This window comes from Chenopodium quinoa, unplaced genomic scaffold (genome assembly GCF_001683475.1).
Source record: "Chenopodium quinoa cultivar QQ74 unplaced genomic scaffold, ASM168347v1, whole genome shotgun sequence".
In the NCBI taxonomy this organism is placed as follows: domain Eukaryota; kingdom Viridiplantae; phylum Streptophyta; class Magnoliopsida; order Caryophyllales; family Amaranthaceae; genus Chenopodium; species Chenopodium quinoa.
Window position 1 is genome coordinate 485,037 of NW_018744955.1, and position 144,179 is coordinate 629,215.

The 144,179-nt window shown below is 35.1% G+C and overlaps 12 protein-coding genes and 3 long non-coding RNA genes across 27 annotated transcripts in view; 4 read left to right on the forward strand and 11 right to left on the reverse strand.

Moving 5' to 3' along the window:
• Window positions 1–1,475: 1,475 nt before the first annotated feature.
• LOC110706336 (expansin-A10-like) lies at window positions 1,476–3,861 on the reverse strand. Its single transcript, XM_021884243.1, has 4 exons — window positions 3,760–3,861; window positions 3,519–3,667; window positions 3,091–3,379; window positions 1,476–2,324 (listed from the first exon to the last, which is right to left on the reverse strand). Coding segments are annotated over exons 1-4 (747 nt in total). The 5' UTR covers window positions 3,762–3,861; the 3' UTR covers window positions 1,476–2,017.
• A 22,182-nt stretch (window positions 3,862–26,043) lies between these two features.
• Window positions 26,044–29,234, reverse strand: LOC110706337. Its single transcript, XR_002508316.1, has 2 exons — window positions 28,211–29,234; window positions 26,044–27,979 (listed from the first exon to the last, which is right to left on the reverse strand). It is a non-coding gene; the product is annotated as an uncharacterized LOC110706337 (long non-coding RNA).
• A 3,803-nt stretch (window positions 29,235–33,037) lies between these two features.
• On the forward strand, window positions 33,038–34,815 carry LOC110706338. Of its 2 annotated transcripts, XR_002508318.1 has the most exons (4): window positions 33,038–33,252; window positions 33,619–33,687; window positions 34,197–34,275; window positions 34,567–34,815. It is a non-coding gene; the product is annotated as an uncharacterized LOC110706338 (long non-coding RNA). The 2 variants fall into 2 exon arrangements; XR_002508317.1 differs by having other exon boundaries at window positions 33,619–34,275.
• A 4,026-nt stretch (window positions 34,816–38,841) lies between these two features.
• LOC110706339 lies at window positions 38,842–44,909 on the reverse strand. The gene is made up of 4 exons (XM_021884245.1): window positions 44,337–44,909; window positions 40,730–41,496; window positions 40,140–40,180; window positions 38,842–40,062 (listed from the first exon to the last, which is right to left on the reverse strand). The coding sequence occupies exons 2-4, from the start codon at window positions 41,046–41,048 to the stop codon at window positions 39,184–39,186; spliced, it is 1,239 nt and encodes a 412-aa protein (XP_021739937.1). The 5' UTR covers window positions 41,049–41,496; window positions 44,337–44,909; the 3' UTR covers window positions 38,842–39,183.
• Window positions 44,910–45,979: 1,070 nt separating this feature from the next.
• On the reverse strand, window positions 45,980–51,063 carry LOC110706340. 8 transcript variants are annotated; one of them, XR_002508324.1, is made up of 7 exons: window positions 50,901–51,063; window positions 50,390–50,615; window positions 49,494–49,545; window positions 49,025–49,131; window positions 47,230–47,623; window positions 46,376–47,111; window positions 45,980–46,289 (listed from the first exon to the last, which is right to left on the reverse strand). It is a non-coding gene; the product is annotated as an uncharacterized LOC110706340 (long non-coding RNA). The 8 variants fall into 8 exon arrangements; XR_002508322.1 differs by having other exon boundaries at window positions 49,025–49,378; XR_002508320.1 differs by having other exon boundaries at window positions 49,238–49,545.
• Window positions 51,064–52,266: 1,203 nt separating this feature from the next.
• LOC110706341 (methyltransferase-like protein 7B) lies at window positions 52,267–55,275 on the reverse strand. Of its 2 annotated transcripts, none has more exons than XM_021884247.1 (6): window positions 55,107–55,275; window positions 54,122–54,222; window positions 53,781–53,996; window positions 53,529–53,625; window positions 52,938–53,000; window positions 52,267–52,804 (listed from the first exon to the last, which is right to left on the reverse strand). In XM_021884247.1, exons 1-6 carry the CDS (start codon window positions 55,204–55,206, stop codon window positions 52,611–52,613), a joined length of 771 nt encoding a protein of 256 aa, XP_021739939.1. In that variant the 5' UTR covers window positions 55,207–55,275; the 3' UTR covers window positions 52,267–52,610. The 2 variants fall into 2 exon arrangements, with proteins under 2 accessions (XP_021739939.1, XP_021739938.1); XM_021884246.1 differs by having other exon boundaries at window positions 54,122–54,217; window positions 55,107–55,202.
• Window positions 55,276–59,981: 4,706 nt separating this feature from the next.
• On the forward strand, window positions 59,982–63,131 carry LOC110706342. Its single transcript, XM_021884248.1, has 7 exons — window positions 59,982–60,220; window positions 61,383–61,539; window positions 61,697–61,759; window positions 61,858–61,905; window positions 62,040–62,093; window positions 62,570–62,627; window positions 62,718–63,131. The coding sequence occupies exons 2-7, from the start codon at window positions 61,393–61,395 to the stop codon at window positions 62,807–62,809; spliced, it is 462 nt and encodes a 153-aa protein (XP_021739940.1). The 5' UTR covers window positions 59,982–60,220; window positions 61,383–61,392; the 3' UTR covers window positions 62,810–63,131.
• Window positions 63,132–64,990: 1,859 nt separating this feature from the next.
• Window positions 64,991–73,858, reverse strand: LOC110706425. The gene is made up of 3 exons (XM_021884348.1): window positions 73,537–73,858; window positions 72,035–73,416; window positions 64,991–65,008 (listed from the first exon to the last, which is right to left on the reverse strand). The coding sequence occupies exons 1-3, from the start codon at window positions 73,856–73,858 to the stop codon at window positions 64,991–64,993; spliced, it is 1,722 nt and encodes a 573-aa protein (XP_021740040.1).
• Window positions 73,859–81,804: 7,946 nt separating this feature from the next.
• LOC110706345 (casparian strip membrane protein 1-like) lies at window positions 81,805–83,040 on the forward strand. The gene is made up of 3 exons (XM_021884250.1): window positions 81,805–82,129; window positions 82,236–82,359; window positions 82,630–83,040. The coding sequence occupies exons 1-3, from the start codon at window positions 81,918–81,920 to the stop codon at window positions 82,846–82,848; spliced, it is 555 nt and encodes a 184-aa protein (XP_021739942.1). The 5' UTR covers window positions 81,805–81,917; the 3' UTR covers window positions 82,849–83,040.
• On the reverse strand, window positions 82,906–96,883 carry LOC110706344 (photosynthetic NDH subunit of lumenal location 2, chloroplastic-like). Its single transcript, XM_021884249.1, is given in 3 exon segments — window positions 82,906–83,299; window positions 96,210–96,449; window positions 96,451–96,883. Coding segments are annotated over 3 exon segments (597 nt in total). The 5' UTR covers window positions 96,709–96,883; the 3' UTR covers window positions 82,906–83,200.
• A 3,076-nt stretch (window positions 96,884–99,959) lies between these two features.
• LOC110706347 (jasmonate-induced protein homolog) lies at window positions 99,960–100,926 on the forward strand. Of its 2 annotated transcripts, none has more exons than XM_021884253.1 (3): window positions 99,960–100,045; window positions 100,145–100,524; window positions 100,647–100,926. In XM_021884253.1, exons 2-3 carry the CDS (start codon window positions 100,180–100,182, stop codon window positions 100,851–100,853), a joined length of 552 nt encoding a protein of 183 aa, XP_021739945.1. In that variant the 5' UTR covers window positions 99,960–100,045; window positions 100,145–100,179; the 3' UTR covers window positions 100,854–100,926. The 2 variants fall into 2 exon arrangements, with proteins under 2 accessions (XP_021739945.1, XP_021739946.1); XM_021884254.1 differs by having other exon boundaries at window positions 99,960–100,040.
• Window positions 100,927–101,120: 194 nt separating this feature from the next.
• Window positions 101,121–105,819, reverse strand: LOC110706346 (cytochrome P450 704B1-like). Its single transcript, XM_021884251.1, has 6 exons — window positions 105,339–105,819; window positions 103,508–103,723; window positions 102,547–102,843; window positions 102,030–102,416; window positions 101,734–101,934; window positions 101,121–101,428 (listed from the first exon to the last, which is right to left on the reverse strand). Exons 1-6 carry the CDS (start codon window positions 105,696–105,698, stop codon window positions 101,249–101,251), a joined length of 1,641 nt encoding a protein of 546 aa, XP_021739943.1. The 5' UTR covers window positions 105,699–105,819; the 3' UTR covers window positions 101,121–101,248.
• A 4,858-nt stretch (window positions 105,820–110,677) lies between these two features.
• LOC110706348 (NAC transcription factor 29-like) lies at window positions 110,678–112,342 on the reverse strand. The gene is made up of 3 exons (XM_021884255.1): window positions 111,941–112,342; window positions 111,534–111,814; window positions 110,678–111,315 (listed from the first exon to the last, which is right to left on the reverse strand). The coding sequence occupies exons 1-3, from the start codon at window positions 112,107–112,109 to the stop codon at window positions 110,947–110,949; spliced, it is 819 nt and encodes a 272-aa protein (XP_021739947.1). The 5' UTR covers window positions 112,110–112,342; the 3' UTR covers window positions 110,678–110,946.
• Window positions 112,343–130,012: 17,670 nt separating this feature from the next.
• On the reverse strand, window positions 130,013–132,318 carry LOC110706349. Its single transcript, XM_021884256.1, has one exon. It carries the CDS (start codon window positions 131,995–131,997, stop codon window positions 130,405–130,407), a length of 1,593 nt encoding a protein of 530 aa, XP_021739948.1. The 5' UTR covers window positions 131,998–132,318; the 3' UTR covers window positions 130,013–130,404.
• A 3,007-nt stretch (window positions 132,319–135,325) lies between these two features.
• Window positions 135,326–144,179, reverse strand: part of LOC110706350 (anaphase-promoting complex subunit 2-like) — a 15,416-nt gene continuing 6,562 nt past the window's right edge. Inside the window, exons 6-17 of one of the 3 annotated variants that reach the window (XR_002508327.1) lie at window positions 143,964–144,179; window positions 141,595–142,008; window positions 141,110–141,311; window positions 140,828–140,942; window positions 140,660–140,742; window positions 139,652–139,771; window positions 139,417–139,505; window positions 139,261–139,342; window positions 137,335–137,523; window positions 136,224–136,292; window positions 135,955–136,137; window positions 135,326–135,596 (exon numbers count right to left, since the gene is read on the reverse strand). The exon at window positions 143,964–144,179 is cut by the window's right edge and continues 29 nt beyond it. Coding sequence is in view for 2 of the 3 variants with exons in the window: in XM_021884257.1 (XP_021739949.1) it covers window positions 136,015–136,137; window positions 136,224–136,292; window positions 137,335–137,523; window positions 139,261–139,342; window positions 139,417–139,505; window positions 139,652–139,771; window positions 140,660–140,742; window positions 140,828–140,942; window positions 141,110–141,311; window positions 141,595–142,008; window positions 143,964–144,179 (1,702 nt within the window). In the remaining variant the exon portion in view is untranslated. Of the gene's footprint in view, window positions 136,138–136,223; window positions 136,293–137,334; window positions 137,524–139,260; window positions 139,343–139,416; window positions 139,506–139,651; window positions 139,772–140,659; window positions 140,743–140,827; window positions 140,943–141,109; window positions 141,312–141,594; window positions 142,009–143,963 lie in introns of all 3 variants that reach the window. The other 2 variants (XM_021884258.1, XM_021884257.1) reach the window with 2 other exon arrangements.

Genomic DNA, 144,179 nt, shown 5'->3' on the forward strand with positions numbered 1-144,179 from the left:
TCAACTTCGGCCCGATAAAAACCCGAAAAGCCCACTACATTTTCCGGGTTTTTTGGACACGAGATATTATGTTAAAGCCCAGTCTGACCCAAATTTTTTATCACCTCTAATGATAATATAATGTAATGAACATTATTTTTATTCAATCACCATAATCTAAAGACAAAATTCAAAGAACATTCAAAATAAACAATTACCATATGTCACAAATAAAAGTACATTATTCTGACAATCAAAGAACATGAAGATAAAGAACATTATTTAACTAGACGTTATGTTCTTTACAATTTTATAACATGTTCTTTGCACTTTAACTGAATGTTCTTTACATTTCTATACGATGTTCTTTACAATTGTATAATATGTTCTTTTCACTTAAACTAAATGTTCTTTATATTTTTATGCAATGTTCTTTCTGCTTTTTTTTTGGAAGAGATGCACCATGTGGATCGTACATCCGCCTGCACGAACCATGCATTAGAAAATCTATGACCTTTTTGTGTACTACTCCCTATTTGAACTATGTGCGCATAATTTTATGTTAGCAACACTATATGCTATTATCATTCTCGTCCCTTAAATCTAGCTATTTAATAACGTTTTTAGAACACATATTTACAATTTTGTAGGATCGAAACGATACAATATGATTTCAATCAACTCAATTCAAACTCACTCACCATCCAAAGTAAAATGATGAACATAATAAACAGAGGTTTTTTTTTTTTGGGGAAGTGGCTTTGTAAGCTGGATGGCTTGTACAAGTGACAAATTTGATATCAAAGCTCTTAAAACAACAAACATTGGAGGAATGGTTTGCTACGTTTGTGTGGGCTGTCGGGCTTTAACTTAATATATGTGGGCGTGGCCTATTGACCTATTTCTTAGACTACAGTGGCCCTATCTTAATAACTTTGGACTAAACTAACCAAAAGTTTTTTTTTTTTTTTTTTTTTTTTTTTTTTTGAGGAAAACTAACCAAAAGAATTAGCTAAAGAGAAGATTTACATTTATTGTGAATAGTACCAACAAACATTATTAAGTGTCCATATTTATATCAATCAAAAATCTTTTACTATGTATATGTATACGAAAATAATATCATACTTCATAGGGTGTTAATGTGTCATAAACCATAAGTAGCTAATGACATTCGAAGTACATGAAAAGCAAACGCGAGTTTTGCATAACAACGATACAATCTACGATGACATCAATAGTTCAATATTGGCATACTTTATTACTTCATAGGGTGTTAATGTGTCATAGACCATAATTAGCTAATGACATTCGAAGTACAAGAAAATCAAACACGAGTTTTGCATAACAAACTCAATTGATACAATCAACAATGACGTCAATAGTTCAATACCGGGAAAAAATAATGTAAAATCACACAATTCTTTTTATGACACGCTCTTTTTTCATTTGACAACAAACATGGGAAAATTTAAGGCAACAATGAAACAAGTTTGTAATAGTAACACAATTCTCATTAGAACTGAAAATAGCTAAAATTTACACTTATAGAGTCCAATAATTGCATAAATAACATTTAGAACTCCAATAATCACACTTCATACACACCTCAATTTAAAATGACAATAAACCCTACTTCTTTAGTTCTTCTTACTTAGAAAAAAAAAAAAGACAAAATACTAGAAGGCGGGGGGTAAAAATCCACCGCAGCCTAGCTATGCCATTTCCTCCACAAAGAGGAAATATTCCATAAATCTTTAACAGTTACAAAGGTCACTCTCAAAATAAAGGGGTACCCTAAAAAAACAGGGGTAGTTTAGGAAAAAAGCCTCATAAAATAAGCTTTCAATTTCCCATTTTAACCCCATTAAAAAAAAGTACTGTAGTAAATATTTTGGTCAGTTAAAATTAAAATACTGACCTTAATCCTAGTTAAACTATATAAAAAGTACTCCGTAGTCTGTATATATACTTAAAGGCTTAATTAAGATCACACGCGATAGGACATAAATGTCATTTTAGGTAAAATTTTCGGCTTTCAGCGGAATTGGGCACCCGAATAGGTCTGCCCGAAAGACCAATTCGGAGGGGCAACGTTATAGGACACAACACTATGACCATCACTAGTGGTGACCTTGAATGAGAGAGCCTGTCCATTGAGATAATTGTTGCTTTGCCAATTTTGCCCCCAATTTCTTGACATTGGTTGCCAACGTGTTCTTGACCCTTTAATTTCAACTGCATGTACATCCCCGGCACCACCGACATTGGTTACTAACACCAAGTTGAAGTACGAGTGCCCGTTGATTGTGAACCTTATACCTCCCCTTCTCCGGCAAGACACCCTACACAAAACAGTACATGCATAATTAACACGCGGTTTAATTCTTATATACACCCGAGTATACATTTTAATATTCTAGACTCTTGAGTCTCAACTCTTGACTCTTGAGTGCATACTAGTCTACTAGATAATAGACGTGACATGTTGCAACAATTGCGCTAGCCTTAAATGTTTTTCTTAGTTGATGTTAAAATGTGCAGTTTTGTCAAATAAGGGCAATAAATTTAAGTGGTACTTTTTTCTAACGTCATCTCTTTATTATCCCTTTAAGAAGATTTTTTAAAAAAAAAATAAAAAAAAAGTGATTTAACATAAAACAATTTTTAAAATATAAATCCATAAATTTTATGTCTTTATCTACGGTTGAAATTATACCTTTAGACATAGGTAACAAAGGAAAAGTATTGTAGTTCCACTTCCATGTGACTCTTAAAAAATGTAGGACCATTTATTACTTTACAATTTTTCTTTCACGAATATACTTTTCTTTTCTTTTTTTTATTTGAATAGACCAAAACAGTAAATCGCAACATACAACTTTTCAAACAACTTCCTAACTAACTAAACTTTCTCACCACTTTTATTAAATTTTATATTATAAACAAATACGTACACAAAAAATCTCAACCCAATTTGTTCAAGTTTTCTAAAATAGGTAACCTCCTTTAAGATTTTTAGTTCACAATACATGAAACACACATCATAACTCAACTTGACTTATAGTGTTACCAACTCAAATTACACTATCAACGTGACAATATATATACCTGCGATACGCAACGGGGACGATACCGGCTCGGTACTGAGCAATGTGTTGGAAAATAGGCTGAGAGAGATCAAAGTGGTGATTAGGAGGGTCACACCATCCTCCAGGAGGGCAGAAATTAGTAGCAGTAACGATAATTGAGCCTCTAAGACACCATTTAGGGTCATTAACACACATAATTTGGTAACACGAACCACACGCTAATCCATTGTTGAATAATGCTGTGCTTAGTGCTGCTGTATTTGTTCCATACCCTTGACTGTATAAATTTCCATACCCACACGCTCCACCTATAAATAAATTAATTAATCGTACATTAAAAGTAGTCACATTAAATATAGTTGTAGCAACACGTTTTATAAATTAATTAATGTATGCATTGTGTGCGTTTCTTAGCTTGTATGAATATATGGGTGGAAAGAAATATACCCATGGTGCCGGAAGCATCTCCGCCACCGTAAAAGGTGGCATGAGCGTTAATCCAACCACCACCACCGCCACCGCGGCCGCGATAAGCATCAGCAATTGAGAAAAATGTGAGGAATCCCACTAAGAAAATAGTACCAAATGCCATTTTCCTGCAAAATCCAACCCAAAATGTAAGCAAAGTTTGTTGTTTATAACACTAAATTTTATTAGTTTTAGAAAGAGAAAGAGAGGAGAAAATTACATGTTGAATAGAGAGAAATGGGGGTTTAGAGGAGAGAGAAAGAAAGGGAATTGAATTGAATTGAGTTGAGTTGAGTTGGGAAAAAAAAGGGGGGAATAAATAGAGGGTTTAGGAAGAGAAGGGTGTAGGGACTGCTAAGCTAGGCATAGTCACAGAGAAGAGATTCTCTCACACTTTTCTCTCATACAATTACTGACAAAGTAATGGAGATTTGTTGGGTCCAAAAATAGGGGAACTGTGCTCTACTTGAAGAAAAAAACATTGGTTTATTTAATTAATTACTGTTTAGAAAAGTCGTTGTATTTCTTACTTTAGAAATAAATTTTGTTAGTTAGGTATAAGTTTAGTACTCGTACTATTTAATACAAGGAGCAGTGTCATTTATGGTTCCTTTCTGTTGGGACTTGCCACTCGGCTTCACCAAAAATAAAAAAAATTTTAAAAAAAAAAACATTATTCCTTTGATTTTTACTAAAAATATCTCGATTTAAATTGAAGATCTGTTGAAATAAATTAGCAAAAATAAAAATAAAAAAAACAACTGAACTGTAATTAAACAAAACAGACTCTGTGTGTCAAAAAATATCCATTCACGACATGCATTGTACATCAATTAATAATTGATTCTCCGAAATGTGTTGCGATTAGTCAAATTAAGTTCGAGGTGTTGGATGCAGCCAAACTATATCTTAGGGTATTGAGAACAATTTTGTAAAAATAAAACTCAAAGAAAGGGGACAAAAATGATCAAAGAACTAGTGATGAAAATAAATAAATGAAGTGGTAAAATAGTTTATTGTTCATATTAAATAATGGATTGACATACTCATTTTTTTAATATGGTATATATAGATAGAACTCATAGAAGTACACTTTTCATTTTATTTTATTTTTGACAAGGTTAATATTGTTAAATTTAAGATGCAAGTGTACTCCAAGTCTTCAGCTATTAGATTAAATTTTTGATTAAGTTGATTTTTCCATATTCGATTTGTAATATAGAGAGCCATTGCGTGACAAGACATTGAACTTGTGTACACGCTTCAAGGTCAGGCCAAAAGGCTTTTGTAGAGAGGTTTTATGGAATCATGAATCATAAGATTATTTTGAGAATTCAACCATCACTTTAAAGTATTTAGCTCAGTAGATATGAAGGTAGACTTTTAAAGTACCATATATAATAATATTAGGCTATTAGCAATTTAGCACTGTAGGATACTCAGCAGCTTCTTCCAGAAGCTACTATATTCTGTTACAAAGTGTAACAGAATTGTACAGCTCAGCTTAGTTATTACACTATTTGTATTTTATATTTATAGCTTTTCCTAGTCAGCAAGTTGGTTAGAAAGTAGGCTATAAATATTAATTGTAGGTTGTACATTCATTTCAGAAGTTTAGAGAAATAAATTCCCAAATTAATTCTGTATTTTCTCTCTCAAATCTCTTCCTAAATCTCTGATTCAAGCTTAGATGAATTAGTTTTCATGGTATCAGAGCAATAATGACGATTTCCGTTTGATTTTCTGCTAGTTTGATTGTTTCTGATCAATCTTTACTTCTTAATTCAGCAAATTTGCTGCGATTTTCTTGATTCAACTCAATTTTCTTGAAATTGAGGCGAATTTTGCAATCGATTGAACTTGATTCATCGATTTATTCAATCTTAATTGATTGTTTTCTCTTCATTCTACTATAATGGCGGCTCAAGATTCTCTTAATCAGCAGTCAATTTCTGCTAGTTACGCTGATAAATTTTTCCTTGGATCTGGAGATCAACCTGATCAGCATCTTGGATCTCACAAGTTTAATGGAGATAATTTTCTCACCTGGAATCGTTCGATTCGTCTTGCTCTTGGAGCTAAGAATAAGCTTTTCTTTATTGATGGCAGTTGCAGAAGACCTGCTTCTGATTCCCCTGATCTTCAGAAATGGATACGCAATGATTACATGGTGCAATCCTGGTTGCTGAATTCAATGGATAAGCTGATTTCTGAAGGTTTTATTCTTCAACAATCTGCACAGCAGCTGTATGATGAAATTCTTGAGAGGTATGGTCAATCCAATGCACCTCAATTGTTTGATTTACATAAGAAATTGATCTCGATTGAACAAGAATCTGATTCGATTGTTCAATATTACTCTAAATTGAAGAGAGTTTGGGATGAGATACAATTATTGGAAGGTTTTCCAGATTGTGATTGTGGAGCATTGTCTCAATGTACTTGTGGAATTTTGAGGAAAATATTAGCTGCTGATAGGGGTGTCCATAATTCGGATAAAAACCGAAATCCAATCCAATCCAAACCGAATTATCAATTCGGATCGAATCCAAACTTTAAATCGGATCGGATCGGATTGAGATTTTTTGGAAATTCGGATTTTCGGATTGGATCAGATTGACCCTAATTGGATCCAATCCAAAACAAAAACCGAATTATAAAATTAAGCTTGTATAAATATGGATTTTTTTATATTTTGAAGTTTATCTTAAATACATACTACTACATAAAATAAGTTAGAGAGACTTTGTATTAATTAATTAATGACTTGACGTTGAACTATTTATTTTAATCATGATTTTGAGGACTTTTATTTATAGTGAAGCTTTATTTTTATAATTGTATTAGGCGCTAAAAAATAATGTATTATAATTCGGATTTTCGGATCGGATCCAAATAACCGAATTGTAATTCGGATTGGATTGGATTGGATCAAGAGAGAAATTCGGATTGGATCGGATCGGAAAATTAAAAACCGAATTATATTTCGGATTGGATCGGATTTGGACTAAATCCAAACCGAAAACCGAACGGACACTCCTAGCTGTTGATCAAAAGCAGAAGTTGATTCAACTGTTAGCTGGATTGAACAGAAATTATGATGCTGCTAAGACTAACATCATTAGTATGGATCCTTTACCTACTGTAAATCGAGCATATTATATGCTATTACAGATTGAGAGACAACATAAACTAAATGAGAAGATTGATGTGTCTTCTCAAACTAGTGCATTTGCAACTTTTAAGAATGCACAATTTTCTCAGAATTCTCAGATTGCTCAATCAGGTGGTCGTGATGTTAAACGTTATAAGGTACTGATAAATCTGACAGAAAATGTGATCATTGCAAGAAATCTGGTCATACTATGGATGCTTGTTTTAAGCTTCATGGTTATCCTCCTTGGTATGTAGCTATGAGGAATAAACAATCTGGTGGAAATAGCAACATCTCCAAATATGCAGGGAATGTTTCTGAATTTTCTGTTCCTGATTCTCCTTTGGATTTTGATGATTGTATGACTTCTAGTAAGGATCCTCCTGTTGACACTGCTCTTGTTAGTGTTGTGTACAAGGAAATGATGAAAATTATGAAGGGAAAGCAAAGTGAGGCTACAGATCTTAATGGTACTTCAGTCAACTTTGCAGGTATAATCTCTGCTTCTAATGTTGATTCTGATTTAAAGTGTTTCTTGACGACAGATTGGATTGTTGATACTGGTGCTACAGACCATATGGTTTGTAATCAAGACTTGTTAAGTTCTTGTACTTTGCTTCCTAGACCTGTTACTGTTGGCTTACCAGATGGTCACTTAAAACATGTAACTCATATTGACACTGTTCTTTTAACACCAGATATCATTCTTACAAATGTTCTTCTCATACCTGAATTTAAACACAATCTTCTTTCTGTAGGCAGACTCTTAGAACAGAATAATTTGACTGCCATTTTTAAGCATGATTCATATGTTTTTCAGGACTCAATCACTAGTCAAGTTAGTGCTGTTGGCATCAAACAAGCTGGTCTTTACTAGTTCAGTTCTCCTTCTGCTTCTAATTCAAATAAATTTGTGTGTAGAGATATTTCTTCTGTTTCACTTCAAGCTAGTGTTTCTAAACCTAAGCTTAGTTTACTTCATTCTAGGCTAGGTCACATTTCTGTACAGAACTTGTCCAAATTGACAGTTCCTTTTGATTCAAATAAAATTAGTGTTTTCGGTTGTGAATCTTGCATTTTTGCAAAATCTCATAAACATCCTTTTCCTATTTCTACTTCTCATGCTTCTTGTGCTTTTGAGTTAATACATGTTGACCTCTGGGGGCCATATAGGCATCCCACTTTGTCTGGTGCTCATTATTTCCTCACAATACTTGATGATTTCTCTAGAGTCACTTGGACTCATTTGGTTCATACTAAGACTCAAGTTCTTGGTATTATCAAGGGATTTCTTGCCTATGTAGAGAATCAGTTTGCTCTTTCTGTTAAAACAATCATAAGTGATAATGGAACTGAGATTCTTCAGGAGGTGTGTTCTGTTCTGTTCTCTGATAAAGGAATCATTCATCAGAGAAGTTTACCTGGGGTACCTCAACAAAATGGGAGGGTAGAACGCAAACACAAACATCTTCTTGAGACTGCTAGGGATTTAAGATTCCATGCTGGTTTACCAATTAAGTTCTGGGGTGAATGTTTACTTGCTGCAACTTACTTGATTAATCTCATGCCTAGTTCAGTTTTGCAATGGAAAACACCATATGAGTTGTTAATGAAGAAACTACCTATTTATGATCATTTAAGGGTCATTGGTTGTTTGTGTTTTGCCACTCATAAGTCTACAGACAACTTTGCTAGCAGGGCTAAGAAATGTATTTTCTTAGGATATCCTTATGGTCAAAAGGGATACAAGTTATATGATTTGGAGGACAAGAAGGTTATTTTGAGCAGGGATGTCAGATTTTTTGAAGATGTATTCCCTTTCAAGACTGGTTCTTCCAGTATTAGTGATTCTGGTGTTTCATCTCTTCACCACAATTCTATGGTTAATCCTGCTGTTTCTCCCTCAGATATTCCTTCTTTTCCTGAAAATAATGGGATTATTCAGTCACCTGTTTCTTTTTCTTCTGATTCTGTGTCTAGTCCAGATCATCCAGTGCAGGATCCTGGTATTTCCTCTGGTTCTGATCTTGTTCCTAAGATTTCTATTCAAGTTGATTCTGGAATCAGTTCTGATCCTCCTGTTCTAAGGAGGTCCTCAAGATCAATAATACCTTCTACTAAGTTGCAAGGGTTTATTGTTCCTACTATTGGTCTTCCTGGTCAGGCTTCTTCTTCTGGCTCTTCTAGCTTTAATGCCTATGCTTGTCCTGTTCTGTCTTCTTTACACAAAGATCAGCTTCCTAGTTTGGCTAAGTTGTTGTCACATGTTGAACCAACTTCTTATAATCAAGCTAAGCAAGATCCTGTTTGGGTTGATGCAATGAATAAAGAGCTTGATGCTTTGGAGAAGAATGTGACTTGGGAAGTTACAGATTGTCCTGCAGGTGTTAAGCCAATTGGTTGCAAATGGGTCTATAAGACCAAATTTAATCCTGATGGGACAGTTGAAAGGTGTAAAGGAAGGCTTGTTGCAAGGGGTGATAGACAGATTAAGGGAAAAGATTATAGACATACTTTCAGTCCAGTTGCAAAGTTTTTAACTGTAAGACTTGTGATTGCTCTGGCAGCAGCTTGTGGACTGGAATTGCATCAGCTAGATATTAATAATGCTTTTTTGCATGGTTATGTTGATGAAGAATTATACATGCAGCCCCCTCCTGGTTATACTAAAGCCAAGCCTGGGCAGGTTTGCAAGTTAAAAAGATCCTTATATGGTCTTAAACAAGCTTCCAGACAGTGGAATCTAGAGCTCAGCAAATTTCTGAAATCTCTTGGTTTCATCCAATCTAAGTATGATTATTCCATGTTTACTTCTTGTTCTGGTTCTAATTTTACAGTTGTGGTGACATATGTTGATGATCTTCTTATTGCTGGTACAAATCTTTCTTTGATACAAAGTTTGAAAGACAAGTTGCATTCTCAGTTCACTATTAAAGATTTGGGGCCACTTATGTATTTTCTTGGTATTGAGGTTACCAGGTCAGAATCTGGTATTCTGGTCAATCAAAGAAAGTATGTTTTGGACTTGCTGGAGAACACTTCTGTGATGGAATGTAAGCCTGCTAAATTCCCTTTGCCTAGAGGTCTGAAGCTTAATAAGCTTGATGGTGACAGGTTTTCTGATCCTGAGACTTACAGAAGAATAATTGGTAAATTGCTATATCTTAATATGACAAGACCTGACATATCTTATGTTGTTCAGCATTTAAGTCAGTTTCTATCTGATCCTAGAGTTCCTCATTTTCAAGCTGCTCTGCATGTTCTGAGGTACTTAAAGGGTTCTCTGCATCATGGTTTTTTTTTATTCTGCTGATTCTTCCTTGAAACTTCAGGCATATTGTGATGCAGACTGGGGTTCTTGTGAGTTCTCTGCTAGATCTCTCACTGGTTACTGTGTGTTCTTGGGATCTTCTTTGGTTTCCTGGAAGACCAAGAAACAAAAATTTGTTTCAAAAAGTTCTACTGAGGCAGAGTATCGTAGTATGAGCCACACTACAAGTGAGCTCAATTGGATCAACAATTTGCTTTCTGATTTGCTGATTACTCCTTCTTTACCAATTCCTTTATACTGTGACAATATTTCTGCTCAACAAATTGCTGAAAACCCTTGCATGCATGAACGAACTAAGCATTTGAAGATTGATGTGCATTATGTAAGGGAAAATGTTGAATCTGGTTTTCTGAAGATTCAGCATGTTAGCTCAGCAGAACAGTTAGCTGACATTATGACAAAACCACTTGGTGCTGCTCAGCATATGCATCTTGTGCTCAAGCTTGGAATTGTGGTTCCAAACTGTCCTGACCCCTCAATTCCAGCTTGAGGGGGGGGATGTAGGATACTCAGCAGCTTCTTCCAGAAGCTACTATATTCTGTTACAAAGTGTAACAGAATTGTACAGCTCAGCTTAGTTATTAAATTATTTGTATTTTATATTTATAGCTTTTCCTAGTCAGCAAGTTGGTTAGAAAGTAGGCTATAAATATTAATTGTAGGCTGTACATTCATTTCAGAAGATTAGAGAAATAAATTCCCAAATTAATTCTGTATTTTCTCTCTCAAATCTCTTCCTAAATCTCTGATTCCAGCTTAGATGAATCAGTTTTCAAGCACAATTGTGAAACATTTCGTCATAAAACTATATTACAAAATATAAAGAGCGTTGCTATTCAATTCAACAATAAAACCTAAATTTTTAGAAAGCTATTATCTAAAAATTAAAGTTAACATGGTAGAAGTATAATTTTATACCAATCATCCATTCAAAATGTTTAAACGGGTTATTAATTAATCAATCTCAAATTCTCAATAGAAAATTTTAAAAGTACATAAAGTACACAGTAATTAGGCTAAGGCACAAGTGAAAAACTCATCGATAGTACTATCTCCCAAACACATCTAAATAAACTCTCATTATTATTTATAAATTTTAAGCTCATACAAGTATACAACCAACTAATCAATAGAGTTATTAAGTAGGGCTACATGAAGATTTCCTTGTTATTACACCTTGATATTGTTTGATTCATATTCATGCAAATATGTCTATTTCTCCATAACATTTATGTTTGCTCATGAAGTAGGGAGTCCCCCCTCTCTCCCCAAGCTCCTTTTATATAAAAACATTTTTCTCTATGTTGTTCTTTATTTATTAAATCATTAAAAATGTAAATTTATCACACCAAAAGATTATAATACCTAGACATCTGTTTTTTTTTTGAGTTTTAAAATTAATACGATAAATAATCATTGTCGTACTTTCTTCGATCTCACTTTTTTCCACGCATTTTCTACTTTAAGTCTTTTTTTTTTCTTCATTTTTTTGACTTTGTTTTATTCTATAAGACATCTATCATCATCATAATCGAATTATGCAAGATATATCTAGCAAAAACAAGATTCTCACTCTCTAAAACACTAATTATTTAACTGTACACTCTTTATATGTTCTAATGGAGATTTATTTGATTTTGTTAAAGTATTAGAAGTATCGATATTCATTGGAAAGTGAAGCGCAAAATAAAAAGTGTTACTTCGCTATAAACAATGGATGAAAGATGATATATTTCAGGATTTTAGTTATTTATTAAATGTTGGTATAAGATCGATTATCTTAATTGTATTAAAGCTGAGTTAATTTTCGGTCAAAAAATTGAGATCTTTAGATCCCAAGTTTGATTTTTCGCCACTATGTATCATTGAACTTGGATATATAGCCATAATTATTTGTAATAAATATAATTTAGTTGAAACACATGAAAACAAAGTGATAAAGATAAGTGCACGTACTCTTTTTAACCAATTCATCTATTATGATCTTAGAAGTTTATCTCTTTTTCCGAATTAGGTTTAGGGCTTGTTTGGTTCACCTTATTTTTGCTTATCTTAACTTATTTGATCTGATTGTCTGATTTGACCAAACTTTGACCTTAAGTGTACGATAATCTATAAGTGGGATCTTGTAAGATTTGTAAGTCTATTTTATTAATATGTAATTTTTTATTACGAAATTAAGATATTTAGCGATAAAAACTGTACATAAAATGATGAACTTATTTTTTCTGATCTAATTTGAACTTATTATTTCTAAATTAAGTAAAAATAAGTTGAACTAAACAAGGCCTTAATATAAAGCTCAGAGTTTTATTAGTATATAGATTAAACTTTTGCATTCTTTTTAAAAAAAAAAAAATCTTTTGCATAAATAAAGACATGCACATATCCACCCAAGTTTAGCTACCACCTCTGTTTTATGTTTTGTACAACATTTATTAAAAATGGATGCTACACTGCTACACTTTATGTATGTGCAACAAATGTTGTTATTCCTTTATAAACTGAGTAGGTTTTATTCTTTTGAGTTTCTTGACAGAACAGATTTCAGTAGAGCACTACACAATGCACACTGTAGAGCATAGCAGAACAAGGTCATTATATATTTTCTAGTTTCTTTTCATTTCTTGTTTAATTAAGTTCAAATTGTTCAATCTCCTCCTCCCAAAAAATTACCCAAAAAAAAGACTGAGAAATGAAGTGGGTTTGTGGTTAAGAAGAGCAGTAGTAGGGTAGAATGAGAAGAGATGTGGTTGGGAGTATAAGGATCCAAAATAAAAACTGCCAAGCGCACATGCAGAGGCAGGGGCTAACGACCATTTGCTCTTCTTTACCTTTTTTTTTCCCGCTTTTCGTCTCTTTCCTTTCTGCTCTCTAACTTCGTCTCTACTATACGTTTCTTATTTAATACGGAGTACATACGGAGTTCGTGCAACATTTTATATTTTATGTACTTTGTACTCCGTATATACTTATATCAAAATTATGGTAATCTCATTGTACATTATTAATTTTCCCTAACGTTGACTAATACAACATTACAATAGTTGAATTTATTCGGAATTTTCTGAGTACGTCGTTGTCATGACTCATGAGTATATGTTAAGAATCAACGGAGTTAAGTTTTAATTTACTCATGACACTATAAACGTTTTAGTAAAGATTGTCTTATACAATCACTTTTATAAATCACTATATTGGCACCCTAATATGGAGTGTTATCATAATTTCAATTTTCAAAAATCATACTTCCACCATCTTTTATTATTTTCTAATTGTAATCATCTATAATGCAACACTTAATTCAAATCATCTATAAAGTGGGCTGAATTTTATTATAAGAGTTTACTCTAATCACCTTACTTCCACTTAATTGAGGAATAACAAATTTAGTTAATTTTAGATAATATAAAATACAAGTTCCGATAAGGGTTATTTTAATTCAAATTATAGTTAAAATAGTATTCCGTATTTAATTAACGTCTAGTAAGTTTAGCTGTTTAGATAAGTTCAATTAAATTTAGATAAGAGAAGATCCATTTGTAATACCAAAAAAGATCTTGCTAATGACCGCCTCGGGACATTAGATAAACATTTAAAATACTTTTTAAAGTAGTGTTAATTTGAAAATGCATGCCAAAATTACACGTCAATTAGTGTAATTAATGTTCATTTTAGTTTAATAAAACTATTTTTAGTTAGCTTATCCAACACCCCTAAGACATTCGTTAGCTTTTTATATCAAAAAAAAAAGGGGGGATTATATAAATTTTCTGGAGCATTTACTGTTGTTTTAAATCCTGTTGAGTTGACTGAAGCCACAGTTGAGCATATTTGCAAATTGCAACATTTGATATGCCAGTATGTTTCCAGTCTTCCCACTAACTTCATTTTCACCGTAGAGTAATATACTTGTATAGTTGTATCTGACAAGTATAATTTCGTAGCCGTATTTGCTGCCTGTGTGAGAATGTAGCCGCATAATACGACTAAACCGGAGGAAGAAATCAATACACTATCTTCTTTGGTGATGAAATTAATTGAACTAACGGAATTTGACTGATTTATTATTCTGTTTTCACAACTCTCTCAATCTACCCCCATTTATTCCTTATATTACTTTAAAAAAAATAAAAAATAGAGTACCCTTATTTATTACAACCCGATGGAAATAGTCGATAAAAGATTGTGGAAATAAAAATGTATTTTAAGTGTGCATACAAAAAGTATAAAAATAAGCCTAAAATATCCGTAACCATCAGTTATAACAAATTGCTAGACTTTAGGTCAGTTTGGTAGATTGCGGAAGTAAAAATGAATTTTATTTGTAATTTAAACAAACCTACAACGTCCATAGTCATAATAGACACACATTTTTATCCCCAAACATGCGTTTTCTATCTTCATGTTTTTTCATTACCACCTAAAAGGCGACTTGATAGATTCGAATAAAAACATATGAAGAAAAACAGACAGTTTGGGAGCCATCATCTTAAAAAAAATCATGGTAATAATAAAAACTGAATCTTTAATTAACATGCAGGTAACCAATAATGGAAATTCAAGTATCCTAATTTAATCAAAATTTGGGCAATTTTACTGTTTTTAAACAAGTTTTAGGAGGTACTTTTTTAAATGAAAAACTTAATTTTACACTTGTCAATTAATTTAACTTAACTTTTAGGTACTTAGCTTGTGCGCGTGGTTTATAGAACATTGGTAGATGATAGTGTCTTTTAGTCAATAGGAGATGTTAGACATTTGCTGTTTATATTAGGAAGCATGATTAGGTATGTCATGACTTCATGAGTCCAAACATAACTTTGTGCATTTTTGAGTGCATATTGCATTATTGCCTAAATGACTAACCCTAAACATTACTTAATACTATAAATAAAGAAGTAAACATGATTACAAATTTACAACTAAGATTAAAAAGAGGAAACATATTTTTGTTGTTGCATTGTCGACCAAAGATTAAAGACCTTTTTGGTAGCCATAATTACATTTGATTATTTGAAGCATGTAACATACAATTTGTTAATACTAGTTTACTAATCCCAACAAAACAAGGCGTATTATATTGTCCTCCTGATTAGCCATTATGGCAATGATTAAGTTTATTAACTTAATAAATGAGGATAATTTAGATTGAGAATATATTAATCATGCAAGTAAAGATTAAGAATGACACGTCGATAGATTAATCAATAGACAAATTCATGTGACGGAGTAGTACCTTAGCCCCTTAGACTTAACTACCAACCATATCTATTGTCCTTTCTTCTAATCATGTTGTATTTATAATACTCGTATCTACTTTACTGTTAATAACGATTTCACAGCTGTATGCAGACTATGCACTCTTTCTTGATTATGCTAGTCAGCTAATCATCTTTGTTAAGTAGTGTAGTGCTTACACATTAACTATTGATTTGATCTTTAATTAAGTTTTTCCTAATTCTAATTAAGATTTTGTTAGATTTTTCTTGCACTCAGCGTAATCGTAGGAGCGAGATTCTCGGAGGTTTAAGGTTGTTGAGTTGATTACCTAACAACCATGTATTCATGTACAAGAGTAATCTGTTGAATTTTCTTGCATTCTCTGTCCTGTGGGCTACGCTACCTCAACCAAAAAAATCAACCAACCTTGTGCATTATCTAGAGTTAACCATATCAATCTGCGCATTATTGGTTTTAGAATGCATGACAGCATCACATGTTACGCAGTATTTAAGTAACACTATTAGAAGATTATTATTATCCGAACATTAATTTTAGTAAAACCCAATATTACAACTTGTACATTAGTTGGATGAACAACCATATGTGTTATTGAATATTTCGTTCCCATTTCGAGGAACATAGTGGGCATTCAAGATTTTTGTAAAAACCGCCACATTAAAGCTAAGATTAAGCAAGATGTGTGACTACTCCGTATTTGAAACTGTGTAAGTACTTCGTATATTACATAATACGTAAAATTTAAGAGTTTTCCTTGTGAGGGGTGCTTCCTAATGATTAAGAAAATAGTTAAATAAAACTATAAAGTGATATAACATGATTTCTTCTTTGTATCAAGGATTTTTTAAAATAACATCTTGAACAAAAATCAGTTAGGTGTTGTTCTTTTGAGTTGTTCTACTCTATTGAAATTTACAACGTTAAAAGTTGTTGCTCTGTTCTGCTCTGCTAAAATCTATTCTGTTATGCTAACTTATGATTTGCTCTGCTCTGCCCACGAGCTTAAAATAACAAGGCCTCATAGTAGTGTTTGTGCTTTATAGGTTGCAAAATATAGTTAATTAGCCCTATTTTTTGTATTACCTCCAATAAATTAATCAAAAACCAAATAGCGTAATTTTTATAAAAAATGGTCAAAAGTTGAAAAACCGATAACTAGCATTGTCGTTGACGTGTTGGAACATAGTAGCACAGGTACCTCAAAAATGAACCTTTAAAAGCATGAATAAAATAACTTTTAGCTTATATAGGAGAATCCACCTCTTTCTTGGTGTTTAAAGGCTATCAAGGCACTGACTAGTCTACCTCGTCAATATATATACTCGCCTCTTTCCCAAAGATTTACTTTTGTCTTTAATGTTTCCTCTCTTCTTTTACTGTTTCTTAAGATTCACTATATACTTTCCCCCCTAAATCATTTTAAAGTTTAAAAGTCTTTCTCAACTAGTATAACACTGAACTATTGCAGTTACAAGTCAATTGCTTTTTCATAAGTCATAAATGTCTTTTTTTGACAAAGTTATCATCAACCCCAATAACCTAAATTCCATTTTATACTTTGCCCTGTTTTTTGGAGTTTCTGAACAGAGCAAGGATTAACAGAACAAATTAGAGAGCAGAACAATTCAAAAGAATAGGGTCTTTGTTTGTCCTGCATAAATTATTCCATACGTTTTTAACAAGTGTTTCATCACTCTTGGATACATATTGCATCAATGTATGGTATCTTTAATTGTTTATAAGTATAAAGTATAACAATTTTAAATTAACAATCTATTTGTTGAGACGATTTCAACAAATACTCACGGGATAAAAAAATTCTCACATAATATCACAAATATTAGTCAAACTTGAGTACTTGATTCAGTAAATGGTGCAAAGAGTGCTAATGAAGCACTCCTTTTTTTTTGGTTGCTTTTATTCCTGTTAGGAAATTAGGGTGTGATTGTGTTTGATTAATGCGAAACAAGTTAATGAAAAATAAGAACAAGAAAAACAATAAAGAATATAAACAAAGAACACAGGGATTTACGTGGTTCGGTCAAAATAGATCTACATCCATGGGTTGGGGATTCGAGAGCTTCTTCACTATAATGGAGAAAGAACGAGATAATAATACAAGGAGTCTTAAACTTAATGAATCAAAAGGTATGATCTAATTGATCAACTAAAGGGTCCTTTTATAACATGAGGAAACCCTAATTAAACCCTAAAATTGTTCCCCAAATATACTCAAATAGTCGTCATATAAAAGATACGAGTATTAATTTAGGAAAATTCCATAAATTATCCTAGAAGAACCAAACTACCAAGCTATTAAGCTCCACAGCTAGCTCATGCCTGCCGCAAGTCCTTATACGGCTGGGCTACAGCTCACTCGCATAGAGCTATGGTAGCTCGCAGCCTTGTTGCAAATTTCTAATTTCGTTAGGTTTTTGTAAATCGGCCATAACTTTCTCATTTCTTATTAGAATTGGGCATATGACCTATCGTTGGAAAGTACTTGAACTAAACTATCACCTCCAATTTGTATCACCTCAAAATCACTTGTAGTTTGAGAGATATATGCGTTCAAAGTCTGCCCAACTAGATTTCGGGTCACGAATTAACAATTCCATTTGTTGGTATGACTCATAATCAAGCAAGCACGGGCGTCAGGCGTGCTGGACATCGATATGGGTGTACATTCGAATACAACAAACATAGCAATAGAGAAATAGCTCGGGTAGATCTGGCAACAACATTTGAGTTTACGCGCAAATAGGGCTGCATGCCACTTGATAGCTTGCGCTTTTCTATTTCCTGCATACTTGTATTGTGATTGTTTTACGACTTTGTGTGGTATGAATTGATTATGTTCCTAGTTTTGAATTTTGTGTTTATGACAACTAATAAGATTATTCTTGATTTCTTGGGAATAATTTAGGGTTTCAAAGAAGCCATTGACCTATTGGATGTGCGGACGATCATGTAACAGTCATCAAGCCATAGAATTCAATTCCCAGTCCACCTTATTATACCTTTTTTTTTTTTTGTAATTTTCCCCTAAATGACATAATAAATAGGAAAAATTGAAAAGAATAATCCCGCCTTTCACCTATCTGCTCAAAATAATCCCACCTCGTCGAATTCCAAAAATAATCCCACCTTGTAACCCCATCTTCCCAAAATGAACCTTTTTACCTTCAACCTGTAAAACAGGTTAGATTATATATTTTTTTATTTTTCTCTAATCTCTCTTCTCTCACCTCACCCCCTCCATAGCTGCATCCATGTCAACCACCATAACCACCTCCACACCACCACCTGACCTCCTCCCAAAATCCTAATTCCAACCTATTCCCATCCCAACCCCCTTTCACCACCACCTGACTTCCACCATCCCTAACCTCGCAACAACCAACCACGGCAACCAGCGGCGTTGCGCCACCAATCTGTTCGCCACCAGCTCCCAAACAGCCACAAACCATATGCCTCTCCGCCGTATAACACCCACTACCTCAGTCCTCAAACGCCGTTTAGTACTTTCACGCCAATTTCACGCCGTATAGGTGTTTCACGCCAACAATCACGAGAACCGACATCGCATCAGCCTAAATAGCCTCCAATTTGAACAAAAATAGCTCTAGAATTTGCAACTCAACCCACAAATCAGCCTAAATCGGGGGTGGAGGTGGTTTTCGTGGGTTGGTGGGGAGGTGGTTGTTTCGCTATCGATATAGAGGTCGACTGACTTCCATTTCCTCCCAGTTAGGTGGGGCTTCGGGTTCAGGGTTGGTGGGGCTTCGGGTTCAGGGATGTTGGGGTTTCGGGTTCAGGGTTAGGTGGGGATTTCAGGTTGTGATGGTGGTAAGAGGCGGTGGCATGGGTTGTAATGGTGGTGATAAAGGGGTGGTGGGAGGGGGTTGTGATGGTGGCGATAAAGGGGTGGTGGCAGGGGTTGTAATGGTGGTCGTGGGTTGGGAGAGATTTAATTTTTTTTAATTGTTTTGTTTTTCTTTTAATTATTTAAAGTTAGGACCAATTAGAAGGTGACAAGTGTCAAGTCACCTTCTACAACAGGTTACTAATTTCACAAACCGGTAAAAGGTTCATTTTGGGAAGATGTGGTTACAATGTGGGATTATTTCTGGAATTCGACGAGGTGGGATTATTTTGAGCAGATGGGTGAAAGGTGGGATTATTCTTTTCAATTTTTCCTAATAAATAAAGGTTTAAATGCACTCTGCTAAATTGAACGAAAAATAATAGAGTTATACGTACATTTTTATCCATAAATAAGGGTCTGTTTTCTTCAGCTTAATTTCAGTCCAGTTCAGTTCAGTTCCTAATTTTCTTCTCTCACAAAATATTCAGTTCGGTTCAATTTATCTCCAATCAGTTCACTTTTGTTTAGTAAATCCGAACAGGCCCTAATTAATTTAGTTCAACAACATATGAATATCCATCATTTAGGAATAATTATGGTAGTTTTCATAAAGTGTAACATGTACAACAAATACTCGTATTGTTTAATTAAACAAGCATTGAAGTACTTGATGATGATCATGTAAATGTAATAAAAAGTACTACGTAGAAAATTTTGCAAATTTTTGTTGTAACAAACAGCTGGTTGCTAGGAAGCATTTTAGTACACTGTACTAATTTTGTGTCGGCAGGCTTTTGAGTAAATGTATCATTATGCAAGTTCATTCTGCCTCACGGTAATTAATGATTTCAATAAGCTTACTTTGTCTAATTGTCTACTCATTTTATAGTAAGTATATTATAGAGACCAGATTCTATGTCTGCCATAATCATGCAATTACCGCAACACTAATGATTTTATTAGTCACTAATCATTTACTAATAAAGAGACCTTATTATTGTCCCTTAGTTCTTTGTGCATGCATGACAATGACACATTAGAAAAGTTTTGGTAACGTAAAAACTTTGCATTTTGTTACATATGTACCTTTTAGCTTATAGAATAAGGAAAAAGAACATGAAATTGCTTGACAGAATGACACGGAGTCACGGAGTATTAGTTTCTACTCCTCCATTATAATGGTGTGATTTTTGCAATGTTACCAAACAGGTAAGGCCAAGGTAGTGTTGAGAATTGAAGAAAATATTGCACACACTCCTAAATTACCAATGTACATTTAGGGAATGGAATACGATGAGTACGTGTAATACTTACACGTTACGGAGTATAAATTTCATATTTTAAACATGTAGTGTACTAGTGTGTGAGTTAGACCTTAGACTGTGTATTATTGTTCAATTATATGTATACATATCTATATATATGACTATACATGACAAATTGAAGTATGTATTAACATTTAATTTGAAATAAGTTTAATAGAGAATTGTTATGATGACTGCCCCTCTAGCTTAGACTAGTTAAGTAGTTATCCATCCTATTTGAGTTACGCCTTAGCTTGTAATTTTGTTCCTACTTCCTAGGGTTAGGACGACCAATGAATGCATAATCGTACACGAAAATTGGAAGCAGTGCTACATTGGCAATTTTGGCATGTAACAAAAATTCATTCCATATCATTATCCATCACCTTCTTTGCTACTCTCTGTTAAACAACATTTAACGTGATAGATATAGTTAAATATGTTCTCCTATCCAATATAACAATGGAAAGTGATGTGTGTATTATGTTACGCCTGTACTTATATCTTGAACATGACCTAGATTGAATTGATTGACAAAATTATAATATGAAGTTATTTGAGAGATAAGACTAAGTAGAGGGTAAAAATAACCCACTATAGTAAAGTAACGTTGTATTAATCATCTGCCTTTAGTACTTTGGGTCACTTGTAAATTGTAATGGAAATGCAACAAATCAAAAGAATCAAATGACAACATCATTAAGCATGAGACAAGAATTGGGCCATATATTATAAAAGCTATAGCACAACAATAATTTTCTTTTTCTTTATTTGAACTCTCTCTTTGGCCACACGTGTAAACGTAATGTAATTAACTTATGTAAGTAAGGATAAAATCATATAATAAATTGGCATGACATATAAATAACACGTTGCAATTACAAAAAGGTTGTGGTACAATAATGGTTAAATATCATACGCATATATATAGAATATTTAATTATTGCTAATTAAAAAGTTAGAGGATTAACTATTCAAAAAAAAAAAAAAGTTAGAGGATTAAACCCGAACCCTAAATATTTGGTTTAGTATCGGCAACGAAATATCTAGAATTGCAAGAAATATATCGAGTTAGATGGAGGAAATTGATACTAAATTAATTATGAAAAAAATGACATGATAAACACGAAATAGTTAGGAATTGAAGTAAAAGTATAACTATAGGAATGGGACCATTACACATGGGAACTCACATGGTAAGCTTAGAAGAACCACGAGTTACAGTGTGCATGATAGTACATGTCATGTTGCAGCTGAACTATCAACAATTCACATTACTATTTTGAAAAACAATCCCGTACTCAGGGTCTATTTTTATTTACTGAAATGAGTTGAAGTGAAGTGAATTGAATATTTTATGAGAGAAGGAAATTAGAAACTAAACTGAATTGACAATAAGTTGAAGAGAACAGACCTTCACTTAAGCCGTCGCTTCAAAGCTCACAGCTTCACACCTCACACCATGCTCTGCTTGTCATTTAATCTTCAAATGATGATGTGATTTAATATTTTCTTAACTACGAGTAGACTTGGTTATTAGTTAAGGTAGCCTAATGATAATAGAATTAGAGTCAAATTTAAAAGACTTTTAATGACATGGTTTTTAATGGACATAGCCCTTATTGAATAGGATCAATAACTTAATACAGGGCCAAATTGTTTTTCCAGTTTAATAATTAATACAGAAAATAGATAATGTAAAATAATTACATAGATAATTTGTATTCATATAAACTTACTAATGGTTTTGTCCAATATTTATTTAATTGATGATATTATGTTAACCTGCTACTGACCCGCGACCTGCATTGGTCCGACTTGCTATTGACCCTATAATATGTATCCCTTTTTGACCAAACTCGCAATCGACCCACATCGACTCTGAACTGACCTACCCAATAACCAGGTTTAATTACGAGTAAAAAAGTTAAATATAGAGCAGGAAGCTAAGAAATCAAACATGTGACCTATTATATTTACCGTATACATCAGGTAACAAAGATTCGACACACTATTCATTCTATCCTTCTAGGCTCTAGCCCTTCCGATTATTTATAATTAGTGTATAATATCTGGTATTATTTGTGAGATATTAAAAATTACTTTTTTGCAATCAATAAGAAATGGAGGCAGAAATATAAAATATGTAGTACATGTATAATGTTTGCACAAGCTAGCATGGAGTGCTCGTAGCTCTCGACACAGTCGATCTTCTAAGAATTTGAGTATCAAACCTACATCTATAAAGTTTAGCCCCGCATGGTCGCATTTCTCGCACCCAAACTTGTGGCATCAATGCATTGTGCATAGTTATTGGATAATTCATGAAATAACCATTCGCCAATAATTGACTCATGTCAAACAGTCAATGACATAATCATAGCCCATATGCTTTTTACAAGTCATTCCACTCCTATAAAAAAAAAGTTCTTAATTTTAACCTTTTATTTTACATGATGTTGCATGTTTTGTTATTTGCATACGAAGTATATTCCATTCTTTTGGGTCAAAAATAAAAGGAACTATAATTAGTTGGACCTCCATCTATTGTAAAAGATTTCTAACACAACTATACATACAAAAAGTAATGCTAGTTAAGTAAAAATACAAATTCAATTTAATTACTTTAAATAAACCCCAACTTGTCCATAAAAGTTCTAATTAATTATGTAGCGTTGTGATGGAAATTGTACAAAGTCGTCGTAAAGTAATCACTGAAGTAATAAGGCCGGTTTAAAAGGAATTGAAGTGGGTGGCGGAAAATAGGGAAAGGAAATGGTGAGAAAGCCTTGTAATTTTGAAAATTCTCATGTACACTCGGGTGCAAGGTATACTAAAGTTATTTTTTGTTCATTTGATGGCAAAACATTCAAATAAATATTAATAATCCAAATGAGCCCCCCCAAAAAAAAGCTTTTGGTGCACTGTGCCAAATATACGTACCCTCTAGCAATTTAGAGTTGCCAAGAAAGGTCGAAGTACTCGTAGATGAAAAAAAGAAGAAGAGGGCAGGAAGTGCTCGATCATTGCCCTGCCACCTATGTATATAGCGGTTCCTGGTGGTCTGGCATGATGATATCGTATGTTGTTGGAGACATCAACAAGGGCATTTAAGCATTTTACATTGTTAAGTTAATTATGGTTAATAATTAAAAAAATTAGTCCAAATAGGCATCATTAATGCCAATGCCATAAGTGAGCTTAATTTTTGTTTAAGGGCTTTATTATTATGAATTACATACAAATACAAAAAAAGTTAGTGAAAACAAAAAGGCAAAAAGCTACCAATAAAGATTTCTCTTTATATTTTTTTTAAAACCTAAGTGATGAAAAGGGAAATATAAGGAAACTCTACACATGACTACATGAGTGGAGTTAGTTCCTAATATAGTATTAGGACCTCACAACAATTGCAAAAGACTTCAAATACACATACAAATACAAATTACATACAACCACAATTATTGTAAAAATTAGTGACTTTAAGACTAGACATAAAAAGGTCACTACTAGTTGTTTTATAATGGAAAATTTGCCTATTTGTAAATATCATTGACGTTAGAAAATCCATTACTTAGATTTTCAAATCTCCTGATATAATGGTTTTTTGCTCGTAGTTCAACGCTAAGGGCAAAAATAATGAAAAAGACATGATTGTGAGTCGTGAAGTTAACATCATTGATTAGTGTGTGGAAATACGGATTGCTATTGAACGAGACTTCTCCTTAGACAACTAATGATAAGATTGTTGATGGGTAGCTTAATAATTAATCTTATGATATTACTTGAATCTTTTAGGAAATTTACAAATTAAAGATAATTTTGGTGTAGGGAAAATATGTGATGTCATCAAATCCATACATTGAATGATCAAATCTTACTTGATGGATTTTGCTACTTAGTGGCAAAAATTTTACAATTTTTTGTATGCCACGTGCTATATCGTGCAATAAGGGTTACTCGAGTTCGTTTCTCGATCAGAGATTACTCGAGTTACTCGGTCAGGGGTTACTCGAGTTCCCGGGATTACTCGGTCAGGGGTTACTTGTGTTACTCCTGACAAAGTAACCCCACACAAGTAACCCCTGACAAGTAATCCCTAGCCGAATAACCCCTTGAGTAATCCACGATCGAACCCCTCGAGTAACCCCTTAAGTAACCTTTAACTGAGTAATTAACTCCTCAAGTAATCCCTGACTGAACCCACAAGTAACCCCTGTTCGAGTAACTCTTGATCAAACTTCTTAAGTAACCCCAGACCGAATTACTCGAGTAGCCCCTGACCGAACTCCTTAAATAACCCCTAGCCGAGTAACTCGAGTAACCGCTGATCGAGTATCTTGAATAACCCATGACCGTGTAACCTCTAACCGAGTAACTCAAGTAACCTTTGACCGAGTAACTTGAGTAACCCCTGACCGAGTAACCCCCGTGCGAAATCTTAAGTAACCCTTGACTGAGTAACTTGAGTAACCCTTTACTAAATCTCGGGTAATCCCTGCCACACAGTGTGGCCTACTACACCAAAAGTTGCTGCAAAAATTAAAGTTTATGGACCTTTTTTTTTTGTTTTATTTGGACAACTAAGTGTATAGACTTGTGATTATTGATAAATTTCCCTCTAAAAAATGGACCTTTTATTTTATTTTTTTTAGGAAATTGGACCCTTTATTTTGGAGGAACAACTTTTCAAAAAAAAAAAAAAAATGTTTTTCTTAATTTCTTCATTTTCCTTTGTTTGTTTTGTTAAGAAATTGAAAACAATATTTCCATAAGTGCAAAGTTATTTTTTTTTGACAAATGGAACTAAAAGATATAAACCTAAACATTAAAAGGAGTACAAAAGAACACGTCGTTGACGAGCCTTCACCGTAAGCTAGTGGGCAGGGGCTACCCATGATCGAGGAACCTTACTAATCCTATAAGCGGCGAAATCCTGCTAGTCATAATCAATCTCCTAGAGCCAGACACTCGATATCAAAGGAACGAGAACCACTCAGCAAAAAGACTAGGGTGGCACAATCTGAGTAAAGGAGGACCTTTGCAAAACCCTCGTAAGGCCGACAAAAGAGCCCACAAACACTACTATAATTTCCGTGGTTTTTAGACATTTTTAGGCATATTTTCGACACCAAAAAACGTCGAAAATTATTTTCTCGACGCTTCTTAAAAGCGTCGAACAATAGTGAGTCGAGAAAATTCCTCTACGCAAAAAGCATCGCAAATATCGACGCTTTTTATTGTCCAAATTCGTATACGAAGCGTCGATATTTGCATTGTGTCGCGCACTTTCTCAAATTTCTCGACGCTTTTTTGTGTCTATAATCTCATATTTGGCAACGCTTTTTAAGTCTCTGATTTCATACTTTAAATGTACGATATTCTACCGACGTTTTTTGTGTCCATAATTTAAAATTGGGTAACACCTTTTCAAGTCCATATTCTCTATAAAAATATCCAATGTGGAAAATATTTATATTACTTGCAAAGATACTCCATATCGTAGTATTAAAAAAAAAATCAGAAGAAAAAGTTTACCCATAAATTGAATTTATTCATAATTAAACAAGAGTACAAATTATTATATGTATACATATGTGAAATAATGCAAAAAACTATGATTATATTCTAACATTATTAAACTAATATTCATTTACAAGACATTCGATCTCTTAAACTGCTAACATTAAATAAAAATGCGTAGTTGCAATACTACAATTATTTCGAAAAACACGCAACTTCTCTCTATTGAATTGGAGCTAATTTAATGTCTTCATGGAATGACTTGATTAATTTGTAGACTTGACACATATAATAGTCATAACATCCTGCATCAATAACAAGCATGTTAGAGCCGGAAGTTAAAATTTGCCATATATTTTTGTTGGTTGAATAAAACATGTTTCTAGTTAGTGGATTATAGTCCCGACAAGACAAATTATATTAGATTTAAAAGACAGACTACAGATTTGTAATAAAAAAGGTAACCAGCTGCATAACAAGGTTTCTAACACTAGTTACCTCTGGCTTCATTGCTGAAGCTAAGAGTACTGAAATTCTTAGTCCACAACACTAAAGTACTTCATGCTGCCAAATACATACTGATGTAGGAAATCAAGAGTTCCATCGATTATAAAACAATGCAAGTTTGAGAAACCTGCTTCGTAGTTTTTATAGTTGCATCTCAGGTCCTATATTATGAAAGAAAGAAACAAGAAAGAGAAAGGACACACAGATGATCTAGATTCCAAAAACAATTGTTGCTCGTGTGGCAGGAGACATAATAAAGACCTTAACGCGGGCAAAGCACCTACTTATCATCTTAGGAAGCCCACCCAACTTAAATTTAGCCACTTCATGTTTAAGTAAAGCCAAAGTATTCATTTAAGCAAACACACCCCAACTCAAAGCAATAAACCCGCATAGGCTTTAAGAGAGCAATAAACATCCCCGCTGCGATAGAACCATGGCAGCAGACCACTGAAATTTCCAAAAGGCACAACTTCTAGCACACAATTCCAAATCTAGAAATTCTTGAGCCTAGATTGGATAACTTTTCAAGATATATATCTTTTATGAAGGGATTATGGGATAATATCAACTGCAGGTATATCATTTTAAGACAAACAAAACTGCAGCTCAAGGCAACTAAAATTAGTACTACGACAAATCTAAAAAAAAAAAATCTAATTGTTGAAAAATCTAAAACACCGACACAACCACATAACAGATATGATCTCCCACAAAAAGTAATCCAACATAACTAGGAGGCTTCTCTTGTCACTCTAGAAAAAATGTTCCTACCCAAAAGACAGGTTTGATTTCTTATAAATAACTTAAGGTTTCAGTCTTTTAGATGTTAAAAGGGGTTTAATATTTAATCTAGCTTGCATTGTTTTTTATTTGGAAATATCAGTTGATACTTAAGCTTCCCAAAATAACAAAAAATAAGGTTTAAAATGGTTTAGTCACACACTAATACTCACACCAATCCATCTCAGTAACTCCAATTATTTAATTTTTTGGGACTGAGTAAGATACTAAGTACTACTCCCGTAATACTTGTATGTAATTACTTCCTAAAGAAGAGAATAAAATAAAAAGTTAAAGTAACAACCATAAATTCAAGAAAATAGCCAAATTCCCCATTCTGTTTAAACAATAAGAACTTTGCAATTAAGAAACCAACCAATTACTCCAAAAAAAATTCATAGCAAATCGTACAAAAAAATAAAAATACAAAACCCCACTTATTTACTCAATCAGATCAGAAATTAAGCAAAAATTGAAACAAAATGGCCAATTTGACATCAAAATTAAACCACAACAATTATAAAAAGCAAAATAACAGAAGAAAAAAAAAAAGAAGAAATTCTAACATGGATAAATTCATTGACCTCTAAAACAACGTTGTATCTAGCAAAATAATACGGCATAATAAGGACAGGCATTACTCAAAAAGTGAAGACCAGATCTGTAAAGGGAGGAAAATAACCTAGCTCAACCACTAAGGATTGAATCTGAACCCCAATTGCTACTCTGAAATTTCAGAATAAGTACATTAGTTAAATTTGCAACAAATTAAACTCGTTTATCTCAATACCTCTCTCAGTGGGGTTTCTACTAGAGAAGCATAAACAAAACCCTTAAATCTCTGTTCTTCATGAGTTAACCCTCTATCATCATTAAATCGTAACAATTCTGAAAATTAAAACTCTAGATCTAAAATACTCAATTTTAACAAGAAATTAAAAAAATGATAAAAAGTACCTTTGAATAATTACTAACTAGCACAAAGGAATGAGAGAAAAGCAAATTCCGCTTCCCAATTTATAAGAACCACGCTGAAAATACAGATCCAAATCCTAATTCCATGAATCTCTTAGTGTTTTTGGAGAACTGGGTACGGAGAAAGATGAAAAAATTAAAACTGATGAAACTATGAGAGTTAGGGTATGTAGAGCGGCGGTTTTATTATCCTATAATGTAATGCCATGATGCGGGCCAAAAGAAATTTGTCAAGTGTCGTGCAGGTGGGTATATCTCGACGCTTTTACCTGTCGGAAATAAATTTTGACTTAAATAAGCGTCGAGGATACACGCATACTATATCAAGCAGCTGACGCCCCCTACACTGTGTCGAGCTCACAACGTCGCTAAAATACGCATTTTGTAGTAGTGAAACAAGCCTGTAATTCTGCCTGAAGAGCAGATGAAGCATGACAAGCCCGAGAAACGCCTCCCAAAACTAAGTCCAAAGACAAAACTCGAAAAATATACCCGTTCCAGCATTATTGCTCTGACTGTCCCAAGCACCGTCAAAGATCAGACAAATGTCCAAAGACTCGTGGCCAAGGCCCTGTAGCCAATGCGAGAACCGAACATGAGGACGAATGGAGGAACTCTGCTAATGGGACAACTGGCTATCAGAATAGCGAGCTGCCTCTTTAAGACGGATGATCCATTCCTAGACCAGAAAAGAAGTGAAAACAGGAGAAAAAACTGCATTCTGAAAGACATGATGGTTACGAGTCAGCCAGACCGCCCAAACATGATGCTCTTTTTCATTTCATTACTTTGGTGCAAAGTTACTTCAATAGAGCAAAAATCATTTTCTTTTATAAAAAAGATATACCACATTTTCCTCAACTTCTCTATCTTTCCACCTCTATCCTTCCTCGATCTTGTGCTTCCATTTCTCTTTTTCTCTATATTTTTTCCAATATACACAATGGAAAACTCTTTTCACAAACGTAGTCATTTAATTAATTCTTTTCATAAAAGAGCTACTTCGACAACTATTTTTAAATTTCAGATGTAGTTTAAGTGTTTATCAACCTCCTCCCTCTTAGGGATGTCAATGGGGCGGGGCGGGGCGGGGCGGATGTTGGTCTTCCCATCCCCATCCCCACCTAATATTTTCATCCCCATCTGATAGAACAATGTATACTACAAGAGGGGGGGTGAATTGTAGTGTATGTAGACTATGGTAAATTTTGCGGAATTAAATCTACTACTAAGAGAAAAGACACTGAGATAGGAAATGAATAAATTCACTATGTAAAAATGATTTACAATCACTAATACGTTGCCTAGACTCAAGTTCCGTGAGGAACTCAAGTTACCCAACTGTGATCCCTCAATCACAGTTTCTCACACTTTGTGATTCTACTCCGAATCACTTGTACAGTGTAAACAACTCTCTCAAGTCTCACACTTTACAACTCTCACAACCCAAACCCAATTACACAATGATTACAAGTATTTCCTAAAGAACTTAAGACACTAAGGATGGAAGGAACTTCTCTTTTAAACACTTTGAAACTCTATGCTCAGAATACTTAAGATTGTTTTTCCACGCTTTCAAAACTTAACGTTGATCTGTTTTTATAAGGAGAATATTCAAGCTTCCATTAAATTCCCACTTCCCCCTTAATCCCACGTTCTCTTTGGCTGAGAAGTTGGGATGTAGGCAGAGGAAATTTAGGAACATGATTTCCTTAGCTTGACTACCAAGTTCAACGTTCTCCTTATTACTAGGAGCCAGTATTTACCAAGTCAAAAAAATTAGTTATTCAAAATGATAATTATTTAATAAAAAAGATAATTATTTATTAATTAATTAAAAGATAAATAATTAATTAATTTAAAACTTATCTTTTTAAATTAATGAATTATGTATTTATTTATTAATTAAAAGATAAATAATTAATTAATTTAAAACTTATCTTTTTAAATTAATGAATTATTTATTTATTTATAAAATCTTTTTAAATCTTTTTCAAAACTGATTTTTATCACTTACTTAAATTAAGGGATATGAAAACTGTTTTAAAACTTTCGTTTAAAACTTTCGTTTAAAACTTTCTGAGTCAATCGTCAAGTTCCTTCGGGAACTACAGGTTCCTTCAGGAACTTCGAGTTTCTTCTTAATTCCTTCCATTCCTTCCAACACTTTTGTTTCTTAAGCTCGTACACTGAGTAACTAAGTATATAGAGTTGTGAGGACATCTTGAAAGCTTGCATTCATCATCATGTCTTACAAACTCTGTTGTTCCTACTCCGGAACATGTATTTGTGTACCTGAATCTTTCTGTTCAACCAAGACTCATAAACATCATTAGTCAGAGTTTGTTTTATGTAAGTCAATCATCAAAATATTAAGGTAGTCAATTCAACACCATCCCCATCCCCGCGGCGGGTCCAATTTTCATCCCCATCTCCGCCCCACCGGGTACAACTCCAAAACCATCCCCGCCCCACCCCCACTTGGATATCCATCCCCACCTAATCCCCACCAAAGTCCCGCCTAATCCCCACCGAAGATCCACCTAATATCTGTATCTCAAATACACAATCTTACATAACTAATACGAATTATAAAATAAAACATTCTATACACATTTTTGTGTTATAATATAAGTGTCGTACAAAGTATTATAATTAATATTGTATTTCATGTAATTATTTTATAAATTGAATAAAAGTATGTAATTTTGCTTTAAAAGTTATATAGATGTGGGTATGAGGTGGGGATGGGGCGGGTACGAAGTAGGGCGGGTGGGGCGGGGCGGGGATGGGGCGGGTACAACTTAAAATCCACCCCCGCCCCATCACCCATGGCAGGTATGGTTTTTATCTCCATCCCCGCCCCACCACCCGCCAAACCGAGACCCATCCCCGCCCCATTGGGGCGGATCTCCTACTTGGCCCACCCCACTGACATCCCTACTCCCTCTATGACTGCGGCCATGAGGGGGTGTGATAGAATATATGATAAGATATTATGTTATTGTAATATATAAGTAATATATTTTGTAAAATTATCCTTTGAGATTTCCTATTATAATTAGGACTCAATATTGTAGCCCTATATATAATGATTAATGAAACCGACTCCAATTTGAAGTGTTTTACAAAATCTAACAATTATTTATCACATAAAGTTAGAGATATCTCAAGGACATAGATTGGGCCATGTGATTGTAAAATCTTATTTAACCTTTTAATTATTACAGAGTATATGTAAGTACAAATTAATAACACAAATTAATAACATAATATTTCTCGTCAACACTTTATGCATTAGGACTAGTATGAGATACATAGTATAACTTTGTGCTTAATGTTACTTCTTAATATCTATTACTCCCTTCGTTTTTTTGTCCGATCCTAAATGAAATTTTGTTGTTATTTGAAGCAAATGAAATATCAAAATTAATGATGTGTTTATATTCACTAAAAGAAAATAGATCAAAGAGGGCGATTTTATTCTGACAAAGAGGGCGACTTTAATTTTGCCTTCTTAAACACCATCAAATAGAGCATATAGAATCGCCCTATTATATTGTTATCAAAAAGGGCGAAAATTTGGTCGTTGGCTTATAGCTGATCAATAAGGGCGACTAAATAAAATTCGCCCTCTTTGATCAAACAATAATGGCGACTTCAACAATCGCCCTCTTTGATAAACAATAAGGGGGCAAATTAATAGTAGTTGTCGTCCTTTCTTGCACAAATAAACAAATACTTCTACTGTACTCCGTAAAACAAACCCCAAAACCAAAAATTGTAAAACCCCTCTCTCTCCTCACAATGCGAAAACTACACTTCGAATTCTCCATTGAAACGAGTTTGAGCTTTCTCGATCCTCCATTGAAGCGAATTTGAGCTTTCTCGATCCTCCATTGAAGCCTCAAAGACTGTTGATTAAAAAAAATAATAAAATTGTTTTGTATGAACAGGTGTTTATGATGCATGATCATTGGAGATAAGTATATGATTAATTACCTCATTATCTGATTTCAAAATGTAATGTATAATAGTAGTTGATTGCAGTTTGATTATAGATTACTTATTGATTGTGAAGCTCTTTTAGGTATCCATGTTATGTTCAGAGCTAGTTTATGATTTGGTAAACATGAAAGCATATTTATCTTGATGTTTTCGACAGTCTTGTAATTGTAGTTCTGTGTTTTAATTGTGTCCACATGTATGCAATTGATCATGGTAGATTTTTAAAACCATAGAGCTTACTCATTGATGTATGTTTGAAGTGTCTCCAGTGGCGGACCCAGGAATTTCCGACTGGTGAGTCACAATTGATAACCAAATATGTAAAAAGAAAAAATTTACCAAAATTCCCAAGAAAAATTATTTACAAAGATCATCCAAATAGAAAATTGACAAGATTACAGTACTAACTAATAATTAACAAGCTTAAAATTGACAAGACTAAAATTAACAAACTAATAATTAACAAGCTAATAATTGACAACATGACAAGCTTAGCTCTCTAATAATTAACAAACTAATAATTGACAAGATTAAAATTTGTACAAGCATTAGGTTCACATTTCATCAAAAACCCAACAACATTAACAAAAGGTTCAAAGTTAGTATTTTTTTTATAAAAAAAAACTTAGAAAATAATTTATTTTTTTATTTTTTTTTTAAAAAACTTAAAAAATATTTTGGGCCCTGGTGAGTCATTTGACCCACCAGGCATAAGGCCAAGTCCGCCAATGAGTGTCTCATAGGCTTATTAGAAGATAAACATGTGATCTTTGTAGGAACTTGTTTTTTAACAATCTAGAACAGATATACTGAAAATTACAAGAACCCCTATTAGAAATTCAACTAAGAAAAATCGAAAAATCAAATTAAATATTCAGAAGAGATCTTCTCAATCAAGATTTTTTGTCATTTGATTATGCAGTGAGTGGCATAGAATTATAACCCATGTTTGCGTTCCCAAGTTGTCCGTTGAGGCACCTGTTTCAGGGTATACTTCCGTATTGCTCGATTATCGGGTAGGTTGGGACATCTTACGACATACTCCCCTCAAAAAGTTAAAAATCTACTCTTTGGCCATATGAAATCTGATGATAGAATTATATAGATTATCTGATTTGGGATTAGCTTGAGACTAATTAACTTTAATGTAATTATGAATTATGATGCTTATGCTGAGAATTGTAGTGTTTAGTTACATTCCTGAAGCATATTGTAGTCAGTCCTTGATTTCTCCCAGAAAGCTTGGTTGCACTTTCCTGTGAGTCCTTGAGTTTAAATGTTTTTGGTGCCAATAACTGCATTATCTAGTATTTTACATTGCAAATTAGATCTACATATTATGTAACTGTTTATAGTTTTGTTTCTATCTTCTATTTTTGTAGGGAAAAGAACAATGAATGAGCCTGAAGGGTCTACCTCTCAAGAGTCTCAACAACTTAAAAAAAGAAAAGGTAAATATGTTATGATTGCTTTATTTATGAATAGGTGCTAGAGCTGAGTTTTTGGGCTTTTCCTATTGCCGAATATTGGTGAGCCAATATGGTTGCTTCACCTTATGCTAATAGAATTTCATATATGCTTCATAGACATGGCCATTGTTGCTATAGGCTAGTCACAGATAACTGCTTTAATTTTTCCCAGTTTGATCAAATATTGATTGCAACACAAACTCCTAGTTGAATTAATCTCCTGATTGTCCTTAATTATTCATCCTAGTTGTGCACTGAATTTATAACCTTCTTGTTTCTCGTAGCCTGAAGAGAGTTCTTTATATCTTTTTTTTTTTTTTTTTTTTTTGAGGGATGAGTTCTTTATATCTTTTATTCCTTTTATCTTCATTTTATATTTTCATATACAGCTACGTTTATCTTTTCTAATGGAAATCCTTATGTTGTTTTTTTATCTTCCTGGTAATATGTATGCATGTGATTTTCTAAAATGATGCGAGCTGAATTGGAAGTTTCTAAGAAGAAACAAGATGACCTAGAACTAAAGCTTCGGTTAGTCGTGGAGAAGATTGGCCTTAATGCTTAATAGAGGTAATATTTTCTAGCTTACTCTTTATATAAAATTGTCATGTGGATGCATTTTCATGCCATGGTTATGTTAGCTTATTATGTTAGAGGAATCTTGGACAGGTTCTTATATAATTCAGTAGGTATAAGACATGGTGCTCAGACTGATGCTTTTCTACATGCTGTTATTTTGGCAGTAGTCCATCAGTCCATCAAACATTCCATTTTAGTATCTTATTCTTGAACTTGACTTTTGCGAATTGTAACTTTCCCTTTCTTCTTGAAGAGGATTAACAGTCACATTAAAACCTGCAGGACTCGAAACTGTTTCTTACCTGAATCTGTCAAGTTTGCAGTCAGGGGATCAAGTCAATGTGCTGATGTTTTGGAGATGGACACCAAAAGGCGGGTTGCATTACAGATGGAAAAAAAGGGGATGCTAGAAGCTGCAAGAATGAGAAGATTGCTTGATAGTTCATGTCCTAGAAAAAACATTATTAAATTTTAGTACTCTTTGGCTTAGCTATTTGCTATTTATAAAAACTTGGTTAATACTTTTGTTTATATGCCTATTAAGACCTTTTTTTTTTTCCTAAATGTACCCTCCTAGAATTCTTTTTTTTAAAAACTAAAAAATGAACAAAGAGGGCGACTTTAATTTTGCCCTTAGATTTTAATCAAAGAGGGCGAAAATTTTTGTCCTCTTAGATTTTGATCAAAGAGGGCTAAAATTTTTGTCCTCTTAGATTTTGATCAAAGAAGGCGAAAAGCTTTGTCCTCCTTGATTTTGATCAAAGAGGGCGAAATTTTTTGCCTTCTTTGATCTTTAACAAAGAGGGCGAAAGATTATTGTTGCCCTTTGAAGCTAATAGGACGAAGCTAAAAGGGCAACTTAGGGGCGATTTTAAAATCGCCATCTTTGCCTAATAGGGCGAAATTGTAACCTGAGAGGGCGATTTAAATTGCCCTCTTTAATCTTATTTGTTGTAGTGATTTCATAACGTGGTAATGTGAGATATTATTTGATTCATCACAATGTTTAGTTTCTAATTAAATATACAAGTTATATAATTTTATAATACATAGCTTTATTTATTTATTTATTTATTTTTGAAGTTGTTATGGAGTAATACATAGCTTGAGATATTATATATACAGTATTGCATTGAAAACTCTGAAAAAAACAACTTGGAAAAAAAAAACCGAAGGAGTGCTTAATAACAGAAGAATGAGAATGAAGAAACAATGTTCCTTGCTGTTTCATAGATGACATGTGAATATTTTGTACTCTTAATTTACAACTTTATAAGTTGATTTCTAATTTGTTTAATTTAAACACTCCATAACTTTATTCAAAATTAAATTGTTGAAAAAAAAAATTGTTTTAATTTACTTCCAAAAAAAAAAAAAAAAAGGTTTTATGTATCTCTAATTTTGGAGATGAAAATTTTTTCACGTAATTTTGCAAGTAAGAATAGGTAAATCACCGACTAGGATTATACTTTGTGTGTGTTATATAAAGTATATATTTTAAAAACGTCGCTTTTTTCAAGAATAATTCACTTTGCATGTTGTGGTGTGGACGTGTGGTACTGGTACCAAATCAAACAAGATTATTTTTGTACACAACTCGTTTAATATATAAAATATAATCTGAAGAATATGAACTACAGTGCTCCATAGCTTGTTTATCTACTCCCTAACATTCTAACTTAGGGTCTATTCTCAAACGATTATTTACAGTTCAGTGTAGTTCAGTTCAGCTTTAATAAGTTCAGTTCAGTTCAACTCCTAATTTCCTTCTCTTGTAAAATATTCATTTCAGTTCATTTCAGCTCCAATAAGTTCAGTTCAGTTCAACTCAGCTCTAATAAGTTTTGTTCAATTCATTTCAGCTGAGTTCAGACAATGAGAACATACCCTTAGTATAGACCAAAATTGTTGTACGGGATTAAACAAAGGGAGTAATAGATTACCATTTAGGATCGGACAAAAAAAAATCCAATTTTTTTTCTTTACAATCATTATAAAGAACCATTAAGTTAACTAATCATGCGATTCATCCCTCCCCCCCCCCCCCTCCCTCCTTATTCCCTAATAAAAACGCCCATATTTTGGAAAACGAGGTTAGTGTTGCTTCTTATATGCTAAAAATGCTAAGTAGTGGATTGAGACAACTAACAAAGCCAAAGTGTTCGGGGCGTGGGATGGTGAAAGGGGTCGTGTGGCATGTGCACAAGATATGTGCACCCAAGGACAAGGCATACAAACAACTAGTTTTGTTGTTTAAGGGTATGTTGTTGTTGCCTTAAAACATGGTGATTTAGGATTAATGAGATGGTTCTAGGCATTGTCCATGACTCCCAAGGCCCTTTGGGAACCCATGGAAGTACTTGGATGCATAATCTTGTTGGGTGAAAAAAATGATGTACGAAAGCCAAATTTGAAGGCTAGTACACGAAATCGAAGCAATTTAGTAGGTATCGGGACCCGGTGTCAGAAATTCACGAAATTGTGCGAGATGCATCCCAAGGTCATATGATGTTGTTTGAACCTATATACGACCATAAGTCGGTTACATAAAGGCCCGGTGGAAGCCTATAACCAATACAAGAGTCGTGTACGGAAACTAGTAAACAGGATGCTTAAAGGCAAATTGGATGGTTCCATCCACCCAATTGGACTCCCAGAGGGTATTAGGGTCTATAGGTAGCTTCTCGGCACTTTTTGTTTACGGGTCAGAAAAAGTAAAAATTGGCAAAATTGAAGGCTATAATAAACGTTTTTTGGCCAATTTCAGAGGTTTCGGGACCCGATGTCGAAATGTCTCGAGATACTAGGGGATACATCTCAGAGTCATATAATGTCGTTTGGAACCATATATGATCATTATATGGTTCCATATATGTTCGTGGTAGCCTCGAGTTTATAAAATCGGTGCAAGTTGTAAACGGGTAAATTGATAGTTTAAAGGCATATTGGATGGCTTTACCCAACCAAATGGACTCCCGGGGTGTATTAGGGTCCATGGGAAGCATCTCGACAGTTTTGTTTTCGGGTCTAAAAAATTGAAAATTTGTCCAAAATTGAAGGCTATATTACACGATTTCAGGCTAGTTTTGACTTTTTTAAAAAAATTAACTGAATACGTGTGGTGACTCACGAGGTCATATAAGGTGGTTTGAAACCATAACACACCTATAAAGATGTCTATAAAGTACCAAGGCACATATACCTAAAAGCCTTTGGTACCAACAAATATTTACACTCTTTTCACTTCTAATAAGAATAAGTTGATTAAGCTTTCACAATGGCTAGCTTCATGTACATGTAGCTTTGGATTGCCACATCTTAAATCTCCAATCTATATGATTTAAGTTACAACCTCTACAATGTTAAATTGATAAGCTACATTCTTTTGTAATAAATAAACCATAAAAAAATAAAATAATAAATAGATAAACAAACAAACAAATACGTAAAATATATTAAACAAATAAATATAACAACATTGGTGAGTGAAACTACATAGCTCTATAGAGGTATGTAGGGCCTGTTCTCATACATTGAAATTCAGTTCAGTTCAGTTCAGTTCAGCTCAGTTCAGTTCAATCAGTTTAGCTCCTAATTTCCTTCTCTTATAAAATATTCATTTCAGTTCAGTTCAGTTCAGCTGAGTTCAGTCAATGAGAACAGGCCCGTAGCTTGGCTTAGCTACAAGAGATTGTAGCTCCACAATGGCTAGCATGTAGCTAGCAATTATTTAGAAATTGCTAACAGGTCCTTATGCACAACCATTGTGGATGCTCTTTAGACTAGTAAGCAAACCTTAAATTAATATTTGTAGGAGTATAGATTTTATAAATAGATGTGTCACTATCAAATTCCATTCCATTTATTTATTTATTTTAATTTCTTGTATAATAAAATTTCTAGTTGAAATCTTGATGTTGTTACTTGTACAAGTTTATCTGGTTGAGTTTAATGGCACATGGTGTGGGAAAATGAAAGGGGCTAACTAAGCTACTTAAAATTGGGTCGTGAGAGAAGGGTGCAAACCTTGTCAAGAAATCTATTTAGTTGGACCTTAAGCCAAGGACGACCATATTTATTGCCTAAGGCCAACGTCGCGGCCACTACCAGTACACCAACTTGGCCTTGTTGCTTCACTCAATTAGTGTCTAGGGATGCCTTTGCAACTCATGACATTGCACATGATTTGTGGGGCACGGTATGTTTTCGCTAAAAAATTACTCTGTATAACGTCATTTGTCAATATCAATATCAATGTTTTATTACTCTGTATAGGTTTTCATATCCGGTTTGATGTTCTTGACCACTTGTAAGTTGTAGTTTTGGTTTAGATGTACTCCGTAATGGTAGGTATATTTCGTAACCTTATCCATTGTTGTAGGACATGCGACTATGATATGTAATGGTGGTAAACTGGATTGTCAAGACTCCAATATCAAAGTGTTAATCTAGTATTAATTGTAAAGTAGTTTAGGACTCCTACAATGCACGGAAATGGGAGAGGAAAGGGCAAGAGGGATATAACAGAACCATACACTGGAATTTTCAAGCCAGTAAAAATGAAAAAACTCAAATCATACCAGAGTTTTTACACATCTTCAATATATAAACAAGAAACTTGAGACCATCATATAAGAATCTAACTGCAATATGGATGTTTGACAACCATCAGCAAATAATGTATTAGCAAATGTAAAACCAAAAGATGAAAAATTCAGTTAAAAGAAACTACAGATTTACACCTAAGATTTATAATGTTATAACAAAACCATACATCGGAAATGACCCGCGCTTCCTTTCTCCTACCATTCAAAATTATCATAGCAGTCAGCCAGTCACCAGGCTATAAAAAAACAATTGCTACGGATATTTAGGACATTTTTAACTTGATAGCATGCTTCATCCTTTCTTAATGCTAGGACCAGCTGCAGTCTTTGAGCACCCACCTGCACCATAATCAGAAAATCTTCCACCAAAAAGATGCAGCGGGTGAGAGCTTGTTTTCTTCAGCTTGCTAGGAAAATCTTTGCCAGTGTTACCCTTGTGAGAGAAACTGTTTTTTATTTTCTGTCGGCTCAGGACAAACATACTGCTTTTCTGAGGAGTATGCAGGGCTCCCTCAACACTATCACTAGCTTGAACGCAGCCCCAAGTTCTTGATGATCCCTCTTCACTGAAAGTTCTTAGTCTTGGGAAATTATTGCGCAGCCTTGGCAAAGTATGCTGCTCGGGAGAATATTCTCTTTCGAGTTTGGAACAAATAGGACAAGGAGGGTCATTTTTATGGGACTTTGGAGTTGTCTGATCCAAGCATTCTGCGTGGAAAACATGCCGGCAAAAAAGAACCCCGGCAACAGGCATATCTTCAGTTTTAACAATCCGTCTAGAGCTCCAAGGTGATCTCTGAGAAAGTAATCTATCACATAATCCACATTTAAAGCCCTCATTTGCATTAGAGGTTCGAGCAAGAAACTCAGATTCAAGTCGCTCAGAAATATCAGTCAAATCAATACTGCTGCTGCCACTGCTCAACCGATGAGAATCGCTCTGGGGAGTGGTAGCATCATATGCAGGAAGTCCAGCAGCAGGGCTCGCAGACACTTCTCTTGTAAATGAATGAACTGGGAAGGATAGAGGATGTACAGGTTTGGAAATGAAAGAACGATGACTGGGGAAGTTCCGCGGGGTTGAAAGGCTATGCTTTCCTATGTGCTCGAACTCACTACCATCTGAACGAGGTGAAGTGAATCCCCCACCATCTCGAACCACGGAAGAACCCTTCAAAGAGAGAATAGGTTAACTAATAAAACCATAGAATATTTAAGATATGAAGCAAACACCAAATTATATAGTACCTCCAGTGTAGGGGTGAAGCTTAACGGCCCAGATATTGTATCTGCAGCATCAATTATAATCATCAAAGGAGCATAATTGAAAATAAATGCAGGTGAACAATTTAAAGCAACTCAGAAAAAATCAAATCCATGCAAAGGCTACAAGATGATACAGTTCTCCAGGAAGGAAAAGAAAACGTAAGCAAAGCATAACATTACACTCCACATGCCATTAGCACTTGGGAAGAAAACTAATGTGTAGCCTATTCGGGCATCCAACTCTATCGGCAGTTTGGCTGTTAATAAGTTAAGAATTTGGGATTTCACATCCTCACGATGCATACCAACAAAATTGACACAAAACATTACTCTAATAACCACTTCATAGACTGCAACTGCAAGCATGTAAATTGTTTACCTTACTAGTTAGCTCCTTGATTTCACCTAAAATCACTAAAACAGTTGCAAAGATACTTAAAGGTTATTTTGATATGACCCTTATTGGCAGAAAAAATGAAAATCACACAGGAAATAAAATATCCATTGCTAAAGGAAAAAAAAAATAAGGGCGGGAAAGCAACTTTAGTTCCCTAGAGGAAAGCAATACACACCTCTCCTGGTAGCAGTTTCAAATTCATCAATACTCACTCCTCGCACTGGTGGGGGTGTCCATGGCTGGATTAATGAAGCATCAGACGGACTGCTAAAATACAGGGCACCACCCTCAGATGCAGAATATTGGTGAGTTGGATGATAACCACCTCTTATCCAGCTCCTGCTTTCTTTACTGTTTGACGATGTAGATCCAAACAACTGAATGCTGTCACTAGAGCCATACTGTATCCCTTCAGGCTGGAAGCCATAGTCCCATCTAGATGGTGGTGGTGAGAAGCTTGTATTAGTTCGCCAATATGGTTCATGAGGCCCCATAGGCCACTCCCGGCTTGCAGCATTTGACCCATGTGGCCTAGCGGCCACACAACAAAGAGACCCCGTCTTAGCTATGTTTTGTGAGACCCACAAGAATAATCCCCCTTGCCTTTAAACTGTAACAAGCTACCAAATACTAGCCTTGAAATTACTACACTCTTTACACGGTCACAACATACAAGAAGATCAATGTACACAAGACAACCATTTTATCACTGTTCTATATTGAAACATTTCTAAGGTATTCTCCAAAGAGAACATATATATCGAGAATTTTACACAAATTGGATAAAGAGAGATGGTAGTTTGTTGGTACCACTTTATGATAGAAAAATAAAAATATATGCATGGATATCTACACCAAGGAATATTAAAGACATAGTTCCATCTTTAGCATCTTCTTCAAAATGTTATAGCATGGTACCAACTTTATGCCTTGATATCAGACCTGGGTAGTACACAAAACAAAGAGAGCTCAGCCACAATCAACAGCCAAAGAAGTTATTCATATGCTGAATAAAGATAATCAATTTGAAATCAACTAGTGAGAGTGGCTGTGAGGCTCGGACAAAAAAGCGGAACAGGTCCAATTACTTAACCATGAATACCCGAGATCCTCAACAGGCCAATTATGTATAGTGGTCACTTAATCTAAAATCAATAAATCCTAGATCAAATTCGAAGGTTACCCAGGAGCTAGAAGACACCTAGAATAATCCCCTTGTCTTGATATGCCCAATAACAGCACATAAAGATTAATGCTCAAAGGTCACCAAACTGATGTGAGAAGCTATATGGTCCAAGGTCAGAAAAAAACTTCCGAGAACATTAAAAAATTAGTCCTTTGTTCTGCAATGGTTCCAGCTATTCAAAATATACACAGATAATTGTAAACTGTAAATTAAGCCCTGTGGATCATACAATGGAGTTCATAACAAGAAATGAAGATAGCTAAGTTTAACCTTGGCTAGCCTTTGCCTACAATTAGATACTAGCCTATGAAACCCTTTATGTCCTAGCAACATCCCGAAGATGTGCCAATGGCAGGCAAACGATACATTTCGGCTATTCACCATTAGTCAAGGTTGTGGTCATGGACAATGCGCAACATGCCAAGCACCAACCACATCTAACCCACAGCCCAATTAAGGCAACTCTGATGGTTGAATAGCAATTCTTGCTAGTAAAGTTCCACTAGCATGTTAAGGGGAAGGCTATGACGGGCAGAAAAGATACAGGTATGTTCATGCACATCTAGTGGTACCCAAAATCAAGGTTCATGGCTACCAAGCAGGTAGCTCAATGCATGTCAAAGCTAAAAAATGAAGCAAAGCAGTCTAAGAGAGCTGTACAGGGACTAAACATGCAAGCAAAACAATCTAATAGGCACATGCAGCAGTGTCTGTTCTTAATGACTAGCACCACTTTTCCATGCATTTTTGTTCCACTACTGGGAATGTAGTAGCAGCACCATGTAGCACAAGACAACTAGCACAAGGTGCTCTACACTTTGTGTGCTTCCAAAGTAATTCTAGCCTTAACTATTTGCTTGCCAAATTCAATTCCTGTAATCTGTATGCCCATGTCTAAACAAATCGAATCGACCCTAGTCCTCCCTCATAGGTTATAATCTTCATTACCACCCCAAATATTTCCTGAAATGCCTGTTATCTATTACCATTTAAAGCATCACATGGAATATTGCAACCAAAACTGACTCAAGCCTCTGATCCTAAAATGTTAAGGTAAACCAATTAGAGCCCTAGTTTTCTACTTTTCTCCTGTTTCTTCTTTTATTTGTTTTACATTTCTGCTCACTTGATTGTTTACATAAATTCATCATATTTACAATTTAAATCATATTTAGTATTGGTACTATCTCTACCATACTGTACAGCTGTAACAGAATTTTGGATGCATTACGTATTTACATACATATATCCAAAATCAAATAATTCATTCCAAATTGTCCAAGGCATGGTCAGCTTAATATAGGTTTAGCTTCATTTGATTTTCTTAAAAATGAATATTAAATTGTACATTGTGTGATAGCTAGAACAAGCTAAATAATATTTTAGTATTCAAATTTCAGTTTGGTTGTTTACTTATTCTTGTAAAGGTAGAATAGAGGCCATGCAAACAGACATGTGAAGCACTTCAGACGGCCCCAACCTTCACCTTCAAATTTGAGATTTTGGCATCAACCATCATTTTGCGATGCCAACTCCCTTAAATGCAGCGGAATTGTACTTTAAGGAATAGTCCTAATCACTGTTAGTTTAATACAAAAAACAAGCCGGTGACTTCCCCTTCTTTTTCTAGTGTCCTAATAACTTCATTCCACATCTTCCAAAACCTAAGTGGATCTATGTGCTCTACACACTTTACTTAGGATAAAAAAGTTATTGAACTCCCCCAATTTAGAATCTTCCCTGACCAACCCTCAGCTCCACACACAGATGCCAACAAGTCTAAACAACATAGTTTTTGCCACAATTTGCTTGTAGAAAATCGAAAGTACTACAAAGTCAACAATAGCAAACTAATCTCAAATAATCAATCTCTGACATGAAAGTTCACTCCTACCCTCAAGCAATGCATTATTTCTATTCTAAACTGTCCATAAAGAAACTTACACTCATCCCCCCACAAGGGAAGGAATCAAGAATTTTTTCACGAAAAACTTTCACTCTCACAAAATTCATTTTAAATTCTATGCAGCTCTACAAAATTAAAAATCCGAATTTGGTTAAAATTTCTGTCTTTGCTTCATATAGGTCAGAATTTCATCAATTTTAAACCTGGAATGATGGCATTAATCATTTAATCATGTGTTCATGAAACCCAGAAAATACATACTGCATGAACTAAGCAACTAATCCTCAAATTTTCCTTCTAGTAACAGTACAATAACAAAGAATCTAACAACAAAAAAAAACAACAAACAAGAAATTTCATCATACTTTCAACTCCACTTTCTCATTAAAACTTCAAAAATATACTCAATAATCCAATCAAAAGCTAAACCACAACAATTCTAACTTTTTCACAAGATTCCAACAGCTTATGCAAATTTTTTTTCAAAAAAAAAAAAAAAAAAAAAGCAACACCCACTAAAGCTAACAAAAGAAACATCATATTTTATCACCAAAATTTAAAAAAAAAAAAAAAAAAAAAAAAAAAAAAAAAAAAAAAAAAAAAAAACTGAAATAAATTGGGGAAAAAAGAGAGTTAATCATCAGTAAATAATTTCTTAAAATGGAGAAGAAAAAAAAAAGTAGGATTTACCTGGGAAATAACACAGTTGACTAAAGAGAGAATGATGGAAGGAATTGAAGAAATAGTAAGAAGAATAAAATCCAAATAATTTGATTTAGCACATTCTTCGCAGAACATAAACCCTAATTTGTCGGAAAGAGGGAAAAAGTACCAAATTGATTTTTAGAGAGACATAAATAGTAGTGTTGTACTGTAGTACTTGATGAGAAGTGGAGAAGTTGCTCTCTTTTCTTTTCTTTTCTTTCTCTCTCCATTGTCTTATACTTTTATCGTGTGATTAGCTTTTTCTAGCCTTTTGCTTTGTCTTTTTCATTTTCATTTTCATTTTTTAGCCTTACTTTGGAGGATTACTTATTTTAAAATAAGGAGAAAATTACATATTACTTTTTCTGTTTCAATTTGTTAGACTCATATACTATTTTGGGCGTTTAAAAAAAATATATCCATACTGAATGTATTCAACTTTTAACTTAGTTTTTATTTCCTATTTTATACATATTAAATTTCGATTGATTAAATCAATTGATTGTGAATTGACTTTTTTTTTTTTTTGAAAACATTGATTGTGAATTGATGACATAACTCTAAGTAAAGAAATTATTCCCTTGAATTATGCAATTATGGTTGATGGTTTCCTAAAAAAACAGAAAATTTTAAATAAGGCAAAACTATTTATTAATTTTTTTACTTTAATGTTAGATTTCAAATATTCATTTTTTTTTATTTTATGTGATTGATTTCATGTGGGATTATCATATACACATTAAACAAATTTAATAAGACTAGTTGTTGGCCCGTGCGCTACGCGCGCGGTCCCCCAATGTGATTTCGTCTCCATGATTAGTGTGTAGTTAGTTATAGTTTATGTGTTAATGAAATTTAATTTTGCTAATGCTCACTTTAGTTATGTTATTATACATAATGATGCAGACATAGAGGCTAAAGTGGGTAGCATCGGTTGGCACGCAGTAGGCATATGAGCATGCTGTTAAGGGGAATGGTTGTCAAGATATTTAGCATTTTCTTATAACAAAAAGATTGTAAGAAATGGCTATTAATATAGTTTTAGTATTGTAATAGCTTTATTATCAACTAATCAAATCATTACAGTTTTCCCCTAACATTTTCTTGAATATAGTCTTGTTTTTTTTGGTGAACATCCTCGAGTATTCCTTTCTTTCTGTAATCATCAGGCTTGATCCTCATTACCTAAATTGCACATAACTAATGCTTGAAGTAAAATTGGAGTGGCTTATAATATAATGTCAAATTATCCATTATTAGAATAAAATAAAGTGTGATCCTGAAACCATTATTTATATGAATAGAAATTGACCTCTGGAAATGGAATAAGTAAATTAAATTAATAATTTAGAAGAATTAGATTTAATTCTTCAAATTTTAAATTGTAAACAAACTGTAAAGTAATTCAAGCACTACCAAATATTTTTGACATGGACAAAAATTGTAGTAAAGTATTAATTTATCATTATGTAAAATTGGGTGGTGCGATCAAGGTGATTGGAGGATTGACAAAGATGGTGCAATCAAGGCGATTGGAAAATTGAGTGGAAGATTGGCACACTGGGTAGTGCGATTAAGGTGATTGGGGGATTAACAAAATGGATGGTGCGATCAAGGCGATTGGAGGGAAAAATATTAACTCTACAATCCTTTAATAATAATGAATGCTACTTCAATTTCAATTACTAACTATGTTAAGGAATTTCTCATGACAATGCAGAAGGGAAAAAGGAGGGGAAATCATGAAAAATTGCACATGTTCACTCAAATGTAATTGCTACTTAAGTTATAAAATACAAGATTTAACACAAAGCATCAATGACGTTGTTCTGCAGCACACCCCACAAAAGAGTGAAGAGCTTGAACTCTTTCGACTTTTCAGAATTTTTTTGAGCTTGAACTCGGTAAAGAGCCTCCTTCTCGATCTCCTCATTTGCCCTGAAATTAATCATAGTAGACCAACAATAAGAAGTACGATCACTCTCATACTCAGCTATAAACCTATCGAAATCCGCTGTCCTTACCGCAGGCTCAAATCTCATGCCTGAATTATTTACTTTATTTTGCTTCAAAATGTCAGCTAACATGAAGCCAAATTCATCCTTCCAATACCCCACCTAATTTTAGAAAGGAAAATCCCATTTCAGAACAGATTATTTATTTTAATGCCCCATGAACATTAATTATCTGTAATCAAAATACAAAGTAGCAAAAATCCTACAAAATCAGAAAAGCATAAACACAGAAAGTAGCAGCTTGAAATTCACATATATTGTTTGAAACCACATGTACCCACACTGGAATTAACCTAAAAAATTAGTGCGTAGAGTAATAAATCATCGAAAAATATTTCATATTGCTTCAAAATGTCAGCTAACACGAAGCCAAATTCATCCTTCCAAATCCCCCACCTAATCTTGCACCTGATTTAAGAAAGGGAAAATCCCTTCAAGCAAAGGCCATGTCTTATTAGAGTATACCCACCACCACAGGCCGCATAACACCAATATTGCTGGCCAATCATGGTAAATCCCTTATTCAATTAAATAAACAATAATTTATACCTGATTCAATCATACATTTCCTGTACATAGAAACCTATAAAATGAAGAGTGCGGACAAAGACCTTAGCCACAATTTGCACAAATTAGCTGGTATTATAAGAGTTTTTTTATGGAGCCTTGACAACTGAATCAGAGGTAACCTTTTGTGCCTTAAGAGAGACATCCTTTACCAATCGAGCCATTTTCAAGACAGCCCCTGAGAATGAACCAAAAGGAAATGTCATGAGGCAATGTTCCCACAACAGTCAATTTTGCAGTGTTGTATGACAGTAGAAAGGCATGAAATACTAATGATTCACATCTATGAAACTTACCAAAATCTTTATCGGCACTTGCAGCATGGAAAATTCCATATTACACCTATCCATTTTAACCTGGACTTTACATGATGTTCGATTACACAGGTTGTCAGATACACAAGCCGATCTCACGAAGGACTCTCATACCCTACACTTCTGCTGCCACTTGTTATACTTGCATCAAAAATAAATTTATTAAGTTGCAAATGACAAATTAGGGGAGCACTTATATTAGAGATCTTCACCTGCACTTGTCACTATCAGGATTTAATTTTCCAGGATGTGATTTCATATCCATCCTGTTGCTGTTCTCTTTTTCAACTCTGTGGCAATTAAACCTTTGGAAGAAGTTCTTGGCTGCGTAGCTTGCTGCAGGTAGGTTCATGCTGAGCAGACTGACACAACCTCCCTGATGGCAAAATTATCAGGGTTAGAAGCAGCAAATAAACTGTGAATCTTCATATCACACAAGACCAGTTACATGCACCCTGAAAGTTAAGTTCATCTAAGGACACAAAGGCAACACGTAATAGCTTGCCTCCCTTCTAATTTGTCTACAAACTTCAATCATGATACTCAAACTAATATTTACAGTAGAAAATGATCAAATACACAAATTGTCATCCACTTGTTTGTAGTAAAGCAAGATGATCACAAACACATATAATATCAACCAAAACCACTACTCATAGAGAATCCTGCTGCAGAATACTTAGCAAGAGCTCGTTAATTACATTAAAGCCCTCAGGTTAGAGTTTTTGAGGGAACTGGTCCATAAATTATATTTTCCGAGCTTTTATAAAATAATTTATAAAGTTAATTTGAAAATAATAAAATTTTAAAATTAAAATCTCACCCTGAAGGCTTTCTAATGTTATCCCACATCATGACATGGTTTCACCTTCTTTCTTTTCTGTTTTTTGCTCCTTACTAAATCTTTCAACCAAATGTCCAAGACTTCTACTTAGTGAAATTCTTAGCTTTATAGAATAAGGATACTGTCAATTTATTTTATAACATTATCAACCAATTTCATAATGCATGGTTAATTGAGATGTCCTGAAAAAATCAAGGTAAGACTGGAATTTTATGCATAGAATAGCAAGGTGCCAGGGTTTGATTCTGTAATTTCTAAATTTGGCAATATTTAGTTATTTATTCACTTTCATGAGAGTCAAACTAACATGTAATTAACCCTACACTATTATTTATAATGAATTTCAAAATAATAAAATTTATATTATAATAATAATAAATCAGCCAACTCACTAATTATTTAAAAAAATTCTTAAGCAATGATCTTAGCAACACAAAGAAATATTCAAACTTCAACAAATCAAACATAAAGTAATGGTACACAATTCGAATAACATTTGGTATGGCCTAAATTTACCCTTTCATTTTAACCTTCATAATGCTCCATTTCAAAAATCACCCAAATAGCGCAAAACCGGATTAACAGCTACCAAATAACAATCAAACCAACAATTTTCTTCGAAAACTAAATTAGAAAAACCAATCCATACAATTTAACAGAAAACCCCACTTTAATATTAAAAAACATTTCTTTGCAAAAATTAAATTAAAAACTGCAAATCTCATGCAAAATACACCCATGATAGTAATTGAGTCATTCCCCTTAACATTTGGGGGAAATCAATTACCCTTATGTGATAGATTCTAACATAATCACGCTTGTGAAATCAATTACCAAGCTCACTCAAACATGCTCCGTGGTTAAAATTTGGGGGAAAAAATAGCAACCGCTTAGAAAACTTGAAATTTAGAAAAATAGAGAGAAAGAAATTACCCGAGAGTTGCAATCAGCACGATCGGAGGAGGAGAAATAAGGGGAATTGCCTAGAAGCATAGTAAAATTTACAATCACCATTGACGGACTTCCTTCGAAACCCAATTCTGCAAAATAATCAAATTGCACATTAATTTGATTCCGTTTTCTTTTCCTCGTAAATAAGATAACTAATAAATTATAATCTTAGAATAATATGTAATGAAAACATACTAAACATCTCCATTGAAGACAAATGGTCCCCTTACAACAAAATAAGCACCCACTTCATTAGTTAAAAAATTCAATCCACTAAATGGTTGAGAATGATCAAGTGATTTCTGATTCACTAAATATCTTGAGATATCCCCCTTTCTACGCAATAACAAATGATTAAGATTGAGTAAGCTCCACCAGATACAAGAAAGGTGAAAGAACTTATGGATACTCAACCAGGGTAAAATTTGAAAAAAGATAGCAGTTCCTTCACCTGCTCACAAAGTGCACATAGTCTTCCAAGTGCCATTTTCCCATCATCACTTCTGGTAACAACAGCAGTTCCAACCCGTTGGTATCAAGAGACAAGACCAAAATATTTAAATTAGGCAGGAGAAAAAACTTAGAGCCTGTTTGAAGAAAGGGGGGGTAGAAGCTTGAAACATATCACTTCAGAGACAAATTTAAAGTAGAATTTAAGCAAGAATTTCTCTTCCCCTACTTTTGTGGATAAAATTCAAATTTTTATTAAACCAATATAACAGAAAGAGATCATCAATACTTAATAATCCAATAACCATCATCTACTGATCCTCTGAAGCGTGCAATAAATTGAGTTACAAAATATTTCTTGATTTATTTATTAGTAGTTCAACTAAACTCAAATTCTAGCTCCATGATCATCATCTTGCTTTCTTACAATAGTTCAGGTTAGCTTCCACCACTTATCCTTCAATTTCCCCATCATCTGCATTATCCCCCCTCCCCCCAAGTCAATTCATCTACCACCATTTTAGAGTAATCTTACTTCGTTGTTGTCTGTGCCGTACTTTGAAAGCTATATCTTTTAGTTGCAGACTTGCAACAACAACGAACTACATATTCTTCTGTGTTTAATTTCTAATTTTCTTTACTCTGATAAGTATAGTAACTGGTGAGCAAGTGCTAAAGGGGTATCACCAAAAGTCAATGTCAAACTTGCATATTCTTACTAAACTAACAGAGATTGGAAAAAAAATACATTGATATAACAGAATTATTTCGCAGCTTCAATGAATTCCGCCGAATTCTTCACCGTGTTGTTTAATCAAACAATCAATTAACCACACACAACAAATTCAATAAATATTCACAAATAAAAAAAAATCAATCAATTGAATACGAAAGTACCAAGCGAAGGAGAAGAAATAGCGGAGCAGGTGAGAGAGCGGCGAAGACGAAGAGGTTGATTGGAGCGTCGGAGATGAACGCTGGAAATGAGCGGGAGGAAATCCGACGGTGGTGATGAGGAGAGAGAGGAATGCGAGGTGTAACAGCTAGGGCATCCATTGACCAGAAAAATCAGAACAACAAAAATTTACAAAACTCAGCATCCCAGCCATTGTTGGACCCAAACCTGAGAAATGGCCACAAAAACCAAACTGAAAATTGATTACTAATAACAATTTAAGTTCTCTGATCATTCAACTACCAATTTAATCATAAAAATAGATAGCAAAAATAAAAAATCGAACAACTCAATTAACCTATTTCATCGATTCACCAGCAAATATAATCAGAAAAATACAAAACAAAACCCCTATTTCATACCAGAATACAAAACAAAAATCCCATTTCATCATTTCACAAGCAAATAAAATTAGAAAAAATTGAAAACAAAAATTGAAGAAGAAGATCGTACCCATAAGAGAAGTATCGAGAAGGCTGTGAGCAAACAAAACTGATCAGTTGGATTGGTTGAAGATAAAAAATGAAATAAAGCAAAATCAAAGCAGGAGATGTGAGGATGAGGACTGAGGAGAAGCAAAAGCAGGTAAGAGAGAGAAATGGGGGCAACTGAGCGTGGGCAGTAAAGCAAAAGGTAGGGGCCAAGAAAAAGCTAGAATGCCAAAAGGAAATGACCAAAACAACCCTGGCAATTTGGTCAATCAGAAAAAGGGGCTGAGGGCAAGCGGGTCATTTCCCTGTTCATAAGGAACATTAAAATGGGGAATAGTAAGGGTGCTTGGGGCTTTTATATATGTTATAGACTTTATTTTATATAAACTAATAATAGTCTAATAGAGAAAAAGAAAAATGGAAGTACAAGAGGAAGAATAGAGGTGGGAAAATAGAGAAGAGGAGGAAAATGTGTCATAAAATGATATTTGTACTATAAAAAGTAACTTCCCACCTATGGGAAATTTGTTTTCCATGTTTCCAAAAAATAAAATAAAAAATTCTCCGCCAAAATTTCTATTCAGCGGAAAAGAAAACCGTGCATTTTCTGTGTGGCTAGCCACTAGTGTTGCCAGCTGACACACACCAAAACACTAAATGGGTAAGTCTTGACAGATTGAGTATAACCTCGACTGAGTAACCCCTTATCGATCAATCCTTGATTGACCAAATAACCCCTTACTGATTGAGTATTCCTTAACCAAGTAATTAACCCTTGGTTGTATCAACTAAGTAACTCCAGCCATGCGGTGTGCCCAACCAGACAACCACGAATAAAAACTTTGTGAAAAGCAAATTGATTGTAACAATTTAAAAAATAAAATTTTATACAATGTATGTTAGTAATATAAATTCTAACATACAAGACATAGTTATTTTGTGGATTGATTTCATTTAAGGTTTTTTTTTTTTTTTTTTTTTTGTTTTTTTTTTGTTTTGAGAGCCACAAAGGCGGGGCAAATTAATCCCAAGATATCTTGAAACCAGGAGGAAAGTTCTAACTTTCTCACCACTTGAGCTATCCCTAACTTAAAAAAAAAAAAAAAAAAAAAAAAAAAAAAAAAAAAAAAAACCTAATTTTATTATGATAGTCTTTGAACTAAGTTTTAATTTTTTTTTTTAATAATCCGTGCATGCACGGATTCTAAACTAATTTTTAGTTATTATACAATTGGATCTTTACCATAAAAAAAGTAATTTGTTAGTTTAATATCTCTATGAAATTACTTAGCAATTCACTTATTAACAATTGATACTCCGTATTCCTAATGTTGTAAGTTTGTAACTTCAATGTCATCATGTTGTGTAGTTGAAGGTATATCAAAATTCGAAACATTTCCCATTCATTGACGCCATTATTAATTTCAAGAAATGGTACTTCATTCAATTGCACATATTGATACCAACTAGGAATAATTATTTTAGCAACATTCTCTGTCATTGTCTTGTATGACAAAAGATGTACTTGTACTAAACATCATATACTTTTTGACCAACAAAATGAAACCAAGCCACAAATTAGCACATTCATCATCATATAAAAGGACTAGGTATTGGACTTAATTACTAAAACTGAAAACTCTGCACCAAATATGATTGATTAAGAAATCCAGCCAAGCCACTTTGGCCACCTTAAAATTCGACAATATGACTTGAGAGGCTCTTCACCGAGTCATTTGTGAGCAATTCCATAGAGATGAGGGTTTATAAACAACGCACTAGAGATGAAACTCGTGCTGCTATTGACACTAGAAAAGCCTGCTTCGGAAATGTGCTTCTCCGTTTCTCTTGTCAGATGACATCCATCAGCTAGCAGCTGCTGCAGCGGGTTGAAAATTTTCTGCAGAAGCCTCAATGACGTTCCATCTATTGTAATTTTTTTTTTTAAAAAAAGAAACAGAAATGCGTATGTGAGCTTTTGATGAATCAAACACAAACATGCTGTATCAAGTCCTAGCTGACTGAATAGACCGGAAATATTTGGTTCAGTACATCGTACCCTTTGCAGCCACATGCTCCACAAACAAGTATAGCCCTCCTGGTTTAAGCACCCTCTTTATCTCTGCAGGATATGTGAAAGACAAATTTAGGTGACCGGTTCTTGGTGTAAGTTCTGTGGTTTGGAACTTCAATTGCCCCGAGTTTTCATCTCATAATTACTTCTGTAATCGTCACTAAGGCATCCCCTTACAGGACTTTAAGCATGCAATCCTCAATATTCCATTGAATTCTTATCATCCCTTCTATATCACTTGTGTTGTAGTATACTAAATTTCTTTTTGCCAAGATTTTTATGCTTATATAACTTGTTGACCATCATGTTTATAAAATAAGTCACTGCTAGATAGTTTCAAGTGATGCCAAAGGCATGAATTTTCTTTGGGTATGCCAAATGTCTCAATTATCATGGATAATTAAAAATCAACCATCTAGGAACTCGATTATAGAATATGTTTAGCAATTTGTTCATTGATAATCAATACTTAATTCATATGCTTTCAGTTCCATAGGGTCCATTTTTTATAGCTAAATTATTCTTCTCATTAGATACACGAATGCAGAGACCAGACAGAAGATAAAAGACTGCTACCTTGAAGAGTCCTAGGAACATCTTTGACAGAACACAATACAAGTGTTCCAATGACAGTGTCAACAGAAGCATCATCCAGTGGTAAAGCCTCCCCTACCTGCACAAACACTAATCGTGGTACATAGCACAAACAACGAAGCAAAACTAAATCATTCATGCAGGATCTCAGCTTATATTTTAGGATCCTAAGAGTAGAAATTAGTCACTGAACAAATGGATGTGAAAGTAGCTCTGACAAGTAAAGAAACTAACCGCTTGCACGAATTTAAATCTATCAGGAGAAAGACCTGCAGCATCAGCTGCTCTCCTGGTATACTTCTCCATCTTTCTGTTCGGATCAATCCCAAAAACCATACGTGCATCACGGGCATAGTATTTGAAATTAGGTCCTGTCCCAACACCTATCTCCAAAATTTCTTTGGTTTGTCCCTTCAACTTATCAAAGAGCTGAGACTTGTAACCTGCAACCTTACCAATTAACAAAGCGCACACAAATGCAAGAAGCAAGTGACAGTAATTAGGCAACCTGATACATCAATCCGAAAGAATAAGAGCAACAAACATGGAAGGAGCTGTATCAGATAATAACTGACCTCAGCTTCATATTCTTTCATGCCATAGTTCATAACTGATGCATAGAATTCCTCGTACCAATCTGACCTCGGAGGGTGGATTCTGTTTAGCATGTCCTGTGCTTTAAGATGATCAGGATTAAATATAATGACTGGAATACCTGGATCATCTTGTTCATTTCTGTTAACTAATATAGTTATGACCATTACAACCTCACAACAACTAGCATTGATAGAGTATAAAACATATTCCTACGCCTCAACCATTAGTTTAAGCTTTTGGTTGAGTTGGTCCTCTAACAAGCATCATAGTTTTGTTACGGCCCTTTCCTGTGCTGAAGCCAGCTATGTACTGATGTATGTGAGTAATGTGAGTATTCAACCCTACCTATTTGTGGATTTTTTTACAAAATCTTTTTTATTTTTTATTTTTATATATAAGTTGCTCATGATCTTCTTCGGATTGAACGCCTTAATCTCATAAGTGGGGTCAGCTACATGATTCGACATGAGGGCTTTCCAGAAGGTCACTCATCCTAGTACTACTCTCAATTATTGTGGCTCATGAACGCCTTAATCCCATAAGTGGGGTCAACTACATGATCCGACATGAGGGCTTTCCAGGAGCCAGGAGGTCACTCATCCTAGTACTACTCTCGATTATTGTGGCTCATGATCAAAGATTCTTATACATTGGAGTATATCTAACTATATGCCAAATGCATTCATCTTCACCATGATAATTAATTAAATAAATTTGCTCTACAAAAAAATACAAACTTTTACCTATTCAAGAAAAGCTTTTCAAAGTGTAATTTGAACAACTTCCATGCTCCACTCATACATAAATTCTAAAATAATACACAAATGTTAAAATTATACTCCTTCCGTCCAAAATTAATTGTCACGCTGATAGTTTAATTTGAACTAGTAACGCGATAATCAAACCCAACTAATAGAGTACATTCATAAATTAAGAAGAATGGAAGAGATAAATGAAATATACCATGGAAGATGAGTTGGGCTCTAACTCTAAAGCAAGAGAGGGGAGTGAAGTATGAAGAACAGTGCTTGCAATTGTCTCCATAAAATGTCTTCTTCCACATTTGCACAATCCTAATGACTGCAAAAATATGGGTTTTGGGGGATTTTGTTCTGTTCTTGTATGAATTAAATTACGATCTTTGTTAATTTTAGTATAATTAGCTGATGATTTGAACTGGGAATTTGTATTTTTTGTGGAAAATTGAAAAGGGGTGGGAAAATTTGAGGTGTGTAGTAAATTGGAGTGGATCATTTCTTGATTTTGTTGCTTGGTGTTGCTATTCTAAGGAGACGATCAACTATACTGGTACTGATTTAAGCAGATATTCAGGGGTAAACCAGTAATTTCAAGTTTATTATTAAGCAAAAACTTTACAAGTATATTTTTATCAGTTTTTCTAACGTGGGCACATGTTAACACAACATATCTATACTAATCTATTAAAAGGCGATACTAAGAACGTCTCTGTGCCACGTAGACCACGTCACGTCACCTACTCCATTTCTCATTATTCCACATCATCACTACTCAATCAACTAGAATATTGTTTCATATAAAAAAATGATGATAAGGGGATTCAGACACCCAACCATTTATAAACATGAAAATAAATGTATATAATTGATAATCACAAGAGTAGCAACCGGTGCAACACCCGGGCTACACACTAGTTTCTTATTAAAAAATTAACTGTATTTTTATTCCCAAAAGAAAATTAACTCTCTAATTTTAACCATTGTTTATTGGATATGATGGGTCTTTTCACATTTATTGAACTGAATTGATTGGAGCTGAACTGAATGAACTGAGATGAAATGAATATTTTATGAGATAGAGAAATTAGGAGCTGAACTGAATTGAACTGAACTGAAATAAGTAAACGTGAACATGCCCGATATTAACCTTTTTTATTTATTTTTTATTACTCGTAGTATGATATTATTTCCAAAAAAAAGAAAGAAAAAAAACAATAGATATGATGTTATTTGTCGGTTAAAAATACATTTCCCGTTTTGTTTCTAAGTGATACGTTTTGACTTGACATATTAGCTAATTAGCATAGTCATGTGTAGTTGTGTAAATTTGTCAAAATCTGACTCGATTCGATCCAACTTGAACAAAAAAAACTCAATAAATCTGACTAGATTCAATCCAACTTGAACAAAAAACTCAATTTATATTTTGGATCATATGGACACAATAATTTAGCATAATTTAACTTTGAAATAAACCTAATATGACCCGGTCTCACCATACCTGAATTGACACCTTTGGTCATGCCAATTGCCAACTACAATATATTGTGGATTTAATATAAAAAAAAATTATAAAGGTATAAATGTATAATAAAGAAAGTTGATTTTTTTTTTTGAAATAAATCAATTCATTAATAAAAAGGCATCCGACATCTACAAATGAAATCTAAATTAACAAATATATAAAATTGAATCAAATTAGGTTTTCCTTCATCATAGCTACGATCGTTGAAAAGATCTTGCACTGTGGTACATCTCTCGCACACATCGCTGGAATATACAACCTTTTCGGAGAGACGGTCTAACGATTTGCTGTAGCCGTAAGGACGATTCTCATCTAATTCGCCTAAACGCATTTGAAAATTTGACAACCGTTGCGATCCCGAACAAATCTTTACCAAAGAACTGATAATAGGGCAAAAGATGATTACTTTTTTGATGAACCCTAATACACAAACAAACCCTAAACAAAAACAAACAACTAAACTAACGAAAACTAACGACTCCACCATAGGGAGACACTCCACCATAGGGAGACGGGCGAATATCTACACTACTTGTGTAGATTTATTGAAATTCAAATTGCAAAACTAAATAAAATTAAAGGAAAAGGGTCGAAAATAGTCTAATTTCCGAAGAAATTAGACTATTTCCGGCCTAAACGACCAAGATTTTGGAGAAACCCTAGAAGAGAGGAGGAGAGGAGAGGAGATGAAAAAAGACGAGCTGAGTATTTCATTGTTGATAATACACATAAAGAAAGTTGATTGATTTTCCTAAAAATGAGAAAAAAATGATTAGAGTTTTTTTTTTTTAATTATATTTTTACTTTTACCTTTTTCACGAATTCCCACTTGAAGATTTTTTTTTTTGACAAAAGATCCATATAACGAAAAATATTCTTACAACCAAAAAACAACTAAAACAGCAAACTAAGTGACAGGAAAACCAAGTAAACAGAAAGCTACATCATAAAACATCTTCTTTCGCAGGACACTGTAAAAGTCGTCTGTAGCTGACGAATCTCGCTTACGTTTGCAACCTACCTTAATCCTGCAAAATAAGAAACGGTTAGAAACACGCATTCTGCTACTTGATTTCCGTAAGCCTAGAGATGGATAACGACGTAAAGAAGCTGAATGATTCGATGATAGGGACCACACTGAAAACCGACCATCCCAAGCGGGATTAAAAATCAAATGAGGCAAGCCAACTGGGTGACTAAAGACCGACGGATAGGAAAACTCTGAAGCTATGGGATCATCTAGGAGGGGAGGATCTTGTTGTATAGGAGTTGGATCATTTGTCATCAAGGTATGTGGGGAAACATCTTGATGACTCAAGGAAGGAGATTCCTTGCATTGAAAGGGGGCCTCTGCTTCCCAAGATTCGTGACTTTGGAGGGCCTCCACCAAGATAGGTTTTGATACCCGAACAACTCGGATAGAAATAAAAGAAAAACAAGCAGAATTATAAAACTAAAGCTCTCTGTCCAAAGCAATATTCCCCAAAGTTTCCGTCGGAATCATCATACAAGACTTACGATTCCGAGAGTTAACAAACTCGTGATGACGCCTCTCATCCATAACCGATTCATCTAAATCATTATTATGTGACGCCAACGGAAAGGATCCAGTAGACGGACAAGCTGGGGATTCACCTAAACACCCCACATTTTGAGTCGATTGCGCCATGCCCTGGGTCAATCTCTATGGGAACCGAAAGAGAGCCGTCCAAAGAAGCACAAGAAGAATTTTTCTTATTCTTCTTAGAGGAAGCAACATCACCAACATCCAAACTCCTTTTCACCTTAGCCCCCGAGTGTAGCAGATTGGGTTTGCACACGGCAGAAACAACCTTAACTTCACACTTAGGCTCTAGGCTCGGGAGTGAACTCATACCACAATTTTCAGTACCTCTACCACAATCCCCTGAAATTTTCGACAGAACCAAAATTCTAACATGATCCAGTTCTGGCGAAATTTCTCGATTAGAAGGATCTAACCGAGAAGCAAGTGACAAGTCATCATAGGCCTGAGATAAACATCCCAACTTTGATGCAGCAACAGCTCGCCGAAATAAACCTTTAATATTATTGCCATCAAACTCAAGCAATAGAGAACAAAGTTGTGAAGCTTGAGAGAAGTGGTTACTTCGAAGAGCACAGGCAGCCATATTCAAATTTAAGGAAAAGGCAAGGTCCAAGTACAAGGAATTCCCGTCACTAGAAAGGGGCACAACAAAATAGAGGACTTTAACAGCCATATGATATTGCAAATAAGCATTTTCAAAGTCTTGTTGACGGAAATAATTATTACCCGTTTCTTTTAGAGATTGACAGTCCATGAGGACTTCCAATTCCCATAAGAACATTAGCAATCGAATCATGGCTATCCTTATCATTTAAGTGAAAGGACAATAACTTTGATTTAACCAATCCAAAATCCATCTAGATACTAGGCGTTTACACTGCAAACACACTCCACACCTAATGAAACCAACATACACCAAATTCACAAGGCCCAACCACAATAAGGCTCCTCAAGGTCAAAGAAACCCAACTTAAACAACCAAACAACAACACAAAGTATGTATACCTTATTAACTTGTACACTGAGAAAGAAACAAAACACACTAAGGAATTGAAGCAAAACCAACCACTGTCCAACTCACCAAAAGAAGACCACCAGTCCACCACCGTAGGACTCCCCCGAGAACAACAAACCTATACGAGCACCTGGCTGCCTAGCGTAGAGCACGGCAAAACCAAGGTGTGGGGGATGGTAGCTCACCGGCGACGGTAGAGGAAATGGGCAGGGAAGCCATGTTGCCGGCGAGCTATGAACGGTGGGTTTGGTGGGTGGGTGGGATAAGAATAAGTTTGGCGGTGAAGGGATAAAGTTGCACTTTTAGAGAGAGAAAATGCTCACAAAATTTGTATATTATTGGTTTTAATTTAGGAAAGGAGAATACACTTGAAGATTATTTAAATGAAATATCAAGACTTTTTTTTGCCTTTGATCCAATAGGTCGATCCATATCTAACCCAATTTGACCTACTATAATTTTTCTTAATGATCTTTTGTAGAAACATTTTGTTTAAAGTCCCAAAAGATTGTTTACTTTAAAAGAATGAGTTGACTCATTTTTTGATAGGGTTCATGGGAATATATATGCTAACTTACCCTTGCATGATAATCTAGAATGATAAAGTATGGTATTTGAGTCGATTCGTATCCAATTTGAATCATTTTTAGAGTATAATCATATATCATTAAAACATATGAAGTACAATCTATTTATGCCAATTTGCTAATTATAATAGGTATTTATAGATTCAATCTTACATTTATTTCTCAAAATCAACAACACCATCTCGAATCCAACGTAAGATATATAGAGTAAATGTATTTTGCTTAGGAAATGTTCTATCAAATACACGAAAAAAGTTAGGTTATTCCTAATAGAGATGGTCCAAATTAAAGCCATATAAGGTTTTTGATTCCAAAAGTGCTATATGTTCATATGCGACTGGTTCAGTTAGCTTAGTTTGCGAATTTTAAGTCGGGTCAATTTTTGACAAATCAGATCGCACTTAAACAAAAGAAGACCAAAACACAGAGAGCCCAACAGGGAAAAACAATATAGGCCAAATCCAACCATCAAAGGACAGACAAATAGTAGGGCCCTCCCACCATTCTTCTGCACAGTGAATATAACTAACACCATTTCCTCATTTTTCAGTTTTCCTTACATCTCTTGCCATTTGCTCTGCCACTCTCTCCCCATTCAAATTCAATCAATTTATCAATCAATCAGGTAATTACCGTTCACCCTTTTCTTTGATTTCAATTCTCTGTTTATTTCATACTTTTAATTATTTCACCCCCTCAAATTTCTGTATTTTTTTTGGGTGATTTTCTCTTGAGTTGCGTAGTTCTTAAGCTGAGTTTTTATACTGTTTCATTCAACGAATCGCATTTGGGGTATCTATATTTTCATTTTCTACTTTTTGTTTGATTTATATTTTGGTTGATTTTTGCCTGATTTGATTACTGATATTGGGTAATTGATTAAATCATTAAGCATGGATTGTCGATAATTTTTTGTGTGATTGGAAATTCTATTTTTTTTTTAAAAGATTCCCTTATACTTTAATTGATTCCCAGAAAAATATAGGAAATCTGAACAATCTTTACTTGTTATGATTAAATGGGAACCTGATAAATTTGCATTATAATTAAAAAAATCTACTAGTAGTATTCTTTAAGGGCAGTAAAATGTCGGGGTCAAATTACTATTTGAGGTCAAATCATGTCCTTGATTATGAAAAAATCATCCTAAATAAGGTGCAAGAAGTTGTTCATGTATAGGAAAATGTGAATCTAGGATGTATTTTTTAGCACAACTTGGGTCAACTCTATTCTCGGATTCTTCATTTCACTTCAAGTACTTGTGCCGGATCATCAACACGCTTGAAATATGTATAGGAACTTAAGTGCTAGTATCTATGTCCAACACGAGTACTAGAGCTCGAGTTCATTAAAATAAGGTATGATAGACTAGGTGCAACTAATAAGCTATAACTTTTGCTTATTGGTAGAAAGTTACAAGAAAAAGTAGTTGGAGACAAGTATTGTTGTTAGTGGATGGAGGGAGGACTTTCAATGTGCTAGTAGTTTAATTAACATATTACTCGTAAATTTTTGGATATCCTTTCCTTGTAAGATGGTCATTATCTTCGCTGAAGCAAGAAATGGAGATCTATGTGGGATGAATGTAAACTAGAATACGATTAATTAGAATCATTCCTCCTCAGTACCGATTCTAGATAGGTGTTAGTTTTCGAAAGATTAAGATGTAAGGCCTGTCCCCTGGATTTAAAGACTGAATGAGTCCTCTCTGAATCTGATTATCTGCCATGTTAGCGATCTTTGTTATTGATGTTTCGAATGATCCAATTTATTTATTCTTTGGTCAGGCCAAAAAAAATGTCAGGAACTGATGAAGAAATTGTCCAAGACAAAGGTGTTGTCGAGGCTGAGCTACAAGAGAATGTTCATCAAGAATCTCCAAAGGAGGACACTGGAGATGTCAAGAAGATTGAGGAACATCCGATGCCATCTCCTCAACAACAGGTATTAATGCTCCATATTCATGAATTGCTCTAATGAATTGATATAGATATTGACTAGTTAAATTGTTTTCTTTGTGAATTGTGTGAGGATCGTCTCTCTTTATTTGTCTAATCAATACCTCTACGATCCTTTGTGATTGGGTGCCGTTATTCTATAGGAGGAAACTATCAAGAAAAAGTATGGAGGGATTTTGCCAAAGAAGAAGCCACTGATTTCAAAGGCAAGATTTGTTTCTTTGTGCAATTCAAGTAATAAATGTTGTTCTGTTTCTGTTCTGAATGCTGTAGATGATTTCACAACCATTGCTTCCTTTTGCAGGACCATGAACATGCATTTTTCGATTCTGCTGATTGGGCATTGGGAAAGGTATTTGAATTGAATCCTTTGCAGTTTTGCACACTACCAATAGTTCCCATCAATTAACATTTGTAATTTTCATCTGGGGGTTGATTGTTTAATCTTACTGATCTGTGTCTATGTTATTGTTGTCATGCAAGCAGCAAAAAGGCCAGAAACCCAAAGGACCACTAGAGGCACTCCGACCAAAGTTGCAGGTATTTTTGATGAATGCTTTAACCCTGAAACAAAACCTTCCAGTATTTTATTTTTATTTTTATTGAGAAGCAATGTCATGTTTCTCCAAGATTTGTAGATTGTGGCTTTTTGATTAATAAAGGGATGCTTCAATAACTTGAGGCAGTTTTTGCTAGAAATTTGTTGTGTACTCATGAGATAATCTGCGCCCAACCCAACACCCCTTAGCATATGAGGTTCTCCAGAAATAGTGCAGGAGGATTCTTCTGTTCTTTTTGGTCTACTTTTCTGGAGATTTAGACATAGCTTATGATTTCTGGAGCATTGCCTATATTTTGTCTCTTGAATGGTATGGGATGATGAGTCGAGGCAGCAACACTAACTTGTCCGTCAAATGGTTTTAGTGCTTAAAGTAATTTCATTTAGAAGACTAATTGTTTTTCATCTATCTTACCTTGATTGAAAAGACTGAATACTAATGTTTTTGATTTCTTAGCCAACATATCAGCAAACTCGTTCTAGGCGCTCAGCTTATGCTCCTGCTGACAGTGAAGGTATATGACTCATTTATCTACCTGATAACCTCAGGTTTGGAGATACTAGAGACATCAATTTATATGTCATATTTTATGCCCTTTTAACAGATAATCCCAAATTGTCAGGTGCAGATCATGATGGCACTGGAGATGATGACAACATCGAAAAGGTTGCTCCTGAGGTTCAGAGCCACGAATAAGCTTCGTCTACAGTTAATCGTGTACAAAATGATAAAAACACCTCCATTGTTGGAAAAAAGAGAAAAGGGAAACTGTTTTCCTATAAGTGCAGATCATTCTACTATAAAAGATACACAGCTTTAGCTGAAACACCTAATAGAGGGATATTGTGTGATGTGTACTCTTACTTGATCAACTGTTACTGTAATTGCAAGACATGCTGAAGTTTGAATCTTAAGAAGGTTTTCTAGCTAATGCAGTTCTCGTATCTGCGAGAATTAATTAGTTAGTTTTGCTGAAACTAGTATTAACATTTCTCTTATCTTTGACTCAAATTTCTTATATGGTTTTCTTTCGTTTTCCTCCTTTTCTAATAATGTTCTAACCTTTCCTTCCCTTCACATTCTCTTTCTGTTATGATGTACATTAGTCCCGTCATTTGGCTTCTCTCTATCACTTACAAGAGTTACATCCTCATTGTTTCACTCCCTTTTGGGCTCTATTTTGGGTGCACAGGACATGAACTAGGCATTGTGCTGTGCGAGTGCGTATGTAGATCTGCACACTCGCACACGGGAGTGTGCCCGTATAGGCGTAAAGCCACTAATGCCAGAAATAGCTCCATTGAGTTGGTGCTAGGCATGAAAAAGATAACAAGGATATTGAGGATACACAAAATTGCATGTTTATTTTGTCAGATTCTAGTGAGTATCAACTCATCCCAATTACTAGTAAATGTAGATGTAGCCCCATGTGGGCTATGTCGGCATTGTCGGGCAGTGCCTTGAGAGTCTAGTTAAGCCTGACCCAATTCACAATCGAGCCCAGTAGCTAGGTGTCATATTGAAATTTTTAAAAGTGCGGCATAACTTAGAGTCTATGTGCAGTGTTGTGTTGTGCCGTACTGGTATGCCTAACTTAATATTTTATTTTGTTTTATTTATCATAACGTGTTGTGTTGTGTCGTGTCATATTATGTTAGATCCATAGCTTAACACTTGTAGTATTATCCTAGGTTGTGCCTCGTGCAGTTGTGCTTATTACATACTAGAGCCATGGTATTTGTTTTTAATGCTAGACTGTGCTAGCATGGCCCAATGGCCAATTACCAATAACATATAGAAGAATGGAGATTATTACATGGGTTTGTTCAAACTATTGTTTTCTACTTCACCGACTCCCCTAAATGACAAACATTATCCAATGAATACGAGCTACAAGACATGATTCATGAACCAAATTTCAAAATAAATAGATTTAATAAATAAACAACTTCATAGGATTTTTGAATTAAAATATTCTTGGAGACTATATAGTAATACTTTTTTTTTATTTTTTTTTTAACTTTGTGTATGTTAGTAAAGACTCTAAGTATCTCGTTAAAAAAGAAAAATGGTATATATATAAATAGATGCAAAAGTCGTATTATTGTAATTATTATAAATTTCCGAATTAACCGCTTGAATGAAAATAAAATAAAAAATTATGCATCTAGAAAAATTCCTTTCAATCTCATTGAGATATATTCCATTTTAGGGCTGTCAGGGTATCATATGTGAATTTTCTATCAAAGAATATATATACAGATCACAAGCTATAATTCAATATCCAGTGTATGGGTTCTTGATATACATAAGGCGGTTCAAGTTCAAGGTAGGTTAATTAATTAAGTAAGATTCTTTAGAATTTCTATTGAGAAATAAGAGTTGAAATGTACAAACAATTAAACAATGGTTTTTAAATACTACCTCCGTTACATATTAGTTACAACGATTTGACATAAAGTAGAGAGGAAAAATGTCTAATCGTTGCAAATAATATGTAACGGAGGTAGTAGTTTTTTTCCTGACATAACTTATAGTATTCCGATTAATTATTATTAGTGAGTCTTGTGTTATTGAGTCATTCATAGAGCACTATATTTTTAAATATTTTCAAATTTAGTTGTTTTTCTGTAAATAATCTCAACTTTCGTTAATCTGGAATAATCCCAACTTTGAGGTGAACTTTTTATTGTCCTCAAAAAAATATAAAGATGATTTTCTATTTTTCCATCAAATATTGGATTAGGACAGGTTCAAGTCCTTAGTGTTCCTTCTTCACACTCATTTGTGGATTTTTTCATACCAGCTTGCATAAATTTTTATGTTATAAGTCCATGTAATTCCTTAATTTTAATTTGTATCACATCATTTTTAACATTATAATAGTTCAATAAGCTGCATAAATAAAAATGTAAGTATTATTAGGCATAAATCAAATGACTTCAATACAATAAAACCATGCACAATGCACCAATAGAGTAAAAATAACTACACACATATACTTAATATCCTAAACAAGGGATAGCTCAAATGGTTAGAATTCAATTTCCGATTTCAGATGCAATTTTAATATTCTTATAATATTATAAAAGAAAATATAGTAGAAGATATAAGATAAACTTATAGAAAATGGTCACCTCTATCAATGAGATTAGGCTGTTTGTTAGCTAGAAGATACAACGAGCAGCTGACAGCAGCTTAATGAGATGCAGGAAGCGACATCACCATTACCCTTTGCCTTCTCCTAAGGTCCAATTAACAAGGAATTTAGACGATATTGTTGGTTTGTTGCTGAATTTTAGGTGATTCATAACTTGCTTGTTGCTTCGTATTGGCACAAATCACAACCACCTAGAGTTGCTTAAATTAATTTTTGTGTATTTGGGTCTAAATGAGGCCAGCCTTATATTAATCAACAATATTGAGTTTTTTTTTACTTAAATTTGTTTAAAGGCAAATTTGATACTCCGTATTAAATAATTTTAATAATGTGAGAATAGAACTTTGATTGATATTAGCGTCCAAATCGTTTTTTTTAGTGTGTGGTTTCCTCCATTTGGTTTTTGAAAATAAGAAACAATAAGAAATATACCCTTGTAGGAGTATTAGTTTCACAATTTCTTTTTTCGGTTAATAATTAGCATTATTTTAGATTTTGAGATAGAGTGAAAATGTATTGCATTGGATAATTTTAGCAAACAATGGATAATTTTTGCAAACAACTAAAGAGCTATTATGTTTTGGATGGTGAAAGCTAGAGATATATAATTATGATATCTCCTAATAACTTACTAGTATATATTTTGTAAATAAATTAAATAATTTCACTTTGATGTTTAGTGGATAAATAACAATTTTTTTTTTGTTTTGAAATTAGGATTTCTACCTTTTTTTTTGGTTTTTTGTTTTAATAAAAAATATCTAAAATAAAAAATGATACCGAACTAATCTTAATAACTAGTTTCAACTTTGACGTCCTCCATCAATAGCTGAATTTTCCACGGGTAGTCATTTGACCAACTTATTGTTTGTTATCTTCATCTAAACTTTTGTTACATTTTACGACCAACTAATTGCATTTGTTGTTTTTGTACTCACACTTAATTGGTCTAACCTCATGATCTTAAAACTAACTAATTCTATAATTTTAACTTTTTTTTTTGGTGGAAACGAGGGGCAAGCCCCAGCTATAATTTTAACTCTAATCTTAAGTTTTTTTTTGGTGGAAAATAATTAAATTAGGGAATATGAAGAAACATATTACGTTCCATATTATGGTGTGTTCTATTCACCTGATTTTTACTTATCTGAACTAATCTGAATTTATCTAATTTTATCTGAACTAATCTAAACTTATTTTTTTGATGCAAAACTAATCTAAACTTATTAACTTTTATTAGAAATTATTTTAGTTATAAATTAAACTTGGGTAATCCTGGTTAACCCTTATCACAACTTCTCTGAATTTATTTTTCATATCTTATTTGAATTATCTGAACTTATTTTTCATAAACTTATCTTATCTGAACTTATTTGAACTTATTAACCCTTATCTGAATTTATCTACCCTGAAATAAGTGGAAATAAAGTGAACAGAACAGGACCTTATTCTAAACGCTTTATGTTTTTGATATTTTTACAATGTTCCCAATACTTTCACATTCTTTCATTTTTGCAATTAAATTCGTTATAAGAACAATATATATAAATTAAAGAACGAACTCTTAATATTTACTCAGTCTATTTCACTTTATCTATTTTTTCCTCCTTACCCATAAAAACAATAGATATAAATTAAAGAACATTATAAAGCAAAAATAGTATGTACATGCATTTAGCAGAAATTAGAATTATTCGATTCATTCCTTACCATGGAGTAGATACAATTTTAAACTTCCCACTTTTTTTTTTTTTTTTTTTTTTTTTTTACCCAACCTTATCCATTATGCTACCTTCTCATCACCCTCACCTCCTTAGAAATTTGTTAAAAAAAAAGGAGACAAAATCCAAACCATATGAGGTATGAAAATCTTGCTCCCTATCTCTACCCTAATTATATAACCTTGCTAATGAAACTCAACAAATTACCCTCTTTTCACGCCCTAACAAACTCTTCACCCATATCTCTTTGCTCCTTCTTCTTAGGTATCCTTTCCATTTATATATAGCAACATACATTCCATTTTTAGAAGAATGTCACACAAACTTCTAGCTAAATTAAATAAGCTAGCTAGCTAGTAGCTATCTTGTATCATCAAATGTCTTGCATGTTTTTACAAAGGTAAAGTTAATGCAGCCAAGGATGACTTGCCGGCCGGCATGCCACCGGCCGGCTAGTCTTCCTCGGCCCCTCCATCGTATTTCTTATATGAGCACATACAAATGTTTGATGGATATGTGAGCCGGCAAGTTGTCTTCGGCTACATTACTTACCTTGTATATACATGCTAGATCTATGATGATGATTTTTATTATTATTATTTCATTGGAGTTTAGAAATCATTTTAATTCATCCAATTAAATTAAACACAACCCCTTCAAGCCAAACCTCATCACAAAAGCTAGACGATTGTTATATTCTTCAAGTCGGTGAGTGACATTATACTCTAGATCTAAATATATGTTCCTAACTAATCTTAAGTTATAATGCTACATTTACAATATTATTGTTGATTAATTACACTTTTAAGAGCCCTAACTTTATTTGTGAGGTGGTAGCATAATTAATTCTTTGTAATGCATAGTAATACGAAGTAGTAAGCTTTTATTGCAAATGGGATCTGTATATCTTTAAATGAATTGTTTTTTTTTTTCTTTCATTCATATTACTAATAATAAAAATAAATTTTCAGTTTAGAGTACGATAAATTGTTGTCAAGGTATATAGCTAGCTTAGTAAATCTAGTGCAATTACAGTGTAATTCGAAACATTCTAGAGTAGAACTCGTATACAAATTCTAAGTTAATTGTTGTTATCCATGTTTCTAACAACTCGTTTAGCAGGTGATAATAAACGATGATTATATAATAATAATAATAATAATAATAATAATAATAATAATAATGATGAGTTTATATATATAAGTCTTTTATGTTTAGATTGAAACTCTTAAGAAATTTCTTTACAAGAATTATCAGAAAAGGCTCTAATTATCTAGCAGGCACATCTTATAAAGACTACTCGTCGTTGGTATGTCCCTTCTTTTTATACTCTTCTCAAAACAATATTGTTATTTAGATTATTTCAACTTTTACAAGGAGATAATGTTCTTATAATAAACTGTCAGATAATATAAACTCCTTGATTAGAGTGATTTCCATTGATAAATATTTATAGGGTTTGATAGGCCGTCGTCGAGCCTACCAAAGATAATAATTCCTATCTTGGTCTCACTAACAATAGTAAGGGTAAGAAAGGGTCGAACCCAAGAGAGGCGTTGAATCAACCACCGAGTACTACCGTTTAAATAAGCTAAACGAATTCTAAATTGGGTTGGTTTTTAGTAACTTCTTCTAACACAATTCAACTAAGCTAAGAGGAGGTTAACAATATTAAGAGGAATCTAGGGCTTGGGTTATACCACTCAACTTCATCACAAATCACAATTAGCATGCAACAATCAAGGTAAATTAATGGGATAAATTAGGGGAAGTCATCTAAAGCACCCAACTACTCTCTCAAGCTAGAGGGATTACTTGAATCATGAATACGACCTACTCTCGTGGTTACATAGCATAAAACAAGTGTTAAAGCATAATCACGATGACATAAACATTCCCTTGACCGGTAATCCCTATTCTCATGGCATTTCGGGTCAATCAAGCATAAGGGAGCTAACTCAAGTTCATCTCTCGATCCTTCGTTGAGAAAGCTTGGATAAATAGTTCTAGCAATGGCCATATACAAGAACTAAGCAATTAAACCACTTAAGCTCAACTAATTAACATCCCACAACAACCAAATTAGCACATGCAACAAGTAATTAGTGACTACATTGAGGGTTTTGCCCAAACCCTAGAATTTAGACTACTCACAATCCATGGGGGTTAAAGCAATTAAAGATTTCAAGCAATTCATGAACAAATTCAAACTAAGGATTAAGCTAATTAACAATCCAAAACATGCAAGAACTAGCAAATAATTAACAACAAAGTAAAGAGAAGTAGAAAAGATGAGTAAGAAATGGTTACTATGAAGCTTCAAGGTGAGCAACAATGGTGGATTTTGTCTTCTACAATGATTGAATTTGAATAATTCCAAGCTAATAATTGAGAACTAACTAATGATTTGAGAATTTAATGTTCTAAGACTACAAACTAAGAGAAAAGCTCTGAAAAACTGCCTCCCCCGTACAAATGAGCTCTAAAGGGGTATTTATATGACCCCCAAATAAAAAGGACGGAGAAAACAAGGAAGGAGTTCGACTGCAGGTCTGCACGGACGTGCCAGATTTGGCACGGACGTGCAAGGCTAAGCACGGCCGTGCCAAGTTTGGCACGGACGTGCAGAGGGGGCAGAATTGAGGCAGAACGTACTGCTAAGAATCGAGCAGTTCCGCACGGACGTGCAGATATTGGCACGGACGTGCAGCTACATCTGCACGGACGTGCTTAATTTGGCACGTCCATGCAGGCCTTGGCAGAATGTTCTGAGTTTCTGGAGCACTTCTGCACGGACGTGCAAAGTCTGGCACGGTCGTGCACCCTCTTCTGCACGGACGTGCCAGATTAAGCACGGCCGTGCAGGCCTTGGCAGCTTGCTGAAGCTTTCTGGAACCTCCTGCACGGACGTGCAAGGTCTGGCACAGCCGTGCAGGGTCTTCTAAACCCCTTTTTTTCATCTTTTCTTCTATAATGCTCCTTTCCTTGGCTTCTTTCATCCATCTTCTTGCTTCTAACCTCGGCTTTGTATCCATGGGCTCCATTTGGTCGTTCTTTTGAACCTAGAATCTCAACAAAAACACCAACAACCCGTGAAGCATAGGATACACAAGAATTGCATAATAATAGAGTAAAAATGAACCAAAACGCAATTTATATCAAGTAAACTAGGTTCAAAACACCCTAAAATCGTATCAAATAGCAAGTTATCAAATCCCCCCAAGCTAAGCTTTTGCTCGTCCTCGAGCAAAACAAAAATGTCAAACCAAAGGAGGAAAACAAATTGCTAATCATCAATCCAAGGAGAGGCAACAAGGGGGAAGCATACATAAACAAATCCGCATGGTGACAACCATCATCACTTTTAGCACAAGTGAGAAGCAATTTAAACCTCTAAGTCGCCTTAGAGGACGAGTTTTTATCTCGTGAGGGTTTCCAATGAGTTTGCCCCACAACTCACGCAGTCCACAGCACATCGCCAAAAATCGCACAAGTTCAATTTTTCGCCCAAGTCAACTCATCGGGATATGAGACACAAGCAAGACAAGTGAACGACTTTCAAGAATTACCGATCATACAAATGTACACATGAGTTGGGGGTAGAGAGGAAAACTAAAGAAGGTTGCACTAGGATACTTCCTTTGGCCTTTTACTAGTTCATTAGAGCACACCTAGATATTCCAAAGTTGTAATGAGCCCTCTTTCGGTTATAAAATCTCAAAATGCTAGTCCACCTCCCAAAATGCACACCCTAGGCCCCTTAATTACACTCTAACTCGGGAATTTCACAAGAAACAATAAGCAACAAATTCGACAATGTGTGGGAGGCATCCACAAGTTGACCTCTAAAGAAAAGAAAATCAAAATTTTGAGAATTTTTGGGGGAGTTTTTTTTTTTGTTCTCCCTTCTTTTCTATTTATTTTTTTTATTATTTTTTTTTTCTCATTTTTTTTTACATTATTGCCCTCGCCTCTTTTAACTGTGAGCGGCTCTTTCTTTATTCGAAACGTGTGGCTTATTATGCCACTTATTACACATAATACAAGTATAACCAATTCCCTAATAGAGTTTCATTTCGGGGAGGAAGTGAGGCACATTAAGGGCACAAGGGACCGCAATTTGACTCAAACATATCCTACTTTGGGCAAATTTAACAATATCCTATGCTAGATGTGCAATTGAGCATTCATCGACTTTCATTTCATATACACTAATGCAACCAGGATTAATAGACCTCTAAATGACCCCAACTCTTGCATGCACCCTTCTAAAAGAACTTTTACTCATCACTCAAGAGTCAAGCAAGCAAAACATATTAGCATTGTCATTTGAGTCTCAACCTTGGGAAATTTTTTTTTTTTTTTTTTCATTTTTCAATTTTTTCATCATTTTTTTTTGAAGAGAAAGCGAAAATATTCACATTACTAACTAGAGAGGGAACACTAATATTCACATGACAAGAGGTTTGGATTTCAAGGAAGCTAAATTGGATTAAGGGTCTTGGATATTAGGGAAATGAAACAACCAAAACAAACGCAACCAAACAAACCAACATGTCAAGAAGGCATGCAAATGACTCCCCCAAGTTATCATAAACATTGTCCTCAATGTTAAGCAATAAAAGCTCATAAAAAAAAAGGAGAAAGAAGACTAACTCACAATCCATGGGGGTTATTCAACGTTTCCGGAAATGAGAAAGAGATTCTTTCATGCCCAACATGTAAGGTAAGTCGCCCTTGTTTCATGTCAATATTAACACCCGCGGTTTTCAAAAAGGGCCTACCCAATATGATAGGAATTTTGAAATCCTCATCCATCTCCATGATTACAAAATCACAAGGCACAAGAACCTTCCCCACTTGAATTGGGATGTCCTTCAAGACTCCCAATGGGACTTTAACCGAGCGGTCGGCTAGTTGGATTGACATTTTGGTGGGGCTAATCTCCCCAAGATTTAATCTTTTTGCCATAGAGAGAGGCATAAGGCTAACACTAGCCCCAAGATCACACAAAGCATTTGTTGATTCAAGATCTCCAACCTTAACCGGTATAGCAAAACTACCGGGGTCACCAAACTTCTCGGGAAGCTCATTTTGAGGAATAGCACTTATCTCCGTTGGAAGAGAGATAGAATCACTCTCCTCAAGCCTACTCTTGTTAGAAAGAATATTTTTCAAAAACTTTGCATATGTAGGCATTTGAGACAAAGCATGGAGAAGTGGAATGTTTGATTGAAGTCCTTCCATTTCATCAAGGAACTTAGAAAGTTTCTCATTTAGCTTCTTCTCTATCATTCTATGAGGGAATGGAATATGAGGCTCATATGCTCTCAATGGAGCTTGACTCTTCACTTCTCCCTCATCTCTCTTTGAGGCACCCTCATCACTCATTTTTGACCTTCCTCTCGCCTCCTCACTCACTTCATTTTCAAACTCACTTTCATCTACCCAACTATCTCCCTCATCTCCCTTTTTGGCAACATTTTCTCTCATAATTGGAGTTTCATACCCCCCTTCCATAATCAAGGTGATTGATTTCGCTTGCTCTTTTGGATTCATTACCGTTGTGCTTGGAAATTGACCACCGGGGTTAGAGGTGCACCCAACTTGTTGTGCAATTTGAGCCAATTGGCCCTCCATTATCTTATTATGTGCTTGGAGTTGTTGGATGTTTGCATTCATCTCCGCATTGTTCCTTATTTGTTGAGTCATGAAAGTTTCAAGAACGGACTCAAGGCTAGTCTTTTGAGGAGGTGGAGGAGGAGGAGCGGGTTGGTTATATTGTGATCTTTGGTGGTTTTGATCCCTTTGGTTGGGATGGCGGTATGGAGCTTGTTGGTTTTGTGATTGAGGTTGGTTGTAGTGGTTTTGAGGTTGGGTTTGATTTTGGTTGTAGTTATTTTGTGGGGGGCCTTGGTTGTATTGCTTCCATCCCGTGTTATGTTGGGGCTTCCAACTTTGATTGTGGGATTGGGAGTATTGTTCATTCCTTTGCCCAATTGCCGCCGCTTGCTCTTGATTCGTTGAGTTGCAATAAGAGGACAAGTGATCATTTACTCCACAAGTCTCACAAGACATGACTTGCGAGGAAGAGCTTGAGGGTGTGAGGGTGGCTTGATCTAGCTTGTGAGCTAGCATATCAAACTTTGATGCAATAAGATCTATTGCACTAAGATCATGAATTCCGCCCTTCTTTGTTTGAGGTTGCCTTCTATCACCTCCATATGCATAATGCTTGGCCACTTCTTCAATCATCTTGTATGCATCGTCCACCGATAGCTTTTTGAGGCTACCACCGGCCCCGGAATCAAGGTTGGCCCTTGAAATAGGAGTAAGACCGTCATAGAAGCTTTGTACAATGATCCATGATGTAAAACCATGGTGGGGGCATTTCCTTGTGTAATCTTTGAAACGCTCCCAAGCTTCACTCAATGTTTCATCAATGTCTTGATTGAAATTGGTGATCTTTCTTCTTAGTTCGGCGGTCTTTTCCGGAGGACAATACTTTCCAAGAAAGGCTCAAGTGACTTCGTCCCATGTACTCAATGATCCCTCTTCAACCGTTCTCAACCAATGTTTTGCTTTATCACGGAGGGAGAATTGAAACATGTGCATACGGATGAACTCTTCCGAAATGTTGTTTTGCTTGATAGTTGTACACAACTCAAGAAAGTTGTCCAAATGAGCAAAAGGACACTCATGAGGACTACCTCCGAATTGATCGCTTTGAATCATACGGATGAGTTGAGGTGAAAGTTCAAAGTTGTTTGCATTTGTGGTGGGAAGACGTATGCCACTCCGAAGTTGGAATGCGTTGGGGTGGTCATAGTCTCTTAACAATGGTTGAGGAGGATTCTCTCCCATGTTATCTTCTTCGTTAGTTCCAAAAACCTCTTCCGGATCGAAATCCGAATATACAATGGAAAACTCGGGTGTGCCTTGCAAGAGTCTCCTCACGTTTCTCAAAGTCCTATTTAGCTCTGGATCAACGGGAATAAGCGGTGATTGCTTACTCTTTCGTGTCATGCAAAGTCAAACAAAGCTAAGAAAAACGTTAGCAATGACTATCGCAATTTAAACACACATAAACAAAAATTAAGGTAAGAAAACTACTATACATATACACACATCTAGTCTCATTCAACAATAATACATTCAATGTGACTTTGCCTCCCCGGCAACGACGCCAAAACTTGATAGGCCGTCGTCGAGCCTACCAAAGATAATAATTCCTATCTTGGTCTCACTAACAATAGTAAGGGTAAGAAAGGGTCGAACCCAAGAGAGGCGTTGAATCAACCACCGAGTACTACCGTTTAAATAAGCTAAACGAATTCTAAATTGGGTTGGTTTTTAGTAACTTCTTCTAACACAATTCAACTAAGCTAAGAGGAGGTTAACAATATTAAGAGGAATCTAGGGCTTGGGTTATACCACTCAACTTCATCACAAATCACAATTAGCATGCAACAATCAAGGTAAATTAATGGGATAAATTAGGGGAAGTCATCTAAAGCACCCAACTACTCTCTCAAGCTAGAGGGATTACTTGAATCATGAATACGACCTACTCTCGTGGTTACATAGCATAAAACAAGTGTTAAAGCATAATCACGATGACATAAACATTCCCTTGACCGGTAATCCCTATTCTCATGGCATTTCGGGTCAATCAAGCATAAGGGAGCTAACTCAAGTTCATCTCTCGATCCTTCGTTGAGAAAGCTTGGATAAATAGTTCTAGCAATGGCCATATACAAGAACTAAGCAATTAAACCACTTAAGCTCAACTAATTAACATCCCACAACAACCAAATTAGCACATGCAACAAGTAATTAGTGACTACATTGAGGGTTTTGCCCAAACCCTAGAATTTAGACTACTCACAATCCATGGGGGTTAAAGCAATTAAAGATTTCAAGCAATTCATGAACAAATTCAAACTAAGGATTAAGCTAATTAACAATCCAAAACATGCAAGAACTAGCAAATAATTAACAACAAAGTAAAGAGAAGTAGAAAAGATGAGTAAGAAATGGTTACTATGAAGCTTCAAGGTGAGCAACAATGGTGGATTTTGTCTTCTACAATGATTGAATTTGAATAATTCCAAGCTAATAATTGAGAACTAACTAATGATTTGAGAATTTAATGTTCTAAGACTACAAACTAAGAGAAAAGCTCTGAAAAACTGCCTCCCCCGTACAAATGAGCTCTAAAGGGGTATTTATATGACCCCCAAATAAAAAGGACGGAGAAAACAAGGAAGGAGTTCGACTGCAGGTCTGCACGGACGTGCCAGATTTGGCACGGACGTGCAAGGCTAAGCACGGCCGTGCCAAGTTTGGCACGGACGTGCAGAGGGGGCAGAATTGAGGCAGAACGTACTGCTAAGAATCGAGCAGTTCCGCACGGACGTGCAGATATTGGCACGGACGTGCAGCTACATCTGCACGGACGTGCTTAATTTGGCACGTCCATGCAGGCCTTGGCAGAATGTTCTGAGTTTCTGGAGCACTTCTGCACGGACGTGCAAAGTCTGGCACGGTCGTGCACCCTCTTCTGCACGGACGTGCCAGATTAAGCACGGCCGTGCAGGCCTTGGCAGCTTGCTGAAGCTTTCTGGAACCTCCTGCACGGACGTGCAAGGTCTGGCACAGCCGTGCAGGGTCTTCTAAACCCCTTTTTTTCATCTTTTCTTCTATAATGCTCCTTTCCTTGGCTTCTTTCATCCATCTTCTTGCTTCTAACCTCGGCTTTGTATCCATGGGCTCCATTTGGTCGTTCTTTTGAACCTAGAATCTCAACAAAAACACCAACAACCCGTGAAGCATAGGATACACAAGAATTGCATAATAATAGAGTAAAAATGAACCAAAACGCAATTTATATCAAGTAAACTAGGTTCAAAACACCCTAAAATCGTATCAAATAGCAAGTTATCAGGGTTACAATGAGAAACCTAATCATATTAGGTAACTATAAGATATGTACAGATATCAAAGATAATCTTATACAAAATATATCTTGAACCTAGGATGAGAATATTCTATGGATATTCTCTATCACACCCCCGCAGTCAGAGCGGGAGAAAATCGGATGCTCAGACTGGATCTGAATCACACATCGAACGGTAAGGATAGTATAGTAACCCATGATCAAAAGAGAAAGTAGTAGAAATGTGCCGATGATGACGAGAGAAGCAACAACCACGACCTACATAGAGTAGAGATAAACACTGCTAGGCCGGAGGAGAAGGAGAAGAGCCGCACACAAACTTGGGCTAAGTTGCAGATTCAGAGAAGAAGCAGCTAAGGGATAAAACCATCATCGGGAAAAAGACACTACACTACTACGTGAAATCACAATTGAAGAAAAATAAATAAAATTGCGCAAGAAAAGATTAAATCCCACCGCTTGAAATTAATCAATTCTCAGAAGAGAAACCAGGTAGCAAGAAGTAATACTCCACAAAGATTCCAAGTGCTGCAACAATAAAAGGAGCTAACTTGATAGCAAAAGAGATGTGCAAAAGTTGACCTTATTGTGATATACCACCACCCAAACAAAATCTATGTGATTATGTGTTAAAAAAACCAATGAGGCAATGTAAGAATCATTGTTGGTCATGGGGAGGTGGAAATAGAGTGCGGCACATGGAGTAGGTTGGCAGATGTGGTTACTACCAGTAGTGGGAGGCGGTAGTGTATGCGATTGCCAACAATGATGGAGGAGGCTTTCACGATTGCTACTGTTGGTGGGAGGCGCAAGATTACATAAAGATTCTAAAAAAAAACTTTGAGAAAAGAAAAAAAAATCTATATGTGTGTTTGCGGAAGCATAAAAAACTTTGTATATCCCGCCGGTGGATTTAATTTTCTAACCCACCGGCAGGGTGAGAATTTTTGTATATAATCCCAAGATCTAACCTAAGCTGTGATACCATGTCAGATAATATAAACTCCTTGATTAGAGTGATTTCCATTGATCAATATTTATAGGGTTACAATGAGAAACCTAATCATATTAGGTAACTATAAGATATGTACAGATATCAAAGATAATCTTATACAAAATATATCCTAAACCTAGGATGAAAATATTCTATGGATATTTTCTATCAAATCATAAACATTACTGTGATAGGTAAAGACACAAAGGTTATTCTTAAGTCTAATTACAACCATAACCTTTGTCATATATCATTATTGGGTTTGGCCCAAAGTTAGACCCATTATTTTAATTTGGTGGAGTATTTTGGATATTCTAGAAGCTTCCGAAATAATCAAGTAAGGTCATTACTTTTAGAGAATGATGTAGAAATTATTGGAATATTTCGACCATTTCTTTCAAACTCCATCTACAACTATATATAAATATGAGTCATGGGCATTAAAGACACATATGGAAGAAACCATACCATACACACCAGCCTTTCCCTAATTGTAATATTGTGTGTCCATTTCTTTACTATTTATCTTGCTTTTATATTTTTCTTAATTAGTTTATCAATCTCTACATCTTTAGTTTATCAATCTCTACCTGCACACCAGCCCTAACAATCACCAACCCTAACAATCACCTATATGGAAAAGGTTAATCATTTCAATCTAATTATTTTTATGATTATAATGAAATAAGTTTGAGGGGACATACAAAGTTGGACATAAGCCATGTAGACCCACGTGTCATGCCACTGTATTTCAGGTTCAAATGGGTTGTGCATAAGTTGGCTAAGAAATCGTTAGGTTGCATTCTACTTGTCGATATGTCATTAACGAAGGTCAAGAATGTATAACTCGACACATGTGTTGTGTCATGCTGTGATTGTCGGCTCCCTTAATTATTTTTTATAGTTTTTTTTTTATTCAAAACAAGTGGGTTGACTATTGTTTACGATTTGATATCGAACAAATCTTAATTAACATCATGTCTATTCATAAACCATGACGACTTACAGATGTGTCTCTCATATCATTAGTATATTTGTGATTGAGTCGTATATTATAATTTTATTAGAATATTTTGCATATAATAAATCTGGTCAATAATTTTAAATTGAGGTTTAAAATTAAATTACGAATTCTTACACCGAAAAAGGATTTTTTACAATAATTAAAACGGCATGGCTTGTATGCACGTGTGTGAAAAAGTCCAACAACGATATCTATATCCATTATTACCCTACCAATTCTTCATTTCTTGTCAATGTAACCTATTTGCAATTTTTATTATTATTATTTTTTATCTATATACCTTTTTGCAATTTTTTTTTATATACCCAATATACCTATTTACAATTTAGCAAAATGAATTTATAACAACAATATCTAAATCCATTATCACCCTACTAAGTTTTGTGTACATGTACCTATTTGCAATTTTTTTTTTTTAATTATTTTTTATCTGTATAACTTTTTAAACTTTTTTTATATACCCAATATACCTATTTGCAATTTAGCAAAATGAATTTATAAATTTATTTTGTAATTTTTTTTAAACATATATATTATATGAGGTTTTTTTTTAATTATTGTATTTATTCTAATTTATAGTTTCGATAAATCATAAAAATTCTAGTATATAGCGTGTACGAGTAGGACTTTTGTAATTATGAGCATATATAAGCTCATTAGGGTGTTCATTAAACCTTAATTATCAACATTATTATTTTTGGATGAACTGTTGAAGGCTTAGAGACAACTACATACATTATATTTTATAAAACTCAACTTATTCTCTGTTAATAAAAATATACTTTTTTTTAAAGTTTTTTATTTTATTTTATTTTATTTTATTTTTTTATTTTTACATCATCATAACACAAATTAAATTACAAGTCTAAAGTAAAGCTAATTAAACTAGTTCGGCTATTATTGGCCAGAAAATGTGCTCGTTGAACCTTGTCCCTATCAACTTTCAAAATGTTACAACACTGAAATTTCAATCCCAAATTTTTAATATCCTGTAAAATCTAGAAGATACTAATATTATTTATATAGAGTGATCAAATTTATTGAGTCCGAGTAAAGAAGGATTTTGGGGAAACCCTTTAAATCAACTTATTTTTGACAATTTGTTTTCCTAATTTCTTAGATTGAGTTATTTACAATCTGAGAAAAATTGTTTTATATTTAATTTTAACAAGTGTCATGACAAAATCTGTGAAAAATAAAAAATATTCTGATATAATCTTATAAAAATAATTGTACCTATATCTTCTACAACTGTTAATATAATACTTGAACCTTTTTTTCATTTATTTTGATTATTAAACGATAAACTCTACTTGTTTATATAAGTAACCCTATTTTCACATTATGGTAACACCTTATCCATCATGGTAACCTCATATGATCATGAACATAACCCTCAATTAATTAGTTAGTTATATCACTTATATGTGAAGTGGCTAGCCATATACTACCTCCGTTTGTTTTTAGTTGACACAATTTTGAATATACCGCTATTCACACACCTCCCTTTAACTGTGTTTTATGCTTTATAATGTAATTAAAATTATAGTCACATGAAATCTTGATAAATTTGTCACGTTATATACTTTCAAACTATCAACTTTTCATGATTTTTGCTTATCGATAATTAAAGATATTAATGATTGAATAAGTACATTGACAAACGTGACTAAAGAAACATGTCAACTAAAAAAACGGATGAAGTATAAGAATTTGTGAAATAAAAATATTTAAATTCTTAATATAGAATTTGAAAAATAATTTTCTAAATTTGAATTAGTGTTTGCTAAATAGTAATAAATTTGGCATTTATCTTGAAAGAAATTCAATTTATTTAGCTTTACGTTAGATAAAAACTAGTAATGTCAACATTTGAAGTTTAAATAAACAATCTATTAATACGTAGTATTATTATTTAGAAGTAGTTTCAATGAGAGGGGAATAAATCCTTAAGGACTTGTTCTCTTTAGCTTAATTTTAGTTCAGTTTAATTCATTTTAATTTAGTACAATTTCTAATTTCTTTATGTCATAAACAATTCAGTTCAGCTCAGTTCAATTCAGATTCAATTAGTTTAATTCAGCTAAGCTCCAATCAATTCAGCGCAGTTTAGTACTACGTAAATCAGAATAGACTCTAAGTCCCCAACATTGAGAGTGAGTAATAACTTTGTTAGTTAGAGCTACTCTCGTGGTTCCTGAGGATTATGGGATCAATTCTCGCCATCCGCCCTTGTGACTCTTTGCACCAAAATTAATATAAAGCAAACTCCCAATACTCTTCTCTCATAATGTCACTATACATCGGCATGTTATCTGAGGAGTTCGCACCGCGGTACGATTTCTCTTACATTATTAAATCCCGCCTTTTTTTTCACACCAAATTTAATAACCCATGTGCATTTCTCGATGCGCATGTGTGTTTTCTACTTATGAAAAATAATTTTTTTTTTTGAATACCATAAATCCACTATAGTCACAGACTATCAATCAACATTCAAAATTTCCAAATTTTGTTAACTAATAAAAGAAATCCAATAAAGTAAAACACTGTTCTAAACAAAATAGACAGAAAAAAAAATCGATTTCAAAAATCACCATAAATTAAGAAAACACTTAATCAAGTACATTTTTCATTATATTTCATACTCACATTAACTGGCTTCAAAAAAAAAAAAAAAAAAAAAAAAAAAAAAAAAAACTGAAATTAAGCAATCAAATCCACAAATTTTAAGTTATATAATTCTCTTATGTATAACATTAATGTGATGCATGCTATACCTTTCTTAGTTTTTGTTCACTTTATTTTCACTTATTTCAAGATTAATAAGATAAAGGTTAATAAATTCAGATAAGATAAGTTCAGGAAAAATAAGTGCAGATAAGTTGTGATAAAGGTTAATCACTAATTTATAACTAAAATAAAGTCTAATAAGGGATAATAAGTTTAGATAAGTTCAAATAAGATCATATAAGTTCAAATAAGTTCGATAAATTAAAATAAGTTCAGATAAGATCAGATAAGTAAAAATCGGGTGAATAGAAAAATTATAGCAAGTAGAATTAAGGCATTTTAAGTATATATGACTATATGCGAAATTGTGGACATTGTTGGCGCTGTACTACCCCATAGCTTATATCGTAGTATAAAAGATATACAAGTACATTCTTATATTCTATGATTTCATACAAATATTAATAAGTTGCTCCATATATTAGTCTCGTGCCTTTTTATTATCAATCCCTCGTGCATTAGCACAAACACACTCTATTAATACGATTAAACGAAAAAAGGTATCCACTCGTTCGAATCATCTATTTTACAAAACAAGACGTCAAAGAGTTGACCTATGTCTCATCCCACGAAAGACCACCCAACTCCACTACAGTTTTGAGTTTTGACTATCCTAAAATGGCAAATTAAATAGACAAAAAATAGCTGACTTTAAGAATTAAGAAAATGTTAAATTAATGAGAATTAAACCATTAAAAAAAAAATACAAAAACAAATCCTACCTAATCAACACAGAAGCACCAGCTAAAGTGGACTTTTATAAATCTAAATCAAATGATTGTAAAACTAACCAAATTTCCATATACAAAGCAGTTAAGCAGGTAAAAGCCATAATTTTTTTTTGAAAAAATAGCATAATTTTAAGCTTTAGTATTAAATCATGTTGTTAATCATCAAATACATTACTTAAATTTGGCTTTATTAGAGAAGCAGAACACCAATCCCACTTTATTCCTAGCAAACCCATTAAGCCAATCCATTTTGTCTCCTCATTCTTGGATTTTTTTGTTAACATCCTAAGTATATATACACCATTTGCAACTCATTCTCTTCATCATTCATCAAATCATCTACATCTTTTGAGCTATTAAAAAGCTTAAGAGTCCCAAAAACTACTAAAGTACTTGTATAGATCATCCACAAAGAAAGCAAAATGTCAAAGGGAGGACTTGAAGCCGGCGAGACCTCAAAGGGTGCTGCTAGTGCAAGTCGAGGACTATCCATCCCCGACTTCCTCTTTAGGGTAGTTGCTGGCCTTGCTACCCTTGCAAGCGCGATTGCTATGGGAACAACTAATGAAACACTCCCATTTTTCACTCAATTTATTCGGTTTAGAGCTGAATATGATGATCTCCCAACATTCACGTAAGTTTACAATTCCACCTTCTCAAAAATATTATGTAGTCCTAATCCTAACTAGTCTTTTTCGTTTGCAAACATAACATGATTTTCTTCCTTTACTTCTATATAGGTTCTTTGTGGTGGCAAACGCGATAATAACAGGTTACTTGGTACTTTCTCTTACACTGTCTATCTTCCACATCATTCGAAGTGGAGCTAAAGTCACCAGGATTGTTTTGGCCATTCTTGACATGGTATATATTACTTAGTTACTTCTTTCGTAATATTTCCTGTAGTTTTCTGATACTTTGTTCTTCATTTTCTTTAAAATACTAAGCAAATATTACATAGAAAAACTTGTTAGCAAAAATAACTCTAAGAACGTTTAATTGTTAGTGGACCATCTCAATCAAATGCTTAAGCTGATGGTTGAGGCCCATATATGATATATGTTTTATACTCTATCAGTAACTATCTTTCGTGTTTGGTGCTTCTTTTAATCACTCTTTCCCTTTCGTATATAGCTTGCATTGGGTCTATTAACATCAGCAGCTTCAGCAGCAACAGCAATCGTATACTTGGCACACAAAGGCAATGCTTCGGCCAACTGGTTCGCAATCTGTCAGCAGTTCAACAACTTCTGTGAGCGTACTTCTGGTTCCCTAATCGGCTCCTATGTCGCAATTGTCATGTTCGTTCTACTTATCCTCTTGTCAGCATTCGCTATCTCCCGCCATCACTAATTCATGTTACACCTGAAGAACTGAAATGTATATTTTCTTCTACTGTTATTTTGTGTGTTTTGATTTTTACTTTTATCTGTTTTTAATCTGAGACAGTATAGTACTGTAAATTGTGAATGTATCTCGAACAGATTGGTCTTAGTTTGTACTCCAAATCTGAATATGATTATTAATCAAGTGACTTTATAATCATTTTCGATATATAATTGAAAAACAAGCTAAATAGAACGTTATTCAGCGAAAAAAGTCGGGCTGAATAATATTCAATATTACAACAACTATCATATGTACTGAACTGATGCTGCAGAAATTATGGCAGAGTTCAAACAGAGTCCTCTGTTTTGTGAGGAGCTTATGCCAAGAATCCCAAGAGATTGTCTATTGATTTCAATGTCTTCTCGTAGAATACGTATGATTCGTATACTTTAGGTGTTCGGACATAGTAATCAAACTGCACGATCATAATAAAAGTAAGATCAGCATTGAACAATCAATTTTAGAGATGAAATTCGAAGAAAACAGAGAAAAATTATGTAACAATATAATTAATACACCCATATATTACATATTTACATGGTTCATTTGTTCTGTATTAGAAAAAAATTATGAGAATTAAATTGTGTACTATATAATTTGATAGATGTTTGGGTCCAATTTAGTCAAAATTGGGCCGGAGCACTAAATGATCCAATTAAAAGCCCAAGGTCAAGGTTCAACTCTCCAATTGCTCAAAAGTCAAAAGTCAGCCCACAAAGTAAGCCAATTGGGCTAAAGCCCAACCTCTCCAAGCATGATGAGGTATAAAAGCCCTCATATTGACATCTCATAACATCATATACACTATCAGACACAACAACACATGCATCATCACATACATTATCTCATACACGGATTATTCCAACTCATATGCTCATTCTTGCATTGAGAAATACTCCACAAAAGCCTCAAGCTACAAACTCTCTTGCATAGTGTCTTCCTTTTTACACATTGTACTGACTTTAGCATCGGAGGGGCCTTCCTCGGAAACACCCCCGAGGCTAGTTTACGTGTGTTAACTGTGCAGGAAACCTTCGGCCCAACACAGCTTGGATCGAATCCAGTCTTCTCCATTTTAGTGGACCTTCGGCAAGGTCCCATTGTTTTCAACCGAAACAATTTGGCGCCGTCTGTGGGGAAGACTTTCAAAAATCTTTAAGCCAAATTCCTAACCAAGATCATCTTGCAATTGTCTTAGCAGCCATGGCTAAGAACCGCAAGAGCAAAAGCCTCCGTCAAGGAGCGGGCGAAAAGCCTAAAACCCCTACACCATCGCCCTCGCCGGACCGGAACTCTCCCAAGGGTGCCGGCTCGGGGGGAGGATCACACAAGGAGGATTCCCTATCTCCTATAATGCATGACTCTCAATATAGGCCGGACCACTCTCGGTCTAGCAGGGGTCAGTCTGATCATAGGACATATTCAGTGTCCCGAAGCCAACCATCGGCTGCACGGCCTCATGCCCACACTCGGCCGGAGACCCCTTTGACGGGGCCCAGTTCGGAAGAGGTGGCAAGAGCGCTGGCAGTACTCATGGAGGCAATGAGGGCACAGAATATGCCACCGCCTCGTGATCGAACTCCTCCGCATACCCGGCATCAGCGGAGGAAGTTAGACCATGACGGTGGGAAGCTTCCTTCCTTCCGGGAACTGGAAGAGTGGGAGGAGGATTCTTGGAAAAATGAAAAACAGAGGAAGAAGAACTCTCAATTATTTAAAGGATCCTCATCCTCAAGACCAGCAGCGCATAAGAGCAGCAGCTCAGCTTCTCGGCCAGAATCTGCTCGCCGGGAACCTGAGACTGCTCGCAGAAGCGTCCTTGACCGACTCGGCGGCCAGGAACCGAGCGTGCGTAGTCGCCTCACGTTCCCTGCAGCCGAGGCCCAGACTTCCCAGCCAGGGACGAAAACCACTCCTACCTCTCTGAGAGGGCGGAGCGCGGTCCCTTCGGCCAGGAACAAGGGCAAGGCCATTATGCTTCCCGCTAGTTCACCATTCGAGCAATGGATACTAGAAGAGCGCGTACCCACGGTTAAAATACCGTCGCATATCACATATGACGGGACCACGGATCCGAAGGACCACGTGGCCTCGTATGAGACTCATATGCATCTTTGCCCCAGATCCGAGGCGACTTGGTGCAAATATTTCCCAACCACTCTCAAGGGGGTCGCGCAAGCGTGGATCTCCAAGGGAGTAAGGCAAGGCTCCATAACAGGTTGGGATGATCTGTCCTCCAAGTTCAGAAGCAAGTTTTCCACGGCAAACCGCCGAGAGAAGACTACCGCAGAGCTCATGGGTCTGCAACAGGGGGAAACTGAAAGCCTCCGAGACTACCTGACCCGTTTCAGTAACGAGTCATCAAGCGTCTCTCAGCTGGACCAGGGGCTAGCTGTTTTTGCAATGCAGAATGGCCTTCAGCCAGGAAAATTCCTAGACTTCATGGTCATGCATACCCCGCAGACCTTGGAGGAAGCTCTTAGTGCTTCGGATAAGTTCATCCGAGCCGAAGAATGGAATAAAGCAAAAACCCAACCTCAATCCGGGGGAGGGAAACAGAGGCAAATACCCTTGTCTGAAGGCCAAAGCCATAAGGCAAAGGGAAAATCAAAGGCCTCGGAGCCATCTTCGGCCAGCGACCTAAAGAAGGACAGGTTTGCCTCATACACAGGCAGATACGAGTCCTACACTCCGCTCTCTCTTCCACGCGCCAAAATTTACAGTGTGACGAAGGAGGAGCAGAGTTACCGAAAGCCGAGACCACTCCCAGAGTGGTATCAGCGAAAAAATAAAAATCAGTGGTGTGAGTTCCACGAGTCTTCGGGCCACAACACTGAAGAGTGTATCCAGCTGAAGCACCAGATAGAAGACATGGTCCGGAAGGGATACTTGAAAAAATACATCGCGGATCACCGCGAGAAAAAAGAATCCGAAAGGTTAGCAAAGGACCCTCGGCAGGACCTTGATTTCCCTCGGAAAAACAGTAAAAAACCGGAGGGGAAATTCCCTCCGATCAATGTTATCTCGGGAGGAATATACTCTCGGAGGGAGCACAAGCGTCACCTTAGAGCTTTGACTCACCAGGTGAACAACGCTGACATTCAATCTCCCCAGTCGCCGGTGCCGAACATGACGTTCACAGCCGCCGACTGCCGGGGGATTACGTTCCCTCACGAGGATCCGTTGGTGATCATCGCCACGGTGGCCAACCACGACGTCAGTAAGGTCCTTGTTGACGGTGGCAGCGGAGCAAACATTCTGTTCCGAAAGGCCTACAACCAAATTAAGCTGAAGCCCAAGCACCTTACGCCGGTACCCTATCCGGTATCCGGGTTCAATGGGGCTTCAACTTATCCAGATGGGAAGGTGACGCTTCCTGTCACCATCGGTTGCGATGAGGCAGCCCGGAACGTCATGATTGAGTTTTTGGTCATCGACGCTCCTTCAGTGTACAACGTGATTTTGGGGAGACCCATAATTCACGAGATCCAAGGGGTCGTCTCAACTTATCATCAGCTGATGATTTACGTCTCAGACGCCGGCTTCCCCGAAAGGATACAGGGCAACCAGAAGGACGCCCGAAGGTGCAACTACCTCAAGCCATCCAGTAGTCGCCCAGATAACGACAAGGATGAAGAGGAGAAAGAAAAAGAAAGAGAGCCAAGCACAAAAAAGCCGAAAGGCCTAAGTGCTTCGGCCCAAGGATCAGTGCCCAGAGAAAAAGGTCCCGAAAGGGAAAAGGTTGACTCTTCATCTGAGCCGAAAGACTCAGAGAGCCAGCCGAAGAACACAAAGACTGGGACACCTGCTGACATTGGCAGCAGACCAGATTCTGAAGAGTCCAGTCCATCGGCAATGGACATGGACCAACGGACTGAAACAGTTGAGTTGGCCGAAGGAGATGCTGAGAAATGTGTAACAATCGGGATGGACCTTGATCCTGACACCCGTTGTGAACTTATTCAGCTCCTTCGGGATAACAGAGATGTGTTTGCTTTCTCGGCAGCTGATATGCCCGGGATAAGTTCAGACCTCATCTCCCACAAGCTTAATGTTGACCCAGCGTGTCGACCAGTTAAGCAAAAGAAGCGGAATTACTCCGCCAATAAGAACCGAGACATCGCAGCCGAAGTCAAAAAATTATTGGAGGCAGGATTCATTGAACCTTGCCAATATCCGGAATGGCTGGCAAATGTGGTGATGGTTCAGAAGCCCAATGGTACCTGGAGGATGTGCGTTGACTTCACGGACCTAAATAAGGCTTGCCCAAAGGATTTCTATCCCTTGCCAAGAATCGATCAGCTAGTCGATTCGACAAGTGGCCATGCCTTGCTTAGTTTCATGGACGCATTCTCAGGGTATCATCAGATCTTCATGCACCCCGACGATCGAGCAAAGACAGCATTCGTCACGAACGCTGGGGTGTATAATTACAAAATGATGCCCTTCGGATTGAAAAATGCGGGGGCAACCTATCAAAGGCTGGTGGATCAAGTTTTCGCCGATCAAAAGGGCCGAAACATGGAAGTCTATGTTGACGATTCAATCGTCAAAAGCAAAAAACTAGAGGACCATGTAAAGGACCTGGCTGAAACTTTCGCCACCTTGAGAAAGCATCAAATGAAGCTGAATCCGAAGAAGTGTGTCTTCGGCGTGAAGTCAGGGAAATTCCTGGGTTTCATGGTCAGCAAAAGGGGGATTGATGCCAATCCCTCTAAAGTCAAAGCGGCGCTCGACCTTCCTGAGCCGAAAACGAAGAGGGATGTTCAGCGGCTCACCGGAAGAATGGCAGCCCTTTCGAGGTTCATTTCTAGAGCTTCGGATAAGGGGTTACCCTTCTTCAAAGCCCTGAAACTCCCGAAAACAAAAGAGCTTGTTTGGGAGGAAGAGCAAAAAGATGCCTTTCAACAGCTTCGGGAGCATCTGGCTCAACTCCCAACGCTGGCTAGCCCAGTTGAAGGAGAAACTCTATACCTATATGTGGCCGTTAGCCCAGCCACCATCAGCGCAGTATTGCTGAGGGAAGAGAGTAAGAGTCAGCAACCGATTTATTTCGTCAGTCATACACTGACGGATGCCGAGACCCGCTATCCTCTACTCGAGAAAGTTGCTTTCGCGGTAGTGGTAGCTGCTCGGAAGCTGAGGCCCTATTTTGATTGCCATCAGATAGTGGTCTTAACTGATCAGCCGTTGGAAAAAGTTCTTGGCAAGGTTGAAAAATCCGGTAGACTAGCCAAGTGGGCTTTTGAGCTCACCGAATTCAGCATCAGCTACCGTCCGAGGGCTGCCATCAAGGCTCAAGCCCTGGCGGATTTCTTGGCCGAATGCTCATACCAAGAAGTGTTGGACAGTGACAAGAAAGTCTGGACCGTGTTTACGGATGGGTCTTCCACCGAAAACGGTTCGGGGGCAGGAGTAGTGATAACTTCTCCCGAAGGCAAATCCTTTGAGTATGCACTAAAATTTTCTTTTAAGGCCTCGAACAATGAAGCCGAATATGAGGCAGCAATCGCCGGCCTACAATTGTGCATCTCCTTGGAAGCCGATCATGTCTGCTTAAAAACAGACTCTCAGCTAGTTGCATATCAGATCAGTGGCAGCTATGAGGCCAAAGAGCCCTCCATGATAGCTTATCTTGCCAAGATCAAATCAGTCATTGCAGAGCTGAAAACTTTTGAGGTTCAGCTGATCCCAAGGGGTCAGAATACTCAGGCTGATGCACTCTCCAAACTTGCTAGTTCATCTTTTACCGAGCTGAACAGGTCTGTATATGTAGAAGTGCGTCGAGTAAGAAGTGTCGACGAAGCACCTGAAGTGTGCTGCGCCGACCCAGAGCCTAGTTGGATGGAACCCATTTTAGCTTTTAAGCTTCGGGGAGAAACTCCTGAGGACAAAGCTTTGGCCTCCAAAATGAAGAGAACCAGCTCTAGGTTCATTGTCTTCAAGGGGGAACTTCTGAAAAAGTCCTTCTCAGCCCCATTGCTGAAATGCGTGGGACCAACAGATGCAGATTATATCCTGCGGGAGATTCACCTCGGCATCTGTGGGAACCACATTGGGGGAAGAACCTTAGCCCACAAGGCATTGAGGGCCGGATATTACTGGCCCACCATGATCGCAGATGCTAAGGAGCTGGTTCGGAAATGCGAAAAATGTCAAAAATATGCTCCAGTTATCCATCAGCCAGCAAGGGATCTTCAGCCGATCCTTAATCCACTCCCGTTTGCCCAATGGGGACTGGATATACTGGGACCATTTCCAGAGGCTGTGTACCAGAAAAAATGGCTGATAGTTGGCGTCGACTACTTCAGTAAATGGATCGAGGCCGAAGCAGCCTCGAACATTACAGAGCAAACTGTCAGAAAATTTATCTGGCAGAATATCATCACTCGCTTTGGCATCCCGAGAGTATTTGTTTTCGATCATGGGAGGCAATTTGACAACTTACCGCTGAAGCGATATACAGATCAGTTCGGCATAAAACTGGCATTTTCAGCGGTATGCCACCCGCAGAGTAACGGACAAGCCGAAGCAGCAAATAAACAGATCTTAAGTGCCCTCAAGAAGAGGGTGGAAGATCAAAAGTCCAAATGGCTAGAGGAGCTCCCTGGAACCCTTTGGTCCCTTCGGACAACTGAAAAAGAGGCAACGGGCCACTCACCTTTTGAACTGGTGTATGGTGCCGAAGCCGTCCTTCCAGTGGAAATTGGCTCTGAGAGCCTTCGAGTGCACCATTTCTCGGCTGAGAATGAGCGACTGATGAGGGAATCTCTCGACTTCCTCGACGAAGTAAGAGACTCAGCTCGAGATAAAATGGCGGCCTATAAGCAGAGAGTCAGCAAATTTTATAACCGAAGGGTCCATGCAAGGCCTCTCAAAATTGGGGATCTTGTCCTTCGGAATGCTGCTGCAGTTCAGAAAGGCCGAATCCATGGGAATCTCTCAGCTACATGGGAGGGACCTTATGAAATTTATGATGAGCTTCAGCCAGGGACATACCGACTTCGGCAGTTGGATGGAACTGAGTTGAAGAATCACTGGAATGCTGATGTACTGAAAAAATACCATGTGTAAACCCTTCGGGGCAGAACAATCTTTGTAAGTACATTTTGAACTAATGACAGGCCTTGGAGCCGCCATTTATATAAAATTTACAACTGTTTATCCTTTCAAAATTTTCTTTGTTCTATCTACTCTTTGAGGGTTTTTTATTCAGCCTCGTCTGAAGCCTTCGCCTTCGGGTAACTGGGTTTCAGATTGCTGACAAAACCTGTCTTTTTAAAGAACACCGGTCTTTCAGCTGAAGTCAAACTTCAGTAAGACTTGTTCTCCAAAGACATGAGTCCATGGACAATTCTGGGATATTGCCTTAACTGAGCCTTGTATCCCAGAGAGCCATTATCCGAAACATTGCCTTAAGTTGGCCCTGTGTTTCGGGTATCCCTTTTTCAAAGATAGACAGAAAATCAAGGATAACAGCCTTTTTAAATCAGCCTCGTCTGAAACCTTCGCCTTCGGGTAACTGGGTTTCAGATGGCTTACAAAACTCAGTCTTTTTAAAGAACACTGGTCTTTCAGCTGAAATCAAACATCAGTAAGACCTGTTCTCCAAAGACATGAGTCCATGGACAGTTCTGGGATATTGCCTTAACTGAGCCTTGTATCCCAGAGAGCCATTATCCGAAACATTGCCTTAAGTTGGCCCTGTGTTTCGGATATGCGTCTTCTTTAAGAACGCTGGTCTTTCAGCTGAAGTCAAATTTCAGTAAGACTTGTTCTAAAGAGGTTAGTCCCAGAAAGCTAATATCCCAAGCATTGCCTTCAGTTGGCCCTGTGTTTCGGATATCCAACTTTCAGACAGTCAATCTTCAGTAAGACTTGTATCCCAGAAGCATTGCCTTAAGTTGGCCCTGTGTTTCGGATATCTATTTTGAAGAAGTTCAGAAATTGCTTATTCTGTGGGGGCAAGAAGCACGCAGTGCAGCTATGTTCGGCAGAGTTGAAGAAAAGAAACAGTAAAGCATTCAAAAATAAAGCAACTGAAAAAAAAAAATTTTGAGCTACAAGTTCAATAATTCAGTATCGGCAGCCGCCCACAAGCGGAAAATAACAGCTGCCGAAATACGTACATAAGCAAAAAAATAAAACTGCTGTACGACAAGGCAAGCTGAAGCAAAAAACAAGGCAAAAAACTCAGAAAGCGGCAAGTCTAAAGTTAAGCACATGATGAACCGCAAGATTCTGAAGACGACTGCCCGAGTTCCTATGCTTCAGCCGGGGGATCAGACTGATCAGCGTTGAGTCCCATGATGGCCTCAGCCCCAGCAGCCGAAGAGGCGGGCTTTGCATTTTGCCGAGCCTCCCTTTCCCTCTGCTCAGCTTCCAACTCCAGTCTTTCAGCTTCCTCTTCGGCTTCCTCAGCCTTAAGAATTTCAGCTTCAGCTGGAGTTGCATACTTCATGTGAGGGTCTTCGGGATTCTGGACCCACTCAGCACATTTAGACCAGTCCAGCTTCGGCTCAGCATGAAGGCAGAGTCTTCGGCATACTCGGAATCCGTTTCTGAAACCCATCTCATATTCCTCTTGGGTATAAACACGGACCTTGAGTGAAGCCTCAGCATCAGCCAGCTTCTTCTGGGTCTCCTCCAAGTCTTCCTTGGATTTCTTCAGCTGTTCAGCGACTTTGGAGGAGGACCCCTTCAGCTCATTCAGCTCTTGCTGAATTTGGAAAGCCTTTGTCTGAGCTTGGGCCACTTCAACTTTCTGGATCAGCAGTTGATCCTCAGCCTCTTGGAATTTAGCTCTTTGAGCTTCAGCAGCAGCAGCAGCCTCTGAGAGTTGGACGTCTTTGGCCAAGAGCAACTCTTCAGCAGCCATTCGGCTGGCTTCAAGAGCCTCTAGACGCTGCTGCACTTCAGCTTGTGCAGCAGTTCCTTCTTGAATTCGGCTCTCAATAGCAGCCTTGAATTTGGAGACGTCCACTCCCATATGCTCCTGGAGGAATTTTTCCCCTTCCATCAGTGGGGGAAAAACCTCCATCTCCATAGCATCGCAGAAGGTTTTCAGAGCTTCGGCAGCTTTTTTACCGTACTCCTCAACCTCCTGCTGCTTCTCTTCAGCTGCTGCTTGCTTCAGCTTAGCAAGCTTAACTTCCTCTTCAGCCACCTTCCTTTCGTGCACAGCAGCGTCTACCCTATCTTGTAGGGTATCAATCAGCTCTACAGTGAGAGTCTGATTGTGCACGAACTGAAAACAGGAAGACAAAAAAAAAATAAGTAATAAAAAAAAAAATAGAGCTGAATTTCGGAGGAAATGAAGGAAAATTACCTGCATCATCAGCAGTTGGTCAGACCTGGCTGGGTCAGGAACTGATCTACTGGATTCGCCCATCCCAGCAGTGGCCTTCAGCGACCAGATCCTTGCCCTGTCTACTTCGGACATGCCAGCAAAACTGCCGAAGTAGGCTTCAGCTCCTTCTCGGTTTTGACCCCATATGAGGTCCCAGATGTGATCTGGGATTGGAATTCGGGGGGCCGAGAAACCCATTTCTCCAGAATGCAGAGTCTGGAAAGAAGGGAAGGACGACGATGGAGCTTGATTAGCTTTGGTTGTCTCAGCATCGTCCTTCTCAGAGGAGTCAAGTACTATGACCTCCTCTTCTTCAGGGGTGAGGACGAAGGCCTCAACCTCTCTTGCGATATCTGCCGTGAAGCCTTCAGCACTTGACATCACGGCATCTTTATTTCCGTGCTCAGCAGCACTCTCCTTGATTTCTTCTTGGACCCCTCCCTTAGGTTCGGGAGTCCTCTGATCCACCTCCATCTCAGGAGGTGGCGGAGGGGTCTTTTGAGGAGATTGGGGTGTTGGCTGGGGAACCCTCGGCGATCCATTGCCTTCCTCAGGTTCCCTTATTGCGACGCCGATGGTCATCGGCCTCTGCTGAAAGTCATGAGGGCCGATGATGGCCATCCTTCGGCGCCTTTTCAGAAGGGGCTGCTCGTCCATATCTGAGTCTGAAGACTCTTGTATTTGATCTTCGGGACGAACAGGAGCTTTGCCTTCTCTGTGTCTGTTACTCTCTTCAGACTGTAACAGACAGGGGGGAAGAAGAGTGTGAGTAAAAAAAAAAAAAAAAAAAAAAAAAAAAAAAAGAAAAGAAAAAAGTTGTCTGAAAGCTCACCGAGGTTTTCAGCAAAGCCTCGTCTTCTTCAGCTGCTCTAGCTGCAGCTTCGGCTTCAGCAGCTCTGGAGGACCCTTCTCCTCCTTCACAAGCCTCAAGTACCCGTGCAACCTCTTCGGCTGTGCGGGCAGCTTCAGCTTCTTCGTTCAGCAGCTGAAACCAAGGGTCTCTCTTCTTCCACCAAGGCTTCTGCCTCTGATACAGAGCGACAGCCTCAATTTGGAAGTGGGAAGAGTCCAGATGAACTTCCCTATGCCTCGGCTCAGTGATAGACGGGGCCCGTTCAGTTACAACTCGCTCTCGGTTAACACCAAGACGAGCGTAGTTAATACCAACGTTGGTCTCGTCTCGCTCTGAAAAAAGGAAAGGGAAAAAGTTTAGCTCAGATATGTTGGCACAGCATAAAAAAGCAAAGCGAGAGAAGAAAAAGAGGTAGTTAAAAAGCCTCGGCCCCAGCCGAAGAAGCTTACCATCCTTAAACTTTCGGCTGAGGCCAACAGCTGCTAGCATATTCTCTTGGAAAACGTAATGCGTATCGGGGAGCCAAGTCTCCGGGATATGCTGCATTCGACCACTCCCCCCCGGGTTCGGCAGCTTGCCGAAGATATGTTGCTGATCCAGGTTCGGATCCGCCCCGTTATCTGCGGGGGGACCTAGACTTCCCATTTCGGGATCAGGCTCAGCTAAGTACCGGGGAGCGCTGAAGACGCAAGGGTGGCCCGGATCTGTGGGTGCCCTAACCCAAATCCATTGACCTCTCCAGTCCTTGTCTGAAGAGTCATTTGGCCACATGGTCAAGTATTGGGGCCGGGACTCAATCCGATACCACCCAGAACCATGGCTTCCGTGCCCACTCTGAATATTTGGCACTAGCCGATGGAGCTTTCTGAAGCAGTGCAGGTTCGGCACGTATCTGAAGAACTTGCAGACCCATAAGTATGTCATCACCCTTCGGATGCTGGTGGGGGTTAGCTGACATAGGGAAATGTTGTAATGGATCAGCAAGTCTCGGACGAAAACGTCCAAAGGGAACCTCAGCCCATACTGAAGCTGTCTCGTGTACACCCCCACATACCCCGGGGGTGGACGATGGATTCTATCGGATGCTGAGGGCATTCGGCACCAATATCCATCAGCTTCAAAAATGCCGTAGTGCAACTCAATTTGCTCAGCAAATCGATATTGATCGGCGTTCTCTACCCACCATGAGTAGGGGCGGTTCTTTATCATGGCCGAAGCGACTTCGGCATTCTCCCACTCTGAAAACCCAGGGAGGATATCCCAAAGGACAGCGGGGATTTCATCGTCCCGTCCAGAAGCACTCGGCTCATCCATTCTTTGAGGAGGAGCCGAGGAAAGGGGAGTCGCCCTAATCCCTTCAGCAGGGACAGACTCCGGCCTTTGACCATTCCAGGTCCCAATCCTATTCCTAGGATCGGGAATCGGCCTTGCTCTTCTTGGAGCACGGGCTCTACCTCTAACTCCTCTTGCCATGGATTATTTCGAAGTGAAAAGTCGAAAGAAAGGGGGAAGGAGTTCGAATTCGAAGAAAAATAAACTGAAATCAAAGGAATTTACCTTAATCTGAAGCGAAAGTTGCCGATTTACGAGTTCGTAGTGGCAAGTCTCAGTTTCTAAGCTCAATGCTCGGGGGAATTTGCGAAGTTTTGATGCGGGTTCTTGGTTTCTCTCTCGAAGAATTCTGGGTTTGTGTTGGTGAATAAGTGAGGAGAATGACGCGCCTCTGTTTATACCTCCAGGTACGGGATACGAAGAGTCTGTGCTTTAATTTCTCTTAAGTACCCACTAAGTAACCATTAAACACATGTCTTGTGATTAAACTGCCCATTATCCGTCCAACTTCCGCAAATCATTAACCGTTGTTATCTCATTAATTACGGTTTAAATTCAAATTTTTGGATCAATTAAATCATTTACTTCCCTCCTTTTCTGAGTTAAATCAAACCCGACCCGTCATTCTTCCAAATCGGGTCTGGGGGGCAAGTTGTTTGGGTCCAATTTAGTCAAAATTGGGCCGGAGCACTAAATGATCCAATTAAAAGCCCAAGGTCAAGGTTCAACTCTCCAATTGCTCAAAAGTCAAAAGTCAGCCCACAAAGTAAGCCAATTGGGCTAAAGCCCAACCTCTCCAAGCATGATGAGGTATAAAAGCCCTCATATTGACATCTCATAACATCATATACACTATCAGACACAACAACACATGCATCATCACATACATTATCTCATACACGGATTATTCCAACTCATATGCTCATTCTTGCATTGAGAAATACTCCACAAAAGCCTCAAGCTACAAACTCTCTTGCATAGTGTCTTCCTTTTTACACATTGTACTGACTTTAGCATCGGAGGGGCCTTCCTCGGAAACACCCCCGAGGCTAGTTTACGTGTGTTAACTGTGCAGGAAACCTTCGGCCCAACACAGCTTGGATCGAATCCAGTCTTCTCCATTTTAGTGGACCTTCGGCAAGGTCCCATTGTTTTCAACCGAAACAATAGATAAGTTCGATTTCAATGTTCACTGTAACTATTTCTCACATCACACATTTCACTTAGCCTGCATGACCTAGTTTACATGCACTACTTTGACTGGACTCGCTTGTTAATGTATAGTTTTAAAATCATTACCTCTTATGATATACTCCTAAGGAACTTACCATTGAACTATCTTTCTTAGCTCGAATGTATATCATTCCAACATGCAACGTATACGTGCTAGTATAATATTTCCCCTTCATCGATTTAAAGATGTTAACTTTTCTAGTATTTTGAACTAATTCATCATAGGACTCTCTCAATTTCAAAGTCCAATCTTAAGTATATGATACATAGGTACATTGGTGCCTACTTTCTAATTAGTCATTTATTTGCATGATATAACATTAATATCTATCCACAATATTGTTAATTAATTAAAATATTTACTGAATTATAACAAAATATTAGTTTGGCTCATGTTACTGGATGTGACAAAGTTTTACACTAGCTATCACTGGCCTATCGAAACCCCCTCCTCTTTTATCCAGACTTGGGACTGAATCGAACTATAGCGAAATTGTGTGAATTGTGATGAGCAAATAAAGAAATTATAACAAATAAACAAAACAAGAACTATATTACCTCAGCCATATTATCAACCAACTCATTAGCAACATTAACATAATCATCTCTTCTTCCTTCAGGAACCATACTCATAGCATTCTTCATATCCTGCTTCAAATAAGCCTCTTTTAGCCTTATATAAAATATGACATACCTCCATGACATGGTATCCAACATATGCCTTAAGCTATGAAGCCCCTCAGCTGTATTCTTAATCCTAGCCACCGCGTCCTCTGGTGATAAACCGGGCTCGAAAAAACCGCTCCCATATAAAAGAACGGGTGCCCCATTTCATTTCCTCAGCTTGTGCTTTCAATGGTAAACAGGTTGCATTGATGCTCAACCCTCCTAGCAATGTTGTGACCATAAATTTTCGGCGTTGAGTTTGGTTCTCGTCATCATCCGATAGCAATGATCGAATCGCCGACGAATTAGGGGATTGGTGGTGGGTGTAGGGTGGTGATTTTTTGATCTTGGTTTGGAGTAAAGTGATGGTGGGATTCAAAATGGTGGTCATGGTTTACACAACTAGTTTGAGTGCATTTTGGTGGTTTATTTTTTGGATAAGGAGGATACAATTTGTTTAGGCAAGTTTTAGTGATTAACCTTTTTTCATGAGCATAGTGTAATTTGGACCTATGATTTTGCTAACGTGGCATATGTTATCTATAACATAGTTTGGGCTTTAGTCATGACAAATCACGAGAGACTTTTTTCATCTTCACTATTAATAATGGAATTATGGTTTTGAGCTCATATATTTAGATTCTCCAATTATTAAAGCCCAAAAAGGAGGCCAATAAACTTGCATTTTTTTTTTTTGAAGACTAATAAACTTGCATTTTCACTTTCACCTCTAAAAAATAATCAACTTCAAATCAATTTTTTTTTTTTTTTTTTTTTTTTTTTTTTTTTTTTTTTGGAAAAGCTTCATTAGTTATGTGTCAAAGTGACACTATGTTAATACATACGCAGCATATTAGGTACAGGAGTTAGTATTATATACTCCTGGATAATGGTAGTCCATACCCAATATATTTGAGTTATTTTGCCTAAGTCTTATGTTATTTTGTTTAAAATCTTGTGTTAGTTTGCTAAAATAATATGTTATTCACTTATCTACTTCAATATCATGCATACAAAAAAAAAAAAAGCATTTATAAAAATAACATGTACTTATTTAAAATATAACATATATATAAATTGAAATAATAAGAGGTTCACATTAAAATAACATGAATTTTATAAATCTAGAGTACAACGAAAGGTTCAATGTTGAAAAAAAAGCAATATACAAATATAAAATAACATATATTTATTTTAAAATTATATATATATAAATTGAAATAACAAGAAGTTTATATTAAAATAACATAAGTTTTATAAATTTGAGAATACCATGCATATGTACTCCAGGAGTAACAAGTTAAGTATCGCAAAGGACACAAAACTAGTTGTATAATATGGATTGGTTTCAATTTTCAAAATATAAAAAGAAGTCTACAAAAATTATTATAGAGACGACAATTGGCATTTGACACGAAATGTATATTTAATTGGCATGTACATTTTATGTCATCGTTCTCGCATAATACAAATCATGCACACGTCTTTGTTAAATTTCAAAGAAAAAAATAGACACGAAGACTTTTTCAAGTTATTCTACAAAGTCAATTTAATTATACTCTCTTGTCTCTTTCATAATAATAATAATAATAATAATAATAATAATATTGCGTCGCTGCAGCGGGCTTCTGGACAGCGCAAGATTGGGCCCTTATTGTTGCTCATATATTTATTTATTTGGATATAATTTGCTATAATTAGAGGGGTGAAAGCCTATATTGTATCTCGTCTTCCCACTAATTTATTATGTATAACAATACCACTAGAATATTGTGTAAATAAATGAATGTAACATAGTTCACTACTCCAAGAAGTGTTTTTTGTAACAAAAACACTGGTTGCGAAAATTTGTTTTTCACCAAAAAAGATTTCGTTGCTAAACATATATTTTTCATAACAATTTTTATTGTTACTAATAATAAGTTTCTACATCGATCGGTTTGACATTTAGATATGGCAACAACATATATTTGTAAACAAATATGTTGTTACCAATATTCTATATTTCGCAATAAAAAAAAAAGTCATTGCATATACCTTTAGTAATGACATCTGCCATAACAACCCCATAACACCCAACCTGTAGCAAAGAACACAACGGTAATTGTTATCATTCATAGTCGCTAATATCGAGACCACTCGCAACAACCATGCCAAAGTTTGATCTTTCTACTGAAACTTCCATAAGGTAACCTAACGCGGAGATAGATAAAAAGTGAATTTTGCAGATTTAGTGACCTTCTTGAAATATATATCTGCCAATTTCTTCATGAGTTTGGAGACAACGATTTCACTAAAGTTACTTATAAGGTCAGTCTCCATAGTCCTATAAAAAATACTAAGGCCCGGTTCTTTTGAGCAGAGCAGATTTTAGCAGAGCAGAGCAAAGCAAAATAGATTTCAGCAGAGTAGAGCAGAGCAAAGCAGCTCTAAAGAACGGGGCCTAAGAGCACCATTGAAGGCCGGTCCCAGACCAACAATATCATAATTGCGAAAAAGTGTAGCCTAAAGACTGCAAACACAATGCAAGGAAAGCATAGTGCCGAACATCACCCACTAACAAGTGTACTTTTTTTTTGTACTATTATTATAATTATTATGTACTATTTTTTTTGTACCACTTACATAATAAAACGATACTAACTGGCACGTGTTAAACAGGTTCGGGCTTCACCCGTCAAAAGTATCCACTATATATGACCGATTAAAGAGATCCACCTCGAAATCATATGACAATGAGAGGAGGAATAACCCCTAAGCTTTATAAAGTGGACACAATGAACTTTCTCTTTTAATATAGGATACAAATCCCAATGTTCTGCTTCACTTTTAATGTGGGACAACACTTTCATCACACTCATATATCAATGAGGGGTTGAGGGGAATAACGTCTCAACCTAATAAAGTGGACACAACTTTCTCTTTTGTTCAGAAGGTCCAAATTACAACTCAACTCAATAAAGGAGATTCCACCTCAAAACCATATGACGATGAAGGTAGTAGGCCTTAGCCTTATAAATTGGACACTCCCCAATAATACGGGATACACACCTCAATAATTCTGATTACTTTCATACTCTTTTAATATGCATGAGACACTAATTTTTAGTAAAAAATGCGGGTTTGCTCGGGGGCTCATCACCAACACGAAAGGTATTTTTAATTTTTTTTTTTTTTTAAATGGTAAGGAGAAAGATCCTGGCCGTACCTCAAATTGTCCTTAGTGGGGATTGAATCCCCAACTTCAAGATTAAAAGGTGGCAATCTTATTAACTTGGTACGAAAGGTATTTTATCTTTAGTTAAAAAATTTAGCGGGCGAAATACAATTTTAGAATTCGTGCCCACGCCCTTGTTAAAATGAAAATGAAAAAAAAAAAAAAGACTATTTCAATCCATTATTCAACAAAGTCAATTAATAATAATAGGTTAATGTTTTGAAACTACCTTGTCCCCTCAATATATATAATTTAATACAGTACTTCAAAAACATAGTTATCAATAATAATAATAATAATAATAATAATAAAACATTTAGTTTAATTTAATAGAAATGGCGGTGCACGGGCCACCATGATGAGCACATTAAGTCATTGACTTAATGAATAGAATAGTAAGTACCCTAATCCATGGCATAAAACTTAAGGCTATAAATAAGGATGGAGTGGTAGAAGCATTCTTCATCAATTCAACAATCAAATCAAATCAAATTAAAGTTACAAAAGTAAGGTACTTAATTTAGTTTCTCAAAATTGGTATATTAATTATTAGTAATATAATTATTAATACTATTAACTTAATTTGTGGTCGTTTGCTTGATTTTTGCAGACTAAAATCTAATATGGGATCATCAATAAAGATGAATGACACACTTAAAGGCTATAGCTGAGCTGGAAAAAGAGGTAGAGGCAGGAAATCATCAAATAATGAAAATTAAAGAAAGTGGTGGTCTGGCTACTACAGGAGGTTGGATCCTAAATTTTGGTGAGGATACCATTGTATTCCAGGAGCCCAAAGATTGGTCTGGTAGTGTTTTGGGCGATTACCCTCCTCAAATTGATGTGAAAACATCTGCCAAGTTTACGCATCAAGGTGATGATGGTTCAATGGGGGCTGTTGTTTATGTTGGACCTCGTAAAAAGGGTGGCTCCACTGAATGTGCTTGGGTCTTTGCATGGTACACACCGGGCAATGGAAACGCAAACAAGGTACATATATCACATATATATTTTCCGATAAATACTAATATATCATATCTCTGACACACACATATACCTATACATTGATTATTTAATTACTAGTACGTGTTATGTGTTATGTTTCATTCCAGACTTACGTGGAAGTTGGGCCCGCTGAAGATTATCCTAAAGGTAACATAGATAGATGGGAGATTATCAAAGCTAACCTTCTCAATGCTCCCGGCCATACAAGTCATGCCATTGATAACGTCAAAACTGGTGCTGAGGCGTCTTCTAGCATCAAGCCTGGATATACTTCTGTGGCCACTTCGGTTTTCGATGTTGTTAAAATCAAGTAATCTCATTATATCAACCATCGTCTTATCAAGATCCACTGATGGGGATGGAGCTATTACACCTTTTCTGTATTATACGCATACAATAAGTGTATACACCATACCCTTACTTACTACATACCGTACCTTTGCCTTTTCTTCTCGTGTGCTTATCAACCTAAGTGTGCAGTGTGCTTGCTTATTCAACTTTGTATTCTTATTTACATTTTTATTCAATAATCCGTCTTTTTCTTATCTTGTCTTCTCATTATTTTATTAGCGTACAACAAATTACACTACAAAAGGTTGATTGCTAATCTTGTAGTTCTTTTCCATGTGAAACTGATCTTCAAGTGTTGATATATCACGTACATATTTATGATAAATTAACAATAATCTTGCAAATAGTAACTAGCTAGTTAAGAACATCTAGAGACCGTAAGCTTCATTCCATGAGCCATTGAAAGAATAGTCATCATTCTGTATTTGATAGGGTGCCCTGGTACCAGCTTAAATTTGTAAAATCTACACAAAATAGCCAACGCCATCTTCATTTGTAAATATGCTGAGTCCTTCCCTAGACATATCCTTGGTCCAGCCTGCCAAATTTGAACTCGTTCGATTGATTGACACAAATAATCATCCTTGGCGTGTATAATGATGGGTTTATTCACATTTGTGTCCCATCTTTTTTCTAGTGTTTCTAAGTTATTAATTACTGAGTACTCTGTAACAAATTATTTACATATACTACGTAATTACGTATAGAGGTGATGTTACCAAAGATGACATGGTATAGTTGGATGTTTATATCTAGATTATCTGCCTAGTAAATCAAACCTATTTTAAAGCTGATTCTAATTTTAAAATTTGTTTGGAGGTTATTTGCTAAAATGGAACATACCTGAAAAGCAGTGAATTTAAAAGGAGAGGCATTTTGGAAGAAACCATCTTTAAGCCACCTTTCAGGCTTGAAATCAGCAGCATCAGGACCCCAATTGTACTCCATTCTACCCATAGAATATGGTACATAAGTCACCATACCCCCTGCTTTTACTTTGGTTCCATCTGGTAGCACATCATCCTCCAATATCCCCTTTGGATCCTACAAATTCCGAACAATTGTAACCAGTGACGAATCTAGTATCTTAAATATGAAACAAAGCCGATAAGAAGAAAAGTTATATTATAATTACTTACTTGAGGAACTGCAGGGTAGAGCCTAAGAGTTTCAGTGACAACAGCATGTAAGTAGTACAGCTTAGCCAAAGAATCATAGGTTAAAAGATCAGCAAATTGTGACACCCTTTTGTTAAAAGATACAGGGTCCTCTGTATCACACTCAATTAAGTCCACATTTTCTTCCTTTGCTCTTTCTTCTTCAATTGCTTTTAACTCTAAGTAAAGTTTTTCTGTAACACTTTCATGGGTCATTATCATGTATATTGCCCATGACAGCGTTGTTGCTGTGGTGTCTCGCCCTGCTATCACGAAATTCAGCACTATGTCTCTTAGGCTCTTCTCTGTTGCGTTGTACTCTGGATCCTCTCCCAACTCTATGAACCTTGATAGTATGTCATGTTTCATCTGAAGTGTTTAACCACACATAAGTTTAATTATTTCGGTTAGGAAAACTGTTACAACACGTAATTTGTAATCATGCAACATATGAACGGTTGAGACAATGTGAAAACTAATTCATGATGTAAGCAAAAACCTTGATGTTGTTGGAACTTCTTTTAGCTTCTTCAATTTCAGCTTTTCGTTTCCGGATTACAGAATAAGTAAAATCATCAATGATTTTAATACTTTCACTAAGTAAAGCCTCTGAACCCACATTGAAAAATTTCTTTAGCTTCCAAAGAGGATCAATAAATCTTAGTGTAACAATGATGTTAGCTGTATGGAAAGCACGAGCAAACGCGTTCTCTGGTAGATCAGGCGCCAATGTTCCGATTTCTACACCAAAACCTACCTTACATATTGAGTCCAATGTCATCCTCATCAACAATTCCTAAAAGCAGCAGAGGAAATTTAGTTATATGAACATGTTCTTGTACTACTCTAAGACTGAACAAAAATAACATGTACATAAAATGTAATCATTATTATTTCAAATGGTATTTCAAATATCCAAAAAATGTTACTCTGTAACATATTTCTTTAAGGTATCCTCAAAACACTAATATGATAAAAGTTTGTACCTTGAAATCGGACCTAGACATTAATTTCTATGTAACATAATGTATGAACATGTGCTTGTATTACTCTAAGACTGAACAAAAATAACATGTACATAAAATGTAATCATTATTATTTCAAATGGTATTTCAAATATCCAAAAAATGTTACTCTGTAACATATTTCTTTAAGGTATCCTCAAAACACTAATATGATAAAAGTTTGTACCTTGAAATCGGACCTAGACATTAATTTCTATGTAACATAATGTATGAACATGTGCTTGTATTACTCTAAGACTGAACAAAAATAACATGTACATAAAATATAATCATTATTATTTCAAATATCCAAAAAATGTTACTCTATAACATATTTCTTTTAAGGTATCCTTAAAACGCTAATATGATCAAAGTGTGTACTTTGAAATCGGACCTAGACATTAATTCTTATGTAACATAATGTAGTTAGTTTTGATCAATAATGTAGGGAGTTACCTGCATGTCGACGGATCGATGCTCGAATGATGCCTGACTCAAAATGTTAAAAAGCTTCAAGCTATACTCTCTGAAGACCACAGTACTAAAGTCTCTTAAGTTCTTAGATGCAAATTCAAAGCTTGCAGTTTTTCTCTGTTTCCTCCAACTTTCACCATCTGCATTAAAAATTCCGTTTCCTAGCAAAACTTCCATGTACGATTGGTAGACTTCACCCTTGTCACAAAAATTAAAATTAGAATTAGTCATTTTGTTGAGAAAATAAAAAATAATAGATAATCATTTCAATCATAGATAATTTAAATGATTCAGAAGAATATTTACTAATTAAATCTATGTGATAAGTAATTTTGAAGACAAAATAACCTTTGAAATATAAAGTTTAAGTTAGCTTAAACAGTGTTTATTGTTATAGTAAAACAAGCACGCTCTAACATGACCTATGTAAGTATGTTTCATGCTTTGTAGTACAAACCTAAGTTTCGATTCGATCATCAAATGGGAGAAAACTTGCTAAAATAAATACTCCCTAGCAGAAAAGTTGTGTTAGATGTGAGGTGGCAAATAGGTTGTTCATATTGAGTTCTATAGAATTCAAGTCATTATAGAAACTATAGTTATTACGGAGTAGTATTAGGGTGCGTTCTATTCACCTGATTTATCTGAACTAATCTGAACTTATCAACCCTTATTAGAACTTATTTTAGTTATAAACTAAACTTTAGTAGCCCTGATTATCAAAACTTAATTGATCTTATTTTTCTTGAACTTATTTAATCCTTATCTAAACTTATTTACCCTAAAATAAGTGGAAATAAGGCGAATAAAATAGGGTCTTACGGTGCCTCGATTTCTAATTAAGTACTCTGTAATTAATAAGGATCCCTTTAGTTATTAGCACTGTATGTTTAATTGGGCCATGGATATCAACACTATTGGGCTGGGTTTAAGTATAACATTGCTGAGCTTCATGCATGTGTGTCAAGAATTTTGATGGGTCTTTATTTTTAGCAGTATTTTATGGACTTTGCCAATTTAGTGCTGGACTAATAATAATATAACATTCCCTTCAAAAAAAAAAAAATATTGTATAACATTACCTTGAGGCATATAGGTGGTTAGCTCTAATAATAAATGTTAAATTCAACTGGGAATTGGGCAAATAAGCATTTACTCCGTAGATTTTAAGTTATGATATTAAATAGACATAAAATATAAGCCACTTTCGAGTTAGTCCCTCACAAGAGTCCTAACAAATACATGCATGTAGTCATGTACTCATATAGATCAAATCGCCGGATTTTAACAGATGTAGATAAAATATATAATAAGAGGATTTTTATCCCCAAAGACCGTAATGGTGCATATAATAAGCGTAAAATCCCATTAGACCGACTACTTTCATAATCTTTTGGAATTTATTCGAATTTTTACTAGATTGTCAAATACTATACTATACAACTTATATTGTATTATAGAGCTTCAAATTAACATACACGTCCTTTTAAATATTACTAAATAACTGACTCTCAACCAACCCAAATCAGACAGAGAAGTTTTCTATGTTCAATGATTTACAAAGTTATAATGTTATGCATAGCTCTAATGGATGTGCATCAAAACCTATGGCAAAATCATATCTCAATCGATATTATATTTTTTCTACATTTAACTTCTTATATTAATTATTAAGCTATTATTTTTAGGAAAACTATAAGTCTATAAGCCTATCAACTAAAAATAATATATAATTAATTAGCATGATTTCAAAAGTCGATAAAGTGTAATATAAAGATGATTAAGCAAAAGTAGTACATAAATAAGTATGTACCTTAGGATAATTAGCAAAATTGGTCTTAAGAACATGCTCAACATTAGCAGGATGAGCAATATAAGTGTAAGTAGTAAAGGGCATTGGAACCACAACAGTTTTAGACTTGGAAAGATATTCAACGAGCCAATCATGCATATTATCATAATTCATCAATTGTTCAAGTGCTGCTCCAATCAATGGCCATGTCTTGGGTCCCACCTTGTTCCTTTGGCCCCACCTATGGACTATTATCCATGACAACCCCATGCAAAATGCTACCAATATCATGGATCCTATATTATAATAACCATTATTATCATCATAATTTGAGGATAATGATGATGAAATTGTGGGTATAGAATTATCAGATTGGATCATTTCTTGATTATTATGAAGCTACACAATTATGAATGATTTTGGCTAGTTTTTGGTTGTGTTGTGTTGATTAAGAGGAGAGAGGGTTTTGTAATAGGTAAATTTTATTGTTGAGAAAAAAGTTGGTGAAATGAGGTTAAATTTTATTTAATAAAATTAGCTATAAAATCATGTCCAACAATCTTTACATGTATGCCAAAAAGGAAGCGCCAAAGAATAATTCATGTCATTTGTGTTAACCACCTAATCTAATTACTTCTAGCTTAGGTTATTATAGATGTAAGTAATTTTATATCAAAGTTTGATATCATAATAAAAAATAATTGATATCATGCAAACATTACTTCTATAAGGAGTTTGGTGGATTGGAGGAATAGGGATAAGAGGTAGTGTGATAAGGGATAAGAAATTGTTATGAGGGATAAAGATAATATATTTGTTATTTCTTGTTTGGAATACATAGATAATAAGATTAAAAATATATATTCTTCTGTCTCCTTTGTTGTTTCATTTCATTAATTAAGGGTGAAAGGCTGAAAGAGTTTTTTTTATGCATGCCCTATCTTTAACAAGATTACACGTGCTAATTAATTTTTAAGTAAATTATAAAATACGCTCAATGTTATTGTATTTTAACTACATTTTTACCAAGTCAAACTTTTAGGAATATATTAAGTAGTATTACTATGTGTTACTAGATTAGTATTAAACAAGATTAACTATATAAGTATAACTGATAATGTTTTATTCATGTCTTAATTAAATTAACTTCATTATATAACCTTCCTTTCCTAATGTTCTTAATAGCTAGCATTAGTAGTTGGCTTAAACTATTACATCTTATCGTACATTATTATTACTTTTCCAAAGGTAATGTTTAACCAATAATTAGAGTTTTGGCAGTTTTGTCATCCTTCAATTGTGATTAATTTACAAAGTAAATTATGTACCTCTATGCATGAGGTATGTCCAAGGCAAAATTAAAGGAGTGTATTTCCCATGAAGTTGAGTTCATCGAAGATTGAATTCTGAAAGGCCTATTATATCATGTGTATGTACGTGTATTAGTAAGAGGCGCGTTACCTTAACAAAGACCTATGTTCGACGTAGGTCTTTGTTGAAAATTTTTTATTAGTAATATTTGTTGATTAAGCATATACACATACCACTGCAAATATATGGAATAGAACTATAAAAGTATGATGCTTATGTATGTGCGGGTGGTCGAGTCCCTTTCGAATAGCAATGCAAATGATCCTTAGATAAAAGGTGGTCAAAGAAGATCTAGTACTTCGACCACTTCTTTAATTTCTTAGAATCGGCTAATTTGACCCGCATATTAATGCCTTTTAAGTTGTAGCATATACTAAGTATAAAATTGTAAATTACTTGTACAGCTAATGTTAATTTTTAAGTGTTTGGGAGTGACTATTTCCATTTCATAATTTTTTGTATTTTATATTGACATAGCTAAATTTAATTTAGAATTATTACAAGATCGACAATATTAGTAATTTTACAAATTAATTAAAATGATATTAGCATTATGATTGTGAATAATGTGTATATACTTTTTATATGTACAAGAATAACAACTTATTAATCAAATATTCAATTGTTGTTATTTGTTAAGCTAGACATTTGATAACTAAAAAGAATAAATAATAATGTGACCGAAGTATTACAACCGTAACACAAACACAACAAAGTTGATATATGATATATCAAATGTTTTTAAAATAATTAAAAAAAAATAACGTACAATTGTACAAAATATAATTATAATAAATGTACAAAGTAGCAACCTAATACAACGTTTGGCCACGAGCTAGTGTATTATAAAATTACATCCCTATATTACCTACAACTATGCATTTTTATACTACGTAAATTGTTTGTTATGTACTTTTGACATACCAAAAATTTTAGTCTACTAGTCACTCTAAATCTCCAAATTTTATTGGTGTGATCAATATGTCTTAAACTAATTATATGTTGTAATTATAAATACGATAGAAGACACCAATAAAGTTTTAGCTCGCCTCTTGATTAATGTTAATTCTAAGCTCAAATCCTAGAGGTCTGAGGTTACCTAATAAGAGTATTTGGGGTGAGATTTCCTCATCTTCTCCTCTACTTCCAAGTGTTTGAACTTTATATAGTGGACTAAAAAAAACTTGAGGATTAAGGTTGTTAGGTCTTCCATACCATGAAAAAATACAAATACAATGAATGCTTAACAAAAACAGTTAATTAAACGTAACTAAACGTACATATACACTAAATATATTCCTCCACTAATTAATTAAATTAGTTATTACTCCTTATACAATTCACATTCTTTTGCTTGAGCTTACTTGCGATCAACCCCAACGGAATTGCAAAAAACAGTCAAAAGGGTTGTGGATGGAGTTGACTGATTCAATACAGTTGGCTGCTCATCAAAGTTATCCTCTACTTTCTATCTTGTGATTTGGCAAATATCTTTGCCATGTCATTATCTAAGTGTACACATGCAATGCACCAAATTGAACTCTTTTGGTAGATAAATTTGCATCTTAATTTTTTAATTTCTAAACTCCCAAATGCCTATCTCTTATAAGGCATATATGTAATCCTACCTATTCCCTTTAATAAAAGAATATATCTTTTAGTAAGAGAATGACATGTTGAGCATTTATTAACTTCATTAAAATGTTCTATAATTATCCAAGGTTTACATAACCTAATCTCAATTATAAATTAATACTGATTAATAATATGACGATTGTATTGAACAAGACATGATTCTAAAAGGCACACACAAAGCAAACTAATATTACCAAAATAAAAACACTGATCATCGCCGAACAAAAAATGACCCAAACCTACTCAAATCAAACATTTTTTTGATCGACTTGAATCACATACATACTAGTCTTGTCTATATTCTAGTCGGTATAATTTAATATAAATACAATTTAATCTTTGTAAGTGTAATGGGTCATTGTCAAAATAGAAAGGTGGGTTATAATCTAAAATAGGAAATCATCTTGTACAAGCCATAAGCTTTACGGATATTCCAGAGTTAGCTAGTAATTGTGGTCCTAGGCTTTTTTATTTGTAAGCTTCCTCTAAAGTGGGAATAATGAAAGGTATCATACTTTCTCAAAATATGGTTTGAATGGATAAAGTTAATTAATCAACATGCAAATGATATTCATTATTAATGTTTACACGTAAATAAATAAAATTAAAATTAGAAGTTATATCATAGTACGAATATGATATCACTATTGTCAATTTGTGAGTGTGATATCAAGGTCTCGTTATTTATTACTCTTGCGGATGTGTCGAAACCATGTAATATACGGAGTATTACCTTATCTCATGTTTGTTTTACAAATTTCCTTTACTTTTCTTTTTTATTCTAAGCCTGTAATAATTTGAGTTATTAATGATTCTAACAACACTTATTAGTACAATTATATTTTAGAAGATACTCCATCTATATGTTCTAAAATGATTGACACAATCAAGCTTTATATACATGTAGATGCACTAGTTTAGCTTTGTTTTTATAGCTCTTTATTAGTCCATATTAAGCTCGGATGGCAAAAAACTAACGTTAATGTCTCAATTTGCATGTCAAGAAATAACGAATTGACACGTAAAATGAGACAATTGCGTTATTTTGTATCCGATTTCGAGCTTAATTTGGAAAATGACCCTCTAAACTTTATTTGAGCAATTGATTCAAGGCTTAAAACACAATGATATGCAAATCCTAGCATTTCTTGACATGCAAAACGAGTCATTTACGTTATTTTGTTGTTTATATGCTTAGTTCGGATTTAAAAGGGCTAAAATTACCCCTAAAACCTTAACAAAACATTTTTTTGGAAGGTTCACCTAGTCCAATGAGATTATTGATCGAAATGCTAACTAGGATCACTTTACAGTCAAGTCATTAGTTTGTGGTGTTTTGACTACTACGCATACATGGTATTGGATGCACCTAAACCATACTTGGGAGTGTTGATGTCAATTTTGCTAAAAATTGTTATAATTAACAGAAATATAGTTTTTTTTTTTTTTTTTTGGTAAAGTTAGTCAACAATAATGTAAACGAAATTTGATCTGCTACGTCTTGATTACCATGGTATCTATCACAAGCTAATAAAAACTACGGACATTTGCCGCCAGAAATTGAATTACAGGATCTCAAAAACCCGATATTATTACTTGGTGCTTGCCCAAGGAAAGACATATAGTCGCCACTATACTTTTCATAACATTATAAATTGTCAAATATTGAATGGAAATTTGTACGCCTAATATAATGGTCAGAAAGGATAAAATACGAGTCACCAATGAGGCAATGATGTCAACATTTTCATACAGTTATGCTTAGGTAAAATCTACCACCTCTAATATTAAATAACGGGTGATTCGAGATTCAAATTTGATCTTTTTTAGTCCCAATATAAATTTTACTTTTGATTTTAATTTGAGAACAAAAATGATACAAAGAAAGAACATCTTTGAAGCATTTTATATTTTTATGTGGCATAATTTAAGACATTAATTGATAGCATAATAAAAAGATTAGTGCATGAAAAATATAGGTATATTTCACATGCAAGCAACGATACTCTTGGACTGATGAGATGATTGTATGATGATAAAAATGGGACAAATACCATACAACATATACAAATAAAATAGATTGTAAAGCTCATTTAAGGCCTTAGGGGAGAGTATTCACCGAATACCGAAGTGATTCACCAATTAATGTGTTTATAATACTAATTATTTTATCATATATAAATTTTCAATCAGAATTAAGCAAAAATAAAAGAATAAGAATAAGATCTCTATTCCACAATTAACCTTTGTTTGAATCTTTCTCTATTATTTGAAATATTTTGAATCATTAAGCTAACAACACATATATCAAAATGGACACTACTCATTGCCTCTTAATAAATAAATACCAAGTATTAAACATTAAACATATAAGTTAATTAGTTCTTAGCTTCTAAGTAATAATAATTACATTCCCTAAAATTTCCAAATGAAGAAAATATTAAAGAAAAATAGCAAATAAACAACACTAGTAGTCTCTAATGAAAAGCTTAAAGACAATCAATCAAGGAACAATAATTTATGTACAATTGGATGACCTAAGACTATTCACAATCATACATCTCCAAAACAAATTGAGATGTGCCATTTAAATAAAATTAAAAATTAAAAACTATACTACATCCTATTTGTAAGATGATGGGTAACATGGGTTCCCATTTATTTGGTGACAGCTTAATCCAATATTTTGGTATGGGCCCACATGTTGGTCTAATCCAGCATTACTACCCATACTTGTTTGGATATCAAAGCTTGAATTATATGAAGTGTTGTCATTTAGTAAATGGGCTATTGGGCCCAAGTAGTCCAAATCCAATAGGTATGATAATGATTGAGTTCTTGGGAACTTTATTTCTGGTTCATTTTGATTACTAGATGCATCACTTGCTCCTCCTTCCACCATGCTTATTTGCCCTTGTGGCGAACTCGATGAATCCTCTGCCCTCGCGACATGCCTCTTCTTGTAGATTCTACATAACACCCAATCGTCCAACTGTAAAAAATAAATAAAATTAACAATCATATATATTATTTATTGAGACGAATTCAAATTAACTTTCAAAATTTATATTGAATTATTAATTAGAGTAACCTTGTTTGAATATTTTAAGGTAACATTTAATTTAAAAGATCGTCATAAAACAAAACAAAGACAATCATTAGAAATAATTAATAAATCCGGGTAAAAAAAAAAAAGGCGGCTTAACGTACCCTCATGGATCCATGTTGCTTGATGGGTTGATGCTTAGACTCAGTTAAACGATATTCATGCATAATCCAATCAGTCTTAGACCCCTTAGGAGGTCTACCCTTGTAAAAAACAAGAGCCTTCTTAATCCCAACATACTTAGCTCCACTATATATGGCCTTATCCGTGCCCGTGGCCTTCCAATAACCCGATAACGTAGCTCGATTGGGTCGGATCCCATTCGGGTATTTCCTATCTCTAGGGGTGAAGAAGTACCATTCATTTTCTCCAAACTCTGCCTTATCTGCAAAACACCAAATTAAACCAATCATAAAAAAAATTCAGTAAGTTTTCATTCATGCATAAAACAATGTTTGTTAAGAAAATATGTTACATATTAGACCATATATCAAAATTAAATTATACGAACCGGGTAATTGCCATGGATCAAACTTGTATATATCAACTTCAGGAATAATTGAAACAGGACAAGGCCTAGACATAGCTTGATTCTTAAGGTAGTGTATGATTAATTCTTCATCAGTTGGATGAAACCTAAAACCAGGAGGAAGACTACTAGAACATCTTTTTGCATCCATTATTATAGTAGCTTGTTAAATTTTGTAAGTTTTTTTTTGGTAGGAAATTCAAAGTTTGTTTTTTTTTTTTTTTTTTTTTTTTGGAAAAAAGGGGGGTGGAAAGAGAGAAATAGAGTTTTTCTTGCTAAAAAGGGGGGAAGAATGAAATGGGTGTTTGAAATGTTTGCAAAGAGAGGTGAGGGGATTATATGGGTGAGGGTTTCTTGTCTTGTAGTGAAAGATATGGATAGAAGATTATTATTAATAACTATTTATTTAATTACTTAATTAATAATTAATGTTACGTCATGTTGATTAGGGAGTTATTTTTGGCTTTTTTGACTTGTTACATTCCTAGTATGATGAAGATAATACATACTTGCAAGGGTAGGTAAACTATATGGTATAATTTTCATATTATTCCATCAAAGTTTGAAAGAATCAAAGAATCTCAAGTTTAGGACTAGTAGTCTATAAGTGCGGTTAGTGTATAATTAATTTATGTGGGTTTTAAGTATGTGCTTAGCTAATAGCTTAGTACCAAGTATTAAAGTATTTGAGAGGTTTATTTTGGAATAACTTTAAGTTTAGTTTAAACAACTTGTTTGTATTAGGCTTTCACGTTTTGTTGCTTTCACATAAATTTCCTTATTTTCTTTTATCTGAACATTTATTTAATTGTGAATTACAATTAATTTAATAACCCTCATCTTATATCAGTATTTACATAAACTATTTTGACTTTCTTTTGCGCTTTATACTTAAAAAAATAATAATAATTCAAACTCTATGGATACTTTTCATTAGTCTAAAATTTGTACTTAATTTCCAAACTTAGTTTTTTCAAGATGAATAATATGTTGTTAACTTGTTATACTTTCTTAAGGATTAAGTTAAGTTAATTATTATATAATCCAATTTCATCCAAATCATGTATCCATCAATTCTTTATTCATGATCATGCATGTAGTATACAATATATATTATCTAATGCTTATGTATGAGTTTATATATGATTATTTAATTTAATCCACATCATAAACTTAATATCCTATGAATTTTCTATTTCATAAGAGCATATTATTAAAGTTAGAAAATTGAATTCATCAACCTCAAACTATAAACTATGCGCACAAATACAAGTGAACGGACCACCTTCTAGTAAGTCATGGCATTCACATTGGATTAACTCGAATAGATAAGATGACATCAGCTTACTAGTACAAGTATATCATATGATATGAATGCTGAAGTGCTCAATAAAGGACAAAATTTATGTATCATTTTCTTATGTGGAGTTTTGAGGTTGATGCCTTCACATCTCAAAGCCTCTTGAGCCTTCATATATAATGTACTCGTATATTCTTTTACTCGTCGCACAAAATTATATTTGTTACAAAAAATGAATGTTTTATAAAAAAAAATTAAAAATGAATTGATATATTTCAATGGGTAACAATATTGGAATATTATTTCAACAAAGGGCGAGCTATTGGAATAATTCAATACAGTAGGTAATAAGATTAATGAAATTGAAATTACTTGGTCCTTAAAACAGAAAGAAATAAAGAAATTTCTCGACAAGTTCTATTAGAGTATTTATTAATTTTATAAGCAGCAAAGGTTGAAAAATTATTCCTTAGATAGTCCAATTGGGTGGGTGGAACCATCCAATAATTTACCTTTAAACGACCAATTTATCGGTTTATAACTTACACCGATTTCATTAATTCAAGCCTACCACGAACATTTATGACAACAAATAATGACCATATATGGTTCCAAACGACATTATATGACCGACCAATTTATCGGTTTATAACTTACACCGATTTCATTAATTCAAGCCTACCACGAACATTTATGACAACAAATAATGACCATATATGGTTCCAAACGACATTATATGACCACGAGATGTATTCCCTAGAATTTCAAGACTTTTCGACACCAGGCTCCGAAGACTCCAAAAATTCTCAAAAAGCGTGGATAAAGCCTTCAATTTTTGAATTTTTCGAGATTATTTTCATCCGGAATTAAAGATTTCCGAAATGTTTATCATGATCTCTAATACCCTCCGGGAGTTCAATTGGGTGGGTGGAACTATCCAATTTGCTTTTAAACAGACAAGTTACCGGTTTACAACTTGCGCCGATTTCATTAACTCAAGCGTACCACAAACATTTCTGACAACATATAATGATCATATACGGTTCCAAAAGGCATTATATGACCCTGAGATATATCCCCTAAAATGTCATTTATTTTCGACATCAGGCCCCGAAACATCCAAATTTCTCAAAAAACGTGGATTTTAATTTTGGAATTTTTTGACTTTTTTCGCCAGGTAATAAAAATTGCTGAAATGTTTACCATGGTCCCTAATACCCTCCCGGAAGTCCAATTGGGTGGGTTGAACCAACAAATTTGCCTTTAAACGGTCAATTTACTGGTTTACAACCTGCACCGATTTCATTAACTCAATCCTACCACGAACATTTATGACAACATATAATGATCATTTATGGTTCCAAACGGTATTATATGACCCCGAGATGTATCCCCTAAAATCTTAAGGTTTTTCCAAAATTTCTCAAAAAGCGTGGATATTAGCCTTCAATTTTGGAATTTTTTTACTTTTTTCTGCCCAAAAATAAAAATTGACGAAATATTTAACATGGTCCGTAATACACTCCGAGATTCCCATTGTGTAGGTGGAACCATCCAATTTGCCTTTACATGAAAAATTTATCGATTTTACAACCTGCACCGATTTCATTAACTCAAGCCTACCACGAACATTTATGACAACATAAAATAATCATATATGGTTCCAAACGATATTATATGACACCAAGATGTATTCCCTTGAATTTCAACACTTTTCGACAATGAATCCCGAAACCTTCAAAATTTCGCAAAATGCGAGGATATTATTTTGGAATTTTTTGAATTTTTTCGCTTGGAAATAAAAAATTGCCAAAATGTTTACCATGGTCTCTAATATCCTTTGGGAGTCTAATTGGCTGGGTGGAACCATCCAATTTGCCTTTAAACGGCCAATTTATCGGTTTACAACTTGCACCGATTTCATTAATTCAAGCCTACCACGAACATTTATGACAACATATAATGATCATATATGGTTCCAAACGGCATTATACGACCCTCAGATGTATCCTCTGAAATCTCAAGGATTTTCGATACCAGGGGCTTCAAAACCTCCAAAATTTCTCAAAAAGCGTGGTTATTAGCCTTGAATTTTGGAACTTTTTGACTTTTTTTCGCCTGTAAATAAAAATTTCCGAAACGTATACCATGGTTCCTAATACAATCCAGGAGTCTAATTAGGTGGGTGGAACCATCCAATTTGCCTTTAAATGGCGAATTTACCGGTTTACAACTTGCACCGATTTCATTAACTCAATTCTACCATGAACATATATGACAATATATAGTTATCATTTATGGTTTAAAACAGTATTATTATATGACACCGAGATATATCCCCTAAAATCTTAAATCTTTTCGACACCGGGCCCGAAAACTAAAAAATTTCTCAAAACGCGTGGATATTAGCCTTCAGTTTTGGAATTTTTTAAACTTTTTTTCTTCCGAAAATAAAAATTGATGAAATGTTTACCATGGTCCCTAATACCCTTCGGTAGTCCAATTGGGTGGGTGGAACCACCAATTTGCCTCTGAACGACCAATTTACCAGTTTACAATTTGGACTGATTTCATTAACTCAAACCTACCACGAATATTTATGACAATTAATAATGATCATAAATAGTTCCAATCGACATTTTATGACCCTGAGATATATTCCCTAAAATCTCAAGTCTTTTCAACACCGGGTTCCGAAACTTCTAAAATTTCTCAAAAAACGTGGATATAATTAAGCCTTCAATTTTGAAAATTTTTGACTTTTTTCACCAGTAAATAAAAATTGCCGAAATGTTTACCATGGTCCCTTATACCCTCCGGGAGTCCAATTGGCTGGGTGGAACCATCCAATTTGCCTTTAAACGACCAATTTATCGGTTTACAACTTGAATCGATTTAATTAACTTAATCTTACCACGAACATTTATGACGACATATAATGAACATATATGGCTCCAAACGGCATTATATGACCCCGAGATGTAATCCTAAAATTTCTAGGCTTTTTCGACACCGGGCCTCGAAATCTCCAAAATTTATAAACAAGCATGGGTCTTAGACTTTAATTTTGTAATTTTTTTGACTTTTTTTTCGCCCAGAAATAAAAATTGCAAAATTTTTTACCATGGTCCCTAATACCCTTCGGGAAGCCGAGCCATCCAATTTGCCTCTAAACAGCCAATTAACCTGTTTACAACTTCCACTAATTTCATTAATCAAGCCTACCTTGAACATTTATGACAACATATAATGATCATATACGGTTCCAAACGGCATTATATGACCCCGAGATGTATCCCCTAAATATTAAGGCTTTTCGACACTGGGCCCCGAAACCTCCAAAATTAAAAGATATTAGTCTTCAATTTTGGAAATTTTTGACTTATTTTCGCCCGGAAATAAATAATTTCCAAAATGTTTAGCATGGTCCTTAATACCCTCCGGGCGTCCAATTGGGTGGGTATAATTATCCAATTTGCCTTTAAACTGCCAATTTACAGGTTTACAACTTGCACTGATTTCATTAACTCAAACCTACCACGAACATTTATGACAAAATTTAATGATCATATATGGTTTCAAACGGCATTATATGACCCCCATATGTATTTCCTAGAATTTCAAGCCTTTTCGACACCGGGTCCCGAAACCTCCAAAATTTCGCAAAATGGGTGGATATATTAGACTTCAATTTTGGAATTTTTTGACTTTTTTTTCGCCTGAAAATAAAAATTTACGTAATGTTTACAATGGTCCCTAATACCCTTCGGGAGTACACCTGGTTGGGTGGAACCATCCAATTTGCCTTTAAACAGCCGATTTACCGGCTTACAACTTGCACCGATTTCATTAACTCAAGCCTGCCACGAACATTTATGACAACGAATAATGATCATATATGGTTCCAAAAGACATTAAATGACCCCAAGATGTATCATCTAGAATTTCAAGACTTTTCGACATTGGGCCCCGAATCCTCCAAAATTCTCAAAAAGCGTGGATATTAGCCTTCAATTTAGAAATTTTTGACTTTTTTTCGCCTGGAAATAAAAATTTCCGAAATGTTCACCACGGTCCCTAATACCGTCCGAGAGTCCCATTCGGTGTGTGGAACCATCCAATTTGCCTTTAAACGACCAAAAAATTTACCGGTTTACAACTTGCACCAATTTCAATTAACTCAAGCCTACTAAGAACATTTATGACAAGAAATAATGATCATATATGTTTCCAAACAACATTATATGACCCCGAGATATATCCCCTAAAATTTCAAGACATTTCGACACCGGGCCCCGAAACCTCCAAAATTTCTCAAAAAACGTGGATAATTAGCTTCAATTTTGGAATTTTTTGACTTTTTTTTGTCCGGAAATAAAAATTGCCGAAATTTTTACCATGTTCCCTAATACTCTCCGGGAGTACAATTGGGATGGTGGAACCATCCAATTTGCTTTTAAACGGCCAATTTAATTACCGGTTTACAACTTACACGGATTTCATTAACTCAGGCCTACTACGAACATTTATGACAACATATAATGATCATATATGATCCCATAAATAATTATATGACCCCGAGATGTATTCCTTAAAATATTAATGATAGGCGTGTCGCGTACCTAACAAAAATAACCGAACTAACTCTACTATGTAGTTGAGCAAGTAGGGGTCGAATCCCAAGAGACTAAGGACTACTAATTAAACAGACTCAAATCAATACTAAGCAAGTAACCAATCAATATCGAGAAATCTATTCTAGAACAATTACGAACTATCAAGCAAAGAAAATTATAATAATGAATTAATCAAGAACTAAAGACATCTAAGATTAAGTATCCCCACTAATATGAATCAATGCAATAGAACAATCCCTTTCCCTCAATTAAATTAATAAATATTCCACAGGACAGATGCTCCCTAAAACAATACTAAGAGTTTCTTTCGATCAACTAATAGCTTCCCTAACATGCAATCATACCTATTTTCATGGAATCATACATATTAAAGACATTGAGAACGACGTCCTATAAGCCCTAGCAAGAACAATTAGCTATTTTCATGCATAAAAGCTCTTACTTTTAATTAGGGTTCTAAATTCAATTAAGAATCAACTTTTGTTGTAAACCTAATCACATTCAATAGTACTATTTCTAGTTTATCATTGATAATAAAACCAACCCTAACAAAGAGAAATTATGAATTAATTAAATTTGGAATTGGGAATCAAATAACACATCAATCCATATTAGGGTTCAACCTAACCCTAGATTATGAAACTACTCACACATAATAATAGAAGTAACAAGACAATTAATTAAAGAAAACATAATAACAATAAAAATTAAAGAGAATAAGGAAGAGAAATCAATACTTGGAATTGGAATTAAATATGAAAACTTGAATCTTGAAAGTAATAATGAAGATCGTAATACCAAAAGCTCTAAAATAATGTATGTAAAAAGTGATAGATAAAAGACTATCTAAAACCTATTTATATGCTAGGAAAATAATAGTAGTCTTTTCTTAGGATTAGGACTCCTAAAATCCCTAAAATAGGGCTAATTTCGTTGGTAATGAAGAGGCCGCAACCGGGCTGCGGTACAAGGTCGCGAGCCGCGGTATTGTTGCGGTGTACGCTGCCGACTTGAATTCTTGCTCCTTTGTGAAGTGCGCCGCAGGTAAGCTGCGATAGGTCATAGTAAATCGCAATCAAGCTGCGGACTAGGCTGCCATGATGCTTCATGGATGCTAAAAACGCTTCATATGAAGAATATCTTGCGTCCAAGTTGAATTCCACGCAAATAGATCCCTATTCCTATAAAAACAAAAACAAACAAACCGAGAAGAGCAATATCGAAATAGGAAGAATAATAGCTCTAAAAGAGTAAGAAAATGAAGGAAACACAATAAAATATGACCAAATATCACATATAAATCATGTATAATATCGTGTTATCAATTAATACTTTTCTACACCAAGCCCCGAAACCTCCAAAATTTCTCAAAAAGCGTGGATATTAGCCTTCAATTTTGAAATTTTTTGATTTTTTTCGTCCGAAATTGAAAATTTCCGAAATGTTTACCATGGTCCCTAATACCCTCCGGGAGTCTAATGGGATGGGTGGAACCATCCAATTTGCCTTTAAATGACCAATTTACCGGTTTACAACTTGCATCGATTTCATTAATTCAAGCCTAGCTACCACGAACATTTATGACAACAAATAATGATCATATATGGTTCCAAACGACATTATATGACCCCGAGATTTATCCCATAGAATTTCAAGACTTTTTGACATCGGGCCCCAGAACCTCCAAATTTTCTCGAAAAGCGTGGATATTAGCCTTCAATTTTGGAATTTTTTTACTTTTTTTCGCCCGAAAATAAAAATTGCCGAAATTTTTACCATGGTCCCTAATACCCTCCTAGAGTCCAATTGGGTTTGTGGAACCATTCAATTTGCTTTTAAACGGCCAATTTACCAGTTTACAACTTCCACCGATTTACCGTTTTATAACGACCAATTTAATTAACTTTCACCGACTTACCGGTTTACAACGGCCAGTTTAATTAACTTGCACCGAACCCGACTTGAATAGAAACTGACCTAAAACCATTTTAATCCGTCAAAACCCGAAATTAACCCGGCTTGTTACTAACCTGACCAGAATTCAACCTGACCCGTCCCTAACCCGACCAGAATTTAACCCAACCTGTTACAAACTTGACCCGAAATCAACCCGACTTGTTATTGACCCGACCCGAATTTTACCATACCTATTACTTACCCAACCCAAAAATTCAACCCGATCTGTTACTAACTCGACTCGAAATTAACACGACTTATTATTGACCCGACCAAAATTCAACCCAAATTGTTCCTGACCCGATTCCAAATCACCTTAAATGCAATTTAGACCACCTTATTATTGTTAATTAAAGCATTTTGTCTTCGGGAGACCAAGTCGGTCCAGGCCAGCAAAAGAAAGGAGCATCATCCTCAAATTTAAGAGTTAAATATAGTATATATTTGTTATATGGTCAAAGGAGATATTTATCTTCTTAAATTATAGACTATAAATTCCCTAGTATATTATATTGCCATATATATTATAGTCAAAGGAAATAATTAGCTTGATAAAGGCCTTGTTTGGTTGGATGTGGGAAGTAGAAGTTCCCATGAAATCTCAATTCCAATAAATTGTAATTCCTAAAAATTTCCAAAAATTGTTTGGTTGGATGTGGGAATTTCCACTTCCCATAAGATGTTCCACTTACTTAAGGGGTACTAGGTAAGTTAATTCCTTCATTTTGTGGGAAGTGGGACTTCCTAGGAAATTCCAATTCCTACATTATTGTCAACGAAACAAACATGTATAAATCCATTTCCTAGGAAATAAAAAATCTCATGAATTTGTTTGTCAACCAAACAAGGCCAAAAATGATACTCCCTCCGTTTTTAATACTTGCTCCATTTCTTCATGCGCGGAGTTTTAGGAGAAATTGGAGAAAGTAATAGAATATGGAGGTAATGGGGTTGGTGGAAGAATAAAAAAAATTGTAAAAGGCAAAAGTAGTGGAGAGAATTTGAGGAGAGAGAATATATGTTGGGTCTGTTAGATGAGAGAAATTAATTTAATATTATAATAGCTTTCCAAATAAGGAAATGGAGTAAGTATTTAGAAACGGCCGCAAATGGAAAGTGGAGCAAGTATTTAAAAACGGAGGGAGTAATTATCTATTTATAGTTAGTTGAATCCGAATATGACCTGACTTGGAAATGACCTGACCTGATTGTAACCTGCAAATTATTGACTTGAACATAACCCGTCTTGAATCCGAGAATGACCCAACCTGATTATAACCCGCAAATTATTGACTTGAACCGAACCTGACTTGAACCTGAGAATGACACGACTTGAAAATGACCTGACCTGATTATAATCTGCAAATTACTGACTTGAACCGAACCCGACTAGAACCCCAGAAAGACCCAACCTGATTCTAACCCGCAAGTTATTGACTTGAACCGAATCCGACTCGAACTCGAGAATTACCCTAACCCGTTTTAACCCGTGAAAACCCGAATTAAACCCGACCTATTGTTCACCCGACCAAAACCCGATAAGAAGTATGACCCGACGTGACCCGACTCAAGCATGACCCAACCCAAACCCGACCCACATGGTTTATGGACTTAATCTGAATTGACCCAACCCACTCTTACCCGACCCAAACCTAACATGTTTACCCGAATTGACAGCTCTACTCACAATTCACAAATATAGAAAATTTCAAGAATGTTTAACTCTATAATTGGATTATTAATTATTATTATAATTAGATGGTACGCATTTGGAATTTAATAAATATTCAAATTACCTAAACAATGGTCACGTGAAATGAGTGGATAAGCTTCTAAGAAAAGATGACATTATTGTCTTAGCTCCAAACAATAGTTAAAAAAGAAGAGCCAATTATATGCTTTAGTTCCAAGTCATTAACACTCATTGTGGTCTATCCAATGGCTTACGTTTGCACATTCTTAGTCTTAATTGAATAATGCTACCCTTGGTTTGGAAACATGATTTCCGACGTTGCATTTTTAGGAAAGCCAACCTACTTTCCAAATTAATTTATTATATGTACCTTAATTATGACAAGTTTTACCCTTATTAACCTATTTAACAAGTTTTACCCTTAATTATGACGTTGCATTTTTAGGAATTTTAAAGGGAGGAATGTTATAATTAGGCATTTATAACAAAGGGTATTCATGTAATTATGCATATGTACAAACGAATAAATATTCTGATATCATTGGATGATCAAATGATACCATTGAATATACAGTGATATTATATATGTACATAATGGTATTATATATGCATTCAGTTGTACTAAATTTATGCGTAAATAGTACCACTGAGGATTCAATGGTACTATATAAACTTTCAGTGGAACAATCAGCATGTGGTCCCCCATCACGTGATACAATCCGACCAAAAAATAGGTGTGGTCCACCTACATGCCTATCTCTTCCTATCTCTCTCCTCTTTTCTCTCTCTACCATGTGTTTTTATAATATTTAAATCAATGTTATGCATTAGTAAATGCATAACTTTCCTCCATTTCTAGTTCCTCTTAACAACAATCAACTAATCAAGTATGGAGTACTTTAACTCCATATTTTTTAATTTTTTTGTGAGACCCCTAGTTAGTGTTATAAAGACTTCAAAGCTGTATAACTTAATTAATTTTTTCCTAAGTTCTTCAATATATAAAGATCAAAGTTATACATATGACCCATATCGATTGTGGAATGTGTACAAGATTATTCTCCACATTTGTAGCCACAATACACCTACTCGGTTGAAATTACGAATGCATTTTATGATCATATTCACAAGTCAATTACGTAAAGAGGTTATATTACCTTTTAAATTGGACAATTTGAGGAAGTGAGGAACCCTCTTCAATTCCATAAATAGTATGATAAAGTTTTAGTAATATTATTGTATGCTTAAAATAGATAGCTAGTTACTAGAACAACACGTATTCCTGTCCAAATCAAGTGGAGTAATTATTTGTACACTTTTTTTTTTTTTTTTTCCCAAAATTTATACTCTTGGCTCTTATCTAGACATGTCATTCATGGATTCTATAATTGGCCAAAACTTGTAAATTATTTTGATCTAGTACAGATTTATTATTTTTATTATTATTATTTTATTTTTTTTTATTGGGGAGGGTGGTGATTAGGGTTTGTTTTTGGTACTTTCGTGGTGGTTTTTGAGTGAAAAAACGTGGTATGTGTGTGGCCGTGTGGGGCTATTTCATAGTGGTTTTGGGGAGGGTGGGTATTTTTTCCGGGTGGGTTTGAGTGATTATGGTGAGAGAATATGGTTTTAGGCTCAGGTGGTTTTGGTAGGAGAGGATGGTTTTAGGCTTGTGTGAGGCTTTTTTTGGGTGGATTTAGGATGAATTTGGGTGGCGGTGATGTCTGTTATGTTAATGGTATGGTGATGTCAGCAGCTAGTTAGCGATTCTGGTGGCAGTTTGGTGGTAGTCTTGGCGGTTGGGCCATGGAGCCCCTTGTTTAATTAATTATTCCTACCTTCTCTGTTTTCCTTAATCTTATGCCCCATCATTCATTAATCACCACTTACGATCTTTTTCCTAGGATTCTAGGAGTACGCGTATGATCACTGTAGTGCACATAATAATGCGTAACTGAGATAATATTTTTTTTTATTTAATTATGCTACTGCGTAAAATTATAATTTTTCAAAAAATCTTTTTATTGCAAATAATAAATTTTCCAAAAAATCTTTTTATTATTGCAAATAATAAGAAAAAAAAAGTAATATTTAATTAGATGACACGTGTTAGGAGGGTGATCCATGGGATTGGGATAAATGGACAAAGGACATGGAATTAGAATATACCAAAAAATAACCTTTCATTCAATGAATTTACACACCTTAAAGCCGTCAGAATTAGGGATTAACCTTAATTAAGTGGGGTCCTCTAATCACCCTATAAATTGGCGTCTATTACTTAACGCCATCTGTATTTTGTCCGTAACAAATATTAAGACACTTGAAACTATAAAGTCCACGTACTACACTATGAAAATTGACCTTTTTTTTTAACCAAGGACAACAAATAAACAAGATATTTAGATATTGAAATGATGGAGTAAGAAGAAATTGAATTTTGAATCTTCTTTAAATGCTTTTTCTTAGTTGTATAATACAAGTATACTACTACTTAAAATGAATGATTTCGAACAATATGTATTAACTCAAATGCCATTTGAGTTGCTTTTTATTAGTGCTCTTTTAAGTGGTTTCAAAATATCTTTTTTATGAAGTTGAAACAACATTGGCCTGGCTTTGTTGAAAGTGTGCAATTGCAAAGGGTTAAGGGTTATAAGAGAATTATGTGAAAGATTTGCAAATAATATAGAGATTTCGCAATAATCAACACAATTATTTAAATACGGAGTATAATATATTTGGATGTACTGATTATATACTCAACAACGTAACATCTTTTTTTTTTTTGTCTTTATGTTCTAGTACTTTGGCTTCTCTAATCTCTACCTATGGTTAATGCATGCAGTAAGTAGGTGTTTACAAAATTAAATTTGAATTTTTGTTTTTTTTATCTATTAGAAATATTGGTCTTATGTTACTTATATATGCTAAAATTCTGAATTTAGAAAACTATGGAGCTCTCAAACTTCCCCCTACTCTGTTATTTGGAAAAAGGAGGTGATGTGTCGTATTTAGGCGGGGAGAATAGGTTTCTATTCATTAGTCCTGTTATGAGTTTCTCAGAGATTTTGAGTAAAATATATGAAGTTTTTGGGTGTGATAGACAAAATCTAGAGTTGAAGATGCAAGTGAGGTACCCTATACATAACTCATATACAATTGTTCGGTTGTATGATGATAGCTCATTGAGAGACATGTGGGTGGCTGTGAGAAAGAATTCAATGTCTAACAAGCAACAAAGTGTGGTTGACAACATTGGTTCTTTTCCTACCGTGGATTCTTTGTCGGGTATGCTTTCAAACTCAAAGGGAACAATTCCTAATGAAGGGATGGGATCATTTACAAGAATGCTCACCGAAGATCATTACATTTTTGATCATTTATTAGATGTGTCTTCTCCAACTCCTCTCTCGCCTCGTACAGGTTATGCTTCTTTTGGTGATTATAACTCATTAAACCCCGAGCTAGATTTGCTAGGTGGTGGATAGTGATGAGGGTGAAGATGATGATGTAAGAGAAGCTAATGAGATTCTTATTAAGGAAAGTGCACCAATACAAGATTTTAACAATGTTCCAGAGGTAGACCCAAGAGTGCTTGATTCATGGAGAACTTGGTCTGGGAACAACAAATTTTCAGCTGAGGGTGAGTTTATAGTTGGTCAAGAGTTTGATACTCTGCACCAATTAAAAGATGCTGTCAAACTATACTCCATACGCAAAAATCAAACATTTCGAGTGAAGGAAGTGAAACCAGAAACATATGCTGTCGAGTGCATAAGAAAAGAAAAATGCAATTGTTCGTGGAGGTTGCGTGCAATCAAGTTACCAGCCCTTCCCACATTTAGAATTGTGAAGTATGAAGGACCTCATGCAAGCACATGTGTAGGGGATATTAATAAGCTTGATCATCCCCTTTTGACTTCGGATTTTGTGTGTGGTGTTATAATTGATCTCATACGAGTTGACCCCTCCTTTAAAATTTGTGCTATAGTGCAAGTTATCAAAGATCGATTTCATTATACCATGACATACAAGAGGGCTTGGTTAGCCAAGCAAAAAGCAATCACTACTATTTTTGGGGATTGGGAGAAATCATATGAAGAGTTTCCCAAATTTATGCAAGCATTAAGAGAATCAAATGAAGGTACCGTGGTTCATTGGTGTACGATACCAACATTAGACCCTTCTACACATATTTTCCAGAGAGTTTTTTGGGCTTTTAAGCCCTCTATTGATGGGTTTAAACATTGTCGGCCACTTATTACCATTGATGGCACCCATCTTTATGGAAAGTATAAGGGAACACTTCTTATTGCCATTGTTGAAGGAGAGACCGATGACGCATGGGAATGGTTTATGTTATGCATACGACAATCAGTTACCCAAAGAGAGGGTCTTTGTGTCATTTCAGATAGGCATGCCTCAATTTTGAAGACAATGACCGCGGTGGGTAGTGGATGGGAAGAGCCACATGCTCACCATAGGTTTTGTATTCGTCATTTAGCCTCAAATTTCAATACCAAATTTAAGAATGCTCACTTGAAAAACTTACTTGGCCGTGCCGCAGATGCACGTCAAAAAAATAAGTTTATTTACTATTTTAACAGTATTGGTGAATTGAACTTGGAAGCTCGTGAATGGTTGGCAGAGAAACCATTGTATAAGTGGTCAATCTATCATGATGGTGGGTTTAGATACGGTATACGAACCACAAATATGTCAGAGTGCTTCAATGGTGTGATGAAAGGAGCTCGTTTTTTACCTATCACTGCTTTAGTTAGAATGACATTCTACAGAGTGAATTCCTACTTTGTGACTCGGCGAGGTTGGGGTAAAAGAAGACTACAAGAAGGTTATGACTATAGCGAAAAGGCATTAAAAACTATTGAAAAAATCAGCAGCACATAAGGTTGATCCTTTTGATTATGAGAAGGGTTTGTTTGCTGTAGAAACTGGTTGTGGTGAACGAGCTTCTGGAAAAGGTGGACATGTGCATACTGTGAATTTATCAAAAAGAACTTGTACATGTCAAAAATTGACAATCTATAAGCTTCCATGTTCACATGTTTTAGCTGTTTGTCGGCATCGAAGCTTATCGTACGCTGACTTTGTAGACTCTTTCTTCACTACATCAGAGTATGTAGATACTTACAAGAATACTTTTATGCCTATACCTGATGTTTCTCAATGGTCTCCATATCTTGGGCCTAAAATCATTGCTCCTCCTGATCAAAAGTGTGCCCCTGGACGCACCCCTTCAAGTCGGTTTCGGAATGAGATGGATGAAAACAAACGAGGAAAAAAGCAATGCAGCATATGTCATTTTAGAGGGCATAATAAGAAAACTTGTAGATATAAGAATAGCAGTCAAACTTCAGGGTAACCTTTTATTTTATTCTGTGAAAATTTCTTTTATATGCAATTGTAGTTTGTATAACCATGTGCTCACTTGTTTGCAATTAATTTTGATGTCAGGTCTAATGGTCCACCCGGGCCCTCAAGATGACTCAGTTCTTACTCTTCAGAAGGAACATAGGAGTGAGGATGTTTGGAATGGAGTAGTAGGAGCGGATAGGGTATTGTCATGTAGGGAACATTTGTTTTCCTTGACTCGGGATTGGGTAGTAACTAATCGGATGCTACATTATGTTAAACAAGCTGGATTCTATGGAGTGCATAGATTGCGATGTTCTATAGCAATTGATCGACCACTCATAACCGCTTTGGTTGAGAGGTGGAGACAGGGGACTCATACATTTCACTTAGTTGTTGGCGAGGCAACTGTTACTCTAGGGGATGTAGCTGTATTATTAGGATTGTGTGTGCATGGTGATGCTGTCATTAGTTCCAGTTCTTTTACGTGGTCTGCTGTGGCACAAGAATTGCTAGGAGTTACGTTGGGGGTTGAAGAGAAGCCTGCACCACTAGTTGGTTCTTCACTCAGGTTGCCATGGTTGAGGAGTAAATTTTCAAACTATTCTGAGAATGCTGATGAGGTCACTGTCCAAAGGTTTGCGAGAGCATATATTCTTGCATTAATGGGATCTGTGTTGTTTGCTGATAAGAGCGGTGATACAGTACAACTTATATACTTGCCACTTTTGAGAGATTTTGAGACAGCGGGAAATTATAGTTGGGGGAGTGCAACTCTTGCCTTTTTGTATCGGCAGTTATGTCGAGCATGTAGACGTGGGACAAAGGAGATAGGAGGACCCTTGATATTACTCCAGCTATGGTCGTGGGAGCATATTCATATAGGTGTACCAGCAATAACTCGACTTCGGCAACCCATAAACCTACCAGAACAGCAAACAACGGGTCCTCAGGTATTTGGTTCTCAACATGAGCAGGGGAAAGACCCTTTAGCATGCAGGTAGTAGCTCCTCCAAATTAATCTAAACAATTATGTTCACTATATACAGTTGTGCAACATTAATTTATTATTTTAGACTTTACATTAGCTAATATCATGATTTCAGTTGGTTACATGTTTACTTTACGCGTGTGGACTCAGCTAGTGGTGGACTTTGTTATTATAGAGATGCATTGGATCGCCAGAGTATTGATCAGGTAGCATTTTTCACAAAAAACAGAACAATCATATCTTCAATTTGAGTATACTCACCTGTCAAATGCTAATAGAAACTAGTATAGTATAAACTATAAACTGAAACACTGCAACTTATGGTTATAGCATCCAATAATAGAGAGGAGGTATATACAAGACAAAAACAACACAATCATCCTTTGCTTGATGTATGGTATAAACTATAAACTGAAGCACTTAAAAGGCTAAGTGAAACACCCCAACACCAAACATTTTTCACTCGGATAGGGTATTGTCATGTAGGAATATTTTTTTAGAGTAATATTTTTATATTACATACTTCTCAATCTGATTATATATTGTAAGTATACTAATAATAACACTATGTTACTTAGTATAAATTCTTTCTGAACTTGGGCCTTGAATAGGAAGTTGCTCCTATTTTTTTGATATACTTGTCATTTATATGCGCCTCTTAACAGATGACATGGCAACCTTATACAGAGGACATTCTTTCGGTACTTCCGGATATATGTCGAAGTGATAGACATGTGTGGCAAACTTACTCACCACTAATATGCTTTGACATTGTTGAGTATCATCAACCCGATCGAGTGATGCGCCAGTTTGGATATGAGAAGCCTATACCTCTTCCGTGTTTCACGAGTGAATCACTTCACCGCATTGATCGTAGAGGGGTAAAGAACAAGAGTTATGAGAGGATACATGCTAAATACTTAGAAGAATGGAATAAACGGGAAGATAGAGTTGTAAGTGGCACTTTGCCCAGGGGTCAAACATCATCAGCATCACCACATGCCTATTTATCATGGTATCGGACTATTTCAAGGCTCATTATCACTCCGCCAAACCGAGAGCGTCCTTCAACTCAATATCAACCGGCCTCTAATGAATTTGTTCTGGTATGGTTTACACTTGTGTAGTTACTCTGTCCTGCTTTTTTTTAAAAAATTATTTGTCCTGCTTTTTTTTATAAAAAAATCACATGTCCTGCTTTTTTTTTGTGTAGTTACTCTAATGAATATGCTTTATATTGCTACTTGTTGGGAAACCTTAGCTCATACTTAGTTAGTTTGGCTATACAATTCCATCTCTAAAGTGTTTCTTTTCATACAATTCCCTCTTAGAGTCTTAGACAAAAAGTCTAGAGGAGTCATCAGATCCTCGTATCTCTTGATTAATAAATATAAACATGATCAACCGAGCAAATTATTTTTCCGAGTATGCTTGTATTACAACTTGTTGAAAAACCTTAGCTCGTAGTGGCGGATGTAGAATATTTAGTGTGGAGGGGCACTAAATAAAAAAATATAAACATGATCAACCGAGCAAATTATTTTTCCGAGTATGCTTGTATTACAACTTGTTGAAAAACCTTAGCTCGTAGTGGCAGATGTAGAATATTTAGTGTGGAGGGGCACTAAATAAAAAAAATTAAATAAAATGCTTGTATAAGGGATTGAACCTAAGACTTTTAGTCCAAACTCAATGCATTACCACTATGACAAAACTAATTTGATATTATTTATTACATAAAAATTGTATTTAACCTATAAATTTATATATTTACTTAAATAAAAAAATAAAAAATAAAAAATTTGGGGGGGCCGGTGCCACCCAGGCCCCTTCATAGATCGGCCTATGAGTCGTATTAGTCTGACTATACAATTCCATCTCTAAAAATGTATTTTTCCTTCTTTCAATCCAATTTCATACCACCTCAGACAAATAGTCTAGAAGAGTCATTGGGACCTCATATCTCTTGAATTATAATAGAAACATAATCAATAGAGCAAATTATTTATACCACCTACTCGATTTGTCAAATAGACCATAACAGTTATGTTTCCCTCAAATTTGATTCATTTGCACCAAACAAATCAACAAATCATCAAGACCATAGTTGAATTGAAAAAAATAATACTTTTAATTCTAGAAATTTATGTGAGCAAACAGTAAGCCAATCTGTATTCAAATAAGCTAAGTATAGACTATAGTCCAAGTATTCCTATGCTTACACAAATCTTAGGTGTAAACTAATGCTCATACAGTCATATCTAAAATAATGCAAACACCAGAAACTACTAGTATTAGAGTACTAGACAAAGATAATTGTCTTGATTGCCGCTAACAAATTGTTCAAGACATGAAAAGATTTAAGCTAAAAATCTCTTAAACTTGAAACTAGCTAAAAACATAACATGTTAATCTTTCTCCACTAAAAAAATTATAGCAGAAGAATGAATTAACAAAATTAAGCATGCTACTAAGTTAGTAGAGCATTCATTCTTATTCATGAACTCCAAGTTCAAGAAGAATTCTTAGAGCTTGTTTCTTCACAATCTTACCATAGACACCTCTTCCTAACTTGATTGCCCTTTCCATTTCTGCAAACCCATTACCACTTTTCTTCAGCTTCCTAACAAGCACTTTGAGTACTCTTTCATCTCCTCCAACTGCTTCAACTAAGCTGTCCACAATTGGCTCTAATGCCGGTATCTTCCTCCCCCACCTCCTTACAGTCTTCTCTGATTCATAAGCCTCAGAAAATGCCTTCCAAAACGATGCTCGAAAGTAACCCTTCTCTTTTCCTCTCATCACCCACCTCCTCATACACTCCTCTAGTCGAAAAATGGCACAACCAACATCCACTCCTCGTTCGAGTCCTTTCTCAATCTCACCAATCTCGGGTTTGGATTGCATTTCTTCCTCATATTTGCACCTCTTACACTCACATTGGAAGCCCCATGTTTTGGCCATTTCTTTCCTCTTGCTAAATGGAGAAAGAACATCATAGTAAGCAAATGTGATCTCTTCCCCTGCCTTTACTACCCTAGAAGCAAGAACAACCACATAATCACCAATGTGCAAACGCCTTGCATTAGGACTACAAGAATGGTTGATCAAACAAGGGAGCAACCATAAGCCTACACCATAATAATCACTATTCTTCCCTAGGACTTTGCTCGAAACCGCCTCTTCAACAAGCGAATTCACATCAAGTACACTCAAAATCTTGTCTACATCAAGGTCTTGAGTAGGAAAATTCACCCCTTCAGTTTCAGGCTTAAAGAGACAAATATCAGGTACTTCAAGATCATCCTCATTCTCACCAATAGACAATGTACTAATCAAATGACGGATTTTGGAACATTTCGAGGCCGATTTGTTAACCTTATCAATGAAATTCTTCCACATAACCAATTGAGCATTTTCACCCAAAACCCCATTACTACATTTTGGTAAAATACATCTTTCAGTAGCAACAGCTTTAGTAACCAAAATTAAATTTCCAACATCAATATTTTTAGTAGAAAACAAACCTCTTCCACTAATTTCAGACCTTTTAATCTCAACATTACCAACAAATTCACCAAGTTCAGGACAAACCCCAGAAAACCCACCAGAAACCCAATCAGAAACATCAAAATTACCAGTTCTTGACAAATAATCAAGCTTCTTACATTTCTCAATAAACCCATTTAACATCTCTAAATTCCCATTACACTGTTGTGATTCAAGACCCAAAACCCCTTTAAAACAATCCAAAGCCAAAGAATATCTATTAAGATTGAGCAAGATTTTACCTTTACAAACAAGGGTTTTGAAATGGGTATTGTCAATTTGAAGCGCTTCATCACAATCTTTGAGGGCTTCCTCGAAATCCCTTAATCGAAACCGGGCTTCGGCTTGATTCGAGAGGGATAAACAGAGGGATTTCTGGAGTATTGAAATGTCTGATTGTTGATTAGTGTTTGAAATTTGTTGTTGGCAAAGAGAGATGAATTTGGAGTAAACTTTGATTGATTCATTCCAATCTTCTCTGAGTAGAAGTTCAGTGGCTTTGGATCTGAGTTGCTGTAATGTTGTTTCTTCTTCCATTTCTGGTTTCTGTAATTTTGTGGGAATCTAATTCTATCTGGGTGAATTGGGTTTTTGGTGAATTTGAATTGCGGGTAAATGTAACGGTCATCTTCAGAATATTTTGGTTTCTTTTTTCTTTTTATTTATCAAAATAAATGTGAATTGCTTCGTAACGGCTAACGGCTACACTAATGAAACCTTTATAATATTATAATTGAATGTCTTTTTTTTTGTTTTTAATTATTTTGCTTTATGAAAATTACTTTCTCTGTTTCAATATACCATTGAAATTGAATAAATTGGCTGTGTTTTCCCGTCAAAAACAAAAACAAAAACAAAAAACCAAAAAAAAAAAAAAAAAAAAAAACATTGAAATTGTTGCGAATTCAGCTTTCAGTAATATGTGTTTTATTTTAGTTTTTGTTGAGTGAGCTGATAAGCATCTTGTTTTGTTTAGTTTTAATTGGGGCTTAAATGTGTGGCTTGGAGCCTTGTAGAAGTAATAAAGCTTTTAGTGAAAGGTGTAAACAACAACAAAAACACATTCAACACCGGATTAGAGAGAGAAAAGCGAATAAGGGTTTTGAGCTTTTTTATTTTCGGGTTTTCTTCGTCCAAAAAAAAAATGAAAATTTTGTTTTCAAAAATAGCTTATTTGTTCATAACCTAAATCTTCTAGAGAGAATATTATTTGTTCTCAACCTAAATCTTCAAAGAGACAATATTATTTGTTCATTGACAGATTATTTGTACTTCATTGTCAGTATTATTATTTTAAATTGGTTGTATAGGAAAGAGAGAGAAAGAGAGGTCAAATGAAACTAATAAATTGCAAAAGAAAGAGAGATTAATCAACAAGAGAGAAAGTTTTCAAAAAAAAATAAAATCAACCAGAGAGAAAAGAAGACAAACGATTCACTGACAATATTAATTGAAAACAATGCAGAAGAGAAAAAAAAATATACCGTGATTCGGAAGAGAAATGAAAAGATATTTCGTACTTAGAAGAGGAGAATAAAAGTTAAATTAAATTAAATTAGTAGCAAACTAGCATAATGCCCGTGCATTGCATGGTTTATAAGTCAAATCATTATTTTTTTGACAAAAGCATGATTGATCCTGTAGGAAAAAAAAAATCCTAAGATAATTCAATTAGTAATAAAGGGCTTATTTTCTCTAACAATTAATTAATTATTAAATTTTTGTCTAGTTGCAATAATGGTTAATACGTAAATAAATTAAAGAAATATGTGATTTGAATAGTATTTTATGTCATTTGCAATTCTTTTCTTTTATTCCCTATTTTTTTTTTATAATGTTATTTATTATAATTGAAAAATAAATTAATCATTTTGCCCCACATAACTACGTAAGAGAAGTAGAGGAAAAACTAAATTTACTTGTCATACATTCCGCATATTACTATAGAAGAATAATGGAAGAAAAACTAAAATTTACTTGTCATACTATCTGTTCGGTATCTATACAATCTAAACCTGTTTTACCCGTCGCATTCACTATCTACAAACACGATAATAACCTTATATCTTATTCACCGCCATATTTTACAGTTATCTAAGCTAAGCATTGTGTCAAAAAATTTTACATAATATCCATATAACTAATCAACAACTGATGATTGAATATACAACACAATATATATAGAAATGGTTATTGATAAATTTTATATGATTAAAAAAATATTTATTAAAATAATAAGAATTAAAGACATATTTTATCAACTAACCAATCATGTATGTAATGCATTTTTTTACGGACATGTATTTTTATACAGTAACTATGAATGTTATAAAACTCATAAAATTACATATTAAATTATTTAAATTTTGAATATGAGCATTACAAGAGTAAGAAAATATGAAAAGTTAATTGTTATAGAATGACTGAATGAGAATATTTTCTCATACAAATTTCATTAGATATTATTTATGTTAAAACCAGAAACTATTTTATGTATGCATCATTTTTTGGCATAGGCCTTGTTTGGCTAGTGGCTGTTGGCTGATTCACTTGGCTTGTTTGACCAGTTGGTATGTTTGACTGTTTATAATGGCTTTTGAAATTGGTTGTTTATAATGGCTTTTGAAATTGGCTGTTTATAATGGCTTTTGAAATTGGTTGTTAAAGCTGGCTGTTTATAAAAGTGTTTGGTAAATTAATTGTTGGTAGTTGGCTGTTTATTAGATAATTTATGGGCCAACAAGCCAAAAGCCAACAACTCAAAGCAGCTTTTTCATTTTGGCTTAAAAGCCAGCTTTTTCACTGGCTAAAAAGCCAATTACCAAACACATTTTTTGGCTGTTTTACCTCATAAAAAAGCCAAAAGCCAAAAGCTAACAAAAAAGCCACCAAAAAGCCATTTACCAAACATGGCCATAGTTTTGCTTATTGTATACTTGTCTTCCCTTAATTGTAGAAAATTAGGCCTACTTTATAGCTTACCATATGCAGCTTACAGTGTATATAATGCCTTTGATAGGCTTGTTAATATTTACCGAATTATCTTCTTTCATTATAAACATAATATTTTAGAGAGTATGAATTACCATACATACATATGTTATTTTGATATTTTTTATACTAAGATTTTTTATTCTTATGTAACTATTATTATTTACATATACTAACATATTTATGATACTTTTCTTAATATACCGTGCATGTGTATATGTCTACTACTTTACTATAATAGACTTTACTATAATAGTTTATGTATTTATTTAGAATAAAATGTATAGATTTTTTTATACATATGGAAACATAAATGTATAATAATAAATAAAATAAAAAATTAATAAAAGACAACGAATCATAATTAGACATTTGTCAGTCTCACATTGAGGCGTTTGTCTTTTAGTATAGTATATAGATAGATAGACACCATTAATTATTATGTAATCAGCATATTTTAATGCAAACATTTTAAAATTATACAAGTACCTTTTATTCACAATCAATGCCTAATTTTTTATTTACTTGTAACAACTACTATGGTACATACTTTTGAGATATTAGATTAAGTAAATGGACAAATTAATCATAAAATTTTACTTTCGATAAGAAGAAAGTGATATGTTGCTACTTGCTACAATTAAATTTTATAGTTTAATTCGTCTGTTTACTTATAGCCTAATCACTTTATCAAATGACGTGCCAAAATGGAGGTATCGGGGCATCATTTCCCATTCTTATATACTCATTGCAACTAGCAAGCTAGGAGGTATGAATGTGTTCATTTAGCACTTCAAAAACAGCAACAAGTCCCTCGTCAAATAGGAAAAAAAAAAAATGCAGCAACAATCACGCATTTATAAAGCACATAAAGTTGATTTTCAAAGACTTCGAACATTACAACTTTTGAAGATTTACAATGAACCTTACATAGAGTACAGAATCACAGGTACAGAAATATTTGCCACTGAATGTACAAGAAAGGTGCATATATGCAAGTTTGGCCTTTTCTTCTCGCCTTAATATTGATAATTTACAGTCCTTCAAAAGCGGCCGCAGAATGTACTCCTAAGTCCTAACCAATGAAGTAAAATTGTATCCATGATCACATTGCAACTTCCAACATTTGCATAATCATGTCTCTCCTTCAGAAAGGTATGCTCATTCAGTCAGACCAAATTTTTAAATGATCAGCATTCCACGGCCAAATTGTCTAGTATTACTCAAAACAAAGATAATAAAGTTATTTGGGCTATTCCAAAATCTCTTCATACTTCCATTTAGAATTAAGGACTACAAATTAAAGAATATTATTTCTTACTACCACATTTACCGCTTTTCACCCTTTATCCTAACGCGGTCTTACTTTATACACATCTAAAGCATATGCATAACCATATACAACTAATACAAGTGATGAGATCAAAGGCAGCAAATGAGAAAAATTAGACATATTTTCTCCTGAGCCACACCTATAATGCTAACAATAATCAAGATACTTACCTTTTTTACTCAATCCTACTTGTATAACAGAAGGAATAATACTGTTGCCCATGACGTTGATCATTTCTTCAAGACATACATTCCATCCCTTAGTTCCAACTTCTCTTCTGAAACGAGACCGGCTAAGAAGCTCTGGAGTTGTTGGAGTGATTTATCATACGAAGGATCAGCAACACAAAACATCTGCAGCAATATTCTCCCTTGATTTTCTTGGCACAAAATGGCACAAATGTACAAAATAATGAAGATTCAATGACCATAAATTTCACCTTTAAAGTGTTGTGAATCCGATCCAATGCCATACTGCCAAAGTTAGTCAGCATCCCCAAGATAAATTTCTGCAACAATTTGGAGAAGGAATCAGGTATCAAAGCCAAAGCAAATCCATGTCAATAGGGAAACAAATAGTTTGTATAATACAAGAATTCAAGCATATACAAAGCATTTTTCTCTACCAACCTATGGAGACACCATGTAGACCGTGAAAATAATAGTTGTGTTGTATACAACGGGCATGTATAATAAGAAGCAACATCAACAGCTGGAATGAGTATTAATGGACTAGCTATTGCAATGCTTTTATTAAAGACCAGATTAAACTCTTATCATGTATGATGTTTCGAATGATAGCTTGCATTGAAAAAAGATGCAGGCAATTAGAAATTGGAATTCAGAGCCCATAGCATTTTGTATGTGACGTATCTGATACATTGCTCATACTGTGAGGTTCTAATAGAAATGACAAACGTGTCCTATCGGGTTTTTTTTTTATTGTGTCAAAGATAAACAAACATCTATGCACCAAGGAAGCATTTAACAATTAGTTCAGGATATTGAATGATATTCCCTGTCTTACTCGTTGACCTCAGAAATTACTCAGCCCATTTCAAAAGTTGCCATATTTCAAAGTTGTTTAACAACAAATTTAACCCATGCAATAAGATAGACACGTATATTTGAAGACAAAAACAGGGATCATATTACAAATAATTTTCAACAGGTTACATAACTAGATCTTAAGTCATCATGAAAAGTAGTTCTAGTTGCTAGCAACAAGCACACACCAATCTCAAACAACTAACATAAGATGCAGCTTTTCTTAAGATCCTTCAAGGATTTTGAAACAGAAAATTAGCAAGCTAGTGATAAATCTGATTCTGCAATTCAGGTAAAAGATGATATAAAGTGTATTCACCAAGTACTAGATGATACCAAACTATAAAGTTTGAACAGCTCCCAAGAGCAATATATTGAAGACAGCGAACCAGAACTTCATGCAATCAACAATGCAAGTAGTTTACCAGATCAAATAAAACTATTAGTCTGCCAAAAATACTCTTACTAGTGCTAGTCTGCTACATATACTTTCAAATGCCTTACCTCATAGATAGTCATTTCTTTAAGTAATTGATCCTCAACAGATGCTAGTGATCTGTCACCTTCTTCATCACCCATAAGATGTTCATCATTACTGCCCCCATGAGTACCAGTACGGTTAGAGTCAGCCCCTTCCATAAGTGAAAATATGTGATCATTGGTATCTTGTCCAGCTGATTCTGCAAGAACTCCCTAGGAGAAAGAAACAAAAAAGGGAATAAGAAATGCTTTACAGCATATAATCAATACCATTTTATTTTAGTTCAAATAAAAATATCTTAGTTAAATACAATTCATTTAGCATCTACCTTAAGTTGTGCTCATTTGCACTCAAAGAATCAGAAAACCAAAACTATGACAAGAAGAGGAACCACTGGAAATCTGAGCATAATACAGCTAATGCTGCATAGCCATGGATATGTTTTAAATAGATCACCCTGTTAAAGATATTATTGAAAAATAAATATTACTTCACAATAGCAAATGGGGTGAGAATAACAGGGTACCCTGTCATATTTCTTAGAACCAGAACTGTGTGATAGACTCATGCTTGCTGGACCACCACACACACCACTAACACATAATACAGAAGGAAAACATCAAATCTTTGATTGAAAATATTGAAAAGCAGGGATTTGTACAAGCTAGCAACTTTAGAATTCCAATCCCTATTAATGACTTTAGGTCACCACTCCATACTGACTTAAAGTCACAAACTCACAACTCTAAGAATTTACTCCAAAATTCTGCCTAACTTTTCCTTTTTCCCCTTCTCTCTATTTATACTAAAGCTAAAGAATCTAACCTAATAATACTAGATTACCAATATAGCCCCTCCTTAGGTTAGTCTATTACATTACGAAACCTGTTGCAACAAGTTTCTAAAAATAGGAACCGGAACCGGAACCTATTGGACAACTTCCTAGAAAATGAGAACGGGTTTCGAGTACCCTTTTTTAATATACTTAATAAATTTTCGCAAAATCATTTTTAAAAAATCACAAAGTTACAAGTCACAAGCACAACAAACCAACAACAGTTGTCTAGCAAATGTAATCGAAGTACAAACCAACAATAGTTGTCTAGCAAATTGAATAAACGTATTTTAACTTCAATCTCTATTTATATTTTTAACAAATCAACAAACAACGGCTTGAACTTGTGTATGATTTGCGCTTAAGTGATTTTTTTTTTTATCAGGTTATGGCTTCAATCTGGGTACCTGGTACTGAAAACTATATCAATAGGGTACCCTACAAGTTAAAACATTGAGAACCTAAACCGGAACCGGTTCTCAATTTTATTACCCGGAAACATAAACTCTTGTCCAGGGTTTGGAACCAGAACTTAGGGTTCCCAACAGGTTTTGGTTCCGATTTGGATACCTTGATTTTTTGCTCACCTCTAATAGCAGACACACTAAATGTTAAAAATTTAATTTACAATATGTACGCAATGATTTAATCAGAAAATGGAAAGTATACACTCTGTAATTAAGGGGACCCTCTTCATAATCCATGCCAAATTATGTCTTAGATAATAATCCACGTACAGCATTTTAAGGATTTTGCCTACAATGCCCTTCATATATTATCAGCACAGTATCAAATATCAGTTATTAAATCAACTACCTACATAAGATTAGACACATCAACTTTTCCAGCAAAGCATTTATTGAATAATTGTCTTTTTTAACCTGAGTGTTTAGTCAATGAAGACTACTTGTAAGGGATGAAAAGTGTCAGCCCTTCCTGGGGAGATCAATGCAGAAGTAAGGAGTAATAGACTACCACTACAAGTACAGATAATTATTCTAGGAAGTTATATAACCCAAAGTAGATATCTCTTGTTGACAGAGGGAACGACATAGCATCAGAATTTACATAGCTCATCCAGATATTTTGTATCTATCTTCTGAGAATTTCTTACCTTGCTGATCCAAAAGTTTATCCTTCGGTTAAGAATGTCAATAGGCACCCCAACGGCAGCTGCAAGATCCTTGGAAGTCCAACTAAACATGAGCATGAAAGCGTTACACACTGACAAAAACAAGTGTAAAAGATACAATACGAATCTGGCACTTACCGAGTTTGGTCCTGAAATTGCATGATGATAGAGGCAAGAAGTGGGGTTACTGAAAATTGGACAGCTTTATCTTCGAATTGTAATTCCAGCTTTAACAGAGAATAAACCAAAACAAGACAAAATAAGATGGAAAATATAAAAGAGAATAAGGAAAATAGAGCTCGGCATAGTGATAAAACAAGTAAGCACTATTTGACAGAAAATCATGCATGCAGTTGAGCTTAAACAGACAAACCTTGACAACACCAAGATTCTTCTTCCATAATAGCTTGCGAGGTGTTTTAATTTCATGAAACCTTTTTGCATAATCTGATAAAAGTGTATCCACTGACCCTGGTAGATTAACGGGCTCATCCTGCCATTGATTTGTCATGCTGTGTTAAAAGTGAGGAGCAAAAGATAAAGCAAGAAATGTTACAAGAAAAAGTGTTTCAAGCACTTGCTTCTGACATAAATTTTTCAAATGCACAGAATATTTATTAGGCCAAGCTTTTTAGGGTCCAGAAGCAGAATCTTGACCAAACACATCAATATTAAAATCTCCATATTTCTGCTTCTAAGAAACCCAATTCATACTAATTAGGGAATTTTCAATTTGATACATACTTCCTCCGTTTTTTTTTTTAGTTGACACCATTTGACTTTTACACTATTCACACAACACGCTTTGACTCGTTTTTGTGGTTTATAGATACGATAAAACATATTTATGTGGGATCTTATTTGAATTGTTTCAATGTATATTTTATTTATATCCACTTTTTATAATTTTACAATGTTGATAATTAAACATATTAATCGTTAGAAACATGCGTTGGCAAGCATGATAATAGAAAGGTGCCAACTAAAAAAAAAAAACAGAGGAAGTATATCTTTAAGGCCAGAAAAGGTTTTCCCATTCTCACTAATGGACTAGATTATCCAATACTTTTTGTTGTATAAGTAGTGGTTGTCTTTCCAATCAAGTTTCTATGGAACAGCGAACAGCCTATTTGCAGTTGCAGGGTAGGGCTATCCAAATCTGAGTATCTGACCTCTTCATGTCTCACCCAGACAGAAAATGGTGTAGCATGTTTCGGGCAGTTATAAGACACCTCTAAGTCTTATTAGGACCACAGATTAACACACACACACACACACACACTTGTCTGGCCCTCTCCCTTACCAGACATCAAGGCTATCACCCTCGACTGAAATCCCATCTTACCAGACATCAAGTAACCATTGAAGCAAAGAAGCATACCTGGATTGGAGGCCAAAAATTTGCTGATATTATTGTTGCAGCAAGAGCATCAAGCGAAAACTCAGATTTTCTCGCCTCACCTTCTACAACAAAAGTTCAATAAATAAAATTCCCAATCTAAACATAGCTAGTAGCTACGCTAGGAAAAGATAGAAGTTTTAGGGTTACCAGCTTGAGATGGCTTGGGTAAGGTTTTTTTGATATTGCTGTTAGTTCTCTTGGAATCAATCAGATCATTAAGCATTATCTCACACTTTTGCATGCTGCTCTCCCCAAAATGTATCTAACCAACAGGAAAAGTGAACAAGACATCAGCAATGTCATGTGAGAATCAGCGGCCAAGCGAAATTAGTTTCCAGTTGCTTTTCAAAATTATAAATTATTGGGTAGTAATGCCCATCAATCACAATGAATATCATGCACAGCATCATCAATACTACAACTACCAACCTTTAGGAGTTCCAGTGTCCGTATCTCTGAGTCAATATCATAGTCAGATTTGTTCAAAAGCTTTTCAGCCAGCATAACACGATATTCATTAACAAGCTGATCCTTTGACCCAATTATCCCAACAATCATTCCAAGTACATCAACTTTCCTTCTGCTCATACTACCTTTTAAAGGATCGGCCTCCACAGGATCTGGTTCCCAACTGAAACAAAAAACAATTTTGTAAACACGCATACACAGAGAGAGAGAGAAGAAAGGAAAGAAAGATGGACCGCGACTTAAAGGTCTGAGTAACTATAAGCATTCAATTATTTCATAGTATCTAACTATCTACATTACTTGCAGAAATTAATAAGAAATAAACCCTGAAATCGGTTTCTAATATGTGCTATCTCGACGGCATGAATATCATGCAAGGATACTTATTAGCCACTAAGCTTACAAAAATTAAACAGGAAGGTCATTCAACTTTAAGATGTACATACCGTTGAGCATTAAGCCATGCTTGCTTGTCATCAGTATTAAAATCATCATTAAGATCAATAATGTCTTGATTTTCCTCGTCTCTATTCAACTCTTCAAGGAGACTGTCCCCTGCATTGCCAGAACTTGCATTTCCACCACTTCCATCAGTCAACATGGTTACAATGCATTTTATGGTGTCTTTTCTTCCCCTTAAGTATTCTCGTATTGGCTCACCAACAGCTTCAAGAAATATACCCGCTGGGTCTATTGTCCTAAGTGCTTTAATAGTTGAAACATATTGGTGTAATATATCATTAGTTGATGCACCAGCAGTAAGCAAGCGGTACTTCAGAGCAGAAATGAAGGAATCAACTAATTTTGAATGTTGCCCAGTGTAATCAAGACACTGTTTCAAGTCTTCTATAGCTGGTGAGCTACGACACCAAAAAGATGTAAGTACGACATAAACTGATGAATAACAAATATTAAATATTCCATGTGTGCTGTATAACTCACGTCACATAGGAGCCAAGTAAGTTATTGAAGGAAGAAAAGATCCATACATAAAATGTTGCTAGCAATATATTGTTTTCGTTCGAAAATAAATTTCATTCAACAGCAAAAAAGAGATAGAATGTATAGTTGAACCCGTAGTCCACCAGAAATCTTGGCAAAAAGATAAGGGATGCTTAAGAAATCCCCCATAAAGATAAGTCCAAAAAGAAGCTAAATACACTACTGGCTCTCATAAATTAATTAAAGAATAAAGACCACGGAAATCTTGTCATTTCTCTCCAACCAATCACCAATGCACCCACATAAAGACATTAAAGCATCCTACCACAATAAAAAATGATGGCTTTACTAAACGTAGCCCTAAGGACATTTATAAGCATTAAATATATACAATTACTAAATTTGTATTGATTTAGGAACTCATGACCAAATCATGGGTCAATGTTCAGTTAATGATTAAGGTTTCTTCTACTTTCAGACTCTTATACTTCCCTTAGGGCTACCGGTTGTGTATATCCTTTGTCAAAATTCCACGCCCCTTTTCTTTCAAACTTCTGATAATTTCTCTACAAAAGATCCCAAAGAGTAAATGGTTTTGTACCAAACTAACATCTTCCCAAGTTAAGTCGCTACTAGACAGAGCAAAAAGAAATGATTTTTTGCCTCCTCACTTGCAAGACGGCACAAGACATAAGCACGCATGGGAGGGAATAAAGTTTGTGTGGTATCAAGTGTACAAAAATGCAAATTATCACAAGTATAACCTATCATAAACCCAAATTAAAGCCACCTCACTCCACATGGATACTAGAAAAGTTATTTCATGACTTCATCCCACAGCAAGACATATGACAGGGTAGTTCCCATAAAGACATGTGAGTTCTGTTCAAACCACTACACCTCCTGTCTACAAAAGCATTGTGCCAGCTTCTTGCTCAAGTCGACTCATTAACGAGTAGAATTTGAGTGGAGTCAATAAGTTGAGTGAAGTTCAAGTAGCTCACAAGCATACTCACTCAGTTAGCAGGGAAAAGATAACCATCACTGTACCAGTTCTGAAAGGGCAGAGAAAAGGAGAAAGTTTTGCATTAGAGCAAGGAGGAGGTTGAAGAGTGAAGAATAGAAAGAGGAAAACCCAGCTTGAGTGAGCTGCTCACAAAGAATAGAAAAGGGACTCTTGGGTGAACAATTTGCTTCAAGATTAAAAAATAATAACAATAAAAATAAATAAAAATTATTTGCTTTTTTTTTCAGTCTTTTCCAGACTCTTTTGATGGTACGTTTTTTTCTTATAGTAAACAGGCCTTTTCAAAGGACAAAGACCCAGCTGCATGATTTTCTGCAACAAAACCAAAATTGTTGGGATAGGATCAGTCACGCACTAGACACGTGACCTACCAAATGATTGCAACAAAAATACTACGTAGATAACAGTTATTATAGTGATGGATCCTAAACAGAGACCTGTCCACTTCCAATAGAGCCAAAAAAATCACTATTCCAATTAAGATGGACAATCATGATGGTTCATTACACCATATGAGCGTCTAATTCATTGTCATTTTGTGATACATAAGGTTGTGTTTTAAATTAAGGGTCTGAGTAAAATGCCTCTCTATTGTCACATGCACAAGCTGCAAACCGTCCTTACCACAACCTGGAAAAAGCTTCATTGCACAGAGCACAATGGGAATTTGGGACAATGTTGATGTGTATCAAGTTAAGATTGCACAAAGCATGGAGGAATATGGCAATTGGCAACACAAGAATGCCTTTTGTAAATCATGGGAAAACAGTCTACCACTCTACCAGGAAAACAGATATAAGAAAGGGGCTAAGAATTATTAGGAAAATAAATAGTAAAACTCAATACCTGTCAGGGTAATCCACTATTATATCAAATAATTTGGCTATCCTTAAATCTTGCAATGTTTCATAAGCAAAATACTCTAGCCGCAATTTCCATCTGATGAGACCTTCAGATGGAGTGTCCACACCAGGATAGAATGAAGATGGATGTGAAGCCAACGGTGACTTGAGACCGTAAGATGGGCTGCCAGGGCAGACAGAATCACCAAGATAAGTAAGG

Excerpts from the sequence above, each read along its gene's own strand:
- LOC110706336 (XM_021884243.1), bottom strand. Across the intron at positions 3,380-3,518 it reads AGATGCTTCCGGCACCATGG|GTGGAGCGTGTGGGTATGGA; the intron begins GTATATTTCTTT and ends ATTTATTTATAG. Across the intron at positions 2,325-3,090 it reads GTCCCCGTTGCGTATCGCAG|GGTGTCTTGCCGGAGAAGGG; the intron begins GTATATATATTG and ends TGTTTTGTGTAG.
- LOC110706339 (XM_021884245.1), bottom strand. The coding sequence starts at position 41,048 with ATGGGGCCTCATGAACCATATTGGCGAACTAATACAAGCTTCTCACCA. Across the intron at positions 40,181-40,729 it reads TGAAACTGCTACCAGGAGAG|ATACAATATCTGGGCCGTTA; the intron begins GTGTGTATTGCT and ends TTGATGCTGCAG. Across the intron at positions 40,063-40,139 it reads GCTTCACCCCTACACTGGAG|GGTTCTTCCGTGGTTCGAGA; the intron begins GTACTATATAAT and ends CTCTCTTTGAAG.
- LOC110706341 (XM_021884247.1), bottom strand. The coding sequence starts at position 55,206 with ATGTGGAAGAAGACATTTTATGGAGACAATTGCAAGCACTGTTCTTCA. Across the intron at positions 53,997-54,121 it reads TGAAAGAATATGAAGCTGAG|GTTGCAGGTTACAAGTCTCA; the intron begins GTCAGTTATTAT and ends TTAATTGGTAAG. Across the intron at positions 52,805-52,937 it reads GGAGCATGTGGCTGCAAAGG|ATGGAACGTCATTGAGGCTT; the intron begins GTACGATGTACT and ends AAATTACAATAG.
- LOC110706342 (XM_021884248.1), top strand. The coding sequence starts at position 61,393 with ATGTCAGGAACTGATGAAGAAATTGTCCAAGACAAAGGTGTTGTCGAG. Across the intron at positions 61,906-62,039 it reads CTGATTGGGCATTGGGAAAG|CAAAAAGGCCAGAAACCCAA; the intron begins GTATTTGAATTG and ends TCATGCAAGCAG. Across the intron at positions 62,628-62,717 it reads TGCTCCTGCTGACAGTGAAG|ATAATCCCAAATTGTCAGGT; the intron begins GTATATGACTCA and ends CCCTTTTAACAG.
- LOC110706425 (XM_021884348.1), bottom strand. The coding sequence starts at position 73,858 with ATGGGAGAGAATCCTCCTCAACCATTGTTAAGAGACTATGACCACCCC. Across the intron at positions 73,417-73,536 it reads GGTTGAAGAGGGATCATTGA|CTTGGGAGCGTTTCAAAGAT; the intron begins GTACATGGGACG and ends CATTGAGTGAAG.
- LOC110706345 (XM_021884250.1), top strand. The coding sequence starts at position 81,918 with ATGTCAAAGGGAGGACTTGAAGCCGGCGAGACCTCAAAGGGTGCTGCT. Across the intron at positions 82,130-82,235 it reads GATGATCTCCCAACATTCAC|GTTCTTTGTGGTGGCAAACG; the intron begins GTAAGTTTACAA and ends ACTTCTATATAG. Across the intron at positions 82,360-82,629 it reads TTTTGGCCATTCTTGACATG|CTTGCATTGGGTCTATTAAC; the intron begins GTATATATTACT and ends TTTCGTATATAG.
- LOC110706347 (XM_021884253.1), top strand. The coding sequence starts at position 100,180 with ATGACACACTTAAAGGCTATAGCTGAGCTGGAAAAAGAGGTAGAGGCA. Across the intron at positions 100,525-100,646 it reads GCAATGGAAACGCAAACAAG|ACTTACGTGGAAGTTGGGCC; the intron begins GTACATATATCA and ends GTTTCATTCCAG.
- LOC110706346 (XM_021884251.1), bottom strand. The coding sequence starts at position 105,698 with ATGATCCAATCTGATAATTCTATACCCACAATTTCATCATCATTATCC. Across the intron at positions 102,417-102,546 it reads GAAGTTCCAACAACATCAAG|ATGAAACATGACATACTATC; the intron begins GTTTTTGCTTAC and ends TAAACACTTCAG. Across the intron at positions 101,429-101,733 it reads TTAAATTCACTGCTTTTCAG|GCTGGACCAAGGATATGTCT; the intron begins GTATGTTCCATT and ends CAAATTTGGCAG.
- LOC110706348 (XM_021884255.1), bottom strand. The coding sequence starts at position 112,109 with ATGGATGCAAAAAGATGTTCTAGTAGTCTTCCTCCTGGTTTTAGGTTT. Across the intron at positions 111,815-111,940 it reads TGATCCATGGCAATTACCCG|ATAAGGCAGAGTTTGGAGAA; the intron begins GTTCGTATAATT and ends GGTGTTTTGCAG. Across the intron at positions 111,316-111,533 it reads AGCAACATGGATCCATGAGG|TTGGACGATTGGGTGTTATG; the intron begins GTACGTTAAGCC and ends TATTTTTTACAG.
- LOC110706349 (XM_021884256.1), bottom strand. The coding sequence starts at position 131,997 with ATGGAAGAAGAAACAACATTACAGCAACTCAGATCCAAAGCCACTGAA.